Below are 135,273 nucleotides of genomic sequence, written 5' to 3' on the forward strand. Positions count from 1 at the left end.
TTTTTAGTGAAAATATTTTTAAAACCAATCTTTAATAAAGATGCAAGTAAATCGTAGAAAAACACTTAAAGTGCTTCCTAGAAGAAGCACATAACGGATGTTTCTTGCAGAAAGCACTTTGAGTGCTCTTGGAACCCAAAAAAAAATTCTCTAAAAGTGATTTTAGTCATTTTAAAAGCACATCCAAACGAGCCCTTAATCTATCAATGAATATACATATATAGGATTCGGTAAAAAAAAATATACATATATAAGAGGCCTTTAAGGGAATGGATTTTCATTAGTTGTGAAGCCCACACTGCATCGAACATCAAAGATTAGAGCCGTCTATTTTTTCAAGTTTCACCTCTTAGATCATCCTTACAAAATATTAACCAACTTGAAAATATTTGAGGCATATAATTGAGTTCAAAGAGTTTGACAAAAACTTTGTTATGTAAGAAACAATGAAATTTCATTTTCATAATTAAATAGGCAAATGGTTCAATCGAATTGAATTTTTTCAAGGATGATCATGAATCGAGACTTACAAAATAGACGGTTCGGATCGTTGAAGTTCGTTGTGGATGGGTCTCACAACTAATCCCTATTTTTTCAAAAAAAAAATAAAAAAGTGGATATATGTATATTTTGTGAACATATATATGAACTATGCAGGCGCACAAAGAATAATAAAGTTAACGAAAACATACATATGGAATCCAGCCAAACATTGATTGAATTACAAGTATCTCTCAGTCTCGGTGGATTTGGAATGGAAAGTAAAGTCAATTCCGCAATCTGTTGCAGCCCACGCCATGGAGTTTGGGTGCCAACTGCACTCGCAGCCGGCAGCCCACTGGTAGTCTGGTCAGGCTATTTCTTTCTTCCCTCTTTCTGTGGATTTAGAGTTGGAAGTTTTCTCTCATGTTGAAATCTTCAAACGAATTGTATTTTCTTTGGTTTCTGATGTTTGAATACAGACAATCACTTAGAAATTACATGTGGCATGTTAATTCAAAGTGCTTTTTTTATTTTTTTTTATTAGCTTTAATGGAAATTCAAACTTATGAGTGATTAGTCTGTGAATACGGAACAAGGTCACGTCACATTACTATTTAGTCAGAATTATAAAGCTTATATTTGTTTTCATTAAACACCCTAGAAGTGGGACCCTTAATATAATCATATCCAGAATGAGGATTCTCTCTGGATCCTCTGAGGATTCTCTCTGGATTCTTTTTGTGAGGATCCTAGGAATCTTCAAATCGTGTCCGCTCATCGTACATCTTACGGTCAGAAATAATTTTAAATACTTTTATTTAAAATTAAACTTGAATAGTATATAATGAAAAATAACCGCACGATATACGATGGACGGACACGATTTGAAGATCCCGGAATCCTCTAAAAAAGGATCCGAAGAGGATCCTCATTCTCATATCCAAACCAATCACCTATTATTTAAAAAAAAAAAAAAAAAAAAAAGAGACCCAACTGTGTATACAAGGTATATTACTGGTTTTCAAAAGCTAATCAATCACTAGGATAATAAGACAGATCACTCGTATTGTTTTTGTTTATTTTTAGGAAGTGTTATTGGCATTCCAAAAATCTCATTCTACACTCCTCATAAGTATGTTTTTCTTTCCAAATATAGAAAGTTTGGAGTCTAGAATGAGATTTTTGAAGTGCCAATAACAATTAACTTTTTTTTTTTTTTTTTTTTTAATAGGACCAGTTGATAGCTTTGTTACGGTAGTCCACCATTTCGAGGGAGGCATTTTAGCCACCCTTGACCACCATCGTGCATTCCCAAGCATAAAAAATTGAACACATGACATGCCGCGTAGAATACAGGCCTGCAGTTCTTCTCTAACCACTAGGCCACCCCGTGATGGTCGCTCACTCGTTTGGTTTCACGCAACACTAGTTCACAAGATAACCATTGATAATTCTTTGAGGTCATCCTTCAAATATATCTCTACAAAAATTCACTCCTATTGAAAAAGTGTATCTAATTGTAACTGACATGCACAATGTTGCGGATAAACAATAAAATGTTCATGACAATAATCAAATGACCAAACAACTTCAATTTGGATGAGAATTTGTAAAATTAATCTTTGAATGAAGACTGTTTACACACGAGATTAAATTATAAAAACTTCCCATGAACAATTTTTTTTTTTTTTTTTTTTTTTTTTTTTTTTTTTTGTGATCAAACGATAGATTTGTTAGATTAGATATTAGATTAGAGAGCTGATGAAGTTTGAATTCACGCTCTGGTGCAAGGACAATACTTCTCTCCACCACTGTACTAGAGGGCTACTTGCTACCATACACAAATGAATAACGCCTTATTAACCAGTTAGTTCTTCCAGCGCTGTATCTAACACCAGATCTTTCCAATCAAACATAAATTTTCCATTAATATTGTGATAAGGATGACAAAAAAAACTGCAAAAGAAAAAAAGGAAAAATAGTTCCCTGAATGTGTTTTGAACTAATATATTACTTCCATGTTGAGGAGCGGACAATGACACTAATAAAACTAGGAAGGCCTCCACTCCGGAGGACTATGCCCAAGCTCTTTAGCAAGACCATCCAAGCTACAGCCACCCAGCACTCCCTGGCTTTTGGAGGAAACAACAGGTGCTAAATCAATTTAACAACTGAGGCTAACTGATACTCTATCCTGTGGCGAAAATTACGATAAAAAAACCAGCGCATAATACAGCTAAATTACTAGTTTAGGCGCCAATCAGCTCGCAGACATCACAGTTTGGGTAAACTGAAACAACTAAGTTGACTAAATATGAACAGCGATATCATGGGTTCACCGGATAAGCAAAATCGTAGCTTAAAACATCAATAGAAGGTAATGCCGTAAGAAAAAAATAAGGAGTATTTTGGTAAAAACTGTTTCTTTTTCTTTTTTGGCTCAACAAAATGATCATCACCTGATTTCTGTAGACTGAATGCTAGACAAAACTGTGAACCCAAATTGCTACACCCCTAGCAGCCATCAACTGGGTGCAGCTATCCAGTGAAAGTGATTTATATGCACCGATATTTTATTGAAATGTGACTGCTGTTGCAAAAAATTTTACTTTGAAGATCTTACTGATAAATATTTGACTATTGAGCAGCAATATAACAGTGCCATTTTCCTGAACTCAGTTGAACACGTCACCAGACGAAATACTTCCGTCTATAAACTTGACCTTGGCGTTAGCATATGAATGTCGTCAAGAATCCTTCTCAGCAAATTGCTTGCCCTGAAAGATTTCAAAGAGGCGTAAATATTTCTTTGCACAAAGCTCAGTAAAGGATACAAATGAGCAACCAGGTTAGTGAGTATGTGCAATGCAACCAAGTTTACCATACGGAACCTTTTTCAAATTTACAAGGAATTCTCTTCGGTATCCAAACTGTTGGGACTTTTGAGTTCCAGCATTTACAAATTACTACTTATTAAGTCAGCCCTGTCAAACAATTGTCCAACTGGGGAGAGAAAGGTAGATGACATTGGAAGCAGGAGATTTGAGTCTCAAATTTATTATGAAGAGAGAAATATTGGGAAATCTGAGGGTGTTGAAATACGTGAGAGATGGAAATGAGATGTACAATGAACCTAATTTGGCAAGATTCATGTATGTGATGCATAAGTAGAAAGAGGAGTTCTCGCTTTCATATGTTTTGAAAAACTCCCACTACATTTGTTAAAAGAGACCTGGAATTGTTCACTTCCCTTCTGTTTCCATCCATGAAGCAAACAGGGGAGAAATGTTTCATCAGACGATCCCAGAAAGACACCGAGTCATACAACTAGCTCACTCATAAGCCACTGACTCAGCAAGTTATATTGGAAGGTGGATCAAACTGTGATGAAGTTTTTTGTAATGTAAAACAAATACTACTATATGACCTTACCTTACCAAAATTGCAAAATTTACTGCCACTGCGGTCCGTTGGCATGGAACAGAAAGCCTCATAAATTAGAAGAGTCCCAGCTGGCATACACGGCATCAATGATTTTCTCATGCAGTGTTGCCCCAGAACAAACAACTATGCCCCTGTCAAGTCCTTCTAAGTAAGGTCCTTTTGAAAAGTCCAGGGGACGCCCTCCAGCATCAGTTACGACACCTCCGGCCTCTTCTACAATGACAACACCAGCAGCGTGATCCCATATCTTCTCCTTGTATCCAGTCCTTGCAAACTTCATGAATAGCTCAGCATCTCCTCGGGCTATGGCTGCATATTTCACCATGCTATAGACACGGAGGGGTTGATTTCTACCATATGATATGAAAGGAAAATATCAATTAGAGCACAAGTAAAACTATAGTTGCCAATATCTTCCTACCCCAGTAAAAAAGACATGCAAGGTGGCAAGGTGGCTTTGAGATTCACATCATTTGCCAACCAGAGAAAGATAAGAAACTCATTGGAGAAGGTACAATTGATTACAACAAAAAGGAAAAAATTAGGATACTTTGCGGTAAACTCATTTTTAACCTTAATTGACCATCGAACACATTGCCTTGTACTTAAAAAAAAACTTATCATTAAGCAATTGCCTCAAAGAAAAGCAGGGTAACTATTAAAAAATTCCAAATAACAGACAATAGACATACTTGTTAATATAATCTCTTACTTCTCTCTATCTAATTTCTCAGAACTTGAAAAACAGGACCAAGAAACAGAAGAAACAAACAACAGCAGGACAACAACCTAGGCAATACTTGTGATGGAAAATCACTCATATCATTAAACAGTGTGCTAGGTTTTTATAAAGCAATGTCGTCAAACTGGAAATATCTTTTTATTTTACCTCTTATATGTAATAAAAAAGAAACTAGAAGGGGGAAGTGCTCCTCTACTTAATAACTCATTTCACTCTTCTATTTGCAGTTTTCTCCTCCCATTACTCTTTGCCTTTTTCATTATGTGATGGTTTCATTTATTAGACCGACAACCATGCACGTTGATGTATAGAAATAATTAAGTAACTATGTACCTAAACCCTACGCTGTGAGCAAGTCCTGCTGTGAAGGAGTGGTCTGAATTTGCTTTCTCGACAGGTTCACAACAAGTGGCCAGTGTGGGGTCATCGATGGAAGAAACCCCAACAAGTCTTGCAGAATTTGGCCACACAAACTTCTTATCCCCATGGATTGGTGGCTGCATCCATGCCTCACCACTGCCTCTCCTCGCATACATCACACAACCTCTTTCCCACATATCCTCAGAAGGTGGAGACAACCTTGACATGGTTTCATGGTACTGATAATGATAACTGAGCAATTCCTTCTTCATTGGGTAATTTGGGCACCCAAGTACTCCAATAACAACTTTTCCATCCTCAATCAATGCTAAAGCTACAGCATATTGATCCCCACGTACAAACCCTAATGTTCCGTCAATAGGATCAAGTACCCAATGTCTACCTTTGGGGCCTCCCTCTGAGTTGCATCGGCTGATAGCCTCAAGAACTTGAGCGGTGTTGAGGGATTTTGGTGGCCTTTTAAGACCATACTTGGGTGCTCCAGCTAAGCATTCATTAACAGTGTTTACAACAGCTTCCAGCAAACCTGCTGAGTCAGCCTGAGAGAGCGTTTGTACATCTTCTTCAGCAATAATGGATACATTTTGACTCCCAAAGAATTGAGACAGTATCCAGCTAACGGTTGCTTGCACACTCCAATCTGTTCACGCACAATGTCAATGGAATTAGCCAAAGTTTATATGACATACAAAGAGGAATCAATATGAGTTGGAGAGCCTGATCTTTTCAGTTGCTATAGACATAAAAACTAGATTCTCCAGAAACTGGCTCTTTCCTCTCCAGCTCCAATTGCTTTCATTTTCTGAAAATTTATAATTAAAGAAGAGCACCAAGCAATTTCTAGTGTATGAAAGTTCTTGTAAGGATATTAAACCAACTTACGGTAAACAAAGAAAACCCTCATAAAAAAAGGTAAGATAAAACGAAATCCCTTGTTGAAAGCTTACAAATTCTCTAACTAAGATCATAAAATGAAGGACATAAACTTCTGTGGCTGATACGTGTAAGTAGTGTTTTTTATTAAGCTTCACAACAATGAAACAGTATTTCAAATTTAATGCAGGACACAAAAGCCACTAAAAGGTGTGCCCCTACATTTCTATAAAATGATGATATTTGTGTTTTCACAAAATGCTCTCGCAGGTTCTATAACTTCTACTTGAAAAATGCTCCACTCCCACCCCCATATTCACTTTTAAGACAAATCTCAATGAACCTTTGCATGGATAATTAGCCGACAGAACTCACGCTGCGTGTATAAAATGCTCTCCATAAAGATCATTCTACAAGAATGACAAACCATCAGACAATACCCCAACAATGTTCATCTGCCGGTCAGTCCCTTTTACTTAAAAAGCACTTACAAAAGAAGATTCTGGTCCCATACGAAGCGAAAAACCTACTCCATAGTGACGAAAGAAAACCTCGCAGATAATGCACCTAATATCAAGTACCTAAATTCATAAACGGCGTATATTTGTTATCATTTTAAAAACATTGTCCATCATAACTTGTTAACAGTATCACCTTAACTAAAAGCCAAATCAATTCAAGAACTACTAAACATACGAACGTGTATTGCGGAACCCGCAGCGATGTATTCATCTCAAGACTATTTATTTAGCAAAGGTACTACATTGCACAAGTTTGCCAAAATTAAAGAAACCAACAACAGAAAAACAGCAGAACATTTCTCAAATAAAAAACCTCCGATATCAAAGAAGACACAACGAAAGAGCACTGTTTCAATTCATAGTACCTGCAACAGTCACAGGAGAATCATCGTCCTTGGACTTAACGAGGCCACTGCCACCTGACACCAACCCCTCCTGCAGCCTCTGACACAGAGCACACGCCATGTGAACCACTCTCACCGCCACATCCAGCTCCTCGCCGTATCTCCCGCCCTCCATACCTCAATCTCAACAACTTCCGACGACACCCAGATGGACTGAATTCACAAACGAGGAGAAAGCATCAATCTTTGAGGTACCCACCTCGGGATTCGTGCAGATTAAGGTTCCTACATTCTTGGGTTGCTGATTTTTGAGGGGTTTTTTTGCAGTGCTTTCTGTTTTGCAATGGTAATGGCATTCAGCAATGCGGTAATTTTTTGCGCGACTAAAACATTTGGGGATTTTTGATTGGGTTGTGGAATTTCCTCTGGTGGCATTTGTATTTTGTGGGATTCTTTGTGTTTGGGTGGAAGGAAAGTTTGGAAGAAAAGCAAATGTGGTCAAAAAGTTCGGTTTTCAGTGTCCACTCTGCCGGGTTTAATGTGACCACAGGTGTCTCTGTCACTAGCTTTATTTCTTTTTCTTTCTTTTGAGTGTATGTGGAGAATAGTGTTCGAATAGGAGACTAACTTATACGAAATGAGTTAATAAAATTATAACGTTTTTGGTTTAACGAGGTAATATAATGCGAAGAGAAATTTCCATATAATAGGATGGCACACGTTTATCCTTCTGGGCTCATCTCCAGCCACTCTTAATTTGCCACGTAGTTGATCTCTCAGGTGGTATTTTATCTTCTTTGCCATTTTGGATTTAACTTAGGTTTTATGATTGGAGTAGGATTCTCATCTCGCTTTTTTTTTTTTTTTTTTTCATCTTCTTTCCTCTCCTCCAGTTTGAACGGTCACGGTTAAGCCACGTCAACATCTTATATTAATTTTTTATAGAAAGAGAAAGACAAAATAGAGAATGTAAGAGGAGGAAATGAAAGAGGATAGAAAGAGGAGGGGAGAGAATCATAGTCCTTTGTGATTGTGGTCCATCAAAGCTGCTCAAAGAAGGAAAGGGATCATCTCCAGATTTGTTCCACCCTAATCCTTCTCATCAAACAATTCGAGTCCTTAAAATTTGATCAAACTGCTAAAGTTATTATAACTTTTAGAATCAGCCTGTGTTTTTAACCGTTTGATCAAATTTCAAAGATCCGAATTATTTGATGAGAAAGATTAGATGGAAGGGTTCCGAAGAGATCCCTTTCCCTTAAAGAAATCTCACATGTTTCCTCAAGTGAAGGTGTTGGGCTTCTGGCCTTAAAGACGAAAATTTTAAGGTGTTGGGCTCATATTATTTTGGAGTAAGCCCACCAAGTTTCAAGGAATAGTTTGATTTATCCCAACAAAAAATAAATTTAAAAAAAAATATTTATATAAATATGCATTAAGTTAGTTGGTTTAACTAGTGTACCTATAGATCTAAATTTCCCACATTGTTGTTTAAAAATAAAATATCACATCTGTAAAAAAAGTATTTCCAAAAGCAAAGATGTAGAGCGAGGTTTCAGCATGTTGAGCCTTTTATTATTATGATAAAAAAAAATTAAATATAAACTTTTTTTGTAAAAGTATTTACTTTATAAATATATATTTAATATTAAAAATTAAAATTAAAATACTAAAAACACATTCATTTAATAAAAAATTTTAGCATCAAATTTAACGATGAATAATCATAAATTTTTGGCTTTTTAGCCAAAATGGTTCTTAAGATTCGCATAACACATAAATTTGGTCTCTGAGATTGTCCACCATCCATTAAAAAAATTCCGTTAAGTGGTCCCTTGCTTTTTAACGGAATGATAAAAATGATAGATGGTGGACAATCTTAGGGATCAAAGTTATGTGTTATGCAAATCTCAGGGATCATTTTGGCTAAAATACTCTCAACTTAACGGAGTTTTTTTAACGAAATGACCAAAATAATGAATGATGGACAATCTCAATGACCACTTCTATTAATTTTCAATCTCAAAAATCAAAATTATATGTTATACAAATTTCAATAACCATTTTGGACCAAAAAGCCTAAACTTTTTTGGTACAAAGATGTTCGAGAGAACCCTCGGTTTTTTCCGTGGCATAAAATTTTAACAGAGCCCAACCCGCGGTATTGCCCACTTTACGTCCTCGATGCCAACCGAGCCCATAGCTTAAAACGCTGTCGTTTAAACTAAAAATTTTCCACCCCCTCCCTCCCCGGTGGTTCCATATCCACCATGACTGTCGTCGTCTCCGCCAATTGAGTCACCATCGCCACCGTCAACCGATTTCTCAGAATTGTTAGCATTTACATTAGAAGCCGGCGATGGGGACTCGAGAGGTGTACGAACCGAAGCTGAGGAGTGGGAATCTGCACCACGATCCCACCATGAATCCCGGCCTCTGAACCCCTCGCTGCCCTCGCTGCCTCTCTCTCCTCGCCCACGATTCCGTACCAACACCCATGACCCTACTTTTTTGATGATTTGATTCTGTGGGTTTACAGTCGGAAACTGATTGAACTTCTGTTTTGTTTGTTGTTCCGGACAAAGGTGAATGGACCATCACTCCTGTTCTTCACGACGCCACTGCTGTTGTAAGTTTCTCTCTTTTATTTTTCAGCTACCCATTTGCGCAAAATTTTGTTTCTTTGTGTAGCAGTTGTGTTTTAGTTGTGAATTTTCATGGTTTTGATATGGGAATTTGGAGTAGAATGCTTTTTCTAAAGATATTTCTTCGTGGTGGATGAATTCTGAGCATGTAATATTTACATCATCTGGTCAAAGTAGAGCCCAACATCAGTTGCGTTGGTAGGGTCATTGGTCTAGGTGTACTTATGGGGATCATGTTTGAGTGTATGTTTACGTCATTTGTAGATTGAACTCTTAAATCTTAACCATGATCCTTTGTTAGTTATTATGTAATTGGTAGCTTCGAATTTGGATAATAATATATGCGTCACAAAATGTTGTCGATCATGAAGTATTGGGCATAAATCCCCAGTGACGGAGCCAGCATGAGATCATTGGTTGTCATGGACCCCAATAACTTTAAAAACTCTATGTATATTTACTTGTATATTGTATTTGACCCATACAAACTGATAAGGCAAACTAAGTTACGACCTCCTTGTCCTACTTCTTCTATTTTCTTCTATCATATTTGTCTTCATTTTCTCTCTTCTTGTGTGAAATGTTTTAGTTGAAAAGCCTTGAAAGTCTTCAACATGACTCCACAATATCTTGCATCCACCCTCAACAAGCCTGTACAAGTAATAGTAGTCGTCGACATATGTTGACATAAAATTTAGGCATATGTTGGCAGGAACTGACAAGTGCCTACTAGGTGCTCGACGAAATGATCCAATGAAGCTTTTTGGTTGATATTATGACCCCATTATTTGAAAATCCTGGCTACGCCACCGTAAATCTCCTGTTAATTGTTGATTCATATGATCGAAGTAAAACCCGATATCAGTTGCGTTGTTAAGGTCTAGGTGTATGTGCAAAGACCAGGTTTGAGTGTATGTTTATGATAGTGATATGGATGTGGTTTGTTATGTGAGTGATTAAACCTCTCCGCTATTGTTTGTATGAATAGGCTGGCTCAGGTATTGGAGGAATGCTTAGTGCAATTCATAGCTTCAATACAGGTATACATGTTTCCTTTGTCTTTACAATGAACATGCCTTCATATGCAGATTGCTTAGTGTTACTTGGTTGCAGGGATCCCATACCTTCAGAATCGGTTGAAGGGACCAAAGTGGTTGCCCTTCTTAGTTGGGGTACATCTCTTATGTTTGGTGCTTGCTTTCCAATTCTGTTTACCCTGCAATGCACTTCCAGTTATTTCGGCATTATCATGAGAAAGTTATATTTATGTGCGCCTCAATTTGGCTCACTTTTGTATTGTTTATCTTAGCTTCCTCCACTGCTACTGTTTTCGGGTGCCAGTGCTGCATTTGGAGGTAAATATCGTGCTTTTCTCCACTGGGTTAAAAGAAGTCTATTTTAAAACATGATAAGTTCTTTGCATTTCTCTTTGCTGTTACTCTTCTGTTTTGTATTATTGTTAAACAGATCACTTGTTTAGCAGCTGTGGAATGACTAGTTTACTTAAAAATAGATGCGATTCTTGATTTGTCTGGTTGTTGATGCAGGACAACCTAAAACTTAATTTAGTTGCATAAAATTACTAACAAGGCAGATTATTAGACTTATGGAAAATAAATTAAACACTACTGAATGGATTTATTGTAATGCAACAACAAAGAAATTAGAAAACTTAACAAATGTAGCACACAATTCTGGAAATTCAGAAAAGATTTACCAGCAAGGTGAGTTTAACCGTAAGATTCTGTTTCATTCCTTAAGGAATGTTCCATGCCTTGGGATCTCGTGCAGTTGTTTGGATCCACAACAATAGATCAAAATGGGTACTTAGGCAAGGCTGATTGGTGGAAGGAAGGTTGTAGTTTGCGGCAGTAGGGAGTAGGGGAAACTGGAACCGTTCCAGCAAGGGTTCTTGGAATCACACCAAGAATTCTCAAGAATCACTCGAGAATGTAGATTGAAGTAATATAATATTATTCATTGACTGAATTGCAGAAGTACGTCAAAACTCTTATATAGAGCTACATAAGCCATACAAGACTAGAATTAATGACCCCATGAAACGTCTACTATTTAAAAGGATTTGGCAGCCAAGCTCTCCATGAAACGTCTACTATTTAAAAGGATTTGGTTATTTAAATTTGCTTAGGACCTTTAACTCTTTTAAATTTCTCTCATTTCCAGATAATTTATGTCTTTGCTACTCACAATATAATTGTTGTTTTGTATGATCTTTTTATTTATTTATTTTAAAAATAATATTATCTACACTAAGGTTGTATAATTAAGAACCAACATTTTATGTAAGAATGTAATTCGTTAAATATTTTGATCTGGTTAGTTATAATAATCGGTTTGGTAATAATTGGTTGGTAGTCGAAGAATATCAAAACTCTCGGTGTATACCAAAACTAAACCATTTTGTTGTGATGATTTATTCGGAATCTTTCGATTTTTAGATGAGTGTTGTTAGAGAAAATACATTTTGTAAATCACATTTAAACCGTCTTTTTAATAAAAATAAGATCTATAATACAAATAATTTTCATCTTCATTAAAGATATAATTTGAATTTGATCTCTCTCACATTTATTTTCGGATTGTAAAAGTCGTTTACCAAACCTATAAAATTCACGATTATTATTGGCTCGGATTTTAAGAAAGAAAGTGGCAGCCCTTGTTTGACCGGTTAAATGCCTAGCCCTAATTTGTACAACCATATTTATGGGATGATATACACGTGGACGACCATATATATCATAGAGTTGAAAATTGAAACGAAGTTGCAGAGTTCAAAGATATTTTTCCCCTTATGATTTAAAGGAGTACTTGAAAAAAAAAAAAAAAAAAAAAACTAATGAAAAAAATTTGAAAACTTTGAGTTTTAACGGTATAGACAAAATAACAAGTAAAATAAATAGTATCAAGATTAATATTTTAATGTGAAAATATGATTTTTCGTTATTTTCGTTAAAATGAATAGTATTCATGATTTTTCGTTAAAATTAAAAAAAAAAAAGAAAAAAAAAAGAAAAAGAAAAGGGCATCAATATGACCATTAATTATGCAACTGAGTGGACAAACGCAAAGTACAATTTGACAGTTGAAAAGTTTTACTCCATCAGTCGGCAATCATGAGGAAATTTTTAGTTGTAACAGGAATACAAGTAGTACACACGTATTTTAATAAAAGTAATGAAAATTTTTATCTTTTAAATTATTAACTTTTTAACATATATATCTCACTATTTGTATGAGAGCATTTTTACTCACTACCATATAGTGTGATGTATCCTCACCACCCTATTGATTATCGTTAGATGAATTTGAATTTCGAGATTCGTGTAGTGGATAAGCACAAATCTCAAAATTCAAACTCATCTACTAGTGATAAATAAGGTGGTGAGCATACACCACACTAAATGGTGGTGAACAAAAATACATTCTCATTTGTATAATAACACGTGATGTACTATTTCATATACTGGTCACACTGAAAAATCTCTTAGGACCATAACCATCACAATTAAACACCCCAACTGCCCCTCCTCACATGGCAGTCATTGGTCATCCACACGATTATACGTGATTCCTTAGCTACTAAGCTTGTTTTCAATTCCAATTACATGGACGAGAATCCTCTCCATATCTTTTTTGTGAGGAGTTTAGGGATTATTACATTTTAGTCCTTTAGTACATTATATAGTTAGTTTTCTATAAGTATTATTTGTGTTTCGTTTTAAATAAAAAATTTTAAATGATTTTTTATCGCAAAAAGATTAACGAACGGATAAAATGAACTAATCCTTAGAATCATCACAAAGAGATTTTAAATAGAATTCTATTCCCAATTACATGACCAAAAATCTCCAGCTACTGCATGTAAGAGGTCTTTGGTATGGTAGTTGTGTGGTGTTATTACTTTGTTTACATATATTTATTCGAAAATGATTCTCTCTGAATCCTTTTTGTTAAGATTCCGATGATCCTTCAATTATGTTTATTTATTGTACATCGTGCGCACAAAAATTGATCGTACGATTTATGATAAACCGACGTGATTGGAAGATCTCTGGAATTTTCAGAAATAGAATCCAGAGAGGATCCTCAATCTATTTATTCATACTATATTCTAAATATAATATATTAAATTAGTATTTATTAATGCATATTATAATAAATAAATTAATGTCGTCATTTGATCGTGAGACTGTCGTACTAAAAACTTATCAAACAAATCTACATCGTCAATTTTCAAAACTAATGCTAATGTACGTGTACACAGCTCATCAAACTTCTTCACCTAAGCTTCATTCATAAAAATAAAGGAGAGTTTAAAATTTTTGAGTTTTAACGATAATGATAAAATAAAGGGTAAAATAAATAGTATCAGGATTGATTTTTTAGTGTAAAATATAGTTTTTTTTTAAAATAAACAGTATCGAAAACTTTTTGTTAAAATTCTCTATAAATAATCTAATATGCTCTCTTATTTATTGGTACAAAACACACACACACACACACACACATACATACATTGAAAGCAAAGTCTCAAGTTTCTGAAATGGTTTGCTTTTGTTTCCTGGTAGACCAGAGGAGGAAGGTGTGGAGGAACAAGCCGGTGGCTGGGACATGTTCAAGATGTGGGTGTGGAGCAAGCGTCGCTGACATAAAGACTTCGACTAGGTTTTGCTATATTCCAGTTTACTGGAAATCTTGGAAAGCAATCATGTGTACTTTTTGTGGAGCCATTCTCAAATCTTATAGATAAAATTTCTGCAGATATATGTTATTGTTAGCTCCACAGGTTGGCTCTTGCTTCTTTATTATCTTTGTTTTTCTGGCCTTTCTGGATTAGATTGAGCTTTCGACTGTTTTTTTTTTGTATTTAAATTTTGCAGAATATTTTGGTGTGAGTAAAGGTGTATGGAACTGTAAATATAGGCGGCTTGCTGTTGGTTAGTCATGGAGTGGAATATGGAGACGAGGATTTTACTAAGTATATAAATTTTACTCTGTTGAGAAAGTATTGTGAAGAAGTGGATAATTAATTATAATTAACTCCAATTACTATGAACTGGTTGTTAAGTTGTAGTTTGTATTTTAACAACTATTATTTTAATATTTTCTTTCTTCCTCTATCCCGTGCCTGCTACTCACCTTCTCCAGTTCTCCTTTTCCAATTAGAAAGAAACAAAAGAAAACAGATGAAAATATTGCCAATCTGATCTCTTTTCTTCAGTATTTTTATCTGTATAAAAGATTTTTAGCTTCAAAATTAACTTAAATTTTACAAAATACAAAGAACATGTTAAGAAGTTGGAATATGTTTAGACCGATCTTAGAGTTGGCTCATTAATCGTCCACATCTGCAGGATTAATGTGCTACGCGCTTTCTCATGGAGTTTTAGGTTTGTATGAATGTTGTATCCATAATTAACCATAAGAAAGGGTGACCCAAGCCAACTAGACTGCGTTTTGCGACGGTCGAATGAACGTTTATCGTACACAGTTTTATTCTTGCTTTGTAAAAAAGTTGTTTCCACAATTTGATCTTGTGACATTTTGATCACAAAAGAGTAACTTTCTGTTGAGCTAAGGCTCGCCCTATTTAGCAATGAATGATCAACGACTGCCAACATTGTAGTTAGCTAGCTAGCACCAGTATAGATTGCCATTCATCCCATGATTTATTTATTTTTAATGTTTACTATTATTATGGGGAAAAGAAAGAGTTTGAATCTATTACAATACTATAGGAATGAAGGAGTTTTGAACTCATAATACACGAAAAGAAAGTCAACACCTTACCCCACAAGATATTAGAGAAAATATACTTCCGAGAGAAAGTTAATTTATCTCATAAGTATGTTAAGAAAATTCACCTCGTAATTTAATAACCATAGCTACTGTTCAAGCTATTGTTTTGGAAGTGCTTTCAGAGCTACAAACCTCTTTTTAGATCACCAAAAGAATCTCTGATTTGGCAAAAATTTTGGACAATAAAAGTAATAACTAAATTGTTGGTGAGAGTTTGCATTCTGCAGCTTATGAGAGTCTGCATTTACGTGACCGGTTTTACGTATAGTGACACCCGATCAGCAGCCTGCAGGGCGGGTTGGCATCCAAGACCTCCACCAATCAACCCAACCCTATCACAGGATCACTAAACTCCACTTCTATCTATGAACATGTACCTAACGCACTTCTAAGTGTTTTTTAAGCATTTGATGATCTTTTAATAAAGATTTCGACATGCTTCTAAACACTCAGAAAAATCGTATTATGAGTCCTTTCTACAGAACTGCTCTAAAATTGGTCCTTAGTACTCCTAAATACAGGTCCTTACTATATTTATTAGGGGTTGTTCAATGACCAATTCATTTTCAGATTTTAGTTCTCATTTTTCTGTTTGGAAGGAGTAGATGTATGGGAGGGAGAATTAGAAATCCAAAGTAATGATATTCATACCATGTTTCTATACCATCTTAGGTGACATCTGATGTGGATAACCATATCATTTGAAAAATTTGCACAACCTAAAGAAAGAAAGGAGAAAAACTCCTTGTATACCACAATCATCATTTAATTAACTAGTTTATTTATTTATTTTTAGTTTATTAAATAATCAACTAAATTTAAAAATAAGGAATATAAAAAAGTATGAGGAATGATGGTCGAATAGATATAGAAGAAATGAATAAAGAATAGTGCACAAATAAATTTAAAAATAAAAAAACAAAATCTATTTTGAGTGATTTTCACTTTCAAGATTCTGTTCTCACTCATTCTTCTTTGTTTATTCCCCTCCTCTTTCGCACTTATCATCCCTCATTTCATTTCACCCAATTAAGTCTTATCTCAAGCACAAAATATAAAAACTAAAGATTTAAAAACGAAAACGGGCCCTTAATTTCTAATTTCTCTTTCTTATCTCTTTAAATTGGCCGGGAATTGAGTTTGTAAGGTTTTTTTTGCCTTTCCTAAAGAACCCTCCAATTATGAAACTGCGACTCCACCGCGCTGTAGATGGTCATGCTATGATATCACCTAATAATTCAGTTTCAGGTTTAAGAATTCAGCAAGGAGCTGCAGGCATCTATATTATCCTGCTCATCCTGCATTAACTCGAGTCTGCAAGTTAAACAAAATCTCTCTACGGTTTAAAGCAAGCTTTGAGGCAATGGTTCATTAAGTTATCCAATGCTCTCAAGGGATTCCATCAATCATGGTCCAACTATTCACTATTCGTCTGAAGTCGTCATGGTAACTTCATTGCTTTATTAGTCTATGTTGATGATGTGATATTAGCAGGGAATAATCTGCATGAAATTGAAGAAACCAAGTAGTTTCTCTCTCAACGTTTCAAGCTGAAAGACTTGGGGCAACTTAAATATTTCTTGGGCATAGAAGTTGCACGTTCAAAGCGTGCAATTACTCTATGTCAACGAAAATATGCACTACAAATATTGGATGATGCTGGGTTTCTAGGAGTTAAGCCTTCACGGTTTCCTGTGGATCAAAATTTGTCTCTCACACAAATGGAAGGAAAAGTGTTGAATGATCCTTCATCATATAGACGGCTTGTGGGGAGGTTGATATACTTGACCATAACAAGGCCTGACTTGGCTTATGCTGTTCACATGCAAAGTCAATTCATGTAGAAACCTCGACAACCACATCTTGAGGCTGCACACAAGGTCCTCAAGTACATTAAACAAGCACCTGGACAAGGAATTTTTCTTCTTTCCACGGTTTCATTGCAATTACGAGCATTTTGTAATGCTGATTGGGCTAGATGTAGAGATACTAGAAGGTCGATAACGGGGTACTATATTTTGCTTGGTCAAGCACCTATTTCCTGGAAAACTAAGAAACAAACAACTATATCTCGTTTTAGTGCAGAGGCTGAATACCGTTCTATGGCCACCACATGCTGTGAAATCATATGTCTGAAGAATATTTTGAAGGATCTAAGAGTGAATCATCCACGACCAGTCAAGTTATTTTGTGATAATCAAGCGGCATTACACATCGCTTCAAATCTTGTTTTTAATGAACGGATGAAGCATATAGAGATTGATTGTCACCTAGTACGAGAAAAGATTCAAGAAGGATTGATACGCACGGCTTACATAAGGACAAATGATCAACCATCTGATATATTCACCAAGCCGTTGAGTTTAACGCAGTTTGAAGTCTTACTTAGCAAGTTGGGTGTCATTAACATACACTCCAACTTGAGGGGAAGTGTTAAGGAAGATATCTCTCTTAATTAGTCAATATTGTAAGATTGATATTGTAGTTATTTACTTCCTTGTTTGGTTTATGATCAAGCCTTGTTTATAGGCGATAATTTAGGATCCTATTGACTGTATCATTGCATAAAGCTGTAAACCTAGTTGTTGAATAATATCGAAAATCATAATCCCATTCTATGCTGCTTATGAATCTCTCTACGGTGAAGACGCAGGGATGGTGAGGGTGGGGTGTCGGAGGGTGTGGTGTCTGATGGTGGTGAGTTGATGGGAGAAAGTGTAGAGTCGTGGTCGGGGGAGTCGTGTGGCGGAGGAGATAGGGCAGGAAAAGAGTCCATATCAAATTGTGATAAGGAGTTAGTTAGAGTAGGGGACTGTGGATTAGTAGCGGAAATATTTGAGTGATAAGGAATTTGTTCTTCAAAAAAAATCACGTCCCGTGAGACAAAAATTTTGTTGAGTTGAAGGTCAAATAATCGATAGCCCTTTTACCATATGGATAGCCAAGAAAGACACAGTGACGGGCACGGGGATCAAATTTTGAAGGTTTGTGGGCGTGAGTGGAAGCAAAACACAAACAACCAAACACTCGTAAGTGTGAGTAAGTGGGTGCTTTTTGAAACAACTTTTCATAAGGTGTCTTTCCTTGAAGAAGGGTGTGGGTGTGCGATTAATAAGATAGGTTGAAGCAAGTATGGCGTCCCCCCAAAAACGTTTTGGCATGTTGGCTTGAAAGAGGAGGGCTCTGACAACATTTAATAAATGTCGATGCTTACGTTCAGCAACACCATTTTGTTGTGGTGTGTTGACACAGCTAGTTTGATGAATGATACCTTGTTTGGCATAAAAACTGTCAAGTTTAAATTCGGGACCATTGTCGCTTCGAATCATTTTAACCTTGGTGGTGAATTGGGTTTCGACCAAATGGACAAATTGTATAAGGAGCTATTGTGTGTCAGATTTGTGTTTCATTAAATAAATCCATGTGCTCCTGGTGTAATCATCAACAATAGTGAGAAAGTATTTTGCACCAGAAATAGAAGGAACATGATACCCCCCCCCCCCCAAGATATCAACATGTACCAATTCAAAATGTGATTTAGTGGATATGGAACTCAATGAAAATGGTGCTCTTGTTTGCTTGGCTAATGGGCAAATGACACATTTATTAGAATCACAAGATTTGTGTTGGAAAAAAGAAATAACATAGAAACAGTTTGTGATGGATGTCCTAGGCGTTGATGCCAAAGATGATGGTTGGATGTTTGAATGGTGTTGCATGTTCCTTTCTTTGGTGGATCGAGATAGTACAATCATTCCCGTTCAATTTCCGTCCCAATCATCATCCCCGAGCGTAGGTCCTGTATAACACAAAATTGTTTTAGGAAGATGGTAATATAGAGGGAATCATGTGCGAGCTTGCTAATGGATATCAAATTTAATTTGAAAAATGGGACACACAAAACATTATCAAGCATAAGGTTGGGAGAGAAGACAACTTGTCCAATGTGGGTGACCGTGGCAAGAGAACCAGTGGGTAGTTCAACATTATGGTTTGTAATAGGTCTCGACGTCGTGAGATAATAAGGGTTGCAAACAATGTGGTTCGTTGCACCACTATCCAAGATCCAAACATTTTTTATGCCATTATGCATGAAGGAAAAAGCTTTACCTGAAAGTTCTTCATTATTCGAGGAATTACCAACTTGATTTACAAAGGAGGATCTGGTTTTGTTCAACATTGCGAGTATCTGCTTGCAATCTTCTTGGGAAAAAAGTAAGTTTGGCATCCCGTCTTTTTTGTTGTGCATGACAACTTGGTTGCCCTTGGAAGTGGATGAGCAGCTTTGTTAAGTTTCAGCAGCCGCTTTGCGTTTGCGGCAATATTCGAAGGAATGACCTTTCCACCCACAAAAGGTGCACTTGAGATGAGCACGGCAGTTTTTGGTCCTATGATTTGTCTTGTTACATTTTCCACAGCGAATACCACCATCCTCTGGTTCAGTTTCTCGGCCACCATTCTTCATAGCAAAAGTTGCCGCTTCAGGTTAGGAAGTATACTTTCCACTTGAGACTTCTGCCTGTCTCTCATGACGAAGGACAAGAGAGTAGGCCTTGTTCACTATAGGTAAAGGCTCAAGAAGAAAGGGTATTATAATACTACGAACAGTGGAATAAGAATCATTTAAACCTATGAGAAATTTCATTGTTTTCTGGGTTTCAACTAAGAGATGATTTCCTTCTTCGTATCACAACTACATGCAAGAATAGAACATAGCAAGTCACGTTCGTCCCACAAGCTTTTTAATTTGGTGAAACAATTGAACAATATTCACATGAGAAAACCTTTCTTGCAAACCAAGCCACATCTGCCTTGCATCCTTGCAATTGATGATGCTACCTGAGATTTCTTTTGACATGGATCCTAAGAGCCACGTCTTAACCAGATTATTGCATCGATTCCATTGCTGCAATTCTTCATGTTCATCTTCACTTGGCTTCTTGACTGTCCCATCAACAAGCCCTAATTTGTTCTTGACCGTTAAGGCCATGGTCATGGATTGAACCCATGTACAATAATTGTCTTCCACCAATGGTTGCGGCACAAGGACTGCACCAGGTTGGTCCGAATGGTGGAGATAAAGTGGATGATTAGGACTCTTCCACTTTGGATGCGAAGTCATGCCTGAGGAGGTTGACTTCGTGTCTGCGCTATCACCCATGGCTATGTTTTGCTAGGGTTGTTTTGGTGTCTATGTGTTTGCTTTTTATTTTCCCAGATATCAATCACTCTGGTACCATCATAAGAAGCATAGAATGGGATTATGATTTTCGATATTATTCAACAACTAGGTTTACAGCTTTATAAAATGATACAGTCAATAGGATCCTAAACTATCGCCTATAAACAAGGCTTGATCGGAAACCAAACAAGGAAGTAAATAACTACAATATCAATTTACAATATTGACTAATCCAAACAAGGAAGTAAATAACTACAATATCAATTTACAATATTGACTAATTAAGAGAGATATCTTCCTTAACAATGATATCACCTAATAATTCAGTTTCAGGTTTAAGAATTCAGCAAGGAGCTGTAGGCATCTATATTATCCTGCTCATCCTGCATTAACTGATAAAATCTTGAAATTTTCTGAATGTTGACTCGATCACACCAGTATATGGCATCATTCCATCAAAATCGGTAGCATTTTCTACGTAGAATCTAGATGGCCGTTGATAATTAAATGTCGATGGGCGTGTTTACCAAACTGTATATTTTTAGGAAATCAGGATATTGTCAACAACACAACATGGCAAACGCCTCGTGCTGTCTTGACAAAACAATCTGCTGCTACTAAATTATTAGACACCCAATTATATAGGGTTTGACAAGTCTCTGAGGCATATGATGTTGCCACTTAATTATCACCCCAATAATTTCGAAAATTTATATGAAAGACTCCTTCTGGATTTGGATTGTTTTATTTTTTGTTACTTATATACTTATTATAAACCTAACTTAATACTACTTTATCCTCCCCAACCACTTAGATCTAACCTCAAGGGCTATGGGTTATTTTTTATTAGTCGTATTTGTGTTTTTTAAGGTAATTAACCTTTAATGAATTAAAACTAAAATATGAAGTACCCTTTCTATTATTTGAAAACCCTAGCCTATAGAGAGAACCAAGAGCAAAAGTCATCGTAGCGGGAGGAGGGAGAAGCATGCACCTTTGCTCTTCCTCCTCTCCTCCCGTCCACTTCCTTTTTTAAATTTTCTAATCCATTTGGTGTGAATAATAGTCCATTTATATGGTGATTTAGTCCTTGTCTAAATTAACCATGCTTAGATCTAAGTTTCCATCACTTCTTTTGTGTTCCTTTTTCAATCCAATAGTTCTCTCAAAAATTTCCTCTAAATTTTATCCTTTCCTCTTAATTGAACGTCCCCCCGCTTATAAAGTTGGATCACTAGAGGTCGAGCCTTCTCAAGATCCACCCCTTGTTCTACAATTGATTCTTAACTAGATGTGGGTGGTTTGCTGATGACATTCATTTAAATGGTGGAGGTGATACTCATGATTTATGGTGTTCGTTGAGGGTTTAATTAGGTTGTTTAGAATTAGGATGGTATGAGCTTGGCAAGAGATTGGACTGTTGAGATGTTGGTTTTTTAGATGTTTGTCTGCCGCTTGTCCGTATTAGATTTGCCCTTTTGGATTTGTGTCTTTTGTTTACGTCTTATGGTAAAGTTGGCATTGTCTATTATGATACAACTAGTAGCTTCACGGGTGATTTGTGCACAAATTTCCTCTTCAGAGTTGGCACTGCTTGTGTTCAAAGAGTGTTCCCAGTTATATTGGCGGTTTGTGCGAAAACTCTCCCATATGACGGGTTATAAAGTGATTAAATTTCTAGTTTGTCAAGATTAAAGTTTTTTAGGTTTTGGAGTGCTAGTTGCATTCCTTTGTTGCTTCTTGTGCTTGTCACGGCCACACATCTGCCAATATAATGGGTATTAGATTGGGCAAGTTGACCTTGTGTGTGTGTGTTTGTTTTTTTTAAATAGGTTTTTTAGTCATTTTGATTTGAGTACTCCATAGAATTAATTCAAAATTCCATCTTTAAAGTTTTCAATTTCACTTAGGGAAATTTTATTTCAACCCATGTAACCTTTTTCTACATCCAACTTAAATTTAAATTGTTAATTGTTTATTTTACCCTATTGCATAATTACTATTAAGTACAAAATGAAATTAATAATAAAACTCAAATTTATCAATAAAATTTAAATTGTCTATTTTACCCTATTGCATAATTACCCTATTTTACCCAACCATCACTTCTTGTTTATCTTACGTTCATTTATGAAAGAAAAAAAATTCCAACTTAATTAGAACAAAAAGTGAAATCAAATTAATCAATTTATTTACCTTGTGCAATTTTTACCACTTATGTAACAAATGAAATGAGACTATAGAAATGACATTAAAGTTGTCGGACCAAACAGGTTCACAGAGTGTCATTATATAGAAGAGTTTGGGTCCTCAAAGTTAAGGAGGAGCTCCTTCTCAAAATACTTATCGCCTTATTCACAAAATTTCATGCTTATGATCCATTTAAATTATAAATCACTTTAACAAGACCATCTTTGAAAAAAATAACTAAAATTAAGATCGGTTAGTAAATCAATTTTAGCAAATAAATAGATAGTTCATAATGCTTTTATCAAATATGTCCGTCTGTTTTTATACATTTCGATGACTAAATGATCTTATTTTAATTAATTTTTTGTAAAAATGATCTTTACAAAGTGAGTTATTACAATATGAACGTTTCCGATCATAAATACAAAATTCTATATATATGCCACGAAGTATTTAAGAAGGAGTTCCTCATTAATCTTTGAAGAGCCATGTCTTTCTGATCAATATAATGGTACTACAATGCAGAGAATGGTACTGCAAATGCACAATTACCAGCTATATAATAGGTAATAGGATGGCTTCCTTTCAAATGCACACTACTAAAAACTGATTGATACTACTTTACAAACTAACTTCTTGTATTGTTCATCCAACTTAATTTCACTTTTCAATTTCAGCTGGGGCTGGAGACTAGAGGGTACAAGGGTGGGCTTGAATTAAGGTAATGTGTTCAAGTTGAGCGAGGAATGGAAACCCTAACCCAACTTGAAGAGAGATAAGCTTGTATATTAGCCCACTTGCCACTTGGCAGCACTTGTTCTGCTTCAGGAGAGAATTATGGTTTGGATCCTCTTCTAAGCAGAGGGTTCGAATCCTGCTGACCAAGGAACACGGACTGTTGAATCAAAATTCAACGACTACAAGCAGGAAAATTCTTTAAAAATTATAATAATTGTAGCCGTTGGATTTTGATCCAACGGTTCGTGTTCTTTGGTTAGCAGGATTCGGACCCTCTGCTCAGGAGATGATCCAAATCCGAGAATTATAAGGGAAATAGCCCACACAACAGAAACCCTAATTGGAAATGTGTTTTTACTCTGTTTGTTTTGACGATAGTTCATGTGGGTTAAATTATTAAATATTAAAGAAAGGGTTTGATGGGAATCGAATCCTTACCAGAGTGATATGGTACTTAAAATGTTTTTTTTGTGCCCGTAATACAAGTGGTACACCACGTACCACGTGTTATTATATGGTGGAATTTTTTTTTTATGTTATTAAATTTTTAACACTAGAATCTCACCATTGTATAGAGACACGTAGTGTACCACTCCGTGTTCCAGGCACATTGAAAAATCTGTCAAAGATGTGGATGCATGAGAAAGATGAAAGGTGATGTCAGCCACGTGGCTTTTGCATAACAGTGGAGACTGAAGATCGGAGAAGAGAGTCATGCAGCCCACAAACCTTGTGTCGTTTTGTTGCTGCTGCATCTACATGCTTGAAGCACCCTAAAAAAAAGTGGGCCCCACCCACGTGGGCCTGTCGACCACGTTCCCCAGGCGCCCCAATGGCTAGTTTGATTCAACGGTCACGATCAACAGGCTGATGGTTGATCCAATGGCCTAGATTCAAATTTTGTTTGTTTGTTTTTATATTTATATATTATTGAATCCAGCTGCTGAGATCGACTTTAATCAAATCTAACGGTAAAAAAAAAGATCTGATGGCCCAAATTTAAATCCAACGGCTAAAATAATTAAAAAAATATTTAACTCAAAATTCACCAAAAAACTCTATAAATACCTATGTATTTGTTCAAACATTCACACAAAACTCAATTTTCTCCTACAATTCTTCCAATTTTTCTTTCTACCATTTCTTCCCATTTTCAAAATTTTCAAGATGGCAAGAGAGCATATTAAAGGTCGTAATTGGACCTGTGAGGAAGATGTTGCTTTATGCTTGGCATGTGTTTCTATCAGCGAAGATGGTGCAGTTGGCACGAATCAAAATAAAAAGGTTTTATGGGATAAAATCATTGAAAAGTTCCATGAAAACTGCAACGGCGGGGGGAAGAAAGGTGGTGGTATTTACGATCGGTGGAAGACTATCAACAAAGCATGCACTTTATGGAAGGGAAGCTTAGAGAGAGTCGTGGTTGGCATGGCTAGTGGAAGGAGCACCGCATAAATTGTGAGTATTTTTGTTGATATTTTATTTGTCATGTACATAATATTATTTTGCAATTAATTATTTTTATGCATTTTTTACATAGGATGACAAAGCAATGGAAATTTACAAGACAAAAGTAACACAAAAAAATCAACCTTTTAAGTTGCATCATACTTGGGACGTCCTCAAGGATTGTCCGAGGTGGGCAACCGATGCGGACCAACAATGGGGAAGATTATTTCAACGTGAAGCCGCACCGACAAATGATGGAGATGAAGGTGTCAATGAAGGTGTCAATGAAGTTGTCAATGAAATGACCACAAGTCCTTCTTTTGCAAGGCCCCCGTGAAGAGATAAGCAAAAGGAAGTAAAGAGAAAAGGGAAGTCTCAAGATCCGCTGAGTGCACACATTGCTACTGGATTTGCAAGATTGAGCGAAACCTATAGTGCTCGCCAAGAAGAAGCGGCCCGAATGCGTTTGCAAATAAAGGAAGAAGGGGATATGGAGCAAGATAGGTTCGAAATGAATTTCATGATGGAGGACCTCAACAAATACACTTCAGAGAGGAAGAAGTTCTTATGTGGTAAGCAAAAGGAAATTTTGCGAAAGTATGCCACAAGGAGTATATTTCAAGATGATGAATCATCTCAACCCTATATCCCAAGTCCACCACCAATTCAAGATGGTGGATATCATTATTAAGTTTATGTAGTGTATGAATTATCGATTGTATTAAGTTTATGTGGTTTATGTGGTTTATGAATTGTCGTTTGTATTAAGTTCATATAGTTTATTAATTGTCGTGCGTATTAAATTTATAACTTATAAATTATTGTTTCTATTAATCTAGATGCCTTCAATAATTATTGTACTTATTATTGCAAATTTTGATGTACAATAGGTGCCTTCAATAATTCAAACGACATTCAATAATTTTGACAACGTACTAGACAAAAGACTTCGCAGAAGAAGGCACTTCAATTTATTACTAGACAATACCAACATAGTACACTTAAAATTATTACATAAAATAACAACATAGCACACTTAAATTTAACATAATAACACATTAATACACCAACATCATCAATTTAGTGATTTTTCAATATTTATCAGAATTTAAATATTTTTAGATTAAAATGTTCATAAAATTAATTTACGATAGTCTACATATTTTTTTTTTTAAAAGTTAATTTAAGAAAAAAAAATGAGCCTAAGTTCATTCTTTAATAATCTGGGGCTAAAATTTTAGGCCAAAATGGTTGGAGTAAAACAGTTGTTTATGGACTAAAAATTTTGGCTTTTAGCCCAAGGGTTGAAGATGGTCTAAGAGTTGTTAAAGGGCAGGAATTTGCCAAAACAAAAGGGTCTGACTCGTGAGTCATTCCCTTACATATATCCACTAAATGTAGGACCATGTTTGATGAGAGAAGATCCTTGCCGGATCCTCTTTGTGAGGATCCCGGAGATCCTACAATCATATTCGTTCATCGTTCATCGTACATCGTGTGGTTAGTTTTCGTCAGGTATTGTTTATATTCAATTTTAAATAATAAAAAATTTACAATGATTTTTGACCACACGATGTACAATGAATGGATGTGATTTGAGGATCCTCAGGATCCTCACAAAGAGGATCCAGTGAGGATCCTCACTCATATTTGTATGACTGGAACTGAATATATTACATTAGGGTTGGAGAAGACAACACTAATAATACAGGGATGTGCCTAGTGCTTAGTAGAATTATTGAAATATGCTAAACCTTGTCCACAGAGGATTTTTCAGTGTGACCAGGATACAGAGTGGTACACCATGTGTCATTATACAAATGGTAGGATATGTGTGTTAAAAAGTTAATAACTTAAAAAATAAAATTTTCCTCCACTTGTATAAAAACGCGTGGCGTGTTCCAATCACAACGAAAAATTTCTCCAGTCCACGGGTGTTGAGGTCCTCATGTCACATCCTGCCCTGGGGCGGATCACTTCCCGGGCATGCTCCACCACCGTAGCACGATATTGTCCGGTTTGGGCTTACCATTCCCTCACGGTTTTGTTTTTGGGAACTCACAAGCAACTTCCCAGTGGGTCACCCATCATGAGATTGCTCTAGCCCATCCTCGCTTAACTTCGGAGTTCTTACGGAACCCGCAGCCAGTGAGCTCCCAAAAGACCTCATGCTAGGTAGGGATGAGAATATACATTTAAGGATCACTCCCCTGAGCGATGTGGGATGTTACAATCCACCCCCTTAGGGGCCCGACGTCCTCGTTGGCACATACGCGGTCAGGGTTAGGCTCTGATACCAATTTGTCACATCCCGGCCCCACTCCACCACCGTAGCATGATATTGTCTGCTTTGGACTTACCATTCCCTCACGGTTTTGTTTTTGGGAACTTACGAGCAACTTCCCAATGGGTCACCCATCATGGGATTGCTCTAGCCCATTCTCGCTTAACTTCGGAGTTCCTAAGGAACCCGAAGCTAGTGAGCTCCCAAAAGATCTCATGCTAGATAGGGATGAAAATATACATTTAAGGATCACTCCCCTGAGCGATGTGGGATGTTACACCTCAGGCTAAGGCCTCACGTTGCGTCAGCGGGCTACGTCTTATGTCCTATGCATGTTCGTGTCAATGAATCGAAGTAGTGAGACTAAGTATCTAAACTTTTTGGTATTATAAATCGAATCACCAAAGGATACAAGACTCGTCAGCTCATATTTTAGTTATACAGCCAGACAGTATTAGTTAGGAGAAAAAAAATTGTATTAGTTAGGAGTAAACAAAATCTGCCTTGATTAGTGGAGATTAGTCTGTTACATAATAGCTTAGTTGTCTTACATTAAGCATTGAAATGTGAATCAATAAAACCAATGATTCAATTTTCATTAAAGATCGTTTAATCATCCAAATGTATCAAATCAATGTCATGAACATGTTATTTGATACTCACACCATCAATTTTTTCATACATTTGAATGACTAAACGATTTTCCATTTGAATGATTTTTTGTAAGAATGATCTTTAAATGAAGATTGAGAAGTTAAATGGTTCTAATTATGAAATGGAGTGTACCAATCTCAATGTCAAAAGAAAAAAATGCTGAGTACCTATAAATATACACATGCTGATTTATGGACATATTGGTATTTTACACGATAGGAACAAAAGGAACAAATATGCATATATTCAACTATGGCATATGATTAGTATGCAAATGCAACAAGCAAATGATATTGTACCATATGAATATGTGATATTTATTCACAATAAGAAAAGTGGAAAAAAAAGGTCTACCTCTTTGAATATATAGTACCCACAAGGAGTTACAAATTAAAAAAACACAAAATATAAAAACTAAACATAGAAGAGAGTTAGGAAGGAAACGTTGGGCGTTGAACATGGATGAGTGAATAGCCAAGAAACAAATATATTTCATAATTTTGGTAAGAATTCGTTGCTTAAATTTAGGAAGGGATGAGATCTCCACAAAGTAACAGAATAATAGAAAAATTTGTTCGAAGTTAAATTGTTGACGTAGACAAAAGTCAAAGGACTTTGATCAAAACTTAAAAATCAATAAAGTTTCAACCAATGTTCATTAGTTGCTAGGACTGCGTCTGAATTTTTTTATTATGAAATTTGTACGATGAACATATGTTATTCGAAAAAAGTGAAATATGTACATTCCTCGTGAGAGAACACAAGTATTATAGTGTAAGTAATCCTACAAAAATCCACATGGTGATGAGCATATATAAGTTATTGAATACCAAAATTAACTTGAGCAGCTTATATAATCTCATATTACTACTTAACCATTAAACGTGGCCTGAGTTGTTGGCTTGACATTGACAGTGACAAATTTAGAAGGCAGATAGAGTGTCGTTTGTTTGTTTGATAATTGATCAATGTCTTTTCAATGAAATTGAAAAGAAAGTGGATTACAATACGCACCGTTCACCTCTATTCACGGACAACCCGGTAACATGAATGCCGGTGTCTCAAAATCTTCGCGTCTTTTCAACCGAAATCACGTTGAGGACTACTGTTTATTAATCATTAAATCATCTTTCACTCATTTTAAAATCACTTCTACTCGTTTAGAAGTATTTTTAAATAATTGAAAGCGTTTTTTATGAAAATATTTTTAAAATAAATTTTTAATAAAAACACAAGTACATCATAAAAAAAAACAAAAAAAAAAAACAATTTCTTCAAAAACATTTTCAGTTATTTTAAAACTACTTCCAAACCAGCTCTTAAGCTCCCACCAAGTTACAAACCAAGTTTTGATTTTAAACAATACATGCACGAAAATTACACTTGGAACTACTTTTGGGATTGAGCTTAGTGATCACAACTTGCAAGCACTCTTCCTGTTAATTTTTCATTAGTCAAACATTTTATAGCGATATAATATGAAAAATATTTGTTGGATCGAGCTTTACCTCGACTTTCATAATTGGAGTTTTATCTTCCTGAAATTTAATCCTTGAATTTAAAAGACAAGAAACAGAAAATTGCAACCCAAAAAGACGTGGGTGGGTGGTCAATGCATTGGAGATGTGGTGTTTAAAGTTAAGTATATATGCCAAGTGGTGAATTGTTTTGGTGCTTAGACCTTCTTCAATTTACTGTGTCAAACTCTTCCTCTTGATGAAATGGCTAAGTTTCCATTTTCAATTGTATATATACTTGGGTCACTACCCAATATATTGACCTTGTTATTTGTTCCAATTATATTTTAACACATGTTTTATTGTTTAAAAAACAAGAAACACATGATAATTTTTTATTGAACTACATCATGTGGTCAGTATATTTGTATCCCAAGTATTATCCTTTTTAATTAATAGAGGGTATGAAGTAACAATGTCGGCATTTTGATGTTAAATGAATTCCAAAACAAATTATAAAAGTTTTTAGGGTAATATGATGATTGTTCATGTACCACAAACTCTCTCCACAACCACCCTATTCCCCCACCCACTCTCTTCAAAAACAAATCACGTTCACGTCTATATGTCGTCCAATGAAACTGCACTACTCGCTAGACTATTAACTGTAGAGGTCGTTAATTAGGAGAGATTTTTTATGTATTCAGAGCACAAGCAGATATATCAAGTGTCATAGTATAAATAGAGGGATGATATATTTTTTAATGTCCTTCCACTTATATATTATAACACGTAATGTACTGACTTATATTATGGATACATTGAAAAGCTTATACAAAATATTTGAGACAATGTTTCTTTTTCTTTTTAATTTTCCCATAGCTAAGAACATGATTCAAAAAGTTTATGCCATGACTATGTTCTTTTCTTGAGTGAGGGCCAAGAGGGATCCAGCTTAATATAAGACGCGCTAAGTTGCTATTCCCTTCATCTATTCTAAAAGAGTAAGAAGTTTAATAATATAACTGTATATCCAGATAAATAAATGGTAAAGTTGCTACAAAAGTCCAGTCAAAAAGTTGCTTATAAAGATAGTGAAGTTTAATAATATAACTATATATCCAGATAAATAAATGGTAGAGTTTCTACGTAAGTCCAGTCAAAGAGTTGCTTATAAAGATAAGAGTATGATATCCACACATTTCATTTTACTTCTTACATATTTTTTGATAATTTTTGTTTATTGATCATTTTCAATTCATCTGATCTTACGGTCGAAAATTAAAAAAGTATGTGAGAAATAAAATAAGATGAACGGATATCACACCTCTAAAGATAAAAGAGAAAGAGACGTGGTGATCACTGATCATGGCCATATGCTTGAATGCGGCGGATTATGATTTAATTAGCTTAAAAGCAGGGGTTGTTCCCGTCAACTCTGGACACGATTCTTCACTATCTACTCTACTTAATCATCGGAGGCGTCGTTCACCAATTACTACCACTGTATCTGTATGTGAAATATGTGACCATCTCACACGTATATAACACTCAGATGATGTCGTCCACAATATTTTAAAATTGGATTCATAGGTGACCTTGTTTCCCTCCTTGCTTTAGATCTTAATCATATAGTAGCTGGATATTTCCAAACTGACATTTTTGCATCGCTATTGTTTTACTAGATATTTGGTAGTTTTTTTTAACAAATTCTAAATTATACCCTTGATTTTTATTTTTTTTAGAGGCTAATATGAGGTAGATGACACCATTTAATATTGTAGTCTAATTATATTACTTTTCACTTGTAAGTGAGAAGTCTTAGGTTTCATTCTCACTAAAAGTTTATGACCCTTCAGTTGGAGATGGTAAGAAATATGGCCCTACATTGTTCATTAAAATATTAATTTATTGGAAGGCTACATGGCCAAAGAGAGCCCTCTGGTCTCCCTTCGATTGGAGATGGCGCAAAGGTTATTGACATCTTGGATCACATGGTGCACTTCTTTTTCATTAATTTAGAGGCATTTGACACATATAACATTTAGGAACTCTATTGAGTATTAAAGTGACTAAGGTTATTGGTACAGGTGCGAGTTTGCCTAAACTGAAGAAATGAAGGGCACCGGTTGAGGAGGATCGACCTGAACTCTTATGAGTGGATCCATTACTAATGTTTTGATAAACATGTTTTTGATAATTGAGTATGCCTTGATATTGGTCTTAGATGAGAACTTGGGATTGCAATAATTAGACGACATTTAAATGATATTTGTTTATATCATGATTTATTTTCACTACATGGTTTGTTATACAAAGATTACAGTTTATTCGCAGCTGTCGGATAATTGCGTGTGTTATGTTTTCGAATAGATGCTAGATTCACTGGACGCTAGTGTGATGGATGACTAGCAGATGCTAGCATTATACAGGCAGACTCCTATGTATACACGTTTATTTTTTTATTTTTTTTTATTTTTTTTATCTCTTCAATTTTTATTAAACATAATATTTTCTGATTGTTGAATGTGAACGTATAATAGAGATTTATAACCAAATTTATTGCACATGTGGTATAATCTTATTAGGTGTTAGGTTCAACATATGTCTTAAGAGACAATCTATATAAGTTTCAGAGAGAAGGAAGAGTCTACATTTTAATTTGAAATGAATTTTAAGTTTCAGATAATAGAATAGTGATTTTTTGAGTTACAAAAAGTAAAATAAAATCAAAATAGAGTTTTAGAAGACGTAGTAAAATACGCCTTTCATATTTCATATCTAACAAGTAACAACTACCAATATCTCCACCAAACAGTCCAGTGAAATTCTATGAACACCACACACCCCGGCGCCACCTCGTGAATTCAAAGCCGCGTAAAATGGGGGTCCCGGAGCCCGTTGGTCCCAGCACATCAACCATTCTGTTCAAATCTTATGGAGCATTACGTTAATCAGAAACAAAAAAAGAAAATAGGTGTCTAATCCCTTCCATATTTATGAACCCTACAAAATCCAAAAGCAAAAACAAAAAAGAATAATAGTAACAATACCAAGCCTCTCACCCTCAGTTACAGAACTTTCATGGCTTTTTCTGTTATATTATATTCCAACTTCCCAAAGATTGTGAGCATCCAAATCAAACCAAAATATTTATTAAATCAACTGGTTTCATGGGAGGGACATAAAATTTTGAATTTTTCAAGTTTCCAACTTTCCAAGTCCAATTCTTTTTCTTCTTTGTGGGGTCCTCTTTATATTTGAGCACCGCATATGACAGCCTAAATCAACAGCCTGGAAAGGGTGATCAATGGTTACAACCGCACTAAAAAGGCAGAAGCTTGATGGGTTTTCATGGTGGGATTCACGTAGTCTGTGTCAACTGGGTTTTCTCTTGGCGCTGACCCAATTCACTCTGCTGCGGATTGTTCCCATTTTTCACTTCCATTGAGGTAAAAGCTCAAATCTGTGTGTATTTTTGTGTTGGAGAAGTTGGTGGTGCAAGTGGTACTTTCCTCTGCATACGAGCAATGTTAATGTTTTTGCCTTGTTTGATAATGCTGGGATTGTACTACTTGGTTTTCAATTGGGTTTTTGTGTATTGAGTTGGATAGATCTGGGGTAGTTTAAATTTTGGATTTTGGGTTTTGATTCATTGGAGAATTGGGGTTTTGAGTTTTGAGTTTTGACATTTGGGATTGTAAGTACTTGTTTTTGGTGAACAGGGTTTTGTTGAGTTGATTGATTTGGTCTCATTTGTCGTTGAAGATCTGGTTTTTCAGATACGGTGAAGATGAAACTTGTAACTTGGGCAGCTTTGTTTCTTGCTGTTGTTTTGTTCATGAGTTATAGATCATCCGCTTCATTCACTCCTGTCGATAACTACTTAATTGCCTGCGGTTCTCCCAAAAATGTCACATTCCAAGGTCGAACCTTTGTTCCCGATACACAACAATCTTCCCTTGTACTAAAGAGTGCAAATTCTTTAGTTGCCAGCCCCAATGCTAATGCCCCTTCTCCAATTTACCAATCTGCTCGAGTTTTCCAGGCAACAGCTTCTTACAAATTCAAAGTCCAGCAAGAAGGCCGGCATTGGGTCCGCCTTTACTTTTTCCCTCTTACAAGCCCTGGCCAAAACTTGGATTCTGCTCAAATGACTGTAGTTACTGAAAATTTTGTACTCTTGAACAACTTCACTTTCAAGAACTATAACGGTTCTTATCTGTTCAAGGAGTATGCAATTAATGTAACTTCGGATACTTTGACTCTTAACTTCATTCCTTCAAACAATTCAGTTGCTTTTGTTAATGCAATTGAAGTAGTTTCTATCCCGGATGCACTGCTCCCTGACCAGGCATATGCTGTGAATCCATCTGCTCCTTTTAGTGGAATTTCTAAGCTTGCCCTTCAAACAGTTTACCGGTTAAACATGGGGGGCCCTTTGCTCACATCTCAAAATGATACCCTTGGAAGAACTTGGGAGAATGACGTGAAGTACCTCCATGTGGACAGTTCTGCAGTGAATGTATCGGTGAACCTTGCAAGCATAAAATATCCGCCTACTGTCACACCTGAAATAGCCCCAAATTGGGTCTATGCCACAGCTGAAGCCATGGGAAATGCAAACGTGCCCAATGTGAACTTCAACATAACTTGGGTCTTTACAGTAGATCCAAATTTTATGTATCTTGTTCGGGTACACTTTTGTGATATTGTCAGCAAAGCTCTGAATAATCTCGTTTTCAATGTTTTCATAAATTCTGACAATGTGCTTGGTAGTCTTGACCTCTCTTCGATTACTGGTGACTTGGGTGTGCCATATTACAAAGACTTCATTTCCAACTCCACAGAAGATGCAGGTACTTTGACTGTCAGTGTTGGTCCAGATTCATCGGCTGATATTACCAATGCAATTCTGAATGGGTTGGAGATTATGAAGATCAGCAGTGAGTTGGGGAGTTTGGACGGGTCTCTATCCGTGGGGAATCTTCTTCCTAGTCCATCCTCAAAGAAGAATAATATAGGAATCATAGTTGGCTCTGTTGTGGGATGTGTTGCTGTTGTGGCAATTATTGGTTTCCTTTATTGCTGCTTGGCATCCCGCAAGTCGAAGACAACTAACCAAGCGACATGGCTGCCCTTGCCCTTGTATGGAAATTCTCAGACCATGACAAAAATGTCTACAACTTCACAAAAGAGTGGAACAGCTAGCTGCATTTCATTAGCCTCCTCCAATCTTGGCAAAATCTTCATGTTCCAGGAAATCCTGGATGCAACCAATAAGTTCGATGAGAGCCTACTTCTTGGGGTTGGTGGTTTTGGCAGGGTTTACAAGGGAACACTTGAAGATGGGACTAGAGTAGCTGTCAAAAGGGGAAACCCCAGATCTGAACAAGGTCTTGCTGAATTCCGAACTGAGATTGAAATGTTATCCAAGCTCCGCCACCGCCACCTTGTGTCTCTTATTGGCTACTGTGATGAAAGGTCAGAAATGATTCTTGTCTATGAATACATGGCCAACGGACCCCTCAGGAGCCATTTGTACGGAACAGACCTGCCAACACTCTCATGGAAGCTACGCCTTGAAATTTGCATTGGTGCTGCAAGAGGGCTCCATTATCTCCACACTGGTGCAGCTCAAAGCATAATTCACCGAGATGTGAAGACAACAAACATTCTCTTGGATGAGAACTTTGTAGCCAAAGTTGCTGATTTTGGCCTCTCAAAAGCAGGTCCAGCTCTAGATCAGACCCATGTGAGTACAGCTGTTAAGGGTAGTTTCGGTTACCTTGATCCTGAATACTTCCGAAGGCAACAGCTCACGGAGAAATCTGATGTGTATTCGTTTGGGGTAGTTCTAATGGAAGTTCTGTGCGCAAGACCAGCTTTAAATCCTGTTCTTCCAAGGGAGCAGGTCAACATAGCAGAGTGGGCGATGACATGGCAGAAGAAGGGCATGCTAGACCAAATCATGGACCCAAATCTGGCGGGGAAGGTAAATCCAGCTTCTCTTAAGAAGTTCGGGGAGACAGCTGAGAAGTGCCTTGCTGAGTATGGTGTTGACAGGCCATCAATGGGAGATGTCTTGTGGAATCTTGAATATGCTCTTCAGCTCGAGGAGACATCATCTGCACTCATGGAACCTGATGAGAACAGCACAAACCACATACCTGGTATCCAATTAACCCAAGGAGAGCCATTTGATAACAGTGTGAGCATGATTGACGGGGGGCACTCCGGCGCAGATGACACAGAAAATGCTGCCACAAGTGCTGTGTTTTCTCAGCTTGTTAATCCTCGCGGAAGATGAGGTGACAGAACCTTTGCCTATCTGAATCTTGTTCCCTAATGTCCCCTTAAAAGATATCGGTCATCCTGGCCGCAGTGAGGGAAAAAGTTCTTTCGTAGTTCATTATTCTAGTTTACTACCTCAATTCTTCTATCACAATTTATTTGTAATATAGGTATGGTGGGTGCCAATCAGAATCCCTCAGAAATTGCAGGGGAGGTGCCAAAGGATTTTGTTGTTGTCTTGATATATAAATGCATCTGGGTTTTAGAGCTTCCCATTCTAAAGTATATTTGATGTCATTGTCTTCACATATATTCTCATTGTTCATAAGAAATAGAAAATAAGAAGAGTTTGTGACATCTGTAGCCTATTTCTCACTCGTAAGTTACAACCCTCGTAAATATTTCCTTTCCTTCGATTAGTCTTTCTGATATTCTGTTACTTATTTCCAGTGTTATCGGAATCTTGTCCCTGGAGAAAACACTGAACCCATCCTGAAAGATTATCTATGAAATGGCCACAAAACGATATGGAATACTCACAAAAAACTAGGGAAATCTGGTTGAATTCTTCTAGTTATGTAAAGGACAAGAATTTCTTTGTCGGGTTTGCTGAGCAGATCTAAAATGGGGAAGAAAACAATTCAAACAATTTTGTTTTAGGTCTTGAGAGGCAGGACTTTGTTTATATAGTGGTATAGAAAATGAAATTTTATGTTTGGAAACAAATGTTAAATGCCACTGGCTATATCAGCTTATAGTTGAGTTGTGCCTGAGTTCATTCCTTGACATTTTTGAACGTCTCTTTGCTCGAGACCTCTAGCTAGTTGTGCATCAATTGTCCACGAGTAGAATACCTTCTAAACCGTTCAGGTACATTTTCGGATTTTCCTTTAAGATTTGAGTTCTTGGAATAGAGAATTAGAGATCTGCAAGAGCAGCCTTGGTAGCAAGTTAGTGATACCTCATTAGGAGCTATGAACGCTATTCATCTGCATTGCTGCATCTTAATTAGCATACATGATATGAGATTGTTAGTGAGTTTCACTTTTTGAAGGTAGTTCGTTGTGATAAGCATGAAACTAAAATTTATTCGATAAACTGCACACTTTCATTATTACGCGAGTACAAAATTTAAATTAAACGGCTACATTTAGCCAAATTGTTTGAAGAAAGAAATTCTGGAAATTCACAGTTCACACTAACCAAAAACGAAATTAACACTTAGAGGTCGATTATGTTCCAAAACTCTTGACCACACAACCTTAAATTATCATCTGAGAAGTTTAAAACATTCACTTATTCCATGAGCTTGTGACAATATCAATTATTTCCTGCAAACTATTCCATTGCCACCGAAGGAATTACCAGTGCAGTCAAGCAATCCGTAATCCATCACCCTTGAATTTGTCTGATCCAGCTTACCGAGCTGAGTGAACACACAAGCAGTGCAATCTGCAGAGAAGAGTGATGTTGTTCTATACTTGTCTTCACCTCCCACCACTGGCATAGCTACTCCTGGCTTTGCAGGGTTCTTGAAATCTGGCTGGTAAGTCCTTCCGAGCACTCCTTCAACGTTTGAGGATAAGTCGTAGAATCTGAACTGTACTTCCAGGTGAGCAAAACAGTCATCTGACGGTATATGATAATTGTGGATCCTATCATCTTCCTTTGTCACAGGAACCACATTTACTGAAATTTCAGCAACTTCCGGGAGAGTGACCCATACACTGTTCTTGCTCGATGTTCTCTTCACTATAATGTCATATTCCGGAGACTCCCACACGGAGAGATGGTATTCTGGGATGACTAGCTCCTCTCCATTGTAAGTGAATTTCAAGTGGTCGATTTCATCATCCCATACTGATGATTTGCTGGCCTCTAGGGAGAAGCTGTTAGAGTCAAAGAGGAGTCCAAGGGCCTGAATCCAAGTGTTGTCCCTGGTTCGGCCTTCAGGGCGCACACCAATGAAGCGGGAGTTGATTTGGAGGTTGGGATCAGAAACTAAGTTGAAGTACTCATTTTTCTTGCCATGGAAGTAAAAGACAATGCCGTCTCCACCAATGAAGCGAGGGTCCAGGCATGCTGATCCGGGGCCTTTGCAGTTGGGCTTGGGACCTACGATTACCATCAACAATAAAAGAACATTGTCAGCAATGATTTTAAGTTACCTAGGTGCGTTCGAAATAAAAGAAAACAGAGTGAAAGCATTGTAAACACATAACTTTAGTAGCCTTACTTTTGCACTCAGCTTTGCATATAGGAGAGTCACAGTTGAGATAGCACATTTTAGCCATTTTTTCTGTCGGTGAAGTGGATGGACATTCCTTTGGGCAATGTACTTGCTTCCCAAAGCAGGGGCTTTTCTTGCCGGAGCAAACTTTAACATCTGGAGGATGGTTAGCATTTGGAGGATTTGGAGGTTGCTTAGCATTTGGAGGATTTGGCTTCGCATTTGGAGGATTTGGAGGTTGGTTAGCGTTTGGAGGATTTGGAGGTTGCTTAGCGTTTGGAGGATTTGGAGGTTGCTTAGCATTTGGAGGATTTGGAGGTTGCTTAGCGTTTGGAGGATTTGGAGGTTGCTTAGCATTTGGAGGATTCAAATGTTGATTACCATGTGGAGGATGCAGAGGTTGATTACCGTCTAAAGGATTCAGAGGTTGCTTACCACTTGGAGGATTCAGAGGTTGCTTACTATTTGGAGGATTCAGAGGTTGATTTGCGTCTGACGGTTTCAAAGGTTGGTTACCGTTTGGAGGTTGCATACTCTGCACCAGAACAGCAGCAGATACAAGGACTACCAGAAGGATCAAAACCCCTTTGCTACCTAAGAAAACCATGGCTTCTTTTCTTTCCCCTTCAATGCCTCAGCAATGAAAGGTTGATGCATATATAGCCCAACAATTTCTTTGTTTATAACTACAGATGCTATCAAGTGGGAGTTTTGGTATATTATCCTGTTCAAGTATACATTAATTCGTTCCAAGTTTGGTGATTTAAACTTGATTCTCTTCAAATGCTTTGGATGAGTGTGGTTATATGATTGTGATTAAAGACATAGCTAATGACAATATGAGTTTTTGATTCTTTTTTCTTCTTCCTTTTGTTTTCCGAACTTTTTTGAAGCTGATACAAGCATTGCTGGTGAAGTTTGGCTCAATGCAAGCCAAAAGGAATATTGCGCATGATCCAACTTTCAAATTGCACACCAATAATTCACAGTTTCAATGATTCATTAAGACGTTTTATGATAAAACCTCACATATCAGGTTTATGGTTAATTTGAGAACAATGTCGATGCGTATAAGGCCCTGAGTTTTAAGAAATCATGTGCAAAGATATAAAAGTGAACCTTACAACATATAAATACGAAGAAACAAGACAGTTTTGTCAATCACTGGAAGACATGGTCATAAACATGAAAACGTAAAAATCAAACTTTATCAGTTAACAAATTTGAGGGTTATGATCTTTACATGTTAAAGTAGTTTAACATAACATTCAAAAACTTTGATGCTTTGCAAAGTAAATAATGAAAGCAAAAAAGCATACAATAATACGGCTGTGGTTCCAAAATAAGGGCCTAAATTGGTCAAATTAAAACAACTAAACCATTCAAACCTTATTATACTAAATTATCTTCCATTAGTGCCTAATATTCGACTGACAACAAAATAAGTTTTGAGAGGAAAAAAAACAACTATCAAGTTGCTGTTTTGTGCTAATATGCTTAGTCATATCATATATACATGCACCAAACGAATTTTCAAGGTTCTGTGTGGTAGCACCACTTGCATATCTTCAAGATTGGTCTTGGGTGCATGGTTTAAACTTAGTATTGAATACTTGTTGAATCCGTGACACAATAAGTTTTCTAGTGATTGATTGATATAAGCTACGAATTAAAGAACAATGCTTGGCTCCTCAAGATTAATGAGGAGTTCCTCTTCAATTCACTTAGTGGCCGATTTATAGAATTTCGTGTTTATAATATGAATTGTTCATATTATAAATCATTATGTAAAGACATCTTTACAAAAACATCAATTAAAACCAAGATTGTTTAGTCAATTAATTACAACAAATAGATAGACTATTTTTAATGAATAATTCCTGAAATAAATAGGTTGTGTGGTGTGGAGGACTAGAAAGTTCTCATGACAATAACATGGTTTGGTTCACTCACGTGAAGTAATCCACCTATTTTGCACCCGATAAAATGGCTGCGCAAACTGCATTCTCTGCGTACAACCATCAATGGAGATGGAGTCGTATATTCTTCAAACTTGCTTCATTGGCCAGTTGCTTTCTAGAATATAATTTGTTCACGAAATCAAGCAAAACACATGCATTCAAATCTAGCCAATGTATTAAAAGGCGGAGGCGTAGGCGAGGCGTTCCATGGATAGTCCCGCCTAGGCATGAGGCGTACGGTACCTAAATAATTTAATATATATTGTATATATAATTATATATTAAGATTAGAATACTAAAAAACTTGAATTTTGAAACAAATTATGGTGGTTTGGAGAATTTTGAAACAAATTGAGGTATGAGATTGGAGTAAAATTGAAACATAGGATTGGGATTGAGAATTTATGGTTTGAGTAATTGGGAATCGTGGAATTGGGGATGGGGTGAAATATAGCAAAGAGAATCGGGTATTGGTTGGTGAAATATACAAAGAAAATGGGATATTGGGTAACAGAGAATTGGCAGAGAAGAAGGACTGCAGTGATTATAAAAAATTAGACTTGGCCCAAACGACGTCGTTTTGAGCCAAGTCTTTATAAAAAATAAAAAACCTTTCTTCTTCCTCACGTGGTTGTCTTCTTTGTGAAGACGCCACTGCAACATAGTTATAGAGCACAGAGTTTTCCAGAAAATTTCAGATTTAGAGCAAGATTTTGGATCACGGGAATGCCCTATTAACGCCTCAAGCGTGCCCCGACGAAGCCTGGGCAAGTTTCTGCCCAATCCAAGAAAACAGAGACGAAATTGCCAAATCCCCGCCTCCAAAGCCGCCTAGGCACGCCTCAGTCTTTTAAAACACTGAATGTAGCATACTTTTTTGTACTTTAAAAGTCAAAATCCTGAGGTATTAGACCAGAAACCGATGTCTAAACATTCATAAGGTGCTCACCATTTTTTGATATATGTTGAATCTAAAGGATTTACTGTTGGATATATATTTTTGGCAGCTAATCCTCTTGATGGTATGGTAGTAGCATCTAAATGTGAAAATGTTGTGGCCGGAGTAGGATTGGTCAAATTGTCCGCAGGTACATATATAAACTGTTCGAATAGAAGTTATAGACCCCTCTTTGGTAGAAGTAATTCATTCTTGTAGAGTACCCATTTCAGTAATGAAGGTTGATAATCCACAGTGTAAGGCATTCTACCCAAAGATGATTCAAACACAAAATCTTAGGTGCAAGAGTAAGCACGGTTAACCACTAACTACAAATGCGTTGCATATGTTGCTCACCGGCCGTTTCACTAGTGAACAATATTGTAGAGAATTTTAAAGTTCTTTTTGAGTATGCAACATCACCTCTTCTGTGAGTTTGAGTGCCATTTTCTATTTCAACAAATTGGAACTCTAAGTTTGCAAGTCATCTGTGTGCTATGGGGTTTCATGCTTCCATGCCTGATACAAGTTTGTTCATGAAGGATGGGACAGATATTATTCTTCTAATTTTCTACTAGATGATCATACCATATTGACAGGATCAAATTCTGTAAAAGTTCGTAAGTTATTCAAGAGCTGTTTGGAGTGTCTGACTTATAGGACCTTGGAAAGCTTACCTAAATCTTGGGTTTGCAGATACAGTATCAGTCAATTGGCGATATTTTTGTAAATCAGTCAACAAGCATAAAAGATCTCATTCATAAGGCAAGCATGGACTCCTGTAAACCTGCCAATACCCCTTGTAGCCTCACAATTCATTACTAGTGATAGAGAGGACTCCGTTGACTGATCCAACATTTTACAGAAGCGTAGTTGGTTCTTTACAATACCTGACCTTCACTAGGCTAGCTAGATATTGCTTTTGCAGTAAACTCTGTTTGTCAATTCATGACATCACCAACTGATATTCATCTGAGGCAGTGAAAAGGATGCTTACGCACCTTCAAGGTACAATGCGGTGTGGAGTTGCGTATTCAGCAAGTGCAGTTTTTAGTCTTAATGCATTTCACATACAAGGAGGTATGTGACTGGTTATATAGTAATCCTTGGTAATAATCTCATTTCCTGGCAATCAAAGAAACAAAGTTCTATTTGTAGAAGTTCCACTGAAGCAAAATACAAGGCTTTAGCTCACACTACAGCTGACATTGCTTGGATTAGGTATATGTTGAAGGATTTGGAGCTGTTCTTACCCAATCCTCCTATCATTCACTGTGATAACATGTCAGCCATTGTCTTGAGTGCCAATCCTGTGTTCCATTCTCCAATTAAGCACCTGGACGCTGCTATCACTTTGTCAAAGAGAGAGTCCAAGAAGGAGACTTGGAAGTCAGTTACATTCCCACTGAAGATCAATTAGCTGATATGGCAATCTGTTATAGTGGTTATAACTACTTTCTTAGAGTGTAAGAAAGCTCACTGAGCTATATAAACTGTGTAAGAGAACAGTATAATTGAGTTGTTAGAAATATAACAAGCTTTCATAATTTTCTTTCTTTCTTTTCATCTGAGTTCATCTTTCTTTTGAGTTTGATCTTTCTGCAATTCTTTAGCTTACTGCACTAGTGTTATCAGGCTTTGGGTATAAAAACGTGGTGGAATGTTACAATTCCAATACCTTGCGATCAAATTATTGTAATGCTACATTACGATGATGCTAATGCTAGTAGCAGGATAAAAGACACTTTCATCCAGCTTGGGCGCAAGGTTTTTAAAGCGCATCGTCAAATGTTACGAGTGCAAGAAGATTGGCATTACAGATAACATATGAGTTGATACACAAGTATAAATTATCATCTGAGAAGTTAATATCTTCACTTATTCCATGAGCTTATGATAGTAACAATTACTTCCTGCAAACTATTCCATTCCCACTGAAGGAATTACCAGTGCAGTCAAGATTTCCGTAATCCATCACCCTTAAACTTGTTTGATCCATCTTCCCGGATTTAGTGAAAACACAAGCAGCGCAATCTGCGGAGACAAGTGATGTTGTTCTGTACTTGTTTTCCCCTCCCACAACTGGCATAGCTACTCCTGGCTTTGCCGGGTTCTTGAAATCTGGCTGGTAAGTCCTTCCAAGCACTCCCTCAACGTTTGAGGATAAGCCATAGAATCTGAACTGTACTTCCAGATGTGCAAAACAGTCATCTGATGGTATCTGATAATTGTGGATCCTATCATCTTCCCTTGTCACAGGCACCACATTTACTGAAATTTCAGCAACTTCGGGGAGAGTGACCAGAACACTATTCTTACTCGATGTTCTCTCTACTCTAATGGCATTTTCCGGAGATTGCCACATGGAGAGCTGAGACTCTGGGATGATTAGCTCCTCTCCATTGTAAATAAATTTCAATTGGTCGATTTGATTATCCCATGCCGATGCTTGGCTCGCCTCTAGGGAGAAGCTGTTAGAGTCAAAGAGGAGTCCAAGGGCCTGAATCCAAGTGTAGTCCCTGGTTCTGCCTTCAGGGCGAAGACCGATGAACCGAGCGTTGATTTGCAGGTTGGGGTCAGAAACTAAGCTGAAATACTCATTTTTCTTGCCGTGGAAGTAAAAGACAATGCCATCTCCACCGATGAAGCGAGGGTCCATGCATGCTGATCCGGGGCCTTCACAATTAGGCTTGCGACCTACGGTTACCAGCAACAACAAAGAAAAACCCTTGTCAGCAACAATTTTAACGTAGGTATGTAAACACATTGGTAGTAGGCTTACCTTTGCACTCAGCTTTGCATATAGGTGAGTCACAGTTCAAATAACATATTTTAGCCGTTTTGTCTGTCAGTGAAGAGGATGGACATTCCTTCGGGCAGTATACCTGCTTGAGAAAGCACGGGCTTTTCTTGCTGTAGCAAACCTTAAGATCTGTCTTACATTGTACCAGAATAGCAGCGGATGCTAGGATTACCAAAACGATCAAAACACTTTTGCCGCCTAAGGACTCCATTGCTTCTTTTCTTTCTCCTTCAACTCACCAATGAAATGTTGATATATAGAGCCAGGTTAACTTCTCCTTTTCTGGTTGATCTTGTTATATAATTACAGAATCTATCAAGTGGGAGTTTACTATTATCTTTTAGTAGTATAAATTCCAAAGTTTAGTGATATGAACGTGGTTCCCTTCAATGCTTTGCGGAGTGTTAATCTTGGTCAATGCTTTGGGGTTAGTGATTGTGAATTAGAGAAATAGCTATTGAGATTACTAGTTTTTTTTGTTCTTTTCCCTTTTATTTTCGGATCTGGTTATATATGAATTTTTGGTGAAGTTTGCTTCAATGCAAGTCAAAAGAACGGTGCAAAGAATCTCATGTCGAAAGAGTATAATAATAACTTAATTAAAATTGAAAAGTTAATAATTCATCAGAGTATGAGACCTAAATTGGTACAATATCGATCTTGATTTAAATAATGTAGTAGTGGACTCTTGACAACCCGTCACACAAGAAGTTTTTTTAGTGAATCAATGTCAACTGGAAAAGGTCTCTCATGATAATGACACGGTTTGGTTCATAATGTACATATTTTTGCACCCGATAAAATGGCCGTGAATACTGCATTGTCTGCCTCTAGCTTATTTGTTTATTTGTTAATTGCTAGTACTTTCGGTGTACAACCATCAATGGAATTATATATATATTCTTGCAACTTGCCCGATTGGCCAATTTCACACTAGAATATGATTTGTTCGCGAAGTCAAGCACACGACATGCATTCAACTGAATACTACTTTATATGGGTTTAAAATTAAATCAAGGGACAATTAGGCATATGCTGAACCTGGTAAACAGTTCATGCATCAAAATTAACAAACTTTTGTGTACTTAATAGGAGAATATTGTGATGTCTCCTGGTAGTTGCTAATCTATTGAGAGTACATGGGGAACAAGTCGTGATAGATTATAGAATGTTGATAAAATTCCAAGAAGCGTGTCTAGAAAAACGGAACATGTTAGGTCAAAGGAGCTTTAGCCTTTGGGGAGATTTTTTAGTGTGTCTGGAACACGGAGTGGTACATCACATGTCATTATATAAGTGGAGGGACACTTTAAAAATAAAACTTCCCTCTACTTATATAATGACCTGTGTTGTACACTATTTCATGTTTAGGTTAGTCCAAGGAATAACGGTACATGAAAAAAAAGTGTTAGCATTAAACTTGGGTCAAGAATAACCAAAGTCAAATGAAGGAAACCTTCCCTCGGGCTATCGATCGAGCCAGTGTCAATAGTGTGTGTGCTACAATGGGATTGGATATGCAAGCGTGGCGGAATGTTACAATTCCTATGTCACACATTGAAAACTGTTGTGCCTTGGCTGATTATCTTCACCAACATACAAACCCACAGTTGAATAGTTTAAAATACAAGAAATAAAGACACCGAGAAATTTACGAGGTTCGGCAAAAAACTGTCTACGTCCTCGGAGAGATATTGCTCTTCACTATGAAAAAAACAGTACAAGTTACACATGAGTTAAATCGACATAACCCAATCCCATATCCCTTGTACACCCACTCACAGAATTTTCCCAAGAGCCTAACTCTACCCCAAGAGTTCTTTCACAAGAGACCTTTCACTCTAGCTCTCTTGATTTCTCTCTGCAATTCTCTCTCACCCGTGCCCTTGTTTTTGCCAAATGCTCTCACCATCTCCTTTTATGCTTTTCTTAATCCAAGCCTTCTCCCATCCGAAAGCCACAAAACATGGCTTTGAAAAAGCCACAAAACATTGCTTTGAAAAAGCCACAAAACATGGCTTTGAAAAAGCCACAAAACATGGCTTTGAAAAAAGCCACAAAACAAGGAACTAATTTGGCCACTATCCAACAATCTCCACCTTGGCCAAATTCGAAAACATCACAGAGACTCGAATCAACATTGTACCAAAGTCCATTGGCCTTACGTACTAGCATGCACACTCTGAATCAACCTCGTTGGTCCTGTTCCGATTCAGTCACTGCCAATGCATGTGCAGCTGCTGCAAGCAAAAAAAAAACATTTAGCTTCAGACAGGATCTCGACACATCCTCGTCTCCTCCAGCAGGTTTTCCTCCTCTTCATTGTCTGCAACTTGGAAACTTGTCAGTGCACCCATTTCCAGCAACACCCGTCGAGCCAGACAAACATTCCTCACACTTCTCATTCTTCAGGACCATCTCATCACCTGTTAATCCCATAGCTCCACCTGCTGCAAAACCCCTGCAACACTTGAGACTATACATCACCAGGAGATGTGTTGCTTCGAGTACCTAGAGGGCATACTCGAAGTCTTCCGCCACAAAATTGCTGCTACCTGGATCAAGATCATCCTTTCTTTTTCTCAAAGGACAATTTATCTTTTTATGCCCGAATTCTTTGCAGTCATAGCATTGTGGTCCCTTGCCTTTGGAGCTTGATTTGAACCTGCTGTCTCTCTCAAATCCTCCTCCCAATTTTCTTCCATGATTCCAACCTTGAACAGCTAAAGCAGTCTCGTGCCCACCATCAACAATGGTCTTCCTCTTTTGTGTATCATAAGACACTAAAGAAGCCTGCACCTCCTCCAAACTTACTGTATCTTTTCCATGCAATAAGGTTGTCACAAGATTCTCATACGAATCTGGAAGTGAGGTAAGAAGTAAGAGGGCTTTATCTTCTTCCTCAACCTTAACATCAACTTTCCTCAATTGATCCAAGTATCCATTGAACACATTCATGTGGTCCATGAGATTCCCGCCTTCATCCATCTTCAGCTTGTACAGCTTCCTCTTCAGATGTAACTTGTTGGTCAAACTCTTAGCAATATAGAGTTTTTCCAACTTCTCCCACAGTGCAGGCGCAGAATCTTCATCCATAACATTGTTGATAATGTTATCAGCTATGCAGTGTCGAATCGTGCTAACACAACGCGACTCCAGCTCCTCCCACTGGTCATCTGTCATTTCTTTAGGCTTCCCATCTTTTCCCTTCAAAGCTCTAACCAAGCCTTGTTGAGTCAAGACATCCTTTACTCTCATCTGCCAGAGAGTAAAACTGCCCTTCCCATTAAACTTCTCAACTGAAAACGACATGTTTGTAGTCATCATGGTGAATAATAAATCTGAACCTTCAATGAACCAAAGCTTCCAACAAAGCTCTGATACCAATTGTTGTGCCTTGGCTGATTATCTTCACCAACATACAAACCCACAGTTGAATAGTTTAAAATACAAGAGATAAAGACACCGAGAAATTTACGAGGTTCGGCAAAAAACTGCCTACGTCCTCGGAGAGATATTGCTCTTCACTATGAGAAAAACAGTACAAGTTACACATGAGTTAAATCGACATAACCCAATCTCATATCCCTTGTACACCCACTCACAAAATTTTTCCAAGAGCCTAACTCTACCCCAAGAGTTATTTCACAAGAGACCTTTCACTCTAACTCTCTTGATTTCTCTCTGCAATTCTCTCTCACCCGTGCCCTTGTTTTTGCCAAATGCTCTCACCATCTCCTTTTATGCTTTTCTTAATCCAAGCCTTCTCCCATCCGAAAGCCACAAAACATGGCTTTGAAAAAGCCACAAAACATTGCTTTGAAAAAGCCACAAAACATGGCTTTGAAAAAAGCCACAAAACATGGCTTTGAAAAAAGCCACAAAACAAGGAACTAATTTGGCCACTATCCAACAAAAACCATTTTTGTAAGAGCAAGTTATGCAAATGTATTCAACTGAAACAAATTTATTCGACTTTTGTGATAGACGATGATGCGGTGAAGACCGTTTCTTGATCATTATATTGTTGAAGTTCTTGCAATGCTACATGATAGTGATGATGCTGCCGTTGCTAGTAGCTGGAAATAAAGGACAGCGACTTTCATCCAGCTTAGACGCAAGGATTTGAAAGCTCATTGTTAAATAAATGCTATGACAACCAAATGAAAGAAGGGTTATGTGATGATTTGTGTGTCGTACGCGTAGTACACAGTCACAAGGAGTGGAGCTATTTTAGGTGCGTTGCTGTTAGTGTAGAAAAAGGTATGTAGGCTAAAAAATATATTTGTTATTGATACGTGAATGTGGAAAAATGGAAGAGAATGTTTTTTTCTCATTATGTTTCTCTACAAGATTACAAGGATATATATACATGATACAAATGTGTAGGTAGGACAAGGTAGCCGTCCTAGTGTGTAGGTAGGACAAGGTAGGACGGCTGTAGAGGACAAGGTAGCCGTCCTAGTGTGTAGGTAGGACAAGGTAGGACGACTGTAGGACGGCTTGACGGCTGTAGGACGGCTTATTCTTCCAATAATAATATTATATACAATTACACAATGACTTCAACCATATTCCTTATTTGTCTAACACTCCCCCTCAAGTTGGAGAGTGGATGTCAAGAACTCCCAACTTGCGTAACATACCCGAAAACTTTTCTTTCCCAAGAGGTTTGGTAAACAAGTCTGCCAACTGTTGTGCCGTACCCACATGCTTGGTCTCTATTGTGCCATCTACAATCTTATCTCGTATAAAGTGACAATCCATCTCAATGCGACGAGTTCGTTCATGAAAAACAGGATTGGCAGCTATATGTAACGCTGCTTGATTATCACAAAATAAAATGGAAGGACCATCCAAAGGAATGTTCAAATCCTTCAACAAAAAACGAAGCCAAACTATCTCGCAACAAGCACCTGCCATGGCCCTATATTCCGCCTCTGCTGAAGAGAGCGAAACGGTTTTCTGTCGTTTCGTCCGCCAAGAAATCAAAGAACCGCCCAAGAATACACAATACCCAGTAGTCGAACGGCGAGTGATAGGGCAACCTGCCCAATCAGAATCACAAAACGCAGTTAACTTGGTCTGGTTGTCAGAACGAAATAATAAACCTTGACCTGGAGTAGCCTTCAAATAACGAACAATACGAAGCGCAGCATCCATATGAGATATCCTTGGCTCGTGCATAAAACGGCTTAGAACATGCACAGAATAGGTGATATCCGGCCGAGTGATAGTGAGATATATTAACCGACCTACTAATCGTCGATACTTCAGGATCCTTGAGAAGTTCTCCTTTATCAGATAATTTTGTGTCATCCATAGGAAAAGCAATGGGTCGTGCTCCCAAAAAACCATAGTCCTTGAGAATCTTTAATGCATACTTGCGTTGAGAAATATAAATCCCTTGTTTGGAACGAGAAACCTCAATACCCAAAAAATATTTTAAATCACCAAGGTCTTTTACCCGAAAATGATCACGGAGAAAAGACTTCAGAGAATTAATGGCACTAGCATCATTGCCTGTAATCACAATATCATCCACATAAATGAGCAAAGCTGTGAAAGAAATACCAGACTTTTTAGTGAACAATGAATAATCAGCTTTGGATTGTTGAAAACCGGCAGAAATGATGGCACTAGTGAATTTGGCAAACCATTGGCGAGAAGCCTGCTTAAGACCATAAAGTGACTTGTGAAGGCAAGACACAAGATTCTCCCCCTGTCGCCGAAGACCAGGAGGAGGAGACATATAGATTTCTTCATGTAAGTCACCATGTAAGAAAGCATTATTAACATCAAGCTGATGAAGAGACCAAGACTGACTAGCAGCAAGAGCAAGAAGACAACGCACCGTAATCATCTTAGCAGTAGGAGAAAAAGTGTCATGATAATCAATACCTTCAACCTGAGTGAAGCCTTTAGCAACCAAACGAGCTTTGTAGCGGTCAATAGAGCCGTCGGAATTGTGCTTGAGTTTGTACACCCACTTACAACCAATGGGAATTTTGCCAGGGGGCAAGGAAGTTAAAGTCCAAGTACCATTAGCATGTAAAGCTTGAAGCTCCTCAGTCATAGCACGTTGCCAATTGGGGTCAGTGGCAGCCTTGGCAAAGGAGGAAGGCTCCACAGTCCGACTGACAGAGTTAATGTAAGAAAAATGCATGGGAGAGTAACGGTGATAAGAGAGAAAATTACAGAGTGGATATCGCGTACCTTGTGTAGAACCGGGTTGCGAAGTCAAAGATGGGTGGGATGGCAGAATCACCTGCGAGCAAACGTAGTCTTTTAAATATGATGGAGGTTTATGGGCACGGGAAGAGGTGCGGGGAAGGGGATGATTGGTAGGTAGTGGGGGAGTAGGGATGTCCGTGGGTAAAAAGGTGAAAGGTAAGGAAGTAGCCGGGGGGGGGGGGGGGAAGGAGGGGATGCCGAGAGGGCAGGGGCATGGGGAGGAACGGGTAATGGGGCAGCAAGGGAATCTGTGGGAGGCGTGGAAGGGGAGGAAGGTGGAGGAGGGTGAGGCGTCGGGGCAGGAAGGGGTGGGTTATATGTAAAGTCCAGAGAGGGTGGGATGGGTAGGGTAGGCGAAAAGGATGGGATAGGAGGGTGAGAAACGGCATAAGGGAAAGTAGTTTCGTGAAAGATGACGTCTCGACTAGTGAAAATGCGGTGATTGTCGAGATCGTAAAGGGTATAGGCCTTTTGTCCATGAGGATAACCGAGAAAAATGCAACGATGAGCCCGAGGGGAAAATTTGGTGGTGGGAGTGACAGAGGTGGCATATGCCAGACAACCAAAGACGCGGAAGTGGTCATAAGATGGGGTTTTCGAAAAGAGAACCTCAAATGGGGATTTATGATGGAGAAGACGGGTAGGGAGACGATTGATGAGATAAGTAGCGGTAAGAACACATTCCCCCCAAAAATTGATAGGAAGATGGGATTGAAAACGAAGGGCGCGAGCGGTTTCAAGAAGATGACGATGTTTTCTTTCAACAACGCCATTTTGTTGGGGGGTATAAACACAAGAAGTTTGTAAAAGTACCCCATGATCAGAGAAAAAACTACGAAGAGATAAAAATTCACCACCATTGTCAGTACGAATGCATTGGATGGTAGTGCGGAATTGGGTAGTGACATAAGCAAAAAATCCTTAATTAATTGTTGAGTGTCGGATTTATGTTTCATGAGGAAGACCCACGTAAAGCGAGAAAAATCATCCACAATGGTTAAGAAATAATGAGCACCAGAAAGAGAAGATTGACGATTCGGGCCCCAACTATCACAATGAATTAAAGCAAAAGGGAAAGTTGAGGAAATTGAACTCAAAAGAAAAGGTTGACGAGTTTGTTTTGCCAACGGACAAACATCACAAATATGACTAGAATCAAAAGTACAATTAAGAGAGCTAGATGCTAAAGCTTGCAAACGAGTGGAGGAGGGGTGACCAAGACGCCTATGCCAGAGGGAGGAGGGGATGGTAATGATGTTGCAGAGAGGTTGATGGGTGGGGAGAGAAGAGGTAAGGGCCACAAGGTAATACAGATCGCCACGTCGCTTACCCACACCAATCATCGCCTTCGAAACCAAGTCCTTGGGCAAAATCAGTAGTGAGCACGACATTGGCCTGAGGAGGGGTGGTGGTGTCACGTAGAGCAGCTAGAACACGGGAGTGCTGCTCGGCAGAGAGGTCAGGCATGGCAAGCTGCAACTTCTTGGATACAAGGACAAGATTCGGGTGGTCGGAATGATGAAGGGAAAAAACACCATCGGAAGAAGAAGAGTCAGCCATGGGAACGGCAGAGAAAGCTGCCGAAAAAAAAAATTAGGGCTAGGGTTATAAACCTGCTCTGTATACCATGTAGAAAAAGGTATGTAGGCTAAAAAATATATTTGTTATTGATACGTGAATGTGGAAAAATGGAAGAGAACGTTTTTTTCTCATTATGTTTCTCTACAAGATTACAAGGATATATATATATATACATGATACAAATGTGTAGGTAGGACAAGGTAGCCTTCCTAGTGTGTAGGTAGGGCAAGGTAGGACGGCTGTAGAGGACAAGGTAGCCGTCCTAGTGTGTAGGTAGGACAAGGTAGGACGGCTGTAGGACGGCTTAACGGCTGTAGGACGGCTTATTCTTCCAATAATAATATTATATACAATTACACAAGGACTCCAACCATATTCCTTATTTGTCTAACAGTTAGCACTGACTATAAGTCTATCATTATTAAAGTGATTTAAGTGTCGGTTCATCCATGTTATGAACGAGGTTCTCATAGAACTTTGTCAACAGTGTTGTGAAAGGAAAAAAAAAGAAAGATTTACAAGGTGTTGGGGCTACCTTTTTTTGTTAAGCCCATGGTTAGTTTTAGGCCCACATAGGTGAATTCAGGATGAGGTCTGCTGCTCATCACTACAATGCTCGCTCGCGCTTGGACTAATGACAGCTCGAGTGATGTTGCTAGTATTCCTGACAATGTTTACGCAGCTATAATTGGATCGTCTGTTTGTTTGTTATTGCAGTTGGTATATTTGAATCTCGTTTGTTTAGTGTCTACTGAATCTGCTGCTTGTTTGTTATCTGACATTGTTGTTTGCCATTGATTGTTGTCCATTTGTCCGCCGTATGTAATTATCTTGCACACTTGCTGGTTGCTGTAGATTGATTACTTGTTTGCTCGCTAGAATTGCTTGATTAGTTGTTGTTCGTGTTCTCTTTCCGCCTAACGGAATCTGCACGTATTTGCCGGTTGATTTTATTGTTGGCAAACTCATGATCACCATGAGTTTGACGAGAAGGTGTTGGGAATTTCAATTACTTAGCCTGTTGGTTTAATAATTTAAGGATATTTGTATTTAGGTTTTTCTTGTAAGTTAAGGTTTTGGATTCCTTGCCTATTAGATTAGGGTTAGTTCGGTATGAATATGATAGTTGTAATTTAATTATGGTAATAAGTCTGACAAGATGTAATTTTCTCGAGTTACATAGCATTATTAATGATTCTATAGTATTTCTTTGTTTTTAGTTAATTAAATAAGAAAATTGACGGCATTATTGCTAAAATATTGATCACATATCAATTAGCATTTGGATTCACCATGCAAGGAATATATAACATTAAAAGGAAATGTATTCAATGATACCATAACCACTGATATATATGTATGAAGAATACTCAAAGATGTGTAGAAATTTCTACTTAAAATTTCTCAAAATTGTTCATTGTCAATTTATAAAACTTCGTGTTTATAATCAGAACCGTTGATATTATAAATCACCCTATAAAGATCGGCTCTGCAAAAAATCAATTAAAACTAAGGTCGTTTAGTTATCAAACTGTTTAAAAACAAATGAACAGTATTGGTAAAAGCATTATGGACCGTCTATGTATTTGCTACAATAGATTGACTAGACGACCTTAGTTTTAATTTATTTTTTGCAGAGATGATCTTTACAGTGTGATTCATAGTATGAACGGTTCTAATTATAAGCACAAAACTCTGTGATTAAAACACTAAGAGTTTTAAGTAGGAGCCCATACTCATATTTGAATAGTCAAGTATTGTTCTATATGTATATGAAATGAATTTTTCACAATATTTATAACGAATTTGAAACTTTGCGAACGATAAGATCAACAAAATTAATACAATCAATTTTAGACAAGAAAAAATTTCGTCCCATAATACATATTGTCTTGTGAATCCAACAATATATTTTTTTCTCACCCATTACTGTTTATGTTAACTGTTTTTTTCTTTTCCAATTTTTCCGTTCTCTCCAATTAACGAAGCACGAACATACAAGAAACAAAAAAAATTAAATTAAAAAAAAAAAAAAAAAAAAAAAAAAGGATAAACAAGGTGTAAATCCTAACTGCACCCATATGCTGCCAAATGCCAACGACCATAATTAAGGACATCAGAGAAGTCAAATAAGTCGAATATGAGTATATATATAAACTTGGCAATATTATAACATTTGTGGTACAATCATTACAATATCATAACATTTACATGGTACAATAATTGCAATATCTAATCTAACCCCCCGGAATGTTTATGCTTGATATTAGTGAAATCAATAGTATTCACTGCGACGTTGGACCGTTTTCGTATAATATATGTAATTTAGCTTGAACTGAATGTCAATGATTGAGTTGGTAATGATCATTCTCTTTGCTAAATCAAATCTAAGTTTGAATCCTGCTACCAGCAATCTCTCTTGATGGGCGATCTGTAAAAACTACAAGTGCTAAGAACCTCTTTGTAAGTCTTGCTTATGTTAATGCTCTTGCACTGAGATGGGGCAGGCTTCCCTCCTCCTAAACTTTTTGTTACCGAAAAAAAAAGAAAAAAAGAATGCCACTCAGTATACAGTGTAGTGCTATTTCTCTCCACTTATAATTTTCGTTACAATATAATATTATATTTAGTTCTCTTGGACAACAAGTTGATATTGTATCACTTAACTAAAATTCTCTGCCGTTTCGTGTAAATACATTATTGTATTAAAAATGAATAAAATTGCTCCTCAGCTCCTGAATTGTTTGGACTTATTGAATCAAATATGCCTCTCAACTCCTATAAATAAGTAATCTCACTCATTTACCTCGATCACATTATATTTCAAATCGCTTCATATCTGAAAAATTCCGGGTTCCATCGGACAGCTTAGCCATGGTTGTCAAAACGAAACAAGATCAGATAACAGTTGGTGTTGCAGTTGAAGCCCTGTGGAAAGCTATGGCTTTGGATGCAGTTAATGTCATACCAAAGATAATGTCTAGTATAGTCCGCAGTATTGATGTGATTGAAGGAGATGGTGGCCTTGGTTCCGTTCTGCTCTTCAACCTTGCCACTTGTGAGTACTCCAGTTTAATCACTTTCACTTTTATATATAATTGAGTGCAAAACCACAAATACATGATCCTACAGAATTTCTTATTGATGCATCTATTCAATCCTTTTATTCGTTAATAAAGAAAAAATGTTATTCACACACTTAGTTTGTTGTTTGACGCTCCGTCCATGAGTGCCCAATTAAATTGAACAGTCGCATATTGATTTTCAACTCTTTTTGGCCTTGTGACTAAGGAAAAGTTGGCGTATGTTTTTAAATTGACACCCTGATGTTATTAATTGGAAACAAAATGTCAGATAGTGTAGAGTCCAATCGAGTACAGACGGAAAAGATTGTGGAACTTGATGAGTCTCAGTATCGATATGCTTTACAAGTCGTGAAAGGCCCGGCGCTAACACTGCGCAATTTTTCGGCATTGACATCATTTTTCCAACTGAGGAAAATCGGAGAGCAGGAGACATTGGTCGATATGAAAGTGGAATACGAGACTGACAAAGAAGAAGCTAATACCGGCGAGATTGCAATGCAGCCTGTAACTTCTTACATTCAACTTCTGGAGAAATATTTGTTAGAATCTTAATTAGAATGTTATCATTATTGTGTTTTGCCAATTAATCCCAATTAATTGTGCTAGTGGTGATCCTCCTGAGAAGTCCTCATGTTACATCCTCTCCTTTTCTTTGAAGAAAAATTGTGCTAGCAATAAGGTTTTAACTTTGGACGATGCAAAGTTATAGACAGTGGAAGTTTCTTGAATTATTGTGTTGTGCAACCTCACTGCTTCTGTTTATATAATAATTTATTTTCACGGAATTTAAATTTAATCCTTTGAAGGATATTAGGCACGGATTAAACCGTGTCCCGTATTCAGATTCCTAGTAGTGACTGGTTTATGGTGCCAGCATCCCTTAAATCAATAGTAAAACTTAGCCGAGCTAACAGTTACAACTTAATCGTAAAGAAAAAGAGTAATTAGAATCTCCTATATTTTTTCAACTTGTTTAGACTAAACATTTGTTTCTTTAAAAAAAATTGATTAAAATGCTTTGCTAAGTTGCTAACTCAGCATTTTCTATTTATTTAACATTAATCCATTTAAGCTAGCTAACAACTAATTTCCTACAACCTAGGAATTGTAATTTGTTGCTTTATTAAAAATATTAATTTAGCTAATTCCTCATTATCTAACTTTTTATTTCTGTTATTAAATTTAATTCGTCTTTTCCTTCATTAAGAAAAGTCATTAATACTTTCATAAGAAACTTTCATGAATTTGTTAAAATTTTACATATAGTTATTAAAAAAATATATTTAAAACTTATGGTAAATTTGTCATTTAGTACTACGGTCTACTGATATGTACCAAAAAATAATATCGTCAAAAAAAATTTTATGGTAAATTTGAAAATAAACGTACCAACTTTTGGTACGTTTAGATTCTAAATATACCAAAAAAATAAAATGTACAAAAAATCCAAATGAACCATAAAATCAAATGTACCAATATTATAGGTAATCAAATGTACCTCTAACAAAAATGTACACAAATGTTTAATCAAATTTTTAAAAGGAACATATGTTAATCAATATAATTGAAAAATGAAGCGCCTCTATCAAAACGCCCCTAAAAATTTATCAAGGATGATTACAGAGTATCAAAGAAATGTAGAAGGCTAGGAACCAGAGCTGTAAGACTTCGAGAAAAGTTTTTATTTTATTTTTTATACCACTGATATTGTAAAATTTTAAGGTAATTTAAATTACGATAATAGATATTTGAACTTAAGCGCGTATATATAGTGATGGAGTCAGGATTTTCAAATAATATAGTCATAATTTCGACTAAAAAGATTTTTATTGGACCATTTCGTCAAGCACCTAGTAGAAACATGTCGATTCTTGTCGACATCTACTAAATGCTTATGCCAACATATGTCAACAACTACTATAACATGTAAGGGCTTGTCAAGGGTGGCTACAAGAAACTATAGAGCAATGTTGAAGATTGCTAAGGCTTGTCACCTGAGGCATTTCATCGAGCATTTGGTACACATAATAGAGTCGCATGTAATAAGAGCGACAAGGAGGGATGGACAAAAAAAAATAGAAGAAGAAGTAAGAGGAAGTTATAATTTAGTTTGTCTTAGATATTTATCGAGTCAAATACAAAACATATACAAATATAAGAATGTTTGAAGTTGTTGGGTCATGGACAATAGACCTCATACTGCGTCTGCCACTGAATACCTAATGAGGAGCGCATTCCATCTCGCCAATGTTGTTACATGTACACCAACATCTTGTAACTTTGAGAAAACATTTTTTATTTTTTATTTTTTACCTTTTCTTGGAAACCCTGTGTTGTTACATGTACACCAACATCTTGTAGCTTTAAGAAAACTTTTTTTTTCCCCCTGTTGTTGGAAACTTTGAGAAAACTTTGAATGCTCGACAAATGGAGGAAATTTCATCTCTTTTACTTCAAAGATACACAAAAGCATGCATACAAATTTCAAACTGAAAACACCAGGAATCAAATGCCTATTCAACCTTTCTTGATTTGTTACTTTCATAACCCATAAGAGTGTGTTTATTCAACCGGACTATTTTGGACTGGACTAGTTTTATGAACTAAGTTAGACTAATTTGGCTTGAATTAAGTAATATAAAAATAGTGAAACGTATGATGCAGTGTTGGACTAAATCACATACTATAATTTATTTTGCCTTTTACTTAAAAAAAAAAAAAAAGAACTGAAATCTACCATCCACCGCGATCACTTTTAGCAGTATGAAGATGATTGAAAAATTCATGGCTTTCGGGCAAGTCATACCTAGGTTGTAGAGAAACCAAAAATCAATATCCCAAATGCAAATTTTGCTCCAAGACCAGGAAATTTACCAGCTCGTAAATTTGCAAGATTTCCTCCATACTGGCCTGTGGCGACGAGGAAATTGACTAATCCGATTGAGATTTTGGTCTGAATTAAAAATCCAACAAGGAAATTGACTAATTCGGTGACAGGATAAAGGGAGCAGCTGATGTGCGATGGAGAAGGGAAGCAGTTGTTGTTGCAGATATGTAAAGGAGAAAAACCATCAATTCAAGCATGAGGGAGTGAGCGACCTTGGCTATTGGATATCAAAGCAGGTTGACCCACGTGTGTAGCCCAACGATCACATATGCTTCACACAGTGGCGAGCTAGCATGGGGTCGTTGTATATTGTATTTGACCCCTATAAACAGCTAAGACAAACTGAATTACAATCTCCTCCTACTTCTTCTAATTTCTTCTATCATATTTGTCTTCGTTTTCTCGCAACTCTATTGTGCACATCATATGCTTGGTGACATACCTTAGTTGAAAACCTTGGCAGTCTTCAAGATTCTCCACAGTATCATGCATCCATCCTCGACAAGCCTCTACAAATAACAGTAGTCGATATATGTTGGCATAAACTTTCGACATATGTAGACAGACAGGTGCCTACCAGGTGCTCGACGAAATGACCCAATAAAGCTTTTTTGGTTGATATTATGACCCAATTATTTGAAAATTCTGACTATCCCACTGGCTCCACATCATCCAATTCATGTTGTCCATGTGTTTGGTTTAAAATTTTGTCATACGTGAGGGGGCGTATGAGGATATGAAGGTAAAAGAATCCTACATTGGTAAAAAGAGAAACATTGCAATGACTTATAAGATGTTGAATTATTTTCTGTATAACCAATTGGTTTTACCTTTACCTTTTTATGAATATATTATTATAGACATCATGCCAACAGAAAGACAAAAAGATAAAAATGATGTAAATCCCGACTTGGTACAATAATTACAATATCATAACAGTTGTGGTACAATCATTACTCTATCATAACATTTGAATGGTACAATCATTACAATATCATAACATCAGCATGGTACAATAATTGAAATATCATAATCTAACCCTCCTAATGTTTATGTTTTATATTAGTCCAACCAATAGGATTCACTAGGCAGTTGGGACCATTTTCGTTCAATATCTGTAGTTTAGCTTGAACCAAATGTCATTTAGCATATTTCTTTCCAATTATAATTTTTTTACAATATCTTATTAATTTAAACTCTCATAGACGATAAGTTGATATTGTATCACTCAGCCAAAAACCTCTGCTCTTTATTGTAAATACATTATTGTATATAAAAAAAAATGAATGAAAGTTGCTCCTCAGCTCTTGAATTGTTTGGACCTTTTTTTTTCTGTTTTTTTTGGCAAAACAAGGGGGAATTGTTTGGACTTGTTGAATAAAAGATGCCTTTCAACTTTTATAAATAATTAATCTTACCATGTACCTCGATCACATTATATTTCAAATTGCTCCATATCTGAAAATTTCCGGGTTCGATCGGACAGCTTAGCCATGGTTGTCAAAACGAAACAAGATCAGATGACAGTTGGCGTTGCAGTTGAAGCCCTGTGGAAAGCTATGGCTTTGGATGCAGTTACTGTCATACCAAAGATAATGTCTAGTGTCCGCAGTATCGATGTGATTGAAGGAGATGGTGGCCTTGGTTCCGTTCTGCGCTTCAACCTTGCCACCTGTGAGAACTCCAGCTTAATCACTTTCACTTTTATATATAATTGAGTGCAAAACCACAAATACATGATCCTATAGAATTTCTAATTGATGCATCTATTCATTCCTTTTATTCTTTAATAACCGGAAAGTCATTCGCACACTCAGTTTGTCATTTAACACTCCGTCCATGAGTACCCTAATTAAATTGAACAATCTTATATAAGTTTTCCAACTCTTTTTGGCCTTGTGGCTAAGGAAAAGTTGGCGAAGGTTTTCAAATTGACACCCTGATGTTAATTAAAAAAAAATGTCAGATTGTGTAGAGTCCAATGGAGCACAGACAGAAAAGATTGTGGAACTTGATGAGTCTCATTATCGATATGCTTTACAAGTCATAGAAGGGCCGGCGCTAACACTGCGCAATTTTTCGGCATTGACCACATTTTTCCAACTGAAGAGAATCGGAGAGCAGGAGACATTGGTTGAAATGAAAGTGGTATACGAGACTGAGAAAGAAGAAGTTAATAGCAGCGAGATTGCAATGCAGCCTGTAACTTCTTACGTTCAACTTCTGGAGAAATATTTGCTAGAATCTTAATTAGAATGTGTTATTTTTATTGTGTTTTGACAATTAATACCAATTAATTGTGCTAGTGGTGACCTGGGAAGTTCTCGTGTTGCATCCCCTTCTTTTCTTTAAAATAAAAAAACTGTGCTATCAATAAGGTTTAAGTTTTGGACGATGCAAAGTTGTAGACGGTGGCAGCTTCTTGAATTATTGTGTTGTGCAACCTCACTGCTTCTGTTTATATAATAATTTCTTTTCATTGCATTTTAATTTACCAATCCTTTGATGCATATTAGGCACGGATTAAACCGTGTCCTAAATTCAAATTCCTAGTAGTGACTGGTTTATGGTGCCAGCATCCCTTAAATCAATAGTACAACTTAGCTGAGCTAGCTGAGCTAACAGCTACAACTTAACCGTAAAGAAAATTATCAAGGATGATTACAGAGTGTTAGAGAAATGTAGTAGTCTAGGACCCAACAGGATCCTCTCCGGATCCTTTTGGTGAGGATCCTGGGGATCCATGAATCGTGTCTATTCATCGTACATCGTGCGGTCAGTTTTTGTCAAGTACTTTTTATGTTTATTTATAAATAAAAATATTTAAAACGATTTCTAACCGCACGATGTACGATGAATGGACATTTTGAGAAAAGATTTTTTTATTTTTTATTTACTTGTGATGCTGTAAAGTTTTAAGCTAATTTAAATTACGAGAATAGATATTTGAATTCAGACGCATATAGTGCCAGAGATAGGAATTTCAAATAATGGGGTTATTATTTCGATCAAAAAGACATCACTAGACTATTTCGGTCAACACCTAGTAGGAACTTGTCGATTCTTTCCAACATCTGCTAAAGGCTTATGGAAACATATGTCAACAACTACTATAATATGTAAATGCTTGTCAACTGAGGCATTTCATTGAGCATTTGGTGCGCACAATAGAGTTGCACATAAGAAGAGAGAAAAGGAAGGCATGGATGACAAAAAAAGTAGGAGGAAGTTGTAATTTAGTTTGCCCTAGATATTTATAGAGTCAAATGCAATACACGTACAAATATATATAGGAGTTTTAAAGTTGTTAGAGTTGTGGACAGCGGACTCCATGCTGCCTCCACCACTGAATGCATAGTGAGGAGCACATTCGCTCCTGCCAATGCTGTTACATGTAAACCAACATCTTGTAACTTGGAGAAGAAAAAAAAAATTCTTTCTTTTGTTGGAAACTTTGACAATACTTTGAATGCTCGTCAAATGTATGAAATTTTATCTCTCTTTTACTGCAAAGATGTTGGATAAATATCAACAATCAATGATAAATTTATATATGCTAATAAATAATAAATATGAATAAATAATTTAATAGAGTATGAACAAAATGAGATAATATTAAACAGACAAACTGAATATCGAGGCTTGCGTACCGCAATGTCCGTGAAACAGAATTTCGTCCCTACTCTGTGTTTGTAGTTCTATGGACATCTGTTTCACCAGGATTCAATGATCTAAATCGAGATTCCGGCACCGAAAGACTAGACTTCTGACGAATTTCTTTGTGGTTCTCTCAGTAAAAAGGTTTAGGATTGCAGAAGAAGAATTTGATTTTTTTTTTTTTTTTTTTGTATTCTAAATGTCATGCAGATGGATGTATATATAATTGCTTTATGCATGTTCGCAACATGTATGAGTATGGGATACGTCTTTTGGGAGACTTCTTCTCAAAGTGGTGTTTTGCTCTTTGGCGTTCTTTCATCACTTTAGACTTCTTTTAAAAAAGATGAGTCTGTTGATTTAAATATTAATTAATTAATTAAATCTGAAATTAATTAAGGAATTTAATTATCAGAGCCCCAGCTTAATTAATTAATATACCCTAAAGCCCAAAACTCAACGTTGAGCCCAATTTTACTCTCCAATGTTCATTAGTCCAATCACTTTTTAATAAAGACAAAGCATTATAAAGTGATAAAATATTTTAGTGGTGGTCAATATAGGACAATGGGGAAGATATTTATACTAAAAAATTTGCCACAAAAGATACACAAATGCATGCATACAAATTTCAAACTGACTTAGTTTTCCAAAAAAAAAAAAAAAAAAAAAAAAAAAATTCAAACTGACCAGGAATCCAATGCCTATTCAACCTTTCTTTACATGTTACTTACATAACCTATTAAGGAGTGTTTGTTACACCGAATTATTTTGAACTGAATTAATTTTAAGAGCTAAGTTAATTGACTTGGCTTAGATTAAACAGTACAAAAACAGTGAAACATTTGGTGTAGTGCCAGACTAATTCACAAACTACTATTTCTTTTGCCTTTTTTAATTTACTTTAAAAAAAAAAAAAAAAAAAATCTCAAACCTGCCAGCCACCATGATCTTTTCTCTCACACAAATCAGAGCCACCACGATCACTTTTAGCAGTATGAAAATAATTGAAAATTCATGGCTTTCTAGAGCAAATCATACATGGATTGCAGAGAAACTGAAAATCAAAATCCCAAAAACAAATTTTGCTCAAAGACCAGGAAATTGACCAACTCGTAAATTTGCACGATTTTTGCATGCTGGGAGGCAGCGACGAAGAAATTGACTAACACAGTTGAGATTTTAGTCTGAATTAAAAACTCAATGAGGAAATTGAGTAATTTGGTGACTAGATAAGGGGAGCAGCTGATGTGCGATGAAGAAGGGGAGCAGTTGCTGTTGTTGATATGTAAAGGAGGAAAATCATCAATTCAAGCAGAATGGAGTGAGGGACCTTGGATTTTGAGGTGCAGGAAAAGGGGGACAACAACCAAGGGTCGCGCAAGTTAAAAATGGCGGGGGTTCCTTCGACGGAGCCAGTGGCTAATCTCTGGCCGGAGTAATTCCAAGAAGAGCAGGTGGTGCCTTTATTGAGCGCTAGCTGACGATTCTCCAAATCCGCAGAGTCACTGGAGCTTCGATCTGTGCCCACGACGGTCGGAGGCGGTGAAGGTACATGGGTCTTCGGGGAGGAGGAAGACGAGGTGGAAAAGTGTAGAGAAATGGGACAAAATCAGGAATCAAATCTATCCATTATGGATTTTATATTTCAGTGGTCAGAGTGAGAAATCGTGTCAATCTTAAGGATCATTTTGACTCAAAAATCTTATCTCTTTAATAGATATAACATTCACCAATACAATTACGTGAAATCTCACTTTTATTAGAAACATAGTACAAATGCGGTATACATAATAGCAGAACCAGAAAATCTATCAAGAGGGGTCAACCGAAAATAACAAGATTTAGGCAAAACAAAATAAATTCATCAAATAGCACAAAATTCTTCGATTTGGCAAGTTGATTTTCCCTCATTGACGTTTTTAAGTGCCATATTAATGGATCTCTTCACGTAGGGGGTCGTAAATTTCACATCAATGGAAATTTATTTAAGAAATGTTAGCTTTTGTAGTTTCATTAAAGGTTGGCCATGAGAGATTGCATCTAAATATTAATTCCTCACAGTGAGAGAATATTTAATTAATTGTAATCTTGTGAACTTTTTAGGTTGAAATTCTCGGCAATATTTTTATCGAGACTCATTATGCATCGTATCCTTCATGCTTTGTATGTTTTTCTCTTTTTCAATGAATATCGTACTTTCTAATAAAAAAAAAATCCTGTGAACTTAAACAATATTTTACCTTGTTTGTATTTGTTTAATAATAAAGGAAGGGATGAGGTTTTGAAATTATTACAATAATTTAGGAAGGAATAACTTTTGAATCCTGGACGCATGGGTAAAATCCTAACACCCTAAAACCAACACCTTGTTCATGCTATTTGTTAAGGGGAAATTTTATTTGAACCCATACAACCTTTTTCTACACCCAACTTAAATTTTAAATGTGAATCATCATTTTTACCATATTGTATAATTACTATCAAGTACAAGATGAAATTAACAAATAAACTAAAATTTATCAATAAACTTGCAACCAAACTAAACCCTAACATCAAGCAATGTTTATCCTACGTTCATTCCGCTAAAATCCTAAGTACGCTTGTAGAGAAAACAAGTTTTTTGTATCCAGGTATGGTGGTTTTGAATCCTTCAACTAAGGCATGAATCGATTTATTCATTTTTTTTTCGTTTGATTTCAAATATTTTTAGAGTTGGAAAGATAGGTTTTTTCAATTCACACCTTCAACACAGGAAGCTGAGAAGATGAATTTTTTGGGTTTCACTATAGATGGTGGCAAAGTCTCTACTTGGACATGGACTGTGTTCTTGGTTGAATATCTCAACGGAGAAGAAGTGTTTCCCCAACTTGAGAACGAGGTGAGTGTTCCCGAGGCGGCACACGCATTATTATGGCTATTGCAGAAGGGGCAGAAGATGGTACAGAGAACACATCCATTTTTGTCACACCATATATACCCTTTCCAATAACACCTTCAAGTTGTGACTACGCCCCGCCTGAGATGTATTTCCAGTGTAAGACTTTAATACTTCATTATGAAGAGATTCTAAGTAACATTTCGACGAAGAAGATATAGATGATTCTTAGCAAGTCTCGGTGGGGTTTTACAAAGTGAGCAAAAAAATTTGTAGACTCTTGTCCATTACACAACCAACCAACTGATGTGGATGAAGCCACTCAACTAGTAGTGGTGAGAATTACATGAGGAACATTGGAGGTTGGATACAGAGAGAGATTCAGAAACTTAAACTAACACAATATAAAATTGCCCTAATAATTGATTCCATTATGAGCAGTTATGTGAATTACAGTAGGGAGCTCTGACGTGACAAGAGCCTGAGAAGGAGGATCCAAGGATTCTCAAATCACATTAGTTCACTGTACATCATGCTGTTAGAAATTATTGTAATTTTTTATTATTTAAAATTGAATATAAACAATACTTAATGAAAACTGACCGCACGATGTACGATAAACGATGATTTGAGGATCCCCGAGATCCTCACAAAGAGGATCCTCACTCTTTCAGAGAGAGAATGAGTAAAGGTAATTAGTAGAAACTCGAAAGCTTTCACTCTTTTAGAGAGAGAATGAGTAAAGGTATTTAGTAGAAACTCGAAAGCTTTCATTCTCATAAACAAGTAGAAATTTCACCAAATTAGTAATTTGAGATTTTATTTTTTAAATGGGTGCAAAAATAAATTGACATTTTGAATTGGGTTTGTGAGGGTAATTTTGGTAGTAAATTTGGGTTTGAAGAAATATTAATTCTTTAATTAAAAATGATATGCGTGTAGAGAGTAAGTTGGGTGTAGAAAGAGGGTTATATGAGTTCAAATAAAATTTCTCTTTGTTAAGAGTAATGTTCTTTGTTAGCAACCTGGCAGTGAATCTATGCTACATATTCTGACAATAATAACCTCATGGATTCAGGGTCACAACATAAGCATTTGTTTATTTAGGGATCTTCCTAATTGAGTCCATCTTTTAATATCTCTGGATAGGCATTCCTCAAGTAAAGAGCAACTTACAATAATACATTGCCATATGGAGAAAAACTTGTACTTGGCAATGTATTATTAGATAGGTGACATAGTAAACCTGTTTCATGTAAGTCCTCCCTCAAAGAATGGCCTAAGAAGGTTTTAAATTTAAGGATTAGGTTCGTATAACTACCCAACCACTAGGGTGATTTTAAATTGATCTAAACCTTTTAAAAGATTACAAATAACTACTTAACGTTTTCAACCTTGAATATTTGTTAGGCTCACTAACGTTAACGAAACAACTACAAGAATATTATTATAAAGGGTTAATCAGATGTTCAGTACTAATTAACGATTTATTTTAAGAAATAAATTTTGTTTATAGGTACTTATAGGAAATCAAATTTTGGTGTGGTTGTAACACAGATATGACGGATTTTACCCTACAACAGTAAAGAAAATAAATGCGCATAAAAAGTGACTTGGATTTCAGTTGGTTAAAACTATGTTTTTGGGATTTTTGAACAAAGTTAATTAAAACTATTAACTTGTTTAGAAGTTCAGGCCCAAACGATTCGTGAGTGGATCTCCTCTTTTGCAAGTCCGGCGTTGATCATCATTCTCTAAGCCCACCGTCCCTTTATTTCCCTCCAATCCCCCAGTTCGGTTAACTCGTTTCGTATGCTCGCACCAGAAAAACCCTAACTCCTACTGGACAAACCCTTCCAAATCGTCCCGTTTCCGATTCAACTCGGTCCAACCAGGTGAGTCGCCCTTCACTTTCAATTTCCCTAAACATGTAACAAACTTCTACTGTATTTTACACCTACTGCTGAATTGAATTTTGGGTACAAAATTGGGGAAATTAGGACTTGAATTTAAATTAATGGTAGCTCGTACTGTCAGTCTGAGTGATATTAACAGTGACTTTCTTGGTTGAATACCGTAGTTGGGGTTAGAAACAACATGGGATTTGAGGATATGGATTGATATATGTGAATTTTCTGTTCAATTTGTGTGTAAAGATGATCAATGTCTCAGTTCGAGAATCCGAAAACATCCTGTTAATGGGTCGTGAGGGAATTGCTTGAAATGAAATGCCAATATGGGGTGTTGTGTTTTTTATTTGTTTTTGAGCTGATTACTTGATTTGGGTTAAGAAGTTGTCGTGGAGAGGGCGGTAATGGAGACACCGGGTTCAGATGGTTCTGTTTCTAAGCGGTCTCTAAGGAAGAAAGCAAGTTTGCGCAATTATGATGAGAATTTGATGGATGATATAATAGAGAAGCATTTAGGTGGTACTTTTAAGAAAAGGAAGGGAACAAAGGTGGATTTGGAGAAAGAGACTGAAACAGAGGCCATGATAGCACTGTCCCTCGGGTTCCCCATTGATGAGCTGCTTGAGGAGGAAAAACAAGCTGGGGTGGTCACCGAGTTGGGTGGGAAGCAGCAGAATGATTACATTGTTGTGAGAAATCATATTTTAGTAAGATGGCGGAGTAATGTGCGAGTGTGGCTCTCAAAAGGGCAGATTAAAGAAACTGTGAGTGGTGACTATGAACATTTGATATCTTCAGCTTATGATTTTCTTTTGTATAATGGATACATCAATTTTGGGGTTGCACCAGCATTTATGGCTAATATGCCAGAGGAGGTAACTGAAGGGTCTGTCATCATTGTTGGTGCCGGACTTGCTGGACTAGCGGCTGCAAGGCAGCTTATGCAATTGGGTTTCAAGGTGGCTGTTTTAGAAGGTAGGAATCGACCAGGTGGAAGAGTCTACACCCAAAAGATGGGGAAGGATGGAAAGTTTTCTGCTGTGGATCTTGGCGGCAGTGTCATTACTGGCATCCATGCTAACCCACTTGGAGTTCTGGCGAGGCAACTTTCTATTCCGCTTCATAAGGTCAGAGATAAGTGTCCTTTGTACAAACCTGATGGAACACCTGTTGATAAGGACATTGACTCTAACATTGAAGTCATCTTTAATAAGTTGCTTGACAAAGTCATGGAACTCCGACAGACAATGGGTGGGTTTGGAAATGATATATCTCTGGGTTCAGTTTTGGAGAAACTGAGGCAGTTGTATTCTGTTGCTAGAAGCACTGAGGAGAAGCAACTTCTTGATTGGCATCTTGCAAATTTGGAATATGCAAATGCTGGATGTCTATCAAATCTCTCAGCTGCCTACTGGGATCAGGACGATCCTTATGAAATGGGTGGGGACCACTGTTTTCTTGCTGGAGGTAATGGGAGATTGATCAGAGCACTGTGTGAAAGAGTTCCCATATTCTATGGAAGGACTGTCAATACTATTAGGTATGGAGATGAAGGGGTTGAAGTTATTGCAGGGGACCAAGTGTTTCGAGGGGACATGGTCCTATGCACTGTTCCTCTTGGAGTTCTGAAAAAGGGTTCTATCAGATTTGAACCCGAGTTGCCCCAAAGAAAGCTCGCAGCAATTGAAAGGTTGGGATTTGGTCTGCTGAACAAAGTAGCTATGGTTTTTCCTCATGTTTTCTGGGGTGAAGAACTAGATACTTTTGGATGTCTCAATGAACATAGCCATCAACGTGGAGAGTTCTTTTTGTTCTACGGATACCATACTGTATCTGGAGGTCCAGTTCTCATTGCACTGGTGGCGGGAGAAGCTGCAGAGACATTTGAGTGCACAGAGCCATCAATATTGCTCCATCGAGTTTTAAGCGTCCTCAGAGGTATGTTTTTATGTAAATGATTGATTTGTAGTTCCCTTCTTTTCATTTTTCTGTGTCGTCATTTTTTGGGTAAGTTTGCAAGGCTTCCATCTAGATCTTCCTTTGTGTCTTATAGATTTTAGTTTTCAATTTTCATTCCCACTTCAGGTATATATACTCCTAAGGGCATTGATGTACCTAATCCAATTCAAACCATTTGTACAAGGTGGGGTGGTGATCCCCTTTCCTATGGTTCATATTCTCATGTTAGAGTACAGTCATCTGGCAGTGACTATGATTTGCTCGCCGAAAGTGTGGGAAACCGGCTGTTCTTTGCAGGCGAGGCCACAACTAGGCAACATCCAGCTACCATGCATGGGGCCTTTCTGAGTGGCCTAAGAGAGGCTTCGTGCATATATCGTGCCACAAGGCGTAGTCAAAACTATTTGAGGAAAGTCATACAAAAGAATGTTGGACCAAGCAATGATATGCTGGAAGATCTATTTGAGAAGCCCGATTTGGAATTTGGGAACTTTTCATGTGTATTTGATCCTTCAACAGATGACCCAAAATCAATAGGGCTTATGAGAGTTGGTGTTGGGAGTAGGGAAGACAGTTATAAACAAGAGCTAACAAGCAGCTCCCAATATGCCTTAACCATACCATTGCAGCTGTACACATTTATATCTCGTGAACAAGCATGTGGGTTAGAACTGGTGACAGGAGGAGATGAAAGTAGGCTATCATACTTGGTGAAAGTTTTCGGCTTGAAGCTGATGGGACCTAGTGCCATAGGAACTTTAGGTAACTCCTTGGCAGTTAGCATTGGTAATGCTCGAAGAGGAAGGGGAAGGAATCGCATGTCCGCTGGACGACAGTAGGTTGCTTGCAGTTTCAAAGACTTTTGTGCATCGTTTCGAGTTTCATGTTCAGGTGTACACTTCTGTATATCATTGAGCCATTTAGGCAATTCATTAGGTTTAAGAGAAATTGATCTCTTGGAGTCAAACTGTGAAAACTCATTTTATGCATTTCTGTAGAACATGTTTTAGTCTGACCTTGATTCAGGTAGCGGGTTGACTGAAGAGTCATCAACCATTCATGCGGGTATGAAATTTTGATTAGGTTGAAGATCTTGTACACCTTCCCATATTAATAGGGAACAGAATATCGATAGACATTGAAAGTTAATCGAATATTTTTGAATGTCAAGTTCTTTGTCTATGTTCATATTTCATCCTGAATATGCAGACTCTCTCTTATTTATCTTCCTCTTTTCTATGTAGCATGTGTATTGATGCATTGATGAGCTTGTTCTTATTTCATCGGGTGTTTGAGAGGTTACTAAACCGTTGTGTTCTACTCAAAAAGTGCGATGGCACAAACTTGTTATTGGTGGCAAATTTGTATATAGTTTATGAAGTTTTCTTGTAATTTCATGAAATGATTTTTGAGCCTGTGAGCAACTAAACTAAGCAACCCCTAGTTTAGCTTCCAAAGCTGAATCTGGAAATAGACAACTAAATCCCTTGTCTATTTTCTAATTCTGAACATGGGCGCTAGTACAAACCTCCCTTGTGGTACCCTCCCAACTTAAAGTTTTGGGTTCTCTTCATCCACAATTTTACTTGCATAAGTTAAGCATCGACGTTATTCTGATTCTTGACTTTCATGTGTTTAAGCAGGCATTTATACACTTAATTAAATCTCTAATCTAATACACGAAATCATATCAATTAGGGGGGCTGGTTGATCTCAAAATCTATTCATTCATTGCATTCTATGATTCACGACTTTTTCCGATTCCAAGTAAACATGCAATAAAAGTACCAAAAACAATGTGTAACATAAACTCATCAAATGAACATGGATAGTAGGAGGAAGAAATAAGCCATAACCTTGTTCTGAAATCGAAGCAAAAGGAGGTAATTAAAGCTAATACAAGGAGGGATGAGTTTAATTAGGGTTTGGCGTTGTGCATGAAATCAACACAGGTGCGGCAGTTGCAGTCCGAGTAGCGGCAATTGAGACACCCTAAACACACGCACGAAGTGCAACCCTGGCATGCCGAAGCTCGAGGGCAACTCCTGCAGCTCTTCCGAGTTTCACGCTCTTCCTCATCACCACACTTTATTCTTTATCATGCAAAATAAATAAATAAGGTTTATTAAGTGATATTGCAAACCCTAATTTAATTAGCAGTACGATTAGAGTTTCCGAAAAGTGATATAACAACCGAAAATCAAACATGTTATGATGTTAGATTTTTAATCTGCAAAAGACACAATACATTAAACTGAATGTTCACTTCATCAACGACAGAGGCAAACCAAGAGGTGAACCATGGAACTGTTCAAAAGCAATTTCAATCATTCAAGCTAGTTTCTAGAAACATAACGATCATTAATGGTTTAACGACAATCAATTAAGCATGTTATGTTGTCAGAGTATGAATGCAATACCGTCCACAATACATTTGATTCAAAATTCACTTATTCAATAGAAGGGGCGAACCAAGGATTTGTTAACAAAGGGACCTTAAGCATTTCAAAACACTTTTGAAGTCGTTAACGAATTCATAATCCTCCGAGTGCATGTGAAAATATAATCTCTCCGCACACATGATCAATGGTTCAGGCTCACAAAAGCTAACATTTACTAGTATGGTGAATCACCAAGTTTTTCTAGATAGTAAACATGAAAATAATAAAAAAGAAGTGCATAAAAAATTAAAATGGAAAATGAGGAGAGGGACTCACTTGTCATAGGGATGATCAGCACATTTCCACCTCCTATTCCTTGAGGCGTTATGGAAGGCTCTGCACTCTTCTTTAGTCCGCAGGCGAAACCTGCGTTCTTTCTTGCACTTGAAGCAGCGCAGCAGTTCATCCCTGTGAATGTTCCATCGTCGCCGAATGGAAGAACCTAACTGGCCTTCGTTTGAGGCATGTCTGTAGAATTTCATCAGCCCAGTTTTCCACAGTGGTACTTTCTGACCATCTTCATCCATTGTAACCCAGATGTTGCTCTTCCATTTTCTGGGTCCCCCTTCTTTAGAATGCTTCTCGAATTCCTCTGGTGTCAACTTCCCCCTCTCTTGTAAGACCCCGACTGCGTTAATTGCACATAAAGCTTACTTGGTTCTCAAGAAATAAGCCAACAATGTACTGTGTATCAAAGTTAGCTTCATGACATGCAGCTTCATCGTTCCCGTCCAGAGATAGAGAAGTGCAAACTGATCGAAAAATAATGTAGGGCTCTGTGTGTGTGTGTGTGTGTGTGTGTGTGTGTGTGTGCAACTTACAAATTAAAAATGAAGTGGGAAATGCAGATTTGAGGTTTAAAACAAGCACCTCTCCGATGGACCGATACCATATCAGGGAATTCGATAGATTAGAGTGAGTACCTTCGTTGCAAGATGGTGACAGACATTGGCAAGTAATCGAAAACTGTCCTGCGGAGGAAATTCTCAGCTTTCCAACAGAATCGCCGTACTTCTTGCTCGTACAGCCACAAACGACTTCAATATAATTTGGACCTCGCTCAAGTCCATATAAGTTCTCGACTGGTTTAATATCTTCGTCCGTGAACATGATTTCTGTATTTTCATGTCTGATCTCGATACCTCTTCTTGCAGCTGCAGATGAATTTCTGGTTCTCGTTGCACCTGTGACTCAAAAAAATAAAAGCACCAGTCCCATGAAAATAATTAGAAAAGATGATCTGGATCAATACGTATCGAAATTAATCAACTTAATCAATGAAAACTCATTAGAAATAGCACAAAGACATGAAGTGAGAATTTTTATCGCAGGGTTTGATGTGTTTGAAACCTTCTTATGTTGTAATGAAGCCGAAATGCACTCATCAATGACACCTAAACAACCATGCAGAGGTAGAAAAACGTGGAAATGATGCGAGAGAGAGAGAGAGAGAGAGAGAAGGTGGGGTAGCTATGGTGGATACATGGTTGACAATTGATCAAAAAAATTATTCACACTATTTTCTCTCCCTACGCATTCTCTATATTTCTTGACCGTAGAATTGAGTGTATAAAAATCAGTTTCCACGTTAGAAGTGCGAGGTTTTTCTAAAAATGGAACGTTTTTGTTTAGACATGCAGTTTGCTTTCTTCATCAGCTAGCCTTTTTTCTTCTTAAAAAGGATTAGTTGTGGCTTCACCATTGCAGTCCACTCTTTTAGGGGCCAAAAAGACTCACAAAGACATTCAGTCATCCCTAGCCATCATCACGCTATTCACGAGCGTTAGGAATCGAACTCAGGATGTAACTTGTGGAATACGGGTCTGGAATTCATTCCCAACCATTAGGCTACCTTGTGGTGATTCATCAACTAGCCTTTGATAGTACTTGATTGGTACCACTAATTACCTGAATATAATTCAGGGCAGTGCTATCGATACACTCATTTTTACTTCTCACACACCTCTCTCAATTTTCGGCCGTCGGGTCGAATAAATTGACAAATATCAATGGCAAAAATTTCAAGAGTGTGAGAAGTAAAAATTGAAGTGTGTGAATAACACTTTTCAAAATTTATTATGAAACTTTCTGGTATATATATACACATACACCTTCTGTTGATATGCACATATTTTTCTACTCAAAATAACCAAAATATACGAGGTTCAATGTATTTTAAGTTCCATTTTAAAGGTCTAAACAATATGCATATTTCTTCAATGTCACTTATATAATTTTTTATGAACGATTGTGCCTATCCTAATCAAGAACTGTGAAGTCTAAACAAAAGCAATTTGAGTTAATTACTAATAAATAAGGAATAAGAGCAAATAATTAAGGACTATCGATTAGGATTAGGACAATTTTATGTATATACTTCAAATTATAATATGGAAATATTTTTGCTCATCACACTCAAGCAATGGTGATTCTTACCACCATATTTATTACCGTATGGAGATATGCGTAGTAAATAGATACAAATTTTAAAATTTAAACTCATCCAATTATGCTAAATAGGATGATTAGCATTACCACCACTTAAAAGTGGTTAGCAAAAATGTGGCATTATACTATAGACATGTCTTTTCTTTTCTACCAATAGATGAGGTATGTATATGAAAACTGCACTTATAAAGAAAAGACATGTTTTGAAGTGCACCTAAACCTCAAGTATTCCTGCGAAGCTATGCAAAAGTACTTATAGGGAAAAAAATCTAACAGGACAAGCACACACTTTTAATTATCCCATCCAAACAGATAAAAAATTAAAGTGCTTTTGTTGTAAGTTGCGTTGTAAATTTTATTGGTAAAACCCATTAGATTTATCATAAGTTCTAATCTCATATGCGATAATTATTAAAAAAAAATTCAAATAATTATTCAATTAAAATGCACTAAGTTTGAATTATTTGGGTAAGGTTTTGGAAAGTTAACACTAAAATATAGACAAAAAACACAACTAAACGAAATACAATAGTGGTTAGGAAAATCGATCAATTAAAGTCTGTTTCTTAACAAAAGTTATATAAATTCATAAACCTCATATAAAGCTCTTAGATCTAATCCGGATCTTATAAATAAAATAGTAAAAAATTGGGAAAAAAAAAAAAAAAAAACAGAAATTGGTCTAGTTCAAAGGCATGTGCATCAAGGGACGACCATAGATCAACAAAGATGCGATTTTTCACACCCCTTTGCTTTACTTACACACCTCAGTTTAGTTTTACTATTGGATTGAATGAATAAAAAAAAAAAAAAAAATTAATGGATATACATAAACAAGAGTGTTCAAAAGAAGAAAATGAGGTATGAAAATCATTTCCCTTAACATATTATAGCAGATTACATATATCATTAAACATGCATGACATTTGATCTTCATGAATGATTCCAAACAATATATAAAAGAAGATCTCTTGAATAGATTAGAGTTACCTCGGGCCATTTTGAGCATATATATCTGATGTCTAAGCTTCTCTTCAAGGTTGTTTGGGTGTAAAAATCTATATAAAATATTTGTCTTTCCTCACTCTAAATCTCACTTATTGTTGATTCTCAAAAAGAGCCTAAATACATGAATGGAGAGAAGAACTAAAGCCCCCTTTCACATATAAAGAATTATAATTAAATTTAAATCTAAGAATAAACCGCAACATGCAAGACTGACCAATATTTGCTCTCACGGCCAGAATAGTACAACAAATTTACACACTTTCCAACGTGTGCATTAATGGACAAATGAAAAGAGGATTCACTCGTCTACTTCTCACAGACTGATACACCAGCTACGTGGCTAAGTTATACATATTGAATACATCTAAAGAAAATGAAAAATGTGATAAGGAAATAAAGATTGAAAACCTCCCAATCATTTCTCATCACGTGTGATTTTTACTTAGTAGTCTTATGCGATTGAGCACTTCTGATTAAAATTCAAATTTAATTGCAAACAAAGAATAGAAAGTAAAAAATAACATAGTAATCAATGCAGACGAAGAATTTCAAAAAAAAAAAAAAAAAAAAAATTGTCAATGACCAACTAAGAAAATGCAAAGAAATATGCTATTACCTAGTATACTAAGTTGGCCGTCTAAAATAAGATAAAGAAACGTTACCTGATTTGATTTTAGCATAAGCGCTAAATGTTGGTATGGATAGGGTTACACTATTATGTATATATAAAACAATTGCTTACTGTATATGTGTTTCATAATTCCATTTAGTTGATGTCACCCAATAACTATTATTGTTACTATTACTTAGTAACAACTACTATAACTTTTACTTCCTACCTACTCGCTGTGAGTAGGGAGCGTCTTGTGGATTTAGTGTGACATCCCACATCGTCCAGGGGAGTGATCCTTAAATGTATATTCACATCCCTACCTAGCACGAAGCCTTTTGGGAGCTCACTGGCTTCGGGTTCCGTAGGAACTCCGAAGTTAAGCGAGAAGGGGGCTAGAGCAATCCCATGATGGGTGATCCACTGGGAAGTTGCTCGTGAGTTCCCAAAAACAAAACCGTGAGGGAATGGTAAGCCCAAATCGGACAATATCGTGCTACGGTGGTGGAGCGGGCTCGGGAAGTGGTCCGCCCTGAGTCGGGATGTGACATTTAGGGTCAAGCTCAACTTCCTTGTACAATTATTAATTTAATAACTTGTTTAATTATAAACCCATGATACTAGACTTAGTTATAACTATTATTTACTAACAAGTATTACAATTTATATTTAGTAACTTTCAAAAAATTGTTGAGTTTGCATGTGGTAAATTTATACATGCAAGTCGAAGATAGAAACTAATTACAAGAACTTAGATTTAAGATTGTGTTATTACTCATCAATAACAATTTTGTTACTGAGTAATATTGCTAGTTACACAAATTGACTACAAGGAAAAAAAAATGCGCTCATAGACTTTGTCAACATAAAATTAAGGTTGATGAGACTTATTTTCATAACTAGCCTTTTGGCACTCGTTATTAAATTGAACAAAAATGCATGGAGTTTTTCATTTTTGTGCGATTACCACCTAAGCTATTTGTTTTACCCTTAACAACCTAATCCTTGTGTTGCATTTTTACATCAAATCATCATGGGGAATTATTTATGTGGAGTTCATATTATTTATCGTGACTAGGGTACCCAGAGTTATTTTTTATCAACTCACACCAAATTACCGCTAAAATAAGAGACATTTCTTTTATCACGGACACTATATGTTCTTGAAAATATTTTTAAGTACTTCAAAACGTTATTTAGTGTTGAGTACTCTTAGTGTGGGTTTTCTTAGGTTTTATTTTTTATCTTTTATAGTTATTGCAGTTGTTGCCTCAGTTTGAATTTACTTTCAAACGCAAAATAAAATTGAAGTGAGCGTAGTTAATTTAAGCAACAACAAACCTACACATATAAATCACGCCAATATAACATGAATCCTAAGCTCAGATTTAAAAGTAGCAATAAATTTCCAAAAAAAAAAAAGTAACAATTTTGCATGAAGAAAAAAATAAACTAAAAAAGTGGCAACAATTTCTCCATCCAAAAAAATATTAGTGGCAACAATTTTGGTTGGCAGATTGCACTAAAATGCTTATGGGCATTGAACATCTTTATATGTTTCTTCAGCCCTCCATCTCACTGTCCTTCTCCTGCGACATACAACTATGAACTACAGCCTTACACACCAAATGTTCTCCTAAATCTTAGGATGTTTTCTTCTTCATATAACCTGAAGATCAAACAAAAAATGTACAAGAGGTGCCAATTCATCATTCTGAATAAACGAAAAATAATCAAATATTGGTAGATATCGAAATAAAATAGTAACAATAGCACCTTCACATTCAGCACTGCCAAGTGCCAACATCTTTTATTTAATCTCATCCTTGTTGCATCAAAGATTTGCTACAATGTTAGGAGCAGAGGCACATATAAACTTGATTAATTAGCACAAAAAGAAACTTGAAATGTGTTGATTTTTCAATAAAAACCTTCAAAACCTAATTAGCTTGAATCCATTTCAAACCAAAAAAAAAAAAGCTCAATATTTTGATTGATTTAGTTAAATGATAGTAAAGAAAACACAAGTAATTTAAGAAAATACCGAACCACTACAGAAAATAACACACAAATTGAAGAAAATTGAAACCTCTCCTTGTCCGGCCGCTTTGAGATGGTAAGGAACATAGCAGTTTTCTCGTCCCATTTTGGAACATGGGTGTTGAATTTTGAATCTCGAAAACGACGAGTTCTCAGATAATTTATCGTCAATTATTGTATAAAAAACAACTATTAAACTTTAAATAATTTTTTTTTTAATCACTTACTACTTTTTTGGTCAAATAGAAAACGTTTCATTTGGGATGAGGCTCCTCTCCGGATCTTTTTTGTGAGGATTCATATTTTATACGTTGTGCGACCATAAATTATCAGGTATTGTTTACATTTAATTTTAAATAAAAATTTTAAAATAATTTAAACATATACAATGAAGGAATAGGTGAGATACAAAATCCTTTCATTTGATGATTAATCCACAAGCGCTCAAAAGTCCGAACGACCGCAAAGAAACTGTGTACTCGTAGTCGCACGGCCAGGCGTCCCCTTCGAAGGACTTGACGATGTGGGCCTTATCCTGCGCCACGTCTGCTTATCCTACGCTCACTCCCAGAGCTTCCGTACCCAGGGCTACTAATCGCTCAAGCTCTCCACTCTCAGTCCCTACCAATCACCATTTTCATGCGAAAGACTCTCCTTTTGTTCCAGAGGTATATATATTGCTTCAAGTTCATGTTTGATAGGTAGTTTTCTGCATTGCAGGAATTTATTAGAAATCAAAATTCTAAGTATTTAGCTTCTATTGCTGCTCGTGTTCTTTCAAAGTTCAGTTACTTTGCCGGTCAGTCTTCTGTTTGGTTGCTTAGAAAATTTGGTAATGGTAGAGAAAGATTAACCCTTTTAAATTTTTTGCTGTTATTTATGTTTCCATGAATTTCAGAGCAACTAAACTAACCCATCTTCCATTCATTAATATTTCCTTAATTTCTGTTGCAATTACATATTACCCTTAATTGCTTTCTTAACTTGTGTATGATTCAATTACCATGCTCGGAATTATGTGGAGCTTGGAAGGCTGGATGTTTGGTTTAAGCACTAAAAGCTTCATTGTGATAAGAGCCCAAGTGCTTTCATTTCTGTGCAATGCAGGTTTCGGACGCAGTGGACTCGTTGTATTCAGAGTTCAGAGCCGTGGATAATTTGGTTGCACGCAATACCACCCGTGTTCTTAAAGCTTTCCAGAATGCTCGAGTTGGATCACATGTAAGTAGTTTTTTGTTTAATTCGGATATAATGTTGAAGATGGTTCATGTAATCCTTGAGAAGGAAGAATGCATAGAGTGGATGAACATGTTATTAGCAGCAGCAGCTATCTATACATCTCATTCCATTGTTTGTTTGTGTGCATATTTTTTTCTGCCTATGTTTGTAAGTAGAAGCGTGTCTAGATTTGTTCTTTGTTCAAAGGACTTTTTTTGTTGTAGTAGTTGTTATAATACATGAATTGAAACAATAGTGCCTTACTGTTTTCTTTCCATATGTAACCAATGAGCTAATTCTGTAAAAAAGTCGAAAAATTCTCTATTTGGGTCTCTTGACTTCATCAAATTCTTACCCTTCACTAATAATTATAAGATGATTAACTTTCTCATTTATGGTATCATGGCCATTGTCATCTGTCTATAATCAGCACTTTGCCGGATGCACTGGTTATGGTCATGATGAAGCTGGGGGACGTGAAGCGCTAGACCAAGCTTTTGCTGAAATTGTTGGGGCTGAATCTGCTATAGTTCGCTCACAGGTTTGCCATATATAGTGTGGTGTGTTTGCTTTATGGGGTTTTATACAATGCTTTTTTAATCCTCTTCTCCAATACATTCAGTTTTTTTCAGGAACTCATGCTATAACGTGTGCTTTATTTGCTTTTCTAAGGCCAGGGGATGAGGTGAGCTGTTAATTTGATGCAGATGCACTCCGTGTTGAAAAATTATCTGCAGCTGCATAATTGTTCCTTGTCCACCTATTTCCTTGGAATATGTTTAGACTTTCAACTAATCTACATGTCAGCTTTTGGCAGTTGCTGGTCCTCCCTATGACACCTTGGAGGAAGTTATTGGAAAGAGAGACTCTCATGGCATGGGGTCCTTGACAGATTTTGGAGTGAAATACCGAGAAGTTCCAGTATGTAACTAGTTACATTGAAAGATTTTTGTTTAGATTTGTTGGTGTGTTTTTTGAACTATCTCATATCTGATGCCATTTTAGCTTGCTGAAGATGGCGGCCTTAACTGGGATGCACTTGTCCATGCTTTGAGACCTGAAACAAAATGTGCGCTCATACAGAGGTCATGTGGTTATTCATGGCGTCGGAGTTTAAGTGTAGATGATATAGGGCAAGCAATTAAGATAATTAAGGTAAGTTTCTTGACTATCCGATTATGAATTTCATGGAACTGGCTTTGTAACCAGAGTGTGTCATGGAAGTGAATATCTGCATTAATCACAGTCTGAGTGACAATAGGTATTGTGATCAGATTAAAAGTGGTGTCATTCTATATTAGATAGCATGACATTTTAACAAAATGGTGTTGTTTCACCTTGAGTAGCCAGAATACTGGGGTGTATAAAGATTTTCTACACTTCCACTGTTGCTAATATATATGAGTTCAATTTATTATTCTGGAGTAGCCTGAAAGTGATATATATCAAACATATTATTGTTAACTCTAGTCAATCATTTTCCCCTTTGTATTGGAAAGTTTACTGTTGTTCCATTTGTATTTATCCATTCCAGATGCAGAATCCTAACTGCTTGGTCATGGTGGATAACTGTTATGGTGAATTTGTGGAAAGCATTGAACCTCCATTGGTGGTACGTGCAAATTTTATATATCCTTTTCTATTCCTTATGATGAAAGGCAATAAAATGTCATTATTGGTGTTCAGGGTGCAGATTTGATTGCGGGCAGTTTGATAAAAAATCCTGGTGGGACTATAGCACCATGTGGTGGATATGTTGCTGGGAGAGAAAAATGGGTAAAAGCAGCATCAGCTCGTCTGTCTGCACCTGGCCTTGGAGTTGATTGTGGCGCAACTCCTGGTGACATTATGCGAGCATTTTTCCAGGGTTTGTTCCTTTCACCTCAAATGGTAGGCGAGGCTATCAAGGTATTGGAATCTGCATTTCCTAGTTTACGTTTTATTTGTCATTACTTCAACTTTGAACTGAAATTCTTTTCCCTGCTTTTCTATACCTTAGGGCACTTTACTGGTAGCTGAAGTTATGGCAGCCAGAGGGTATAAGGTGCAGCCACTTCCTCGTATTCCTCGTCATGACACAGTCCAGGTATTTAGAGCTTATTTTGCCAAGCAAACCTTCAAAACATTATATTGGTGGTTAAGAAATTTAGGTCTGCCTGAACAGTAACATCGTCTGGGGTCAACAAATTGTGTACCAGCAAGCTGCTGTTTATTTCTTTTATTCTAATTTCTAGAATGTTATTCGTACATGTAGGATGATAATGTTATTCTGGTTGTACAGTTTTGATTAGCGGATTGACAATGTTAGTTGAGAAATATGCCCTGCTACAAGCAAGAGCATCTCAGATACTCATGTAATTCTTTTCAGGCTGTACAGCTTGGAAGCCGTGAGCGCCTTCTTGCTTTCTGCGAGGCTGTACAGAGAAACTCCCCAGTAGGTTCATTTACCAAACCAGTGGCTGGTGCAACTCCTGGATATGCATCAGAGGTCTGGCCGCATTTACTCCTACATTTCATTTACATAACTTCTCAGAATTTGTTTTGCATCTCTTGCATTACAACCCTGGAAGCAGGCAGCAGAAGCAACTACTATTAATATGCACTGCTCCTAATCCTAAACCAAACCTATGAGCCTGGTTTTCATGAAATGAAAATTGTGTGGATGAAAAGCCTCGTTAATCTTAACTGCAAATGAGGATAGTCGAGTCTATAAAGTTTTGGGGCATGATCCATTGTGAATTGGTTTGGGTTTTTTCTTTCTTCTTTCTTCCTTTTTAGGTCTGCATTGGTTTTTTATTAGATGCTCCACTTAAACATGGTATTAGAGCAGAAGATTCAAGGCCTAGTTTGGCTGCACATTAGTGGAAGTTTTGAGAACATTATTTCCAAGTCTTGCCGCTCAATATAATTTTTTTAACCTTCTTCAGTCATTATCAAATGATATTGGGTTGGATGCTAGATTAACAATGATAATTTTATGCGTATTCATCAACTGCTGCCTCATTCAAGCTTGCACTGACTTCAAATGCCTGTGATTTCAATTCATATAAAAGAAAAATTATAGTGTTCTAGGAGAGGGAAATCTGTGTTTGTGGCGGTTTCGAAGGACGTGCTGTTGGCATTCATCTGGAACGTAGGTCCTATATGTTAGTTACCGCTTGACAATTTTCCTACGTGGAAAGTTGAGAAGGCAATGCTACTTCTTTCTAGTTTCATTGTATCTAGAAAGCTAAGCATGCGTAAGAGCATTATTGAAATCTTTATCAACTGTGACATTGTCTCATTCTGTGCTCTTATGTCGAGAGTGGTTTCAGATCTTGCATTAACAAGTTCAACTGTTCAATTTAACTTGAATTTGAAAGGTTACTTGAAAATTTGCAGTTAGGCTTTCGTTTTTCAATCGCCTTTAGTTGTCATGTACCAGGTGATCTTTGCTGATGGAACCTTCATTGATGGGAGTACAAGTGAGCTTTCATGCGATGGACCATTAAGAGAGCCATTTGCCGTGTTTTGCCAGGTAAGTGCTTGTTTTATATCGTCTCTTTTCCTTGTTGAGACTTGACCTCCTATTCTGCAATTTGAAGGGTAAGTTTGAAACGTTAGAAGTGCAGACTCTGGTGTATGTAATCATGACAGTTATTGCTTCTTAAATATTCGTTTTGTTGGATCTTTAATGCAGGGTGGCTCCCATTGGACTCAGTGGGGACTAGTTCTTGGAGAGGTTTTAAAAGCCATATAATGTAGAACCAAACGTTGCAGAATTGTAAAGTTGAACGTTTCCAGGAACACCAAGAATTTCTGTTTGCCATACAAGAAATTACATTTAAACTGTACAGTTATGGCAGCCTCGAGAAATATCCTCACCGCAGTTGTTCAAAAACACATAGGAGGAGCGGCATCAATCTCACTTCAATTTTTTACATAAGGTATGCCAGACCTTGTTTTCATGATATTCGCGGGAGTTTCTTGCATCTAATGACCGTAATATACTAATATCACTCACCTCTAAATTCAAAAGTAAATCAAACTGCTTGATTTCAAAATTGTGATACTAAATTTTGCGTATTTCTGTTACTGCTGTTATCAGCTTGGCTTCCTGGAATCGAGATACTACGCAGCATCTTGGAAATTAGTTTCTTCTCCATATGGTTTCTTTGATTTGGATCGATGCAAGAAAATCAGTCACTTTTAGCTTGAAGAAAGGGTACCTTGGAAATTAGTTAAATGTAACAATTTTGGCCTTTATATTGTGCATTCATTTGTCTCTCGTTATATCAATTGACAATGCCCGAGCGATAAGTGGAAATTTTACATTTGGTGAAGCATTTGCATTCTTTATTTTAAAATTTTGAAAACTGTACAATTCGTCGAACATATGTCTATACAGAAATTGTCGAATAATCTTTGAATACGTGCAATCATGTGCAAGAACAATTGTCTAATTGCCACATCTCGCTAATGATACAAGCAAATTTGGCGGCTTTGCTACCGGCTCCATATTTTCTTGCCAAATAATCACTCATCTGCAAAATGTGCACCTCCAAATGAGAGCCTTCTGTCCTACTTTCGGAGATTTACGAGCCCTGGCCGTGACGCAGTGTTTGCAAGAGGAAGGATTTGATAACGATGTTGATTATGGTAGTATTTTCTATTTAGTTGCGGACTTGATTAAGAGATACAGTCGATTTTGGAGACCATGTTGAAGACATAGCATTGAATTCAAAAATACAAACAAAAGATGCATGACATTAATAGATTTTAATTTATCTCTAATATTAAAAAACTTAAAATGAATACATAAAAATGGTAGTGGGAAAAATAAAATACAGAAATGGACTTAAAAAGAAGACTAAAATGCGGTGAAGGTGGATCGAACACCTGACCTTCAGATCTTCAGTCTGACGCTCTCCCAACTGAGCTATCCCCGCTGATTGATATCTGAACGTATATTATTTATTTATAACTGCAAGTTAAATGTGCCATCTCGATTCTCCAGCTAAATTTCTGCAATCGTTGTTCAAAGAGCTCCAATCGCTCCATCTCTCAGCGCCCAATAATCTCAATCCGACCGACCAACAAACCGGTCGCGTATTTTCTCATAGCTCTCCAGAAACGCTAGAAAATTTCGCAGCGGAAGAAGCAAGCGTTTTTCTCTGCAACCAAACAGCCAGTCAGTCCATTCATTCTTCTACCTTTAGCATTACTTCACAGTTGACTTAGCTTACTTTTTTTTTATTTTATATGTTTTGTGTTATGTGTTGGACTGTCTCGTTGTCGCCTGATTAAATTTGGGATTCTGAAAATTTTGAAATTTTTCTCACTTGGGTCGTCATACGTTTATGATTTTCTAATTGGGTTTTGTGATTTGTGAAATGGATTTTGTGCTTTACTTGAATCCGAATCCTTTTGCAGGTGCTTCTTGAATCAGCACTTTTGTGGTTAAAGACCCAAAAAACCAGAGAAAAATGGCAAATCCTGCACAACTTGTTCTTCTGGGTTCCACTTTCTGTATGATGGTCACAACGCATTTCTCACTACAGCTTCTCTCAGAGCATTTTTTCTGCTGGAATAAACCAAAGGAGCAAAAGGCCATCATAATCATCATACTTATGGCCCCCTTATATGCCATTGATTCCTTTGTGGGCTTGTTGGATTACCAGGGAAGCAAAGTTTCGTTCACGGTCTTGGATTCGATCAAGGAATGCTACGAGGCTTTGGTAAGATTTCGACGTTGGGAGATGTAGTTGTTCATCTTGTATAACGAAGAAAAAAAGTAAGATTTGAGGTGGTGTTAGCATATTGTTAGTTCTGAGTTTCTTGGGTTCATTATACATGTGCAGGTAATAGCCAAGTTTTTGGCTTTGCTGTACAGCTACTTGAACATATCCATAAGTAAAAACATCGTGCCAGATGAAATCAAAGGACGGGAGATTCACCATTCGTTTCCAATGACTCTTTTTATGGTAAATGAATTTTCTTCTCGGATTCTCGTTGTTTTAGTTAATTTAACTAATGATAAATGAGAATGTTTTCTGATACAACGACTTCAATTTTATGCTTAATGAACTCATTTTCTCTTTGGGATGGGAACAATAGAAAGATCCTTAGCCGTATATCCAAATTCTTAGTCTTTCCACCATCTTCCAGTTGTAGTGTGTGCAAAGGCACGTGTATAGCTAATGTTCCTTGGATTTATTTGTACCTAGCTTAGTTTTGTTAACCTTCACTAACTGAGGTATATGTTGACTTGTATCTATCAAACAATGCAGCCTCGCACTGTTCATCTGAACCATCATACTTTGAAGCTTCTCAAGTACTGGACATGGCAATTTGTTGTGATTCGCCCTGTGTGCTCCATCTTGATGATAACTCTTCAACTTCTTGGTGTATATCCCAGCTGGGTTAGCTGGACATTCACTATAATTCTGAACATTTCAGTGTCACTGGCTTTGTATTCTCTTGTCGCCTTCTACCATGTGTTTGCTAAAGAGCTGGCACCACACAAACCGCTCACTAAGTTCTTGTGCATCAAAGGGATCGTCTTCTTCTGCTTTTGGCAGGTAATTATCATTTCGCCTGCCCTTTCATGTCAAATGGGGGTTGTTAAGTTAGAGAATGCCATTGTGGATATAGTGTTTTGTATATGTTGTGAACTCTGACTAGGAATTTAAACTCCCGAAGCATTAGGCATGAAAGTTACCACTGGATCGGTCTTAATGTTCATGACTCATGAATCATGGGCAGATAAGCTTCTTGCGTAGAATCTCCCAAAGAAATATTCTTGCAGTATGCATATGCATTCTTCCTTCTAGATTATCTAGCAGAAAGATATAGCAGATCATAAAATCATTCAGTTGCCAAGCAAAATCGTCTTTAATTTATCCAGATATAGTTTGTTATGATTTAAGGAGAATAAATACTTTCTTTTCCATGCTGATTGTTGGGATTCTTGCACCGATTTTAACACGGTTATCCATGTCTAAGGCTCTGTTTCATCTTTGTTTCGTGAGATGTCCAACACCATATTCTATACCTTTGTATCTGCATTGAATCTTGAGACATACATCGATTCGTTTTCTCTGCTAGCCTCACTATAACATGCACATAACTAAGTTTTTTTGCTCAATTACCGAAACTGATATTCCCATGATTGGTTGCTTTTAAAAATCATCCATAACCTGTATTGTCAAGAACATTTCAATTTCGTTAATGTGTAATCGATTCAGTTGAGAGAAGGGCTATTTCTTAGTTAAATATACGAGTTTCTTTTAGAAAGAAAGTTCTTGTATGATTTGACAAAGCAGTTCACCTGATTTTGCAGGGGATTGTCCTTGACATTCTTGCAGCGCTGAAAATAATCCGATCTCATCATATCTGGCTAGACGTGGAGCATATTGAGGAAGCTCTTCAAAACATACTAGTGTGCGTGGAGATGGTTTTCTTTTCAGTTGTTCAGAAGCATGCATACAGTGCCGAGCCATACAGAGATGCTGAAATATCGACTAAGGCATATGATAGGAAGAAAGACTGATCTCGGAGATCATGAGCGTGAGTGTGGTTTAGAATCGTATGTACTGATATTTCTTCAATTCTGCACTGCAGTAGTTATTTTACAAGGAACGACGGCAAACATATCTACCTTATTCTATGTGACGTTGATCTAGAGAGTTTTCCGCTTTGCTTTTTTTTTTTTATTTTTTTATTATTTTTTTTGTTTTTAGAACAAACGATATTATATATACTAAGAAGAGGGATGAGATCGGCTTAGCCTCACAATGAGCTAGTAATAATATGGTTCGAATTCGTCTTTGACGAGAATCGAACCTAAGACCTCATTTACAAATAAAAAGGAATATCACTTAACCGTAGTACTAAGTGGTTGATTTAGAGAGTTTGTACTACTATAGATGACCCAAAAACTTTCTTAAACATTTCACTTACACTCCTCGTTTTAAAAAAAAATTATTTCAAAATAGTCTTTGACGAGTTCTAGCACCGAACCTGGCCGCTCTCTTTGTCAAGCACAATTTGAGAGAGGGAGCGGTAAAGATCATATGCTATTTTACAATGAACGACGACAGCCATGTTTGTCATCTGACATTGGAAACTGATGCTACGTGACGTTGAACTATGCTAATGTCGAGCTCGAGCCATAGTTAAAATTAGTTGAGATGTGGGCATACGATATTTTGATTGACTAAACGATCTTATTTTAAATTGATTTTTTAAAAAGATAATCTTTACATAATAATTTTATAAAATAAACGATTTTAACCATGAACACGAATTTTTTGAACCAGTCACGAAGTATCTTGAAGAGAAACCTTCTCAATCTTAAGAAGCCATTCCCTCGTACAAGATTCTTGATTGTACTGTGATGTGCTATATTTGCATGCTACAATATGAAGACATGCATCCATCATTACCCAAAATTATAATTACCAGAAAATCAATTTCCGCACAATTACAAATAAATATTAAAAAATATTGTGGAAATTAATACAGGCTACTGCTGTTTGCCACATAAGTCACATCCAACAAGAAACAGGATGATTGTTCGAATAAGTCAGTGCAGTGCTGAAAGTAGAAATATCAAATCGACACACGAGAAAGTAGAGAAGCCAAATCCAAAGAGAAATTGTCTTTCCCCACTTACTAAATCCACATACCACCATAAAATCCTCCATGAGAAGTACAAAACCAGAGTTTTGACATATTGGGGCCTTTGTTCTTAAAAGCTTCCAATCATTTCTATGGCAACCGTCGTTCAAATCTCCATAAATTCCCTATCTTTCAGGCTGAGCAGTCTGCACAATAGGACATGCAAGAAACCCATCAAATATTTTCCTCTGTCGAGGGCAAAGATTGGGTTTTTGAAGCAGAGCAAGTTCAGGTTGCAGGCTTATTGGGACAGGGATGGGGTTTTGGTGACAGATGAGGGGTGGAAGAGAAAGAAGAAGAAGAAAAGGGAGGTCGTGGTGAGGTTGAATCAGGGGTTTGGTGGGTTTAATGGCGGCGGAGGCGGTGGCGGTGGTGGTGGGAAAGATGACGGAGCCATTGCTAGACTTCTGGGTAATTTGGCTGTAGCTATTGGATTGACTTATCTTTCGTTTACTGGGCAGCTTGGCTGGCTTTTGGATGCTATTGTTTCCATTTGGGTACTTTCTCTCTCTCTCTCTCTCTAACATTTCTGAAGATCTCTGGGTATGTTACTACTGTTTTGTGTGTGTCTAATGAAATTGATGGGTTTTGATATGCAGCTGATTGCAGTGCTTGTACCAATTGTTGGTGTGGGTGCTTTTCTGTGGTGGGCAGGGCGGGATATGGTTCAAGACAGTGTACGCTACTTCAAATTTTTAGTTTTCTTAGACTGCGTATCGAATTTCTGTTGCTGGGTTTCGCCGTGAATTCGCAACTCAAAAGTTGTTGGTTTAATTTCCCTGTTCTCAATTTGATCATTTCCCTCTATGCATTTGCAAACGTTGACTAGTAATTGAGGATAGGAGATAATACCCTTTATTTTGTATTAGTTATGTCTGCTTCGATTATTTTTTATCAATAGATATGTAGGTCTTACTCTTACATAACGCTTTGGATTGTGTTTGGAGTTTATTTATCAATCTGCAGATGTTTTAATTTGGGTGATATATGAAGAATGGATGGTTTACCCGAAAGGCTTTATGATTTAGTTCGTTAGGAGTTGAGTAATATTTGCAGTAATTGGATGTCTTGATTTCAAACAACTGTATCGCGGGCGCTGTATAAGTAGATATGGATACATGGTTTTGAAGGATTCGAATGCAAAATACAGCATCGTAATCATTCTTCCCCGTGGGGGATGTATCAGAGAAATGCTTGTTACATGTATAATAATTGAAAAAATTTGAGTACTTGAATGATAATGATACTTGTTCATATAAAAACCACTCAAAATGTTATCGACTCTTAATCAAGTACTTTTTGAGTAACAAGCTGGGTGTTTTTTCCTCAAATGTGACGTTCTGATTCTTCTGCAGTCTTCTGCCTCGAATGATTGTTTTTCTTTATGTACTTGCAGTGCCCAAACTGTGGAAACGATTTCCAGATTTTCAAGTAAGACCAGCTAACTTATATAGTTTATAAGGATTGTTATAACCTAACTTGGGCAATGATGCGACCTTTTGCAGGTCGACTTTAAATGATGATTTGCAGCTCTGCCCCTACTGTAGTCAACCTTTTTCCGGTATACACTCATAGTTTGGTGTCTTGCTTCTCTGAATTCCAAATTACACTTGCGGCTTTTTTCCTCGTAGCTGTCTGCACTCTGCAGACCGTGTACTTACGTTACCATTACTGACTAATATTATGTGTTTTTTCCTGGTCAAAACTTATGGGCTTATGTTTGTTTTAGTTCCAAAAAATCCTCATACTGCTTTATCCTGTTAGTAGACCAATGCCATATCCCTACGGCGCCACTAGTAGCTACATTTAAGGAGTCTCTTTACGTTGGCAACCCCGTTTACATCGTGTTGCCAATTTTTATTCCTAAAATCTGAGTAACTTGGTGGTTACTGGTTATAGAATATACAGGCCCATTTTTTTGCGCTTTCATACTAAATCTTTGTAAAACTCCTAATTTTGTTTTTGTATTCGATGGAAAAGTAGTGTGGATGTTGCCTCATGTTGTAAGATGTGGTTTAATTTCAGTGGTGGATGACAAGTTCGTGATGGACCCTATAAAATTCTCCAAACAATCTACAACATTTGGGCAGGCATTCAATGACTTCACCCGTTCCGCAAGAGGTTATCCCTGAAAACCCTGTTGCCATTTTCTCTTCGTGATCATATTTTGCAAGCCTGCATTTGATGATCGTTAAAGTCTGCATTTTTCTTGTCACCGTTGCCTTGCATTTTTATCTTGCATTAAAGGGCCAAGGGTGTAATAGACTCCTAATCGTCGATGAATCCATAAATCGTAGGGCATTTTCTATAGTAGTGTATGCATCAAATCGATATGTTTTCTGAACATTGACACTGGTTACAGGGAAGGATTCTTCTACGGCAGTCGTTGATATTGAAGCGGATGTAAAAGATGCAGACTGAGGTTGCTAATTATTCTTCGAATATGATTTGGTACTACTCTTAGATAATTGAATATAAAGGATGTAGAATAGACAACAAAATAGTTGTTTTTAGAAAGATCCGATAGAACATTTTTGTGTCGTGGCATTGATAATGCATGAGCCATAAACCAACATTTTATTTTTTGGTAAAAGCGATATTCTACTTTAAACTAATCTAAAATGTAGAGGAGCATTCATACCTGGGTGCGTGGGAAGGAACACATCCGCTATAACCAACATTTGATAAAGAGAAAGGGCTCCATGTACTTACAAAGTTGCATGTACAACAGAAACTGCCTAAAAACAACGATGTCTTGTAACATCAAAAAGTGCATCCTCATTGTAAAATGTTCTGGAGCCAAGACACGGTTTATTTAGTTGCACATGTATTCAGGTCCCCCAAAAGCTAGCGTGGCCGTTCTTCAACTCTCTGCAAGCAAAGGAAGCAGATATGGAAAAACTTCCGTTTCGTAGTTCCAACTCTTTGCAAACTTATTTCAAAGAACATGCAAGTCATCCAACAAGAGCTACAACTAATCAAATGCTTTGTCCCAGAAGATGAACAAATGAAAACACCGATAGCGGATGAAAAGTACATCAAGACACTGCATAGAAAGCATACATAAACAATCCGCCCAACTCATACAACGCGAATCATTTTATGCGGCCAAGTTCTCAACACCGAATAGAGTTAAGAATTGACGGTTCAAATGCGTCCCCAAGACACTAAATAGTAGATACAGCCATGTAATAGAGTATGAGAAAGCACTTAACACATTGATTATTTAGTTTCGTGGGATCATGAGATGAAAGTGAGATAGACATAGTACCTCTTCCTTTTTGTCCTCTTTGCCTTTCGTGAACAACTTGTAACCCCCATATATAACCGTACCCAATCCAGCTAAAGAGACGGGCAGAAACTGTAAGGGAAAAAAAAGCCGAGTGAAGCAAAGCCGTAAGATGTTAGAGTCTTGACTATCATGAACAATATGTTTGCGCTCGCGTGCAACGCTATTGTGAGCAATCCAAACTTAGTTTCGTATGAGAACTTAACCAGACCATTTTGTGTCCTTTTACCGGGTAGTTCAACGGACAACTTAACGACATCCCCCAACATATCCACCTAGAGTGGAATCTGAGACCGCTGCATAGTGCATAGCACCAGTAATTTGTTCCTCAACATCACAACGCGACCGAGAGCTGTTTAGAGATTTCTATTTCACCCCGGAGGTGCAACTTTTTTATTGACAAGACATGGAATTTTCGACTTTGTATACATCTTCTGCGGAACATGACAAACAAAATCATGAGGCTAGAGAATGCGCGTAGCATGACACCGCAAGAATGTTGGTGCGAAAACACGACACTTCTCAAGTAAACAAGTAATCGATAGTCTCAACAGCGAACAAGCAAAACCTTTATATAAAACTCACTTGTTCTTCCTTCCATTTAGACGGGTGCGTTGGGTCCTCCCAAAAGTTCACATTCCCAGGTCCATGACAATCTGCGCAACACAGTCAAAACAAGTACAATAGTGGACCGCATAATTCAGCTTTTCCAAAATCGACCGCAACCCATTTGAATTCCAGGTCAGAAAATTAAAAACAGAGAAATCCAAAGTGACGGAAAAAGATTAAATGAAGCTGTTGATGAAACGAATAGAGGTCAATCAAAGGTGAACGAATTACCGCCGCCGGTGGCAAAACCGCGCCGATGGACAGGGGAAGTGGGTTGAGCGGTGGAAGCCGACTTGGGAGAGGAAAGCCGCACCATATTCGCTGCTCTGCGAGACGCTACTGTCCATGCCGCCATTGTTCGGTGCTGTGATCTCTCTATGAGTGCAGCGGTGCAAGGTTGTCACTTCTCACTTAGCTTGGAGAGAGAGAGAGAGAGAGAGACTATGTGCAAGTCCAGAGAAGGTACACGAGAGTGAGTGAAGGAACAATGTGGCAGGAAAAATTGTTTTTGCACTGCCAGGAATGCCCTTCGTTGTTTTATATTTCCTCTTTCGTACGAGGGCTTCCCCAATATCTCTGATACACCGTCACTGTAACGTTCGAAATTAAAATGAAGGGGCTTAGAACCAAATTGAAATAGAGGGGCTCCAATACACCGTCTCTCTAGCGTCCCAATACCTATGATTTATGGGAACTTTCTAAAACTCCCCGTTTTTTGGGCGAAAATTCTGCACCATAATTTGAGTAATGCTATGCTCACTCTGAACCTCATTCATTTGCAATACATCCACATTATTTTATTTACAATTAGTTTTACTTTATAGTTCTTACATTGTTTACTTTCTGTTATGATCATTAACACCAAACCTCGTTCTAAAGACGCGAACTTTCTGTTATGATCATTAACACCAAACCTCGTTCTAAAGACGCGAACGAATGAAGATCTTTTTCTTCTTGTTCTGCAGAAGATCCGAACCCTGAACGCCTTCATCCGGCATCTTGTTTGGATGCCCTAATCCTTCAACATGCTCTGCTGATGTCTTATGTTGCTGCTTTACAATATTCGTGTCTTCCTGCATCTGCTCCATTTTCGCGTGCATTTCCTCCATCACTAACTTAAGATCTTCCAGTTTCTTCTTGTCGTCCAGAGATGCTGAAAGGGGTGGATGGTCCTTTAAGCCTTCCCGCACAATCTGATGCGCTTGCTTCCTACCTGCAGCAATCAAAATGGCGGAAAACGAAATGAAAAGATGGAGAAAGAGAAACAATGGTGAATGCGTCCACAACGTTAGCCAAGCTGAAAACATGGAAGTATAAACACAAAGAACCAATTCTAGTAGCCGTCCAAAAGATATAAATATTTTTTCATCAACATATATTATCCCACCCATTTAGTGGGAAAAGGCTTTGTTGTTGTTGTTGTTGTTGTTGTATATATTATCTCACATCAGATATAGTGGTTAAGTACAATAGCTCCGAACTAATTTGAACGGAAAACAGGTACGGCAGTTAACAGAAAGCATCAGAGCATCCTTGCAGGCAAGGAATGGGATGCAATGCAGTACAGGCTGAGCCTGTAAACCGAATTCATCATTGCCCTTACATCCTATTCCAAATAAAATCTCCGATACCAACCGTTATACAAAATTATAAGCCTCCCTAGCTCCCTAAAATCGCTATCAAGTCTGCATTTTGATATCCCTCAATTTTCGATAGTTCACATTGTTTCGCACATCAAGTCCAAAGTACACAGTATTTACATTTCAGCCCGTTTGATAACCATTTCGTTTGTGGTTTTTGTCATCCAAAGCTTCCCTGATTTTACATCCACGGGAACTCATGTTCAGTTATTAGACTGCTGTTTCCATATGTCAAATTACAGCACACAACATTCAACACCCAAACAATAATCCAACCCTCTCTGAATTTTCCAAACTTTTCATTGAATTTTTCAAAGAACCCACAAATTAAAATTGATAAAGATTCAAAATTTATGCATTTCCCCAACTGCAGTTATAATTTAATTACATGGGCATCAGTCATTTCAAACAAGAAACTGAATCGACCGATTCTAGGGTTTAACAAGAACCATATGTTCTTGTAAAATCTCAGTAATTTTGAAATAATTAACAAGTTAATTAACCCGGATTGCAGATTACATTAAAGCAATAAAAACCCAAAATTTATGAGACGGATGAAAAGCTAACCAGGGAAGGCTTTGAAAGAGTAGTTGATGGTGGAGTCGATGGCAAATTTGGCGATGTTGCTCAGAAGCCCGCCGCCAATCTTTTCTCGGCGGTTGGGGTTGGATTTGTGCGCATCCAGCTTAGAGGAGAGTCTCTCAGTTCTTATGGCGGCCATTTCGGCAGCGAGCGACGTGTCGTTTGGTACCCGACGCTTCTGTGATGGACGATATATCGGATGCGTTTCGGATTGATGGAGCTCTCGGAAAACCTATGTTTCAGTATTGTCAGCTGTAAATAATGCCGTACGAAGAAGAGGGCATTTTATCTTTTCATTTTTATTATTTTACTTTTAGTATTTTTCTGATCAGCCCTCTAACTTTCTACCCATTGCAAAGTATCCCCTAAACTATTATTTTGGCCAAGTTCCCTCGAATATTAAAATTAAAAATTCACCCCTACCCTCAAGTTCCAAGAATTCAACCATTTTTTTGTCCAAAATAATATATCCCCGATCCTTAAATATTATGTTAAATTTGTATACTAAATGATATGAACACCAGATAACTACGAGCTGGTAGCCCAGTAATAAAAAACGGATTACGAGGCTTTCTTAAAACTAAAAACTGGAAGTCTCAGGTTCGAAACCTGTTGCTGGTATGGAAGCCAGACTTGTGGCCAGAGAAGGCTTCAATGTCTCTCTGAGCTTTTTCCAACCCCCAAAAGGGGTGGATAACCATGGCTTACCACCAGTTGTCCCCTTGAAAAAAATAATAATAATAAGATTTGGACATCAGATATTTTTTACTACAATTATTAATCAAATCTCAACTTGAATTAAAGCACAAATTTGATTGGTGTCATATCATCTGGTGCACAAATTTGATGTACATAACATTATTACTAATACATTATGAGGCTAAACTTATCCCTTTCTTTAGTGTAAATAATATCGTTTGTTTAAAAAAAAAAAATTATTCTTATTATTTTAGGTTATTAATGTTGTTCTAACCAAAGTTCACGCCATACTCTACAAATCAAAATATACAATTGGCCTTTTGGTCGCATGTTGACACACTCGCACATCGGAGTTCAAAAGAACATAGTTAGGACCCAAATTAACAGTTTTTGCACACTATGTAGATTGTTAATCTTTAGCATAACACACCTGATAATGTGTTATTAGTTGAGATGTGGCAAAATGCGTACTAAGTGTGGATAAAACATTTCTCGTCAATCTATTAGGTCACACGTATTATCAATAACAAAAATATTAGGTTTAAGCCACATACTTTAGTAAATAGCAACAAAAAGAGCAATGAATTATCAAATCACTTTTCTTTTCTTTTTTCAATCCAAGGAATATGTACAGAGAATGAAATGTGAAGAAATTGAAAAAAAAAAAAAAAAAATCAAATCCAGGACGCACATTACCGATCTTTTTAATTTTATACAGGGTATTACATAAATATATAGAGTTCCAGTAACCAATTAAACTCACTTCCCAAATTATAGGTGGGAATTTGTTAACATGGAAATATCAAGGGTAGAGCCCTCCCTTTTCAGTGTATCCAAATGCTCAGCTGAAGGTTGTGCCCTTGCAACTCTGGCAATAGCCTTGTTTTCTTCATCTGTCCCTCCCTCCAAAAACGTTCCCACAATCCTCCCATCCTTGATCCATGCTGCTCCAAACTTCGGTTTTCTTGACGTCGGATCACGGTCTCCAAACAGCAACGGATCACCCACATTGTCTCCGTAAAATGTCCAAGAAAGATTGAAGGCACGCGAGTAGAAGTACGGAACATAGTCGTACTCGTCAATGCACTTCCCTTCCTCACTTGCCCTGATAGCTCTCACAGCATGCTCAGCTGATTTTCTGGCGTGGTCGACATGCTCGACTCTTCTCATGTCGTTGTACAATTTCATTGGGAAAGTAGCAACGTCCCCCACGGCGTACACATCAGGGACATCTGTTTCGAACATTCCGTCAGTTCGGATCCCACCCTTCTCTTCATCAACTTGGCCTTTGAACAAATCAGTGAGAGGCTTTGCACCGACCCCAACAACAACAATGTCAGCTTGCAGCACCCTGCCATCTTTGAGTTTCACTGCCTTTACCTCTCCGTTTGTGTCAGCATCGAACCCTACTGCAGGGGTGCCCTTGATAATTTTAACTCCTTTATTGGCGTAGTAACCCTCGTAGAAAGCAGCTATCTCTTTAGTGAAAAGCTGACGCATGCACCATGGATCCCGAGACACCATGGTGACATCAAATTTGTTGATTCTCATAGCTGCTCCGACTTCAAGACCAATGTATCCTCCTCCAACAATCACTACCTTTCCTTTTTTCTTGGCTCTAATTGTCTCTACAAGTTTATCGGCGTCACTGATTTCCCTCAAGTAGAAAATGTTCTTCGCATCAGCTCCTTGCACGCCGAATTCTGTCAGCCTTAGAACTCTGGAACCAGTTGCAATGATCAAAGTTTCGAATTCAAACATTCCCCCAGTTTCACTAGTGAGGATCTTTGAATGAAGATCCGCTTCGACTATTTCTGTGCTGAGAAGTAACTCAATACCTTTCTCCGCATACCATTCCGGAAGCAGCTTCTCGCCTCCACTTCCGACGCAGACATGGAACCCTGGAAGCCTTGCAGCTCCCTCAGGAAGCAGATAGGCCTTACTAAGTGCCGGACGTTCATAAGGTGCCACGGCTTCTTTGGATATGATCGCTAACTCACCTGGTTTGAGCCCTTGCTTGACAAACTCCCTTGCTGCGTATCCAGCTGCAACTCCACCACCCATAATCACGTACTTGAACGATTTCTTATTGCAAATCTCATTATAGAGACAACCCTTTTTCAGCAACTCCTCAACTTCTCCAATTTTTTCATCAACAAGTTTTGCAAGATGTACACGCGAGATAAATTTCCTTTCACCGAGCTTTTCAATAGTTAGTATTTGAGTTTTGATCCTTTCCGCGTTCTCTAACCACTCATAGACTTCATCTCTTTGTTGTATAACTGGAACAAGAGGCTCGGCATCTAACTTTTCGACTATACATTCAATTTGGCTAATTAGCTCTTCCAACATTCTTCTGAGAGTGTTCATATTAATAACTTGAAAGTTTTGTTGATACTTAATCCATCGCCTAATCAGATACCATATGAACATTATTCGTTCACAAATCCGCGTCAGAAATCCCATAGCTGAATTTTTACTTCCTACACATCACCAGAACAATGCAAGATACTTTTAATCTGAATATACAGTATCTCGATCCATATATTTTCCAACAAGCAATTCGATGAAACTACTGTGGTTAAATATTTCCTACCATATCATATACAGTTGGTAACATCTTCGTCTATTTATATATCAAATTTTAATCTCTTTTAGTGAAACTACTGTTAACTTCACCGGCATCAGCCTTTATATTTTCTTATTTTCACATGATTTTTTTCCGGACATTTAACGAGATTTTTGTCGAAATTAGCCTCTTCCTCCCAAGTACGCTAGAAAAGAGGGAGGAACTAGCAGTGGTGTATCTGTTTACTCTGGCTAGCTTTTAGTTGTTTGGCTTCGACGTAAATTAATGTAAAACGGTAATCTGAAATTTGTAACATAAAAGAAACTAGCAGTAGATAATTTTCAGAACAAGATAGTGTACCTGGCTTCACTGACTGCTAAAACACCAAATCTTTCTTCCGCTAAATGCCGCGTCCTCTGTGAAAGGAAACCGAAAACCAGTGACAATTAAAAGCAACTTATGTGTGCAAAGGATTGCCTTGAAAGGCTAAGCCCTTTATAAGAGAACTGAAAACTTAAACGCAGTGAGTTACTGAAGCAAGGTATCTGCTGGCTTTGGTGCGTAGGGAAGCAAAGCACCGGATGAAATGCACTGTTATAATCTTGGACAAGCACTTTCTGAGGTTAAAGTGCTTTTATAAAATTACTTTCTGATACTAAGCCTTTTCTTGAAACAAGGGCAAGAACAAATATGGTTACAAAAATTGAACCTTGTATTACAAGCTGAATTTTTTTTACTGGACAGTAGAGCCTTTCGACACTGCAATATGACGTGAACATCCCCACATAAGTTACATAAGTTTTGTTTCGGATGAACGCATACATACAGATTGTTATCACTTTTTCATAAAATTACAAGTTTTTTTTTTTTTTTTTAAATGGAAAAGCATCCGCCATATATTGCATTTTTACAACCCAAAAACACTTGCAACTTTTTCTTCAAAAAAATATAGTGAGAAATGTTTATGAAGGTGAATGTCGAAAGAAATGTATTTGAACCTTCCAAAAGTAATTTCAATCAAACCCTTGTATCGGAAATCAGGAGCTATTGTGTAGATAAAAAGTTGGACGCTTGACGTGTATTTTGGTGTTTATATAAGCTATTTGCCACAGTTATGAGTCAAAACAGTCCCGCCTTCAATCCAACTCAAAATAGAATGTCCCACAAATGTTAGCTCAAAATCACGAGAATAACTTGTATGAAAGGAGGACATCAAGACGACTGTCCCGAACTGACCACATGTGATTGAAAAATTTCAAACACATGACTTTATGTTATCAGTCCGAGTCTTCAAGATACATAAAAAAATATCTAACAAGTTTGAAAATAAATTATGAAAGCAAAATTGAGACGAGGGGAAAGCTTTTTCATTCGGACGTGAGGAGAAAGACCTATTGAAGCATTAACATAAGTTTATTTTCATTATCAGAAATATTGTAAAATGGAACGGCAATGTTTCAAAAAAAGTAGGCGTACGATGAACAAAAAGTTTGCGCTCCTCTTTTACAAGAAATTTTTCAATGTGCTTCAAGCACGATCTGATATACCAAGTGTAATAACACAATTGGTTGAAAACTTGAAAATGAAATTTGTGACCAATTGTATAGTGAAACTTGATGTATCGAGCCAAGTTGTCAACACACTGAAAAATCTCTCTCCCCTCATCACTTGGCTAGCCCCAAGGCTCGGGTTAAGTAGAGTTTTTAAATGTCTGTTGGGTTAGGAGTTTACGAGAACCGTTAATCAGCGATATAGAACTAGTTAGCTTCAATTTATGAACGTACTTGACGGACAAGGATTGTCTGCCCTCTCACTTCCGGTGTCCTCCTGTTTTGTGTGGTCACGATTAAACCACATCAACATTTTATATTTTTTTTATAGAGATAATAAGATAAAAATGAATAGTAATATAAAATGTTGACGTGGCTTAATCGTGACTACACAAACAGGAGGGCACGGGAGGGCATCGAAAGTGGAAGGGTAGACAATCCTTGTCCGTACTTGACACTGCCCTCAATTTACAAACAAGGCCACTGGATTTGACAATGCAAAAGGCTGCTTTCTTACTAGTACATTAGCAGCACATATCATCTCGAATGCGCCACATCCAATGGACCACATCTCAAGTCTAGGGCGAGACCCCAAACAAAAGTTACAAAACGGATGCCGAAGCACACAGAGGGAATCATCACACAGAGCAAGCAAACCTATTCACAAAGCTTCAAACAAGGCAAATATTCATGACAGATAACGATCATCGCTCCACTTATATTATCCACTTAGTACCTGACACTTTTCTACTTCTTTGTTGGTGCCCCGCGAAAAGTGATTAGATCATCCAAGAATTGCCTGCCCATGAACTCCTTCATCATAAAGACTCTGATCACGTCTTCTGGTTTCTGATTTGCAACTGAAGGAATGTTGGCTGTGTTTGGTGACTTCAAATCCGCACTTGGCTTATCTAGCTGAACTTGCTCGTGTGATTTCCTGTATTCGCTGAGTTCTTTCTCCAATCTGAGTACATCGGCCTGCAATGCCTTCATAACCACTTCTAGCTCATGTACTTTCTTGTATTCACTTAACTCTTTCTTCAATCTGTGTAGATCAGCCTGCGTTGCCTTCACATTCTCTTCTTGTTTATCGGACTCATTTAAGTCACTGATTGATCTCTTAACAATTTTGTAACCTACACATCCAACTGCAAATTAGTCGATAACAACTGCAGGTAGACTAGTCAAGAAACCCGAATCAACATGTTACACCAGAGTTCTGAAGCTTCATGAAACCCAAACTTCCGAAAGTTTGAACAAAAGTTATCTACTTATCTGGGCACAACTCTATAAAGTAAGACAAACAAAATGGATTTGTGAACCGTTACTCGCCCCATCTCGTGCATGAAAAATTATCCTAAATAATGAATTATGGCTAATGACCAAGTGGGTGGGGAGGAATGCTACATGACTGCAGTTTAGCGGCGTATCCAAGTGAGCAAACCTAAAACCTCCCCACTTACAAGTGTGGATGAATGTACATGACTGTAGTGCCACATCCAACGTGTTTAAGACGACATAAACATTGAGTGTGTTCAAAAATCAACAATGTACAGTAACTAGGGCACGAAATCGACAGTGTAGAGTAACTGTTCAGATACTTACCTAAGACTAAATCGAGATAATCAATTTTCCAAAAAAATAAAAAATTTGAAAATGTCGAGGAAACAAAACCTGGGACGGTTTTGAGGCTCTCCAACGCTGTGTGTTTAGCGATGCTGGAGCTGAACCGGACGATCTTGGCCCGGCCTTCCGCGTCCCCCAAGCTACCCCTGACGGCGTTGTCGATTTGGGTAACGGCACCCGACCCGTAACCGTAAGCTGTGGAGCACACGTTTTTGACGGCCGTTAGACCCGGAGCGTTCCGTTTCAGCGAATCGGTTGTCCCGGAGATGTAATCGGAAATCCCCATTTTTCTCTGTAGCTCAAAGCTTCAGGCTTTCCTTTTCGTCTTGGTCGCTTTAAGAATTCTTACTTTTGGGGAAGGAAGTTTGGGACTTGGTTTTAAAGCCATTATTATACTTTGAGATCTGTGACGTTTCTTACGAATAATATAAAATTATGAAACGCTATGGTTACAGTATATTCATCCATGTAAAGAGCTTCGAGTTTAAGGTGCTTTTACAAAAAGCACTTTTTGGCCACTTGCTTTATTCAAAGTAGGGAGGCACTTCTATTTTGATGTACCGAACAAACAAAAATAAAGCATGGTTTAAGATGTGAAGAGATTCGAAAGTACAATTCTTTAGAATCACAAAACAAAACAAAACAAAAAAGAATTTAAATTCTTTCTCATCACCTCCTTGATGAATAGTCTCAATGGATAAAGTAACAAGATGAATATTACGAGAATCACAGAAAAAATGACGATGATGTTACAAAAATCGGGGACGTCAAGAAAAGATGTCCAAAGTTCATCGCGCCGATTCTGCTCTCTGAGAATTGCATCCATATGAAACCAAAGATTGCTCCAAGTAATTAACTCCAAAAGAATGGGAAATGGAAATGCCAACCTGATGATATAATCTCCAGTATCACTATCATACACTTCCACCATGTCAAGAGTATTAGCATGCCAAAAACGTACAATCTTCAGTGTGTGACGGAAAAGACCTGAACTCATGTCTTCTTATAAACATGGATATAATATATTCATGATTTGAGATTCTGCAGTGCAGTTGATTAACAAAGCAGAAGATCAACAGAAACTGCTTTACAAATACTGCATGAGGTTGAGAACAAATATAAAACACAATTGGTATAGCATATACGGACACAGTACTAAGCGATCCAAAAAGGCAAGGAAGGTCGTAATACGAGGATGTCTTCCAACTAACATAAGAAGGTCCCCAGACAAAGCACAATGGCTGAACTGGGTGTGCTCCTACCCAAAGTTGCTAGTTTGAATAAGGGTTTTCTGCCTAGAACGAACAGTAAAGTCATGCATATATTTGCCGTAACAACCTAAACATTTTTTTAAAGCAGTCTTTACATCAAACCGCGATTACATTTCTAATTTCATGCAGGGTTTACCCCTATCCCTCATTGGGAAGAACGTGAGGCTCGCTGAAAAAATCTATGAAACGTATGAGATCCAAGTGAATGGTTTAAAACAAAAGGACCTTTTAATACATAAGGAGCTAGTAAAAGTCATGATTTAACAGTGTATACATCATTCTATACACATCAAAAACAACAAACAGTTAAACTATTTGTCAACCAGCTTCGAACAGAACACTGCAAATAAGGTAACCCTAGTCGTTACATATACTCCACAGCAAAAGTAATTACAATATCTAACTCCACAAGATATAACATTAACTGGACCTGACCACTACCATGAAAGGTTGAGTTCACATAGACAGCCCGGCGAAAAGCAACTCCAACTCCTGTTCTTGTGATGCGGTTCTCTGGCATACAATGAAGACAGAAGATATCAAATACTGAAATCAAATTCATTTGTCTTCTAACTCTAACCAGAATCATATAGAAAACACAAGATTCCATATTGCATAGCAAAGCAAACTAGTAATTAACCAAAAAATTAGTCAAGCAAGGGCTCATTTGATAACCATATCGTTTTTAGATTTCATCTTTTGACCCACAAAATCAAAACTAAAAGCCAAAACGACGTTCGAGTTTTTGTTTTCATATAATCTCCTTCGTCCTTCTGCATTCCTCATTTCTCCCACATACTTTTCCCTCCATCTCTAATACAAAAAATGAAAACCTAAAACTCCAAATGAAATGGTTATCAAACGGACCCTAAATGAATTTTTCGTGTGGGTGTTGGGTTTAGTTGATTCTCATTGGCCTAAACAATAAACCCATTGGATAGCAGGCTAAAGTTAACAGCTAAATTACGCTATATATAGTACTGAAAATTCAATGTTTGTGCACCTGAATGGACAAAAGCTGGAGAATTTTGTTGAGAACCCGCAACCGGTGAGTGACGTAAGTGCTGTTTGCAGGCAACTTCTGCATTCTCTTCATTTCTTCGTGCACGGACGCCTCCTTCTCCCCATGCCCCATTTGCTTCCATCGAGATTCCGGTTGGGCACCGCCGCCATCTTCCATGGTCACATCAGGCGTACTCATGCACTTTGATGGATCAATTTTCAAGAAAACCCTCGAAATTGATATTCTTTGGAAAGCAAATCTAGGTTATTGGGCGGACACACAAAATTGAAATTTCAATTGAAAACCCCCAATTTCTCACTGTTTACCCTGTAGATTAGAAACGTATTTCACTGATTTTCTCGGGAACCAAACAAGATCGCGATTCGGAAAAGATGTAGGACAGCGAGATGAAAACGCAAAACCCTAAAACAAAAACGCAATAACAGACTTTTTCGCAGTGGGGAAGACAAGGGATTTGATTTTATTCATTGACCAAAACGCGTTGTCGTTTGTTAGTATCAGCAAAACGTCGAATGATTTAGCAAATTTCGCTTTGGACGATGTTTTTCGCTTTGCCGTTTTCTTGTTCTGTACTCATTTTGTTTTCATTTAAGGAAGAGCTCTTGAACTTAGGAAGAGAATCCTCCTGACCATAAAATTCAGACTGTTTAATTTTAATCCAACGGCTCTAAACAGGAGATCTCCTAAAACGTTATAATAATTGTAACCGTTAGATTAAAATCGAACGGCCCGAATTTCATGGTCAGAAGGATCCTCATCCTATGCTCAGGAGATGATCATCTTCCTTCATTTAACATCATCGAAGGAGAGTCAGAGAATTCTTTTTAGCCTTATAGCTCTTCAAAAAATTATATTTTAAGAAACAATGTCAAGTCATATTTCATACTATCCCTAATCGAATTGGCTAAATGATCATAGGCCAAACATAGCTCTGTGACAAAAAACCATCTTTAACCAAATGGGCCAAAAGGTTATAGGTCAAATATAAATTATTATTTTAATTGAATTAATATAGTTAATTAAATTAAACTACCATATTAAAATAAATTTTTTGAACATATTGGAAGATTATTGAAAGAGGTGGCCATTTGAAAATTATTGAAAAAATTAAAGGAAATATTATTGGAAGAGAATATAATGTGAAGAATTGAAATAAAATAAGGAAAAATAGTATGGAATTGTAAAAAGATGTGAGAAATAGTGTAGGAAAAAAATTCATCCACCAAAAAAAAAAAGGCTTGGGCTAAAAAAAATTCGTCCAAAAAAAAAAAGTGGGCTGGGCTCATCGGGCTAGTTGGAGATGGCCAGCCTACTGGCCTGACTTGGTGGGTTTGGCCCAGTGGGGCCCAAAAGCCTTTTGGTCTAACTCTTGGTTGGAGACGTTTTCGTGTTATTTCGAGCTATTTTTAACCCTATGACTTTTTGGCCGGATCAGTTGGAGATGACCTAACGGTTTGAAAGTTAATAGTTATGATTTGGATTTAGGCAATTTTTATTTTAGTAATTTACGTTGTTAACTTAGTTTGTGAAGATCGATTTGGGATGTCTCGGCCAAATTTATAATTCAATAATTTTGTTTGTGTTGTGACCTATATTTAACTGATAGGGGAAGGGGTCGGCGACACTAAGAGAGAAGAGAGAGAGAAATGTGTTTGTAAGGTTGTGTAGAGGAATGTATGTTATTCTCCCTACGCAATGTCTTTATTTATAGTAATAAGGGAGAGAAGAAATCCTTCATCCCCAAATAATACAAGTCCATATAGGAAAGAATAACTAGAATAAAATATAATCTAAGATTTACACAACCACACTTAAACTAGAAGTTTACAACACTCCCCCTTGAGTGTGTTACTCAAGTAGATTCGGCATCATGTAGAAGTTGTGGAAGTCGACTCGTCAACATTGATTCTGGGAACACACAATTCTCAAATAAGGTAGAAACTTGCATAATGAAGTAAGTCTCACAAATAACCCTATGGCTATGGTAAAAACCCCGAGTAAGGACAAAATCCATAGTCTAAGGAAAAATGCGTGAGTAATGCAAAGTCAAATGAAACATCTACGGGATGTCATCAGGGATGTGATCAACCCAAGGTGGGTGCCGCGTTAAAACCTAGTAAGGTAGCAAAAACCTAGTGGAAAAAATGCTCCTAATCGTAGGGAAAAAGAGTACATTAAGATCAAGCAAGTATGCTTCAGGATACTCCCCCTGAGCTTGACACAACTCCAAAGAGAGCTAGTAATGTTACAACTTAGAAAGTTTACGCATACCAATTCCTTGAACAAGCTTTTGAAACATCATCTTCAGTAGTGATTTAGTGAAGAGGTCAGCCAAATTGTCTTGTAAACGGAATTGCGTGACTTCAATCTTTTAATGCTCTTGTTGTTGATGTGAGAAGAATAACTTCGGCGTAATGTGCTTGGTGTTGTGTGAGGACTTGTATTTTCAAAAATAATTATATATAATTATGTGTTGTATATACTTATTAATTTCAAAAAGTTTTGTATTACTTCTTATTTAATCGTTCATTCCTTTATTTCATTTTTCTATACTCTAATTTACTATTATTTTGAACCAAATAAGTTCAGTACACCATTACGGTAGTATTTGAACTATATATTTATATTATTCATTTTCTTTCCATTTACATTATTTTATTAAGTTGTTTGTTCTATTCTAATTGGGCCAAAACCATAGCCAAATAAAGGGCTTTTACATCATTCCTACCGATAGCTTTTAGGCGGTGTAAGTTTGCTTGGTCTAATCTCACCTTCCTCTGTGCCGACTTCCCTCTCCTATAAATAGAATGTTATTGCTTTGGTTTTCTTCACTGGCTAGATGAAACGTTTTCTATTGGGGTCTACTCTTTCTCAGGTTTAAAGAGTTTTCCTTTTCTAGGTTTTCATCTTAGTTATTTGCCTCATATCTTTGTATGTTATTAATAAATTATAAATGTTTGTATCTAAACTAAAAAGGGGCTGATGGGCATCGTTATGCATATGTATTTGAATTCAATCATACTGCTGATTTAGTTTTATAGAAAAGTCTTTCTATTCATGTTGTTATTTAGTGATAGCCTCTTATGTTCTGTATTTCGCATGTTACATAACAATACCATGTTGATTCCTATTCTTGAAAAGGCACTGAACTTTAGGAGACTTGGATGCTGCTCTATTGCAAAGAGAATAGTCGAAGCATGTACTGCATATATATATATATATATATATATATATATATATATATATATATATATGTATGTATATGTATGGATGTATGTCTATTGTTAAATGAATAAGCATGTTGGTAAATGGTTTTATGTACAGTTTAATTTATACATATTACTTGAATGGTTTTGAAGGCAAAAGACTTTTGAATAAGCACTATACATGTTTGCTATATACGAAACTATTTTGTACAATATTATAGTCAACCAAACGACTTTTGAATTGAGTAACGTGGAACTAATGAGTTTTAAGTGTGTTAATTAGTATTAAAGTTCATATAAGGCATTTGGTAATTTTCTTATACTTGTGAATATGACCTTATCACAATTGTGGTTTCTTGTGTTATTATCTCAGAGCAATGCTTTGAAATCCAGGTAGGGGAAATATGGCAGACCTTTACGGATATTGGCTTTATTAAATTTGCTGAAGCATTATAGTATTATTATTGATCTTGTTGGTTGATTAATGTGATCTAGTTTGCTAATTGGATATAAATACTGCTTTTGGGTGTTTACTTGTTATTGATTATTGAATTGTTGTTGAAATGCTATTCGTTGAGAATATACTGTTAGACATGTGAAAGATGAAATGACATTATTTATGCATCATTCATGATGTGTGAGAAGTGGTTGGAATTTCGGTGTTAAGGAAGGAATTTTGAAAATGGGGGTAGTTGGAAATGATCTTTTGTGTAGTTGAGCCAAACTCTTAGCAGGTACCAGGTCTCAAGTAAGCCCACAGTGCACAGATTCTTTAAGGGTAATTCGGGACTGACGACGAAGAGTTTAGGCAAGATGACTACCAAAAGGGGAAATTGGGATGATTGAGTTACAGGGGGTTAATTTGTATATTAAAACATTCGAACCACCACTGTAGAGGTAAAATGCATGGTATGGGACGTGCAGGTTCACGTGTTTTATTATATGAATTAACGGGTAAAGATGAAGAGTATTGCATTGCACTCATGCATTATTATCAATAATGATTTGATACTTCATTACGTGATTTTGTGACACGTAATTTAATATTGTCAATTTACTGTGATAAGGTTATGTCCCTACTGAGCTTTGGAAAAACTCACCCCTCTATTGTTATGCAGGTTTATGAACTAAACAGTCAAAAAAGGTAGACATGATGAGATCAGATTAAGTGTGAGGATATAATTTGTATTTATTTATTTTAGTCTTGTAAGGAATCATGAATTATTTTTATAAGAGGAATTTCATATTTTCTCACCCAGTTTCACTTTCCTTTTATTTAATTTTATTTTCAGCTCTCACGCCAGATTTGGGTTCGAGATTTTTTTTTCCTATTAACCCCAGGTCCGAGGCGTGACATGTTCTCCTTTGATATAATCCTTCTTGAGCTATTTCAATGTATGCTACTTTGTCTTCAAAAATCGTCATCGGGACATCAACGACGACATAAAGATCGCATGAGCTTCAAATATGGCCTACAACTGCTCTCAACCAAAAGCATTCTCGAGTTGCTTAATGTAAGGTGAGAATTTCAGCATGGTTAGACAAAATGGCAACTAAGGTCTGTTTAGTTGACCTCTAAGAGATTGTGATGCCTCCAATAGTAAAGACATAACCTACTTGAGAACGCGCCTTGTGCGGATCAGATAAGTATCATGTGTCGGCATAACCAACAAAGCAAGAATGGACTCAAGATAAGGGGGTGCGGTATTGCTCAAAGATCCATAAGGATAAAAGAAGCCAAAATCTGAAGTACCCTTAAGGTAACAGAATATGCCTTTAACACTAGTCTAGTGTCTGCGTGTTGATGCATTACTGTATCTTGCCAAAAGATTAATAGCGAAGGAAATGTTGGGCTTAGTGCATTGAGCTAAGTATAATAAAGCGTCTATCGCACTTAGATAAGGAATTTTAGGCTCCAAAATTTCTTCATCATCTTCATTCGGACATAAGGGATCTCGTTTTGCATCTAGTGATCAAACGACCATAGAAGTACTCAAAGGCTTTGCTTTATCCTTATTAAAGTGATGCAACACTTTTTGGGTGTAGTTCGATTGATGTACTAAGATTTCATCTGAACGGTGCTCTATCTCGAGGCCGAGACAATATCGAGTCATTCCTAGATCTTTCATCTCAAATTCCGACTTCAGGTGCACGACAGTTCTCGCAAGCTCTTCAGGAGTTTCGATGAGATTCATGTCATCGACATACACTGCAACAATCGCAAAGTCAAAATGTGACTTCTTGATGAACACACAAAGGCATAGTTCGTTGTTCACATCCCTAACTAGTCAAATACTTGCTCAGACGGTTATACCATATTCTTCCAGATTGCTTCAAATTGTAGAGTGAACGTCTCAGCCGAATTGAGAGCTTGTTCCGAGATTTGGAAATATTTGAATAAGTTTTGTCATAGTCAATCCCGGGGCATTGTGAGAAGCCTTATGTAACAGGATGAGCTTTGTAATGCATAATTTCGATATTCTCCTTATGCTTCCAAGCGAAAACTCACTTGTAGCCAATGGGCTTCACATGTGGAGAAGTAGGAGCTACATGTTAAAACACCTTACGTTCTGCAAGCGAATCAAGTTCGACTTGGATTGCTTATTTCCAGCTTGACCAATTAGTTCTACATCGACATTTATCAACGGAGCGGGGTTCAATGTCATTGCTCAACATAATGTTAGTAGTTATTGCATATGTTAATACATCGTCAACGATCATCTCATTTCTACATCAAACATCATCTAAGCTAGCATAATAGACCAAAATCTCTCAGGAGGTGGATTTGACTCTTCAATGATGCTTTCATAATCAAAAATTTCCTTATGAGTTGGATAGAATGAGTAAGCGACAATCGGATTCACAGTAGGCTATTTAGGTGCCTGTATCGTGGGTTTCCTCTTTCGAGGGTGTGAATCCTTTGAATCAAAAGGTCTGCCATGCTTGTGTGTAGGGACAGAGGATTGGCTAGCCACTAATGTACGTGGATTAGCTAAAGTGGCGTCGTACATTTGGTACATCTATCTTTTCAAACACATTCACAACTGGAATACGTGATCTTGTCACTTGTGCTAGATCAGTAAAAGCATCTAGCATGCTCTGAGTTATACTCTGGAGATCTATTATGCGATGTGTAACGACCTGTTTGGAAAATTACGTTTTAATTAATTAAAATTACTAAAATACCCCTAACTATATGAAGGTTGACTTTCATTGACCTTCGTTCGACGACATGATGGAATTTTTCTTATATTTTATTATAGTAGTACTTGTTGATACAAATGCATAGGCATGATCGAAAACGAATTCAGAGTTAAAACGAAGCTTTTACGAATTTTTGAACGCAAGGGCATTTTGGTAATTTCACAAGTGGAGATATTTCACCACTGTTGGACCTTTACATCGGTGATACGTCGCACCCACTGTTTGGTGCCCCTTTTCCTTTCCTCTCCCTTGATCTCTGGAACTCTCTCTCACTCTTTATTTTTTCTCTCTCGGCGTCATCCTCTACAGCGAGGCCATACACACACACACACACACACACACATATACCTACATACACACAGGCATCATGAGGACCTCACCATCATCATTATCATCTGGGCTTCCTCTTCTCTCTCCCTCCCCTTCGATCTCCTTATCGGCACTGTGCATGTGATCTTCGACGAGGTAAGTTCAAAACACCCCTAAATCTTCTTGGATCATGCTTAGTATTGTGTTTAGATAGTGTTTGAGGCGTTATGGTAGGGTTTGAACACCGAAATAACTCGAGAAAAACATTTTTCAGTTTTTCGGCAAGGTTCACGACAGTTGTTGGCTATTTTCGGCTAACTCTAACGACGGTCAACCCTTAGATTGGTAAATACTTGTTCTATTCTCCCTTAGCTTCATTTTGGTTTAAAAATCATTGTAAACGATGTAGTTTTGACCCCAAAATGGAGCTGGGAAATTTTCCCGGCCAAAAATCTGGCGTTCCCCTTCGTTGGGTCCGATGACCCCTCAAACTAATCGGGTTGACCTGACTTGTAGCCCAGAAAACCCAGCCCAATATTCGGTTTAAACCTTTGGGTCAGATAGCCCAATAACCTAAGCCTAAACTCAAACCCTGGCCCAGCCCAATCCAATCCAGGCCCAAATCCAAACCCAATAACCCTAACCCGACCCAAACCACCAGACCCAAGCCCAGATCTGATCCAAGTCCGACCCGACCCAGGTTTGATACCCAGACCCCTAGTCGGCGTGTGGGTCTGTATGTTGGCCTGCGTGAAGGATCGTCTGAGCCGGTACGTGGAGCACACGCGTATCCGTCGAAGATATTATGCTACGCCGTCGACGACTTTTCGGGCCAATTTTTCGACGACTCATTTCGGCATGTAGCAGAGCATGGGGGAACCCGAGGTCTCTCCTTAGGTTTTTCGACGTGCCGAGTCCGAATCCACTGTCCGTTTTCCAAAATTCCATCATTTTAGTAGAGTTTTATTACATGTACTCTCTTTGTGTTTAGGTGCAACGGAGGGAAACGATCCAGTCCATCCTAGTTCAAGCGGCTCTCCGATAGTAGAATACTTGTGAGTGGACCCCTTCTAAACTTATATGTTTTTTATAAAATATTAGTCTAGCATGCATTGCATATTTTATGAATGAAGCATGATTTATAATATATGTTACAGATTTTCAAACTTATGATTTATTTATATTGCTTTTATGGAATAATTATGATTTATCGGATTTATATATTACTAAAGGCTATGAATCATTGGATTTTCGTTTATGAAATTCTATGGATTCACGTATAAGTTTATTATGGGTTTATGAATATGATTTGCCATGGATTTATGAGACAAGGTTTAAGCTTTTGAACTCCTATGCTTGATACAAGTTTGGAGATATGTTTTTGGTACTTATCTAGTATGTTATCATACGACACATCCGCACACCATGGGTATAGCTATCTATAGCCATAGGACATGGATAATGAGGATGAGTGATATATGATATTGTTGAAAGTAGTGTCAGATAGTTTCACTAGCCACAACTAGTGTTGGTGTGGATGTTATGCAATTTTATACAGTTTCACCTCCGGGTGATGGATAGGTTACTTAACTTCACCTTCGGGTGATGGACAAGTTATACAGCTTCACCTTTGGGTGGTGGACAGGTACTGCCTTCGGGTAACTATGATGCCCCTAGTTAAGTACATCACAAATACGATTTACAGATGTTTTACGAATGTTTTTACTTGGCATGTTAGGGTTTTTATAAAACCTATATGTAGTATTATATATGTTTTCAAAACAGGGTGTTATTATGTTCATAAATAAAATGTTTTCATATTATTAGTATTATTATAAACTTTGGTCCACTCACCTTTTTTGTTTTTGCACCTCCTCAGGACATAGCGACGAAGAGTATGACCCGAGCTTAGAGGTTTTTCCTTACCAGTGATCCTGCTTCTTCTATTTACGTATGGTATGACCATTCTTGACTCGATGCTCACCTTTCTTTAACACTCTGTTTATTGGTATGCTCTAGACATATTACATCTTTTACTCCGGATTTGTAATCGTTGATCTTTCTATTTCATTCATGTGGATTTTGCATCATTATTATTGTCACTTAGCATTTATTGTTCCGTATCATTCGTGTTTATTTATACACTTAGGGCTTTCGTCAACCTTGAGTGTGGCCCACACGTGCCATTCAGGTGTCATTTGGATATTTGGGTTGGGGCATGTCATTTTGGTATCATGCACTTCAGTTCCAGACAGAGTGGTGTGGGGATCTAAATGTGACAAAGTGGAAGTCGTTCACAATAATTCACGTCGTTCATCAGGAATGTTGACGTTCTTGTCTCCCCCTAACGACGGGAAACGCAAATGCTGCCAGTTAAGTCTTGCTTCAGGCAAGAAGATGTCATTTTGGTGATCAAAACAATCAGTCAATGAGACCTAGAGTGCTTTTGGATCTTCCTCAGCAAGATACTCAGTTTGCAGGGCCTCATGAATATGTCTTTGGATGAAGATCATGTCAGTGGCTTTCTCAGCTTCACCAATCGGGTTGTCCGTCTCATCTTCAATGGTGGGGCATGTTCTTTGCAATGAGGTGGAGTTTCACATCATGGACCTACTTGAGGTAGTTCTTTCCATATACCTACAAAGTGGTAAAGTCGAGTTTGTTCAAATTTGACATGTTCCTTTCAAAAATAGATGGACAAGATGTGGTTAGTGTAATGGAGAAAAAAAATCAATCAATTCACATAAGAGTAGAACATTCAGATTCTAATAGACATGTATTGGTTTAAATTTGCATAGAAAAACTTCGGGTTTTCATGGGTGATGTTTTTAAGGAAAACTTCAGGTTTTCAAACAATGCATGTTTTTAGAAACTTCAGGTTTCGAAATAATTATGAACTTCAGGTTCATATGTTCTTGCAAACAAATGTAAAAATATGCAAATAGAACTTCAGGTTTATAATTATAATTGAATTTAATTATTTGGACTTCGGGCCAAATTTAAAATGTGGGTGAAAAAATATAAAACCTAAATTGTCTAAAAAAGTTAACAATTAAGCTCGTGGCCAAAAAATATGGGCCAAAGCCCATGGGTAGGCTGAGCAATTTTAAATTTGTGCGACCTAGGCCTAAAAAGCTAAATCTAGGTTTGAGATTGGGCTGAGAAGAACCAAAACCCAAAGGGCTATGTCTCTAGACCAGAAGAACAACACAGCCGTGTTCTGGGTGTGCTTCGCCGGAGAAGAACATCAGACATGTTGCTTATGGAGGCGATATGGGGTTATGGTTCACCGTAGAACCTCTTCCTAGGTGACGAGGAGTGAAAACTCGACGTCGACGAACCAAGAAACCCTTGGGTTCGAGTTAGGGTTTTCGAACTCCGATGAGATTACGAAAAATCTCGGCCACGATTTCGATGGGGATGACTTCATGTCGTTAGGAAAAGCAGTCGTGGTGGCTGTGCATGGCTACAAGCCATGCTTTTGTCAGAAAATCAATGGTGACGTTGGTGATGGCTCCATGGCCGCAGCTAGCTTGCGGGTTTGGGTTCAACGAATCTATTTTTTATTTTTTTATTCAATTCAATTGTATGCATATTCAATGTATAATTCAATGCATGGACATATATTTGATGCAATTCATGACAACATCAAATTCACATAATTCAATAATTATGGATATAATGCATACACAATTTATGTAAAATCTAAAATTCGAAAAACGTAAAGTTGGGTCATGCATTATGGTGAATGTTCATGCTATCAGGGCTACAAAAATATTGAGATAAAAACCGTTGTTTTGGAAGAACCTAACTGCATGATGATATTGGTGAACTGGTTTGATGCAGAAAACTTCCTCGTCAGACTCCTAAGCACAGCGGTATGAGCGTGTTGATAACGCGTTGTGCCCTATATTTAACTAACAGGGGAAGGGGGTCGGCGACACTAGGAGAAAAGAGAGAGATGTGTTTGTAGGGTTATGTAGAGGAATGTATGTTATCCCTCCTACATAGTGCCTTCTTTTTATAGTAATAAGGGAGAGAAGAAATTCTTCGAACCTAAGACCTATTACAAGTTAAGAGAAATATCACTTCACTCTATCTTATCTCTCTTTCTTTCTTTCTCTCCATCTTATCTATCTTCTCTATCGTATCTCTTTCTCTCTCTCCTCTTCGTCCTCTGTCTTGATCCCTTCCCATCTCCTCTCCCTCCTCTCTTTACTCTCACGCCAAATTCTCTCTCTTTTGATCAACTATTTTCTCTTTCTCTCTCTTACCTTCGTCAGCTCCTTAGTTGCGTTCTTTTTTCTTTATAATTTTACTTAAAAATAATTTTAAATTTGATACCAAACAAGTTTTCAAGTATTAATAAAAATCATTCTTAACAATTGATCTTAAAGAAAATATATTGTAAAAAATGACAAAAATTGTTCAGTAGGATACCAAACGAGTCCTAAATTTTGTTTAAAAACCTTTTGGGCTCGACATCAGAGTTAAAAGGTAATTAGCTTGAAATATCAAACTAGCCAATCATACAAATTTGAGTAGCAACTAACGAAATAAAAATAAATCAATGATGAAGACATGTCAATAAAGATAGAATTGGATATTTTAATTGTTGTACACAGTAAGGAATCCAGTCACATGGTCAGGTTGATTTTATTAGTGGGATGGATGGATAGATTCCCACCAAATAATTCTTCCACCTTTTGTGACTATCCATTACAACTCATGACCTTCAACACTCAAAACCAGCTCCCCCTAACCCCACTTCCAAATAACAATTGATATTTGCGAATTCTTTTGTCTGCCAACAATGGAAATTGATCATTTTCGGATCTCTTCCTCCTAATCCACCAAATCAGAGAATTCGTACCGTTGAAATTTGATCAAACGGTTACAAATAAGAGCTCACTTTAAAAGTTGTAATAACTTCAACCGTTGGATCAAATTTTAACGTATGAATCCCCCTGATTTGGTGTATTAGGAGAGAGGGATCCGGAGAGGATTCCTTTCCGTCAACAATTTCACTTCCTCATTCTCATTCTATAGGTTTGGCGGTTTGGCTATTCTTCTTCTACGCGTCTTTCTTTGTTTCTTTTAATTTCATCATTCAAGAGTTTGGGGATATTTTTCACTTTATTATTATCAAGTTTCATGACAATCGTAGTTTACTACGCTTACTTTTCTTCATCTTACTTTTATACTTAAAGTCTGATTTTTCTGCCACTTTAATACTTCAGTTAGTGTAGCTGTTAAATTTTCTGTTAACTGATGACGTGGTAGGATGTTAGCCCACTAATTCTTATTTTACTACTCTCAAATATCGTGAAATTCGTATTTTTGCTACCTTTAGTTATTTTCGTCTCACTTCCATATCTAAAGTTACGTTATGCTCTCAAATTCATTATTCTATAACCTAAGCGTCATGAGCTCTGTTAAAATGTGACGGTGGCGCTTGATTGGACGATGACTGTGCAGAGACGTGACATTGTTGAGAAGCCAAGTTAATTTCTAAAAGCATTACTTGACTTGTCACACATTTTTCATTGTCAATTCGATTTACAGTAGTGTAAAATCAATTTTGATCGATTTAGTCCAACTTGATGTCTCCTCCATCCCAAATCACAATGTAGTTTTGGGTATTAAAAGAAAAGGAAAAAAAAAAAAGAAATGTGAAAAGGGGAAGAAAACAGGAGATAATAGCAAAAGCTCAAAAATAAAGTCAAGAGCGACTGTGCTTGGATCTCTCTCTCTTCTCTTTCTTTCGTTTCTCTTTGGTGGTCGCAGAAAGGGGAGGGAGAAAGAGCGCAAAAAGACCAATTTGACCTTCGTCCGCCCACGGAGCCGCTGCTGCTTTTTCTCTTCGTCTTTCCTCGCTTCTGCTGGTTTTGCTGTTGTACGGTCGCGTCACCATGAACGAAAAGGCCAATGTCACCAAGGAGCTCAACGCCAAGCACAGAAAGGTCTCATCTTTTTCCCCTTTTCCAAATTTGGAGATTTACAATTTATGTACCTTGAATTTTTCAGAATTCGAAATTTGTCCCCCATCTTGTTCATTTCCGTGCATATTCTTTCGGATTCTTGGCTGTCGATTGTGGGATTGGATTTTTGTTTTGGTGTTTGGTTGCCGAGAAATTGACAGGAAAATGTTTGGGAATTTGATTGTATTTAATCAATTTTGTACATTTAAATTTGGATTTGTGGATATGAAATGCAATTCTTGATGTGTTGGATTTGATTGGCTTTGATGGGATTTGATCTATAGTTCTGGGTCATGATTCGCGGGTCATGATTCGATTTATCTGAATTTGTTTCGATTCGCCAATAGCTGTACTTTTTCTTCTTCCAATGTGTATGAAATTTGGTTTTAGTGATGAACTATCGAAATGGGCGGTAATACGATGATCGAACGGTGTTTAGTCTAAATCTTCCTCGACAGTTATCTATAATTATCCGTGTATGCGGTTATTAGTTAATATGTAAATTTCGAAGCTTGGAGAAATTAGTCTCGAAGAAGATCCTTTCGAAGCATCTATGTCATTTCTGTTTATGTGTGATTTCAAAATCATTTTCTGCTTTGAGTTTGTCAAAAATGAAAACCCAATGGCTGTGTTGTGATTCCATGTAAACCGTTGCAGATTGTTTGGAACATTATGATTATGATCCTTCTGAGTGTTAACTCACCCGATGCTGTATTTGTGCTACTATTCGTTGATATCTCTTTAAATATTTACACTTTCTTATGTGATTTGCACACTTTAAGTAGCGTTCAATTTCAAAGTTCCTGAATCAGTATCTTGTTTTGCCTTTGCCCCTTTTTTTATTATATTCAGTGGTTTCATTTATATATAATTTTTGCTTTTAAAAAAAAAAAAAAAAAAAAAAACATATGCAGATACTGGAAGGACTTCTTAAATTGCCAGAGAATAGAGAATGCGCTGACTGCAAAGCCAAGTACGTAAGCATCCGAAAGAGATGATTTTCATATCATGATGGTGAAGAATGAAAAATGATTTAGCTCTTAACAGCTATGCCTGTGAATCACACTATGAGTTTTGAATGATGAATTGATTTTTTTACAGGGGTCCAAGATGGGCTAGCGTGAATTTAGGTATTTTTGTATGCATGCAGTGTTCCGGGATACACAGAAGTCTTGGGGTACACATATCCAAGGTGATTTTCATCTTATATGTGGCTCATGTACAAGAATTTGGTGAACTAAATGTTAGGGCTGTTTAAAATTTCTCTTGATGTGTCTCTTTAAAATTTTTTGACAGTAACATTAAGGTCCAGCAAATTACAACAACAGGTGGATCCACATAATTAGCTCTTGGTTTATCGAAAAATATCCTGAAATTCTATTTCATAAACTGCCCCCTGTTGGTGGCAAACAGCACCGTCATGTATTTTCATGCCTTGCATTCTTATCTATATATTTACATGGAGAGGCTCCAAAAAACCTTTAAAAACGCATAAAATCCCCTTGGTTAACAAGATTTCTAATAAACAATAATTTAATATCATGAGGGTAGAACAGTAAACAACTAATCTTTTAAATTAACAGGATTTGATATAAAATCCAAGAACAACCCATGCACTGCAGTTGCAATGGGCTCATCTGAGTGTTATTTACTTTTGCTGCAGGTGCGGTCTGCTACTTTGGACACATGGCTTCCAGAGCAGGTTGCTTTTATTCAATGTAAGCTGGTCTTGGGACCTGGGCCTCTAGCTTGTTTCTCTGTTGATTGATGTTGATTTTCTTAAATTTTGTTTTATTTTATACAGCAATGGGAAATGAGAAGTCAAATAGTTACTGGGAAGCAGAACTACCTCCAAACTATGACAGAGTTGGAATTGAAAATTTTATTCGTGCAAAGTGCGTGTTTGACGGTATCCCTTAGAACTAGCATCTATTTGTCGAGATACAGTTACTGTCTATCGTCAGTTTTTATTATATTGATTTAGGTAAACTCTTTAAAATTGCTTCTGGAATTCTCTTCAGGTATGAAGATAAGAGATGGATTCCTAGGGATGGACAAACAAAGCCACCTCCTAAAGTATGGGAAGAAAGGACTAACTTACATTGGCCTCAACCTGGAGAGAAAAGTGGGCATGTTTATGTTGGAAATTCTGAAAAGAAAGTTGAGGAAAGGAAGAAAATTCAAACAACTCATACAAAAGAAAGTGTTCCTGCTGCAAGAATTAGTCTTCCTGTTCCTCTGAAAGGTCCTGAACAGGTATTTAATTAATATGGTGTTTCCCTGATAGCTTATGTTTTTTTGTGTTTGTTTTCATGTCGTTATGCCTTATTGATTTCTTATCATGGATTACTTGTGGTTCAGGTTGGCAAACTCTGTGTTAATGATATTTATTTCAGATCTACCAATTGTTTTGTATGAACTATATTTTCTAAGAAACAAGAAAAGATATGATTGGCAGAAAATATTCTCAATAAGAGAGTTAATAACAAGTTAGAGCAACAAACTTGGCAATAAATAAAATGGAAATAGTTAAACTAAAATGAAAATTTTCATTTAAGAGGGTGTGCTACTATGTTACCCTGCTTTTCATGGAATCATCTTTCTTAAAAAGAAAAAGCATTGTTGAACTAACTTATGTTTGATAATCGGTAGCAAGAATGGACAAAAACATTGGATATGTTGGAGATAACGGATCGGCAATTCGTCATACCATAAAATCAAGTATCAATGGTGTCATATAAATATAAACCTGTCTTTGGCATTTGGTAATCAAGAGTGTTGATTTTGGCAGGGCACTCAAGTGGTAGTTAGAGGTTCAAGTAGGTGTCACAGAGAGACATATTGAGTTATTTTCTAACCTGTGTTTCATATTGGGTAGTAGGGAGAAGATTGATTTCTGGGAGTATTTCTGCTATGAGGATTCCTCTTTCTGCGTCACTTTTCCCTGACCATGCTGGCTTCCCGTGTCTCGTAATACATTCATAGCTAGTTTGGATGTTTCCTCTGTTTCATCTTTTGTGGTGGAACTTCAATTTCTTCGGGGATATGAGAGATCAGGAAATTGTCAAGATTTCTACTCTTCTTTTCGATTGGCACCATTTCGCTTTCCCCTTTGAGAATAGCCAGGCTGGCTTGGCTGCTGGAGTTGTCAGGCACCTTTTGTTGTCGATTTATTTATTCCTCAAGAGTTTCTTATCACACTGTCCTGGCTTTTGATCCCATTACTATGGAAGGCTAAAGTAATTCCAGAGAAAAAGGCCTTATGGTTGTTTTCCCTTCAACGGTGTACTATGTGCAAAAGAGCACTTGACAGTATCAACCACCTTTTCCTTCATTGTGCTGTGTTGAGAATGTAGTATAAACTTTTTCAGATGGCTACATGAGTTGGGTGTTGCTTTCCTTCTGGTGATTCTTTATTTTTTGAGATGATTTTCCCTTGGTTTGAGCGTTGGTGTCATCTGAATTAAGAAAATGTCATTCTCTTCATTCTAAACTTGGGATTGTGAAGCTGCTATCTCTTTGAGTGAAATGTTTTCCATGGTCATTTTTAATTTGCTTCTTGTGTGGTTCCTTGTTGCTTTCACCTTTTCTATTTAAGTGTATCAATTGATCCACTTTGTCTCTATTAATCCTCTTCTCTCTCAATATGTTTCCTGTAAAAAATTTGCATACTTTAGTTTACTTTTATTGGCTCATTTCCTATTTTTTACAGTTGTTTCCTTAGTATTTGTTACCTTGTTTATTTTGGAAAGAATCGTAGACCTAAAAGCTTTGATTCATGTTGTATCCAAATTTTAACAGGTTGTACATGTCTCAAGACCACAAGATGTTCAGGAAATAGAACCAGCAGTTCCGCCTGCTGAAGCAACAAAACAAGCCGTTGATACTGCTCCACCTGCCCCTCCAAAAGTTGATTATGCTACTGACCTTTTCAACATGCTTTCAGTGGATGGTCCAAGTGAGAATGGGTCGGATGCAGCATCAGCTGAGGATAATGATTGGGCTGGTTTTCAGTGTATGTCTTTACTCCCCTCCCATCATTCTAATACGTTTTCCTGTACTGGAATCATCCTATATAAGTATGGTTCTGGCCTTTTTCCAATGTGTTGGGGTTAAGAGAAATGGTTGCCTTTAATCTGCAGCTGCTGAAAAGGCATCGACAGCTGAGAAAACTGGTCCATCAAAGGCAGCAGAGAACAATGTCAAATCTTCATCAGGAATTGAGGATCTATTTAAAGATGCACCTTTGTTAACACCTGTTTCAGAGAAACCTCAGAAAGACTTAAAAAATGATATTATGAGTCTTTTTGAGAAGGTATGTGCTGGATTATCATGCAAATCAGAATTTTTGTTTGGAAAATATATCATTAGTTTGATAAATGGATTGTTTTTGTTAGTTGGAAAAAAAACGTTCTGGCTTTTTCTCTATAATCCATTATACTAGTTTGATTTATTTAATTTAAAAAGGGAAAATAAGCCATAAGTATTAGTAAAATAGTCTTTTAAAATGTTACTTTGTTTTTGACTGAATTGAATTATCGTTTTCTTGTTCCATTGCATAACATGGTTTGTAAATGCACATTATATTATTTAACAATTTGAATATCTGCAGTCGAACATGGTGTCACCCTTCTCTATGCATCAGCAGCAACTAGCAATGCTGGCTCAGCAACAGTCTCTTCTCATGGCCGCAGCAGCTAAATCTGGCGTGGATCAAAAGTTTCCTGGTATTATTCAACAACCCGTGTCCAGTGGAAGCAATTTACCCTCCCAAAGTTGGCCAAACGTTGGCTACCAGTTTCCTGGATTGGTGATGCCTGTAGATGGGCAGGCTGATCTACAGAATGTTTCACAGGTAGAGTCCATAGTAAGGGTTCATTATGAATGTTATTTCATTTATCAACATCGAGTGAAATATTCATTTTGTATATTTCCTTTTGAATCAGAGTCAGACAAAGACCATGGGACAAGCACATCCACTGGGGACCTCTGTTCCGTATTCAGCATCTAGGTATGTCATAAATCATAAATCTCTGTTCCATATTTAGCATCTATTTTCTTCTCAAAAAAATATTTAGCATCTATTTTGAGTTGGCACAAATGTGATGGGATTTTCTAAGCTGTTATTGTGCCGTGTTTTCTTATACCTTGAAATGGTTAATCAAATGGAAAAGGATTTTAAGCAAATTGAGCTCTTGGACATATTTGTATACATCTTGGTCCTTGTGGTTCATATTTCACAACCTTGATTGCTGCTGTTATACAATAGGCTCCTCTCTAACTGAATTGGTGGTGAATCGTTAACTGCCATGTCAAACCCCACCCTCCAAAACCCAACACCTACAGATAAAGAAGAGATACGAGCACGATTTGAACATGGAGCTCAAAACCTTAAGATTTACCATGAATTGTTTTTCCCATTTTCCATTATGAATGCAGGACCATACATTTTTTGTGGGGAATACACCGGATGTATGTGTCTGCAAACACTATCCTTAAAACATATTGGCTTAGATTATTTTACCAAATGGATGAGCTTACACTGGAGAAAGTGGAATGTAAAGCATCAAATATCCATCATTTCATGTTAATGCTACTTATAGTTTTGCTTCATTAGCATAATAATACACCTTTTACCAGGTCTTTATATGTACTTGAATCACCATACTACTGCTTCTCTTTTGCAGCTTTTACAGTATGGCTCAAGTTAGCCCAGTTAATGGCGTGACAAACGATGGGGCGAACAAGACTCAATCACCATCTCCCGTATCATCTTCAACTTCAGCGCAGTCAGGAAAAGATTATGATTTCTCATCTTTAACACAATTGATGTTCCCTAAACCGTGAAGAGTGTTTAGGGTTGGTGATCCCGGCCTTGTTATACCATACAAAAACAGTCGAATTACAGAAAGATAGTACTTTTTTTCCCGTCGTTCCACCTGTACTGGGGTTGTAAACTGTTTGTAGAGGCAGTACCACTTTTTTGCTGTTCTATGGGTGATCATTTGTATGATTAGGGGCTATTTGAGTAATAAGACGGGTTTAGATTGATCAAAACTATTTCCTTTCGAGTTTTATTGTGTTCTTTGGATGAATATTTTTTTAACTAAAGGAACCTCAAGAACAATGCCTATCTACACATGATGTTCGGAATCCCAGAACTCTCGCAAATCCTACCGTTTTTCGTTACCAGTTTTTATCTTCCACTACTCTTGTTAATTTTTGTTCATTGATATTATATAATTCATTCGATCTAGATATTATTTAATTCATTCGATCTGACGGAAAATTGAGAGTGTAAGAAATAAAATGAGGTATGGATTAGCACCACCATTTCGTTATTAGTGTGTTTCGTTTTTTGTTTATTTTCTGGGTAACAAGGATGGGTAACCGCCCCAACACCAGCAAGTTTTAACCAAACTCTCAGCAAGTTCCTTTTGAAGTCCACTATTTTACGCTCAATTACACGACCATACAAATTTCGGATAAGCACACTAGGAAAATGTTGTATTCCAAATCCTCTTGGTTTTGCTACAAGCAATGAAATGATGCTGATCATTTCAGGTTGCTGCAATCAGGATAAGATGGTGGTTTGAACCCTCACCTACCCTAAAGAGAAACTTCAAAAGGCAGCCTGATTAGGATCCAACGCTTTTCTGACAGAATCATGATAGAGGTCCTCTATTAGAGGATGGTAGTTTGAAGTCTTTCGTATGCTAATGAGAGAAACTTCAATAGAATTGCCTAATTAGGGCATCTTTCATAATGGGTCAAACTAGAGTCGGGTTGAATGAAATCAAATTATAGGAGAACCAATTCTTTTGTGAGAGTGACCTTACCAGTCACGTGATTAGGTTATCCTACTAAAAAATTTCTCATGAGTAAGAACCACAAGAATGTTTAGACTCAAGGAGAAACCTCAAATTCATCTAACAAACTCCAAATGTAAAGATAATTTTACATTTGTATAGAAAAAAAGAGAGGAAAAGGAAAGGCCAATTTCAAGCATTGCTTAGTACTATAAAGTCATGAAAAACAATAATTCATGGACAATTTGTAATCATAAATGCCTTTTCATTCTTTCGCATTATTCTTTCTCTTGTGGTTTTGTATCTAGTAATTGAGAACCACCTCATCATGTCGATGAAATTCAGCTACTTTGAAAATTTTCTAACGACCATACTATTTGGTCTCAGAAGTTTTCACAAACTCAACATTCTCAATTCTTGTTTTATTCTTACAAAGATGTTCCAAGATGTGCAGGACAAAAATTGATGGAGTGAAATCCAGACAAGTGATTATAACGCAACTCATTTTTCAAGATACTTTGATGGACTTTTCAGAGAGAAATTCTTGTATGCCACCAAGACTATTCCGTATACTGTCTCTTTCATCACACGACACATTACAAGACGACAATAAAATTTGTGATAAAAAATGAGCAGAAAACTCAGAATTCACATGACAACATGTGTTGTTCCCTGTCAATCAGGTGAGCTTTGGTGTACTTAGCCAAGTGAGCCAACAGCTTTACTCCTTTGGGTACCTTCTTGAAATTTCCTTACCAAAATTAGGTACAAAACTTTGGACTTATAAAAAAACCCCAAATCGAAGTACCCTGCAATGGTTGTTGACTTGGTAGGAAAAGGATCCTCGCTGGATCTTTTTTTTTGAAAATCCGATGGATTCTGTGATTATGATCGTTCATCGTATATCGTGCAGTTAAAAATTATTTTAAATTTTAAATTTTAAATTAAATATAAATAATACCTAATGAAAATTGACTGCATAATGTATGATGAATGATTATGATCACAGAATCTTCCGGATCTCTAGAAATGAATTCGGCGAGGATCCTTTTCCGACTTGGTAGTCGTAGTTGTTCTAACTGGATAACCAACCAGAAATACAGTACCAGTAGATGACGAACACGTTTAAATTACCCAACAACTGGACGGTGGCACGAGAACACATATAGATTGATTGAGACGGTAACAGTACAAGGCCATCAGCTACAGCTCCAAACCCTCCCGAATATTCTTCATCTTTGACTCACCCAGGAGTCCAATTTTATTAGGTCACAATCGACCAATACAAAACCATCACGTGTCGACTGCAAGCATGGGTTTTGAGGTGCCCATACGGTGATGAGCCAAGTGACATGCAAATGCGCTCCATATACTTTGCTTTCTGTTTGGGAGAACGCTAAGAAGATTTAATTGTACTAAAAATATGTGGTAGCAAAAAATTCATATAACTTTGCTCTTGAGAGAAAGAGAGACTCCTTACTTCCTTAGCATTTCTCTTTATATAAGATCCTGGAGAGCCTGGTGTGGGGCTGAGGAATGGGGCAAATCATGAAAAGCACCCTCCCAGTGTAGGACCACTGATGGCATCGACGGGAAATTTAGTTTATATGATTTTAATTTGACAAGTTTAAGGACTGGTTGGGATTGTTTGTGTAAAAATCATTTATTCTCTGTAAGTGTTTATGTTAAAAGTATTTTCATTGAAAGAATATTGATTTTTTTTTAAGTAAAAATTGAAGTGCTTCATGAATTAGCATCTGGTCTTCTTAAGCAAGCGTAATTATGCGCATCTAACCATTTTTGGTTTTTGGGCAAACGCAATGAAAGGTGATTTTAGCCTTGTGTCCTTTCCAAAAGCAAATTGTAAACATATCCTAACTTATGCATGAACCACCTCCAAATTATACTTGCAAAAATATAAACAATTTGATACAATAGTTGATGAGATTCAAACTTAAGATTCTCCTAATAAAATAAAAAAATTTCACTAGACTAAATTATAGTCAGACAAAATTGTTGAAATGTTGCTATGCATGCATAATTGAAATTCAAATTCTCCTACCATGTAGTTGATAGTGTTTATATAATCCCTGTAGTTGTTTCGGCCTATTAGGTGGGCACAACCACCCAATAAGGGCCACACACTCTCCCATTCTTCCCTTCTAATCTTTGTTCATGTTTCAATGTGTCATCTAGCCACAAACATGATGATGGTCTACAAAGGTTTAGCATAAACAAACTTCACTTACATATCTTCTCACTCTAGCTAATTTAAAGTTCATTTGGAGACTTGTAGTTTGAGAGGAAATCACATCATGCCATGTATATGAATTAATAATGTTTTCTTGCTAGATAATTTAATGTATTGATTCGATTAGCGTAACTTGTCAAATAATTTTGACGTGAGGACATTTACGCGATATTCAAAATCATTTTGCAATGGGATTTGCTCTTTATCTTATTAGTCTACTCCGTCCTACATCTCGTAAAGTCCTCCTCCATCACATTCAATGAAGTTTGCTGAAATAAATCACATCGACTTTTGCATGCTCGATGGATCTCACCATCCAATTGACTTTTATGACCATTTTCTTGGATATATATGGATGCAGTCTTAATATGTAGGGCGCAACTTTATTTTTGTCTCTCACTTGCGTATAGCTGCACTAGCAATAGATAGCTAGCTAGCGAGGAGAAATTTTTTAATATATCGGAACACAATCTGGTACATTAAGTGTCATAATACAAGTGAGTTTGATTTTTTTATAAGTATCTAACCATTTGTAACGTGACACTTAACGTACAAGACTGTGTTCCTGACACACTGAAAAATCTCTCGCTAGCTAGGGCTAAATATTCTGCATCGTACTATTGCATTGCATGCCTATATTGACCACAGACAAATTAAGACTCTTTACGTACACACATTGCCCATCTAATTAATAAAACATGCATCTGATTATATACGTTATTTGGACTTTTCATCCAAATGCAAAAACAAAATTGAACAAGAACATTAAGACTAAGAAGATTCAGACAAACAGGTGTGTTATGATTAGGCTAGCTTGGTGCTTATTGGTTGGTCGGCCATCTTAGCACATGAATTAATATTTTATAATAAGCTAATTAAATCCACCGATGATTAACTTGCTATAGTACAATGTGATTTCTCTAACGTTATCCTTAAAGTGAATGTGGTTGCTTACTGGTAGTGTAGGTTTGAAGAAAATGGTTAGTTTGATTGTTAATTAATCTGGGTTAGTGCAAGAACGTGGCATGGCAAACCCACGTTTAATTTATTAGTATTTCATTTCATTTTTTGGCTTTGGTAAACCCAAATCACATGTTCATTGTTTTTGCTCGGTCGTTGACTATGCATATATTCTAATCCCGGGCTGTATATAGAAGAGGCCTTCTTAATTTTTCTCTTATTCTCTCTTTCTATTTAAATGGTTACGATTAAGTCATGTTAGCATTTTAGATTAATTTTTTATTGAAAGATAAAGATAAAAAGAAAAATGAGAGAGGAGGGACCGAAGGGAATGAGAATAAGATGAGAGCGAATTCTACTCCGTATATTTGGGCATCATTGCTAAATTTACAGCTAGGCAACAGACCCTCTTTTGAGAAGAGAACTCGTGTTTGTTGTCATGTCTTATTTAGTAGGAAAGAACTTGTGAGTGACTCACAATGTTGATGAGTGATCGTTTCATAAGTGAGAACTAGAAGTGAAAAACTGCGTACGTAAGAAATTTTCTTATCTTAATCTTTACGTTGCTATATAATGTTACCGAGTACTAGCACATATTACAATGCGCAGAGGCCGATCCAAGATGGGGTCCCCTAGGTCCCGGACCTTATCAAAGTCATAAAATATAGGGGAACACATTTGCTGGAGCCCTGTATTAACCAATTGGTTTGGGTCTTGAAAATGCTCTGTTTGATGATCTGTCTCTTCGGCAAGTGATGCTCGACAAGCCTTGTCATCAGGCCTTGGAAGTCATCGACAAATATAGGCATAACACATCTCACCAAGTGTTCAACTAAATGTTTCAATAAAAAAAAACTAAACGATAAAATTTTGTATTGTGCGAACATGAATCTTTTGCATTGGGACCCTACGAGATTCGAGTCCTGGATTTGCCTCTAATAACACATGAATTATGTTATACGAGAAGTTTCTAAATAGCTATTCACTCATTTTACAACACAAGTATTGATAACATCGCATGATGATATGTCCAAATTTTTCGTACTGCATCTTGGATGGCTAATGGCTTTCGTTGCATGCTAAATTTGGTTATGGTACCACATTTGACCTTTCCCTTGTATTACAACTCACGATTTATCTACTGTCATTGAGCAAGTGAGGAATCTTTCTTAATTAGCTCCTAATCATGGTCGGTTAATTAAGTAGGACGATAAACACGTCGGGAAGCTCAAGATTAATTAAAAAAGGGTAAAGGCAGTACCCGGTGCCCAATGGGTGACTGAGTACTCCATTCGATACCCATGGCCCGGACATTTAGGATCCTGCAAGTTCAACACACCGCCGGAGTTAACGGTCACTTTTATATAAATATAGCCGTTGGGATGGGGTAGTGGTACCTTGTAAATATTCAATTCTTCCTGTTCCTGACAACATGTAAAGTTCTCTAATGTTGTACAAAGATTAAAAAATTAATCACCTTTGTGAGCTACTTTTTATGATTAAATGATAATTAAGTAAATACATTAATTAATAAATAAATAAATACAAAGAAAGAACAGTGTCTGACCTCTAAACACCAAAATGATCTGGAGATTTAGAAACTGGTTATTTATAGATACGTGATTTCTGAGCTTCTCATCCAAGAAATGACAGTCTTTTCAGAAAGAGAGAGCGAAGGTTCCTAATTCAAGAAATGGCAGCTAAAATCTCTTTTAAATTTCCAAGATCAATAGTTTAATTTGCTTAACTAATTATTTGAGAAATATTATGCTGATGAGTGCTTTAGTTATAAGTGCTTTTAGTAGAAACCCAAGAACACTTCAAACTTTTTCTACCAAACGTCATCAGAAATATATATATATATTTTTGGGTAAATTACAAAAACTACTTCAACTATTGGGTGGTAAATAGTTTCATACCTCATTTTTAAAAAGTTTCAATGTCATACTTTTACTTACGAATTTGTTGCAATGTGCTACCTCCGTTGCATTGGCTGTCAATTGGTCCGTTATATGATGTGGCGTATGCCACATCCCACCATCTCCACATATGAACTTCCACGTTGGCATCTGATACACGTGGATCATCTAAAAGGATGACACATGCATATCACAAAAAATTTAAAATTAAAAAAAAAAAAAAATTTAAAAAAAACTTCCCTCGTGAATCGTGCAATTCGAATTGAAGCATAAAGCCCCAACCCATGCAATTCCCTTCCATTTCTTTAGTTCTAGTTCCCAAATCAAAGAGCCTTAACCCTATTTCATATCACCCACCCCAAATCGTCGTCCAAATCGCGATCAATAGTTCATTGAGCGAAAACCCTGAGTTCGTGTTGTTGTTGCCTACCTTCCTTTTGTTCTTTTTTGTTGAAAACCCTAAGTTCTTATGGTTTTCGAAAGATTTGACAGTATTCCGAAGGATTTGAAATGGGGTGGAATGTGTGCGAGGATCCCGAGCAAACGACACCTACCTACTATAAGTACAAATTTCAGTTCGTTTTGTGCTTTGTTGCATCCTTTTTTTTATTCTCGTTTTTCTGGGTTTGTTGATTCAAAAATCTTTGTTGGCGATTTGTGGGTTTCATTGATTGTTTAATCGAAATACTTACGGATATGTTGTAGAATGGGGATCATGTGGGTCCTTTGTTTATTATTGTCGAGAAAAAGGTTGTTTGGGTGCTGGTGGTCCAGGGGTCCGGTAGGTGCTTTGTGTATTGTTGTCGGGGCCTCGGGGAAAAGGTAGTTTGGGTGGTGGTGGTCCTTTGTATAATTGTTTAACAAAAGTTGAAATTTGGGTGCTTTCTTTTGTTTTCTTTATTCAAATGTTGGATAATGCAAGGTCCTTTATGTGTTTTGTTTGTTGGAGATGGGTGGGTTTATTCAAAATGCTTACTGATTTGTTGGATAATGGGGTCCTTTTGGGTCCTCTTGTGTTTTTATCTGTGATGTGCTTTGTGCTTTGCTTTGTTGTTGGTTGTTGAATTGCAATTGTTTACATTTGAGGTGGGTGTAGTCCTAAGGTTTGTTGCCTGCACTAACTAGGGTCCTTTTGGTGCCTTTTTGTTGGTGAAGAAGATGTAGTGTTTTCTATGTTTAGGGTTTACAGCTTGGGGCTGAGGCCTTAGGGGTTAGGGCTGAGGCCTTAGAGGATAGAGGTTTAGGGTTTAGGCCTTAGGGTTTAGGGGTAGGCCTTAAGGCTTAGGGGTTAGGGGTGAGGCCTTAAGGGATAGAGGTTTAAGGTTTAGGCCTTAGGGCTTAGGGGTTACGGATTGGGCCTTAGGGCTTAGGGGTTACAGGTTAGGCCTTAGGGCTTGGGGGTTAGGGGTTAAGGCATTTCTCTGTGATGTGCATTGTGCTTTGCTTTGTTTACATTTGTGGTGGGCTGTGGTTTTAAGGTTTTAACTGTTTTTTATTTTTTATTTTATTTTTTGTGAATTTCAGGTTATCCAGAACTATTTTTCATTCGTTTGCATCATGGTGGGGAGCTCGGTCATGAATACTACTGGGGGGGGGGGAAGTTGCATATATAAATTATTGCGACAATGACTTATGTCATTTCCTGTGATAGATGATATGGTGGAAGCTATATGATATAGTGAGATGTTTATGAACTATTACTACAAGATTCCTAACATGGACATTAGTAATGGTTTCAAGCCCATTCAGAGTGATGCCGATGTACAAAAGATGTGCAACTTTATTCCAAAGACTCGAGTGTTAGACATGTACATTGAAGAATTGTCTACAGAAGAAGCCCTTACCAAGGAACAATAATTTATGGAGTCTATGGAGTGCACCGGTCCAAGCTCAGTGATTATTGAGGAATTAAGTGAAGAGGAAGGGGATGTTATGGCAATACCTTGTAAACCAAGAAAAAAAAAAGGGTTGCTAGCTATTGAAGAACCTTCAGATAATAAGGGGGTGTCTATTGAAGAAGAGGTGACTATTATGTGCTTGGATGAAGGTTTTCACCAAGAAGAGGTGGCTGGTACAAGTGTGGTTGAGGAAGAAGATGTACAAGTTGCTCGAGAAGGAAGTTTACAAGATGTATAAGTTGATGAACAAGGTGTACAAGTTGCTGAAGAAGGTGAAGAGGAACATGGTGATACCTTCTTTGATGTACCAGTCGATTTTGAAGGAGACCAAGAAGAAAGTGAAGAAGAAGATCCTGAAGAAGATAGTGATTTTGTAGAGAGTGACTATGAGAGTGATGAAGATAACCCAAACTTTGCTAAATATGATGTGATTCAGGAACCATATTATAATTATGATGATCTGGAAAGTGTACACTTTGAAGATGAGGAATGAGGCAAAAAAAAAATAAAAAAATAAAGCATTATCCAGAGTTTAATGAGAAAACAGATATGAAAAATCCACAGCTTACTCTAGGGCTTATTTTCAGAGACAGTGTGCAATTCAAGAAAGTCGTCATGATGTATTCCTTAGTGAATGGATATGGGGAAATTTATTTCCACAGGAATGAGAAGTTGAAGATTACTGCCAAGTGCGCAAATGACTGCTTTTGGATGTGTGCTGCTGGCAAGATGCATGGATCAAACAGCATCTAAATCAAGACAGTCCTTGATCACCACACCTGTGGGATGACTTGGGCAAATAAAAACATGACTGCTTCTTTACTCACATATTTGTACTTGGATCGGATAAAGCTCAATCCCACATCGCATGTCAGATCTTTTTTATCCACTGTGGAATCCGAGTAGAATCATGGGTGTACAAAGATGAAGGCTTATAGGGCATTGAATAAAGCTTTCAAGATTATTGAAGGGAAACCTGTAGAGAAATATAAAAAGCTGTGGGATTTTGCTGAGAAAGTAAGAAGGACTAACCCTGGAAGCACTGTGAAGTTGATGTTAGATGGGGAAAGGTTTTCAGAGGATATATGTTTGCTTGGGGGCATGTAAAGAAGGCTTTAAGACATGATATAGACCTTTGATAGGTTTAGATGGGTGTCACTTAAAGGTTTTACATGGAGGGCAGTTGCTATGTGTTGTTGGCATTAATCCAAATGATGAGACATGGGTTATTGCATATGCAGTAGTGGAAATGGAAAAAAAGGCAGCTTGGGTTTGGTTCTTACAACTGTTAGCTGATGATGTGGGTATAGAAAACCAAAATGGATGGACATTTATCAGTGATAAGCAAAAGGGGCTAATTCCAGCATTTTAAAAAGTCCTCCCCAGATGCCACCACAGATTCTGTGTGAGGCATTTGCACACAAACTATAGGAATTTGTTCAAGGGGAAAAGTTTGAAATATGCTCTATGAGTAGGTGCCAAAACAACAACGGTTCCACACTTCAAAAAGGCAATGGAAGAGGTTAAAAAGCCAGATGAGAAGGCCTACAATTGGCTAGTGAAGAAGCCTGCAACTCAATGGAGCAAGTCCCACTTTGAAACCTATCCAAAGTGTGACATGTTGCTCAATAATTTGTGTGAATCATTCAATGCAGTCATACTAGTGCCAAGGCAAAAGCCTATTATAACTATGCTGCAAATGATTCAGACTATGTTGATGAAGAGAATTCAAATGAGGCGAGGTATAATGATGAAGCAAGTAGGAGATCTCTGCTCTAAGATTAGGAAGAACTTGGAGGAAGCCAAACTCTTAAGTGGCAGGTGCATTGCACAATGGTCAGGAGGGACCAAATTTCAAGTGGATGCTGGAGGTGAGGAACAATTTTTAGTATCCTCCTACATGCTCTTGTAGGAAGTACCTTGCAACCATGCAATATCTGCCATCCATTTCAAGAGAGAAAAACCTGAGGATTATGTGGATGCATACTATTCAAAGGCATGGTACTTGGAAGTTTATTCTCACTTAATAATGCTAATGAATGGTATGTCATTGTGGGAGGATACTGAAAACCCACCAATCTTCCCTCCATTATATACAAGGCAACCTGGAAGACTAAGGAACAAAAGAAACAAAGAAACTGCTGATTTGGAGAAAGATGGTGAACAAACTCCCACCAACCCACCAAATAATCCTAAAGGTCCTCCTAAGCCACTTAAGTTAGGAAGGAAATGGCAAGGTGCTTTTAAGTGTACTATACGCAAGCAAGAAGGACATAATTCACAGACCCATCATCGACATCTTCCTCCAAGGGACAAACAGGTAACATTTTGTATTTCTTTAATCCTTTAATCCTTTAATGAAATGATTTTATACTTTGTTATAGGCATCTACATCAGCCTAAGGGAGAACATCATCATCAGCCGAAGCTGCAGCTAAAAAGAGAACAAGGAAATCTAAGGTACAAAACCTAATCACAAATTGTTGTTTTTCACTTCTTGTTTTATGTGCAGTAGGAACTAAAATTATGGTACATGGGTTCTAGAATTAGACATCACAAACATTGAATTTCTTTTGGTTTTTTGAATTGATTTGTATCCCTGAAAATGCATTGTTTTGCACTGTTTTGATAGATGGATTTCAGTATGTTTTTTGGATTAGTGCACTATGCATTTTGGGATATTTAAGGATGTCTAATGCATATCTTTGTAAATGTTAGATGGATCAATGATGCTATATGAATTATAGTTTGGTCTTTGCAAATGTTTTGTTTCAAGTGGACTTTGTGTTCATTTTTTTTTTATATCATGTGCTTATGTAGGATTTGTGTTGATGTGGGATCATATGTTTATGTACAATTTCCATTTGGTTTGTTTTTTTTAGGTTGTATTATCTTCCAAAATTGGACCCCCTTTAAAAAAAATTAAAAAAAGATTTTTTTTTTTTTTTTTGCTGACGTGGACGATTTTTGGTGGGAAATAATTATGTTGAAAAAAAAAAAATTCTAGTTTTTTTTTAAATGACGTGGAAATTAATTTGGCAGAAAATCTATGTGGTAGACCACATGGAAGTTCATATGTGGAGATGGTGAGACGTGGCATACGCCACGTCATTATATGACGGACCAATTGACAACCAATGTAACGGAGGTAGCACATTGAAACAAATTCGTAAGCAAATGTATGACATTGAAACATTTTAAAGATGAGGTATGAAACTGTTAACGACCTAATAGTTGAGGTAGTTTTTTGTAATTTACCTTTTTTTTTTTTTTTAACAAACGATATTGTTTACATTAAGAGAGTGGGGGAGTAGCCTCACACTGGGCTTAACCATAATAATTGGTTCAAATTCGCTTTTGGTAAGAATCGAACCTAAAACATTTTACTTACAAGTGAAGAGGATTACAACTGGACTATAGAGGAAAACAATTAGACCATGGTCCTAAGAAGCCTTGGTGAATTTTATTTATGTTGTAAATAATATTAGAGAGAGAGGAGAGCGGGATAGTAGAGAGGAAGGTCATACCTTCACAGACCCGCTGAGGGATTTGTGGAGGCACACCTACCGAAACACAAGAGTTTTTCTCCAACCAAGAGACCAATCACAATGTGACAGTGACACGTGTCAATATTAGAATAAAAACTCCTAGAGCCTCATATTGACCAGGGACGAAAGCGTGCGACTCACCTCACCTATAAAAGGAGACCATTTTCCTATATCTAATGACATTATCAACCTTAACTCACCCACACCCCCCCCCCCCTTTTTTTTTTTAATGAAAAAAAAGGATATTATCTACTTTGAGGGGAAGGGGAAGGGGTTGGGTTTAACCGCACAATGAGCTAGCAATAACGGGGTTCAAATTCGCCTTTGACGAGAATTGAATCAAAGACTTCTAACTTAGAAATGGAAAGGAATATATCTAGACCGTAATGATGATTATGCTTGAAGCTTTATACTATGTAAACTCTTCACTTTTAATGAGAACTCATCTACCTTGGTGGACGTAGCCCAACTTAGGATGAACCACTTACATCTTATTTTTGCTTCCTATCTCTATCTCTTCACATACTACCCTCACTAGATGACTGAAGCAACCTTGCGAATGTTACAACCTTAATAGTTTACATTGTTCCAAAGTCCAACTGGTTTTTTCATTTTATTATCAACATTTAATGTTATATATTATTAAATTAAAACACGCCATGTAATATGCCTACATGTTATGAATAAGGATCCTCTTTGGATTCTCTTTGTAAGGATTTCAGATATCCTCTAATTATGTCTATTCATCGTATATCGTGCAGTCATAAATTATTTTAATTTTTTTTTTAAATTGAAAACAAATAGTACTTGATAAAAATTAATTGTACGATTTACAATGAACAAATACGGTTAAAGAATGGTATGTATCCTCATAAAGAAGATCCGGAAATAATTATCATTCACGTGTCACCTCTTATACCATCATTTCCACTTCTTCAAAACGGTAACGGTACCTCTTGATCCAACGGCTCATGTTTTATCGCAAAACCCACTCCTCCCTCGGCCTCTATATATAACTCACCTCCTCCCCCATTCACTCATTCTTTAATCTTCCTAAATAAAACTCTAGCCGGAAAAGGTAAAGATTCTGATCAATTCGCAACCTTAATAGCCGGAAAAAAATGTCGACGAGCTCGAGCAACACCTGGTTACTCACTCTTAAGGTTGCGTTGATCTCCACTGGCGTGGTCTCCATGGCCGTGGGGCTGAAACTCTCATCTCCATTGGTCGCCGACGCCGTCACCTCCCAAGTCCCTTCTCTCTGGAGCTCCGCCATCTCCTGGCTCAGACCGCCGTATCTCTACATACTCATTAACTGCATCATCATCAGCATCGTCGCCTCCTCCAAGCTCCACCCAAAACCCGAAGATTCTCATCCGGAAACGGAGCCGGAGCTGGTGATGGTCCCTCCTCTGACGATGGAGAAGATCTCCACACAAATACAATCCGACTACGCGGCGTACGACGGCTTGATTCTGAGCAAGTACGGTTACGATGCGAATGTGCTGCCAAAGATTTCGGATTCGTATGGAGGAGGGACTGGAGGAGTAGTGCTGGAAGAGAAGGTTTGGGTCCCGGAGGCAGTGAAGAAGAAGGAGAAGAGAGAAGATAGGGCGGGGATTGACGGCGGCGATGAGAACGCCTTGGTATCGACGCCTGTAAAGACGAGTTTGCAGAGGAAGGGCTCTATGGAGTTCTGGTTGAACGAGAATCAGAAACCGCCGGTTTCCGCTCGTATCGGTCACAGAAAATCAGTTAAATCTAGCCCTGAAGGTACCACTCTCTCTCTCTCTCCCTCTCCCCCCCTCCTCCCCCTATGTACGACTTGTCGTACACGTTTTTGAATATTCGGATAGGGAGAAAGAACTGGACTGGCCGGACCGGACCACCTAACCTTTCGGCGGTCAAAGCGCCGCCCGATTTTTCTTTTTTTATTATCGGGTAAATTTCAAATTTATTTCGGAGTTGGAAAGGTCGAAATTGCCCTCAACTCCTCGTGGAGGAGAAATTTTTAGGAGTGCCGGTACCCTCTCTCATTAGAATTTGATTTTATTTTTTTTATTGAAAAATAAGTGAGGGTAGGGTTCACTATTATGAGTGAGTGGTGTACCGGGTACACCTAAAAATTTCTCTGGAGGAGAGGTTTTTCAGTGTTATTAGTACACGGATGATACATCACGTGTTATTATATAAATGATTAGATATGTGTGTTAAAATATTAATAACTTAAACAATAAAATTTTCCAGCATTTATATATCACACATGATGTACTACCTGTGTTTTAGTTAAAAAAATTTCTCTGTTTCGTGGGGACAGAAGTATAATTTCACACTAGATCAAAATGGCAAATTAATGGGTTTGTTTTGGCAGGGGGGAAGTCGCTGGGGGTGTCGAAGCCGAAACGGCACGACACGCTGGAGAGCACGTGGAGGACGATAACGGACGGGCGGTCGATGCCGTTGACGAGACACCTGAAGAAGTCGGACACGTGGGAGACGCACGTGAGGAGGAATGACGAGAACACGCCGCCTCCGAAGTCGAAGGTGAACAAGTCGGAGACGTTCCAGGAGCGGAGCAGCGGGAACTCGCCGTCACTGGCTCGTTCGTCGGGGTCAGGGCGGCTGAGGAAGGAGCCGTCGTTGAGTCAGGACGAGTTGAACCGTCGAGTGGAGGCGTTCATAAAAAAGTTTAACGAGGAAATGAGGCTGCAGAGGCAGGAGTCGTTGAATCAGTACCAGGAGATGGTTAGCCGTGGGGCCCAGCCCCCATTGTCTCACTAGTTTATTTTTTTATTTTTTATTTTTTGTTTATATATTTATCCATTTTTTGTTTGGGTAAAGTGATAGGTGTGGTGAAAATACAGAGTTAATTTGTTGGGTAAAAATTGCGTTTAGGGTACTTTTCGGGTTTTGAAAATTGCAATCAACTCCAACGGCTAGTTTTAATGTCGGAAGGATTCTCTCCGGATCCTCAAATTGTGGTTTTAATGTTATTGTATATCGTGCGGTCATTTTTCATTAGGTACAATTTATATTTAATTTAAAATAATTTTTGACTGTATGATTTAGGAATTCCATAATCCTTACAAAGATGATCCGGAGAAAATCCTCATTCGTTTTAATGATGTCCGAAAACTGTGGCCGGTGCATGGGAACTCAGACATGCAATCAGAGGTAGAGAAGGATGCTTGGACATGAATCTGTTCAGAAAGAAAAATATTAAAAATATGATTTTGATTTCTTGGATGAAATTGATTTGATGGTTGATGAAATGTTTGATTTATTGTTCTACCAAGTTGTTTTCTATCCCATGGTAGTTATGAGATCTCTAGTTTTTTATAATTTAAAAAATTTAAGGTGCGTTTGTTGCATATGATTATTTCGGACTAAACTAGTTTCAGGGACTAAGTTGGACTGACTTGACTTGGACTAAGCAGGATAATAATAGTAAAGTGTTTTATGTAGTGCTGGACTAATTCATGGACTAAAATTATTTTAGAGCCCAAAATATTTTTTTTATCATTTTTAATTTACTTTTACTTTAAAAAACCAAAGACAATCAAATATTATATTATAATTTTTTTTTTTAATTTACTTTCCTTTCCCTTATCTTCATTGTTTCTATCAAACTCTGCATCTAACCCCTATCTCTCTGCTACTCTCTTTTCTCCCAATTAGTCAAATCTCCCTCCTTTTTACCCTTCCACTTCTTGCCTTCTCAATAGATTTGGGATTTTTGCAATTCCCAAACTCCCCCTTCTTCATGTTTTGGCCGAATCATGTGTTAAGACATCGCGTTGTTCGTTGTCTAATCTTCAAATAGCTTTTGGGGAGCAGTGAAATCGGCCTGCAGCAAGGCCCGACGACCTAATCGAAGGCGAGTGGGGGATTGTGGAGTCAATGGAGTGAGAGACGAAGGTGACTTGGGGTTGGAACGCTTGGTTTTCTCGAGACGCTGCAAAACCCAGAAACGGTCTTAGTAGTCCGATGCTTTTCGGGGTCTCTCGCTAAGACCCCCTAGCGAGCTCTTTAGTCCATGCGAGTCCCATCTAATCTCATTAAAGTTAGTCCCTTCTGTTAACAAACACTGGACTACACTAACTTTTAGTCTAGTCTAGTCCAATTAAACTTAGTGAGGGCAAACAAACACACCCTTATAGTCCAGTCCAAACAAACACTAAGCGTGAAACAATATCACTTATCTGGCACTACACCATTTTGTATGTGCCAAGCCAATCTATCTTAGTTTATGAAGCTAATTCAATCTTACTTTTTAGATT

The 135,273-nt window shown here is 37.2% G+C and overlaps 19 protein-coding genes, 1 long non-coding RNA gene, 1 other non-coding gene and 2 pseudogenes across 32 annotated transcripts; 13 read left to right on the plus strand and 10 right to left on the minus strand.

The window, feature by feature from the left end:
• Nucleotides 1-2,889: 2,889 nt before the first annotated feature.
• Nucleotides 2,890-7,315, minus strand: LOC137716235 (3',5'-bisphosphate nucleotidase AHL). 3 transcript variants are annotated; one of them, XM_088690740.1, is made up of 4 exons: nt 6,810-7,315; nt 5,003-5,690; nt 3,916-4,253; nt 2,890-3,260 (listed from the first exon to the last, which is right to left on the minus strand). In XM_088690740.1, exons 1-3 carry the CDS (start codon nt 6,961-6,963, stop codon nt 3,974-3,976), a joined length of 1,122 nt encoding a protein of 373 aa, XP_088546866.1. In that variant the 5' UTR covers nt 6,964-7,315; the 3' UTR covers nt 2,890-3,260; nt 3,916-3,973. The 3 variants fall into 3 exon arrangements, with proteins under 3 accessions (XP_088546866.1, XP_088546865.1, XP_068311760.2); XM_088690739.1 differs by having other exon boundaries at nt 3,921-4,277; XM_068455659.2 differs by having other exon boundaries at nt 3,916-4,277.
• Nucleotides 7,316-9,065: 1,750 nt separating this feature from the next.
• LOC137714799 (uncharacterized) lies at nt 9,066-10,945 on the plus strand (the record flags this gene model as incomplete). The annotated part of the gene is made up of 5 exons (XM_088690303.1): nt 9,066-9,273; nt 9,374-9,417; nt 10,422-10,473; nt 10,547-10,605; nt 10,743-10,945. Coding segments are annotated over 5 exons (456 nt in total), but the record flags the coding sequence as incomplete, so codon positions are not given.
• Nucleotides 10,946-13,923: 2,978 nt separating this feature from the next.
• LOC137716607 (uncharacterized) lies at nt 13,924-14,572 on the plus strand. Its single transcript, XM_068456052.2, has 2 exons — nt 13,924-14,240; nt 14,335-14,572. Exon 1 carries the CDS (start codon nt 13,998-14,000, stop codon nt 14,202-14,204), a length of 207 nt encoding a protein of 68 aa, XP_068312153.1. The 5' UTR covers nt 13,924-13,997; the 3' UTR covers nt 14,205-14,240; nt 14,335-14,572.
• A 17,491-nt stretch (nt 14,573-32,063) lies between these two features.
• Nucleotides 32,064-35,786, plus strand: LOC137715212 (receptor-like protein kinase THESEUS 1). Its single transcript, XM_068454458.2, has 2 exons — nt 32,064-32,659; nt 32,933-35,786. The coding sequence occupies exon 2, from the start codon at nt 33,001-33,003 to the stop codon at nt 35,515-35,517; it is 2,517 nt and encodes an 838-aa protein (XP_068310559.2). The 5' UTR covers nt 32,064-32,659; nt 32,933-33,000; the 3' UTR covers nt 35,518-35,786.
• An 800-nt stretch (nt 35,787-36,586) lies between these two features.
• Nucleotides 36,587-38,410, minus strand: LOC137714533 (uncharacterized). Its single transcript, XM_068453726.2, has 2 exons — nt 37,738-38,410; nt 36,587-37,616 (listed from the first exon to the last, which is right to left on the minus strand). Exons 1-2 carry the CDS (start codon nt 38,336-38,338, stop codon nt 36,826-36,828), a joined length of 1,392 nt encoding a protein of 463 aa, XP_068309827.2. The 5' UTR covers nt 38,339-38,410; the 3' UTR covers nt 36,587-36,825.
• A 3,970-nt stretch (nt 38,411-42,380) lies between these two features.
• LOC137714532 (uncharacterized) lies at nt 42,381-43,724 on the minus strand. Its single transcript, XM_068453725.2, has 2 exons — nt 43,412-43,724; nt 42,381-43,326 (listed from the first exon to the last, which is right to left on the minus strand). Exons 1-2 carry the CDS (start codon nt 43,641-43,643, stop codon nt 42,536-42,538), a joined length of 1,023 nt encoding a protein of 340 aa, XP_068309826.2. The 5' UTR covers nt 43,644-43,724; the 3' UTR covers nt 42,381-42,535.
• Nucleotides 43,725-54,094: 10,370 nt separating this feature from the next.
• Nucleotides 54,095-54,934, plus strand: LOC137714531 (phytohormone-binding protein CSBP-like). The gene is made up of 2 exons (XM_088690224.1): nt 54,095-54,305; nt 54,602-54,934. The coding sequence occupies exons 1-2, from the start codon at nt 54,122-54,124 to the stop codon at nt 54,883-54,885; spliced, it is 468 nt and encodes a 155-aa protein (XP_088546350.1). The 5' UTR covers nt 54,095-54,121; the 3' UTR covers nt 54,886-54,934.
• A 3,615-nt stretch (nt 54,935-58,549) lies between these two features.
• On the plus strand, nt 58,550-59,676 carry LOC137714530 (phytohormone-binding protein CSBP-like). Its single transcript, XM_068453723.2, has 2 exons — nt 58,550-58,894; nt 59,187-59,676. The coding sequence occupies exons 1-2, from the start codon at nt 58,714-58,716 to the stop codon at nt 59,468-59,470; spliced, it is 465 nt and encodes a 154-aa protein (XP_068309824.2). The 5' UTR covers nt 58,550-58,713; the 3' UTR covers nt 59,471-59,676.
• Nucleotides 59,677-65,439: 5,763 nt separating this feature from the next.
• Nucleotides 65,440-69,241, plus strand: LOC148697798 (uncharacterized). The gene is made up of 2 exons (XR_015960541.1): nt 65,440-65,650; nt 68,869-69,241. It is a non-coding gene; the product is annotated as an uncharacterized LOC148697798 (long non-coding RNA).
• On the plus strand, nt 65,645-68,794 carry LDL2 (LSD1-like2). Its single transcript, XM_088690742.1, has 2 exons — nt 65,645-67,603; nt 67,751-68,794. Exons 1-2 carry the CDS (start codon nt 66,070-66,072, stop codon nt 68,461-68,463), a joined length of 2,247 nt encoding a protein of 748 aa, XP_088546868.1. The 5' UTR covers nt 65,645-66,069; the 3' UTR covers nt 68,464-68,794.
• A 162-nt stretch (nt 69,242-69,403) lies between the features above and the next one.
• LOC137715433 (protein ULTRAPETALA 2) lies at nt 69,404-73,639 on the minus strand. Of its 2 annotated transcripts, none has more exons than XM_088690743.1 (4): nt 73,504-73,639; nt 70,989-71,249; nt 70,342-70,693; nt 69,404-69,717 (listed from the first exon to the last, which is right to left on the minus strand). In XM_088690743.1, the coding sequence occupies exons 1-4, from the start codon at nt 73,520-73,522 to the stop codon at nt 69,543-69,545; spliced, it is 807 nt and encodes a 268-aa protein (XP_088546869.1). In that variant the 5' UTR covers nt 73,523-73,639; the 3' UTR covers nt 69,404-69,542. The 2 variants fall into 2 exon arrangements, with proteins under 2 accessions (XP_088546869.1, XP_068310868.2); XM_068454767.2 differs by lacking the exon at nt 73,504-73,639 and adding an exon at nt 71,416-71,531.
• A 2,934-nt stretch (nt 73,640-76,573) lies between these two features.
• LOC137716400 (uncharacterized) lies at nt 76,574-81,711 on the plus strand. Of its 4 annotated transcripts, none has more exons than XR_015960542.1 (13): nt 76,574-76,839; nt 77,279-77,392; nt 77,820-77,930; nt 78,012-78,074; nt 78,197-78,310; nt 78,395-78,544; nt 78,924-79,001; nt 79,076-79,297; nt 79,389-79,475; nt 79,758-79,877; nt 80,814-80,906; nt 81,069-81,315; nt 81,477-81,711. XR_015960542.1 is itself a non-coding variant. In XM_068455848.2 (12 exons), exons 1-12 carry the CDS (start codon nt 76,693-76,695, stop codon nt 81,126-81,128), a joined length of 1,359 nt encoding a protein of 452 aa, XP_068311949.2. In that variant the 5' UTR covers nt 76,593-76,692; the 3' UTR covers nt 81,129-81,360. The 4 variants fall into 4 exon arrangements, 1 of the variants encoding a protein (XP_068311949.2); XR_015960543.1 differs by having other exon boundaries at nt 76,593-76,839; nt 80,771-80,906; XR_015960544.1 differs by lacking the exon at nt 79,758-79,877 and having other exon boundaries at nt 76,593-76,839.
• Nucleotides 81,712-82,244: 533 nt separating this feature from the next.
• Nucleotides 82,245-82,317, minus strand: TRNAF-GAA (transfer RNA phenylalanine (anticodon GAA)). Its single transcript has one exon. It is a non-coding gene; the product is annotated as a tRNA-Phe (tRNA).
• Nucleotides 82,318-82,404: 87 nt separating this feature from the next.
• Nucleotides 82,405-85,056, plus strand: LOC137716157 (uncharacterized). Its single transcript, XM_068455564.2, has 5 exons — nt 82,405-82,559; nt 82,802-83,106; nt 83,230-83,352; nt 83,659-83,949; nt 84,711-85,056. The coding sequence occupies exons 2-5, from the start codon at nt 82,855-82,857 to the stop codon at nt 84,918-84,920; spliced, it is 876 nt and encodes a 291-aa protein (XP_068311665.2). The 5' UTR covers nt 82,405-82,559; nt 82,802-82,854; the 3' UTR covers nt 84,921-85,056.
• Nucleotides 85,057-85,914: 858 nt separating this feature from the next.
• LOC137716337 (uncharacterized) lies at nt 85,915-88,661 on the plus strand. Its single transcript, XM_068455776.2, has 6 exons — nt 85,915-86,547; nt 86,650-86,727; nt 87,447-87,481; nt 87,556-87,611; nt 88,076-88,171; nt 88,413-88,661. The coding sequence occupies exons 1-6, from the start codon at nt 86,143-86,145 to the stop codon at nt 88,469-88,471; spliced, it is 729 nt and encodes a 242-aa protein (XP_068311877.2). The 5' UTR covers nt 85,915-86,142; the 3' UTR covers nt 88,472-88,661.
• Nucleotides 88,662-88,714: 53 nt separating this feature from the next.
• LOC137716338 (uncharacterized) lies at nt 88,715-90,557 on the minus strand. 2 transcript variants are annotated; one of them, XM_088690746.1, is made up of 4 exons: nt 90,180-90,557; nt 89,925-89,995; nt 89,322-89,411; nt 88,715-88,921 (listed from the first exon to the last, which is right to left on the minus strand). In XM_088690746.1, the coding sequence occupies exons 1-4, from the start codon at nt 90,301-90,303 to the stop codon at nt 88,898-88,900; spliced, it is 309 nt and encodes a 102-aa protein (XP_088546872.1). In that variant the 5' UTR covers nt 90,304-90,557; the 3' UTR covers nt 88,715-88,897. The 2 variants fall into 2 exon arrangements, with proteins under 2 accessions (XP_088546872.1, XP_088546871.1); XM_088690745.1 differs by having other exon boundaries at nt 88,715-89,096.
• Nucleotides 90,558-90,687: 130 nt separating this feature from the next.
• Nucleotides 90,688-92,445, minus strand: LOC137716336 (uncharacterized). The gene is made up of 3 exons (XM_088690744.1): nt 92,156-92,445; nt 90,863-91,161; nt 90,688-90,815 (listed from the first exon to the last, which is right to left on the minus strand). The coding sequence occupies exons 1-2, from the start codon at nt 92,307-92,309 to the stop codon at nt 90,869-90,871; spliced, it is 447 nt and encodes a 148-aa protein (XP_088546870.1). The 5' UTR covers nt 92,310-92,445; the 3' UTR covers nt 90,688-90,815; nt 90,863-90,868.
• Nucleotides 92,446-93,450: 1,005 nt separating this feature from the next.
• On the minus strand, nt 93,451-95,905 carry LOC137714105 (monodehydroascorbate reductase, seedling isozyme pseudogene; annotated as a pseudogene). Its single transcript, XR_015960545.1, has 2 exons — nt 95,799-95,905; nt 93,451-95,352 (listed from the first exon to the last, which is right to left on the minus strand). The product of XR_015960545.1 is annotated as a monodehydroascorbate reductase, seedling isozyme pseudogene (transcript).
• Nucleotides 95,906-97,455: 1,550 nt separating this feature from the next.
• LOC137716382 (uncharacterized) lies at nt 97,456-99,020 on the minus strand. The gene is made up of 2 exons (XM_068455828.2): nt 98,663-99,020; nt 97,456-98,124 (listed from the first exon to the last, which is right to left on the minus strand). The coding sequence occupies exons 1-2, from the start codon at nt 98,898-98,900 to the stop codon at nt 97,736-97,738; spliced, it is 627 nt and encodes a 208-aa protein (XP_068311929.2). The 5' UTR covers nt 98,901-99,020; the 3' UTR covers nt 97,456-97,735.
• A 271-nt stretch (nt 99,021-99,291) lies between these two features.
• LOC137716070 (uncharacterized) lies at nt 99,292-101,390 on the minus strand. Of its 4 annotated transcripts, none has more exons than XM_088690747.1 (3): nt 100,889-101,390; nt 100,327-100,398; nt 99,292-99,501 (listed from the first exon to the last, which is right to left on the minus strand). In XM_088690747.1, exons 1-2 carry the CDS (start codon nt 101,084-101,086, stop codon nt 100,342-100,344), a joined length of 255 nt encoding a protein of 84 aa, XP_088546873.1. In that variant the 5' UTR covers nt 101,087-101,390; the 3' UTR covers nt 99,292-99,501; nt 100,327-100,341. The 4 variants fall into 4 exon arrangements, with proteins under 4 accessions (XP_088546873.1, XP_068311564.1, XP_068311565.1 ...); XM_068455463.2 differs by having other exon boundaries at nt 99,292-99,535; XM_068455464.2 differs by lacking the exon at nt 99,292-99,501 and adding an exon at nt 99,528-99,655.
• An 11,860-nt stretch (nt 101,391-113,250) lies between these two features.
• LOC137715892 (ADP-ribosylation factor GTPase-activating protein AGD5) lies at nt 113,251-119,762 on the plus strand. Its single transcript, XM_068455254.2, has 11 exons — nt 113,251-113,591; nt 114,524-114,582; nt 114,711-114,801; nt 115,273-115,327; nt 115,414-115,504; nt 115,631-115,865; nt 117,411-117,624; nt 117,752-117,924; nt 118,222-118,464; nt 118,556-118,620; nt 119,297-119,762. Exons 1-11 carry the CDS (start codon nt 113,541-113,543, stop codon nt 119,454-119,456), a joined length of 1,437 nt encoding a protein of 478 aa, XP_068311355.2. The 5' UTR covers nt 113,251-113,540; the 3' UTR covers nt 119,457-119,762.
• Nucleotides 119,763-127,995: 8,233 nt separating this feature from the next.
• LOC148697799 (uncharacterized) lies at nt 127,996-128,818 on the plus strand (annotated as a pseudogene).
• A 3,212-nt stretch (nt 128,819-132,030) lies between these two features.
• LOC137716093 (uncharacterized) lies at nt 132,031-134,054 on the plus strand. Its single transcript, XM_068455490.2, has 2 exons — nt 132,031-132,766; nt 133,365-134,054. Exons 1-2 carry the CDS (start codon nt 132,115-132,117, stop codon nt 133,772-133,774), a joined length of 1,062 nt encoding a protein of 353 aa, XP_068311591.2. The 5' UTR covers nt 132,031-132,114; the 3' UTR covers nt 133,775-134,054.
• The last annotated feature ends 1,219 nt before the right edge of the window (nt 134,055-135,273 follow it).

Source organism: Pyrus communis, chromosome 3 (assembly GCF_041283825.1).
Source record: "Pyrus communis isolate YQ-2024b chromosome 3, ASM4128382v1, whole genome shotgun sequence".
Classification (NCBI taxonomy): Eukaryota; Viridiplantae; Streptophyta; class Magnoliopsida; order Rosales; family Rosaceae; genus Pyrus; species Pyrus communis.

Excerpts from the sequence above, each read along its gene's own strand:
- LOC137716235 (XM_088690739.1), bottom strand. The coding sequence starts at position 6,963 with ATGGAGGGCGGGAGATACGGCGAGGAGCTGGATGTGGCGGTGAGAGTG. Across the intron at positions 5,691-6,809 it reads TTCTCCTGTGACTGTTGCAG|ATTGGAGTGTGCAAGCAACC; the intron begins GTACTATGAATT and ends GTGCGTGAACAG. Across the intron at positions 4,278-5,002 it reads GCTCACAGCGTAGGGTTTAG|AAATCAACCCCTCCGTGTCT; the intron begins GTACATAGTTAC and ends ATCATATGGTAG.
- LOC137716607 (XM_068456052.2), top strand. The coding sequence starts at position 13,998 with ATGGTTTGCTTTTGTTTCCTGGTAGACCAGAGGAGGAAGGTGTGGAGG.
- LOC137715212 (XM_068454458.2), top strand. The coding sequence starts at position 33,001 with ATGAAACTTGTAACTTGGGCAGCTTTGTTTCTTGCTGTTGTTTTGTTC.
- LOC137714533 (XM_068453726.2), bottom strand. The coding sequence starts at position 38,338 with ATGGTTTTCTTAGGTAGCAAAGGGGTTTTGATCCTTCTGGTAGTCCTT. Across the intron at positions 37,617-37,737 it reads ATGCAAAGCTGAGTGCAAAA|GTCCCAAGCCCAACTGCAAA; the intron begins GTAAGGCTACTA and ends TGGTAATCGTAG.
- LOC137714532 (XM_068453725.2), bottom strand. The coding sequence starts at position 43,643 with ATGGAGTCCTTAGGCGGCAAAAGTGTTTTGATCGTTTTGGTAATCCTA. Across the intron at positions 43,327-43,411 it reads ATGCAAAGCTGAGTGCAAAG|GTCGCAAGCCTAATTGTGAA; the intron begins GTAAGCCTACTA and ends TGGTAACCGTAG.
- LOC137714531 (XM_088690224.1), top strand. The coding sequence starts at position 54,122 with ATGGTTGTCAAAACGAAACAAGATCAGATAACAGTTGGTGTTGCAGTT. Across the intron at positions 54,306-54,601 it reads GCTCTTCAACCTTGCCACTT|ATAGTGTAGAGTCCAATCGA; the intron begins GTGAGTACTCCA and ends ACAAAATGTCAG.
- LOC137714530 (XM_068453723.2), top strand. The coding sequence starts at position 58,714 with ATGGTTGTCAAAACGAAACAAGATCAGATGACAGTTGGCGTTGCAGTT. Across the intron at positions 58,895-59,186 it reads GCGCTTCAACCTTGCCACCT|ATTGTGTAGAGTCCAATGGA; the intron begins GTGAGAACTCCA and ends AAAAAATGTCAG.
- LDL2 (XM_088690742.1), top strand. The coding sequence starts at position 66,070 with ATGGAGACACCGGGTTCAGATGGTTCTGTTTCTAAGCGGTCTCTAAGG. Across the intron at positions 67,604-67,750 it reads AGTTTTAAGCGTCCTCAGAG|GTATATATACTCCTAAGGGC; the intron begins GTATGTTTTTAT and ends TTCCCACTTCAG.
- LOC137715433 (XM_088690743.1), bottom strand. Across the intron at positions 70,694-70,988 it reads GTCACCATCTTGCAACGAAG|TCGGGGTCTTACAAGAGAGG; the intron begins GTACTCACTCTA and ends CAATTAACGCAG. Across the intron at positions 69,718-70,341 it reads GCTGATCATCCCTATGACAA|AATAAAGTGTGGTGATGAGG; the intron begins GTGAGTCCCTCT and ends TGCATGATAAAG.
- LOC137716400 (XM_068455848.2), top strand. The coding sequence starts at position 76,693 with ATGTGGGCCTTATCCTGCGCCACGTCTGCTTATCCTACGCTCACTCCC. Across the intron at positions 77,393-77,819 it reads ATGCTCGAGTTGGATCACAT|CACTTTGCCGGATGCACTGG; the intron begins GTAAGTAGTTTT and ends GTCTATAATCAG. Across the intron at positions 79,298-79,388 it reads TGGTAGGCGAGGCTATCAAG|GGCACTTTACTGGTAGCTGA; the intron begins GTATTGGAATCT and ends TCTATACCTTAG.
- LOC137716157 (XM_068455564.2), top strand. The coding sequence starts at position 82,855 with ATGGCAAATCCTGCACAACTTGTTCTTCTGGGTTCCACTTTCTGTATG. Across the intron at positions 83,107-83,229 it reads AGGAATGCTACGAGGCTTTG|GTAATAGCCAAGTTTTTGGC; the intron begins GTAAGATTTCGA and ends ATACATGTGCAG. Across the intron at positions 83,353-83,658 it reads TTCCAATGACTCTTTTTATG|CCTCGCACTGTTCATCTGAA; the intron begins GTAAATGAATTT and ends CAAACAATGCAG.
- LOC137716337 (XM_068455776.2), top strand. The coding sequence starts at position 86,143 with ATGGCAACCGTCGTTCAAATCTCCATAAATTCCCTATCTTTCAGGCTG. Across the intron at positions 87,612-88,075 it reads CTGTAGTCAACCTTTTTCCG|TGGTGGATGACAAGTTCGTG; the intron begins GTATACACTCAT and ends GTTTAATTTCAG. Across the intron at positions 88,172-88,412 it reads CTTCACCCGTTCCGCAAGAG|GGAAGGATTCTTCTACGGCA; the intron begins GTTATCCCTGAA and ends CACTGGTTACAG.
- LOC137716338 (XM_088690745.1), bottom strand. The coding sequence starts at position 90,303 with ATGGCGGCATGGACAGTAGCGTCTCGCAGAGCAGCGAATATGGTGCGG. Across the intron at positions 89,996-90,179 it reads CGGTTTTGCCACCGGCGGCG|ATTGTCATGGACCTGGGAAT; the intron begins GTAATTCGTTCA and ends TGTGTTGCGCAG. Across the intron at positions 89,097-89,321 it reads AAGAGGACAAAAAGGAAGAG|TGTCTTGATGTACTTTTCAT; the intron begins GTACTATGTCTA and ends CTTTCTATGCAG.
- LOC137716336 (XM_088690744.1), bottom strand. The coding sequence starts at position 92,309 with ATGGCCGCCATAAGAACTGAGAGACTCTCCTCTAAGCTGGATGCGCAC. Across the intron at positions 91,162-92,155 it reads CTCTTTCAAAGCCTTCCCTG|GTAGGAAGCAAGCGCATCAG; the intron begins GTTAGCTTTTCA and ends TGATTGCTGCAG.
- LOC137716382 (XM_068455828.2), bottom strand. The coding sequence starts at position 98,900 with ATGGGGATTTCCGATTACATCTCCGGGACAACCGATTCGCTGAAACGG. Across the intron at positions 98,125-98,662 it reads GAGCCTCAAAACCGTCCCAG|GTTACAAAATTGTTAAGAGA; the intron begins GTTTTGTTTCCT and ends TTGGATGTGTAG.
- LOC137716070 (XM_088690747.1), bottom strand. The coding sequence starts at position 101,086 with ATGAGTACGCCTGATGTGACCATGGAAGATGGCGGCGGTGCCCAACCG. Across the intron at positions 100,399-100,888 it reads TCCAGCTTTTGTCCATTCAG|AGAACCGCATCACAAGAACA; the intron begins GTGCACAAACAT and ends ATTGTATGCCAG.
- LOC137715892 (XM_068455254.2), top strand. The coding sequence starts at position 113,541 with ATGAACGAAAAGGCCAATGTCACCAAGGAGCTCAACGCCAAGCACAGA. Across the intron at positions 113,592-114,523 it reads TCAACGCCAAGCACAGAAAG|ATACTGGAAGGACTTCTTAA; the intron begins GTCTCATCTTTT and ends AAACATATGCAG. Across the intron at positions 115,866-117,410 it reads CTCTGAAAGGTCCTGAACAG|GTTGTACATGTCTCAAGACC; the intron begins GTATTTAATTAA and ends AAATTTTAACAG.
- LOC137716093 (XM_068455490.2), top strand. The coding sequence starts at position 132,115 with ATGTCGACGAGCTCGAGCAACACCTGGTTACTCACTCTTAAGGTTGCG. Across the intron at positions 132,767-133,364 it reads AGTTAAATCTAGCCCTGAAG|GGGGGAAGTCGCTGGGGGTG; the intron begins GTACCACTCTCT and ends TTGTTTTGGCAG.